Genomic DNA, 121896 nt, shown 5'->3' with positions numbered 1-121896 from the left:
TCCAGTACTCACATACTTATTCCTTATTGCCTCATTGTACATTGTTTAATATAAATTGTCCAGTTTAATGTTGAATCAAAATAGTGACAGAGGATAAACTCATTTTATTCCATATCTCAGGGGGAAAGCTTTTTTTTTTTTTTTTTTTTTTGAGACGTGGTCTTGCTCTGAAGCCCAGGCTGGAGTGCAGTGGCGCAATCTCGGCTCACTGCAACCTCCGCCTCCTGGGTTCAAGCGATTCTCCCGCCTCAGCCTCCTGAGTAGCTGGGACTACAGGCGCCCACTACCACACCTGGTATTTTTTTTTTTTTTTTTTTTTGAGACGGAGTCTTGCTCTGTCGCCCAGGCTGGAGCGGGATCTCGGCTCACCGCAAGCTCCGCCTCCCGGGTTCACGCCATTCTCCTGCCTCAGCCTCCCGAGCAGCTGGGACTACAGGCGCCTGCCACCGCGCCCGGCTAGTTTTTTGTATTTTTAGTAGAGACGGAGTTTCACCGTGTTAGCCAGGATGGTCTCGATCTGCTGACCTCATGATCCTCCTGCCTCGGCCTCCCAAAGTGCTGGGATTACAGGCGTGAGCCACCACGCCCGGCCAGTGGGAAAGCTTTAAATATTTGGCAATAAATATTTTGTTTGCTATGCTTTTTTATGGTAATCTTTTCTCAGATTAATTAAGGAAATACTCTTTCATCACTCCTTAAAAAGGTTTCTAAAAAAGTTTTTATTTATTTTGTTTCTATTGCTGCTGAACAAATTCATAGCAAAGATTTTTTTAAAAAATCCTGAATGGGTATAGCATTCTATCAAATGCTTATTCTCCATCAATTGTGACAACTGCATTTTTATCCTTTAATTTAAATGTTAAATCAACTTTATATTTTTGGAATAAACTCAGCATCATGTAACATTTACCCTTTTATAGATTGCTGGATTTGTCTTGCTAATATTTTATTTAGAATTTTTGTGTCTATGAGAGCAATTGACCTATAGGTTTCTTTCCTTTTAATGTTCTTTTCCAGGTTTTGGTATCAAGGTTATGCTGGCCTCTTAGTATGAATTGGGCAGTATTTTCTCTTTTTCTAATCCCTGGAAGATTTTGTGTAATATAAATATTATTTATTCTTTAAATGTTTGGGAATTTTTACTTTTTTTCTTTTAATTTTTCTTTCATGACACAGACTTCAGGGGGTCCTAAGAACATGTTCCCCTGGATTTTTTTTTTTTTTTTGAGATGGAGTTTCACTCTTTCGCCCAGGCTGGAGTGGAGTGGTGCAATCTCAGCTCATTGCAGCCTCCTCCTGCTGGGTTCAAGCGATTCTCCTACCTCAGCCTCCCGAGAAGCTGGGATTAAAGGCGCCCACCATCATGACAGGCTAATTTTTCTATTTTTAGTAGAGAAGGGGTTTTGCCACATTGGCCACTCTGATCTTGAACTCCTGACCTCAGGTGATCCACCCACCTTGGCCTCCCAAAGTGCTAGGATTACAGGTGTGAGCCACTGGGCCCAGCCCTCCCCTGGAAATTTTAGTGATAAACCTACCAGGACCTAGAGGTTTTTTGTAAGATTTTTTTTTTTTTTTTTTAGACAGATCTCACTCTGTTGTGCAGGCTGGAATGCAGTGGTGCAATCTTGGCTTACTGCAGCCTCTACCTTCTGGGCTCAGGTGGTCCTTCCACCTCAGCCTCCTAAGTAGCTGGGGCTCCAAGTGAACGCCACCATGCCTTGCTCATTTTTTGATTTTTTGTAGAGATGAGGTCTTACTGCATTGCCCAGCCTGGTCTCAAACTCCTGGGCTCAAGCAATCCTACTGCCTTGGCCTCCCAAAGTGCTGGGATTACAGGTGTGAACAACTTTGCCTGGCCTGTAAGGAACTTTTAGATAAAGGATTGAAATCTTTATTAGGTATAGGATTATTCAAATTATCAGTTTATTTGTCTGTTTTGGTAAGTTATGTTTTTCAAGAATTTTTAAATATTTTAATTAAATTCTAAACTTGACATAATGTTGATAGTGTTTTTATCTTTATAATCTTTGTAGCATCTTATGGCCATTGTGATTGATTGATTTATTTAACAGTGAAGAATTGTGATTTAATTTTGACTCAGGCTATACAGTAGTTTATTACTTAATTCTATGCAGTTGGGGATTTTATAGTTATCTTGGTGATTTACAGCTCAATTTCACAGTATTCATGAAGAGAACATAGTCTGTATTATTTCAATCCTTTGAAATTTTTGGAGACTTGCCACAACAGATAGATGTATGCTCTATTTTGATAAATATCCATAAAATCTTGAAAAGAACATATATTCTAACATATATTAGATGCAGTGTTCTATATATGTCAATTATGTCAAGTTTATTAATTGTGCTGTTCATATCTCTATATCCTTACCAATATTTTTGTCAGATTGTCCTATCAACCTATCGTTTTCCAAGGGAGAGGTGTTAAACTCCTCGACTATGATTGAAATTTTGTCTATTTCTCCTTTATGTCTGGTCGGGTTTTGCTTTATATGTGTTTGAGGTTATGTTATTAAATATATATGGTTTTATGATAACTATATCCTTCTGTTTCATTGGCCCCTTGATCATTATAAAATGTCCTTCTTTGTCTCTAGCATTGCTCTTCCCCTTTATGTCTACTATGATTGATATGAGCAAAGCTACACTAGCATTCTTTTGGTTAATGTATGCATTTTTTATATATATATATATATATATTTCATTCTTTTACTTTCAATCTTTTCCTTTATATTTTAGATGCAGTTTACAAAAGAAATGCAGGATACATGTTTAATCCTTTCCTTTTTCTTCTTTTGCTAGTTTTCAAGATATTAAATGCATTTCCTATTATCATCCACAGCTGACCATGGTAGCGAGCACCCCTTGACCCTGACCAACCCTAAATAGGGTTGAGCTGAGAACCAATAGGATATTGCAAAAATAACTACGTGTGCCTTCTGAGACTTCCAAGGTCATAAAATACATTGTTACTTTCTATGTGGGGAGGCAGTTGTCATGTCATGAGAAGACTCAGCCCTGTGGAGAAGAGCTGAGGCGTCCTGCTGACAGTCAGCACTGACACCAGCCATATGAGTAAGTTATCTTTTAAACATATCCTTCCTGTTTTCAACTGGCTGCAGCCCCAGTTGACAACTTAACTGCAACCCCATGAGACAGCCAAGGCACAATATCCTAACGATATGCTCCCAAATTTCTGATCCATAGAAAACTGTGTGAAATAGTAAACGTTTATTGGTTTTATTGTTTTTTTTCTTTTGAGATGGAGTCTCGCTCTGTTGCCCAGGCTGGAGTGCAGTGGCGCGATCTCAGCTCACTGCAACCTCTGCCTCCTGGGTTCAAGCGATTCTCCTGCCTCAGCCTCCTGAGTAGCTGGGACTACAGGCACCCAGCTAATTTTTGTATTTTTCGTAGAGACGGGGTTTCGCTATATTGGCTGGGCTGGTCTCAAACTCCTGAACTCAGGATGACCTGCCCTCCTCAGCCTCTCAAAGTGCTGGGATTACAGGCATAAGGCCAATGTTTTATTGTTTTTTAGAAGCTGCTAACTTCTAGGGCAATTTGTTACATGGTAATAAGTAACTAATACAGATTTTGGTACATGGATGTGAGATGCTGCCATAGTAAAAATCTAAAAAGTTGGAGTGACATTCATAGTGGGAGGAAGCTGCAAGAACTTTGAGGAAAGTGTCACTGAAAGCCTAAAATTTCTTGAGGAGACTGTTAGTTAAATTCTGATAGCCTTTGAGAAGGCTACAAGTGTGCACTTAAAGAAACATGAGGAAGGTGTTACTGAAAACTGGAGACCAGTTTAAAGCTCATAGGAATGTGCTTGCCTCTTTTAGTGAGTATTTTGGTGTTATCTACAGAAGCACTTCTGAGAATAATGTCTTTTTGATCAGAATCAGGCTGATGAATTTCAGAAACAGTCGGAGTTTACATACGTAGAGACATTAAATCTTGACAGAGATATGTAGCATTACTGGAAACATTGAATTGAACCAACAGACTTGTCTTCTTACTCTATTGTAAGATCGTAATAATTGGGAGAAATCAAAAGTATCTACAAATTTAGTTCAGGCAAATCCTGAACAAGAGGTTTTGGCAAAGAAGTCACCTCAAACTAAAAAGAAAAAGAAGTCTTTCAACTCCCAGAAGACAGAATAGAATAAAACAGTGTAATATCTCAGTGACATTTTAGAGAATGCATCTATTGAATTATTCCTAGATGCAAATAAATTGTCCACACCCAGAGTAGAACAAGTTGCACAAAGAAATAATTCAGAACTTGAGCTGACATAAGCTGTGGAAAATTCTTTTCTAGCACAAGATGTGCAAACTGTTACAGTGAAACAGAAATGTGGAAAATCACAGCCAAGCTGTGCTCTGAAAGAACACTCATGTCTAATATAGCCAGTGCACAAGATTATAGTAACCAAAACAACATGGTATAAAAATAGACACATAGATCAATGGAACAGAATAGGGAACCCAGTAATAAAGCCATATACTCATAGCCAACTGATTTTTGACAAAGTTGACAAAAACATACACTGAGAAAAGGACGCTCTTCAATAAATGGTACTAGGATTTTTTTTTTTTTTTTTAAGGACATAGTCTCACTCTATTGCCTAGGCTGCAACCTCTGTCTCCTGGGTTGAAGAGATTCTTGTGCCTCAGCCTCCCAGGTAGCTGGGATTACAAGTGTGTGCCACCACATCTGGCTAATTTTTGTATTTTTAGTAGAGATGGAGTTTCACCACATTGGCCAGGCTGGTCTACTCTCCTGAGTAGCTGGGATTATAGGTGCCTGCCACCACGCCCGGCCAATTTTTTGTATTTTTAATAGAAATGGGGTTTCACTATGTTGGCCAGACTGGTCTTGAACTCCTGACCTTGTGATCTGCCTGTCTCGGCCTCCCAAAGTGCTGGGATTACAGGTGTGAGCCACCGCGTGTGGCTAAGAACATTATATATATATATGTAGTGTACATACCATGGAAGACACACACATATATATACACATACACGCACCTACATAACATATATGTATCTGTTATAAATATATATATAGTGTGTATATATATACACACACATATATACATACATACACACACCATGGAGTATATACATATATATAAAACTTGTGTGTATGTGTGTGTATACATACATACCATAGAATACTAATCAGCCATAAAAAAGAATATAAGCATGTTTTTGCAGCAACATGAATAGAACTGGAGGCCATGATCTTAAGCGAAATAACTCACTACCAGAAAGTCAAATACTACATGTTCTCACTTATAAGTGGGAGCTAAGTAATGTGTACACATGGACATAGTGAAATAATAGACATTGAGGACCGGAAAGGTGGGGAGGGTACCAGAGAGTGAGGGATGAGGAATTACCTAATGGGTACAATGTACACTATTCAAGTGATGGCTACACCAAAAGCCCAGACATCACTGCTATATAATGTATCCATGTAACAATATTGCACTTGTACCCCTTAAACTATAAAAATAAACTGGAAAAACTAGAAAAACATGTATTCTTGTCACCTAGTGGTAAAAAGTTTAGCACCACTATAATCTGCAGTAAAATGGAAGGCAGAAAATGTACCTAGTGAAATGGGTGATCTAAGAAGGTTTTCAGGATGGATGTTAAAAGCATTTCCTGATTCTTCTGGCTTCTTAGAGTAAAATATGAGAGAAGAGAGATAAGCTATAGAAAAGACCTTATAGAAAACAGTCTTTTTTTAAAACAAAAAGGAGCAATAATTCATGGGTCAAAAAATGTCTAGCATCTACAGATGGCAAGTAAAGCTAACACTAACAAATGACAAGTGGGATTCCATCCAACAGCAGCAGAATACACGTTCTTCTCAACCACATATGGAACATTCTCTAGGATAGATCATATGTTACACCACAAAATGAGTTTTAACAGATTTATGAAGACTGAAATTATATCAAGTATCTTTTTTGACCATAATGATATGAAAGCGACAGTCAGCAGAGTAAACAGACAACCCACAGAGTGGGAGAAAATCTTCACAATCTATACATCTGACAAAGGACTAATATCCAGAGTCAACAAGGAGCTCAAATTAGCAAGAAAAAACAAACAATCCCATCAAAAAGTGGGCCAAGGACATGAATAGACAATTCGCATAAGAAGATATACAAATGGCCAACAAACCTATGAAAAAATGCTCAATATCACTAAGGATCAGGTAAACGCAAATCAAAACCCCAATGCGCTACCACCTTACTCCTGCAGTAATGGCCATAATTAAAAAATCAAAAAATAATAGATGTAGATGTGGATGCAGTGAAAAGGGAACACTTTTACACTGCTGGTAGGATTGTAAACTAGTACAACCACTGTGGAAAACAGTGTGGAGATTCCTTAAAGAACTAAAAGTAGAATTATCATTTGATCCAGCAATCTCACTTCTAGGTATCTACCCAGAGGAAAAGAAGTCATACAAAACAGATACTTGCACACACATATTTATAGCAGCACAATTCACAATCGCAAAAATAAGGAACCAGCCCAGATGCCCATCAATCAAAAAGTGGATAAAGAAATTGTGGTATATATATACATGATGGAATACTACTCAGCCATAAAAAGGAATAAATTAATGGCATTCAAAGCAATCCTGGACGGAACTGGAGACTATCATTCTAAGTAAAGTAACTTAGGGATGGAAAACCAAACATCATATGTTCTCACTCATAAGTGGGAGCTAAACTTCGAGGATGCAAAGGCATAAGAATGATACAATGGACTTTGGGGACTCGAGGGACAGGGTGGGAGGGGGGTGATGGATAAAAGACTACAAATAGAGTTCAGTGTATACTGCTCGGGTGATGGGTGCACCAAAATCTCACAAATCACCACTAAAGAACTTACTCATGTAACCAAATACCACCTGTTCCCCAAAAATCTATCGAAATAAATTTTTTTTTAAGAAAAGAAACTAGAAATCAATAACAAGGGATTTCAGAAAATTCACAACTACGTGGAAATTCAACAACATGCTCCTGAGCAACCAATGGGTCAAAGAAGAAATTAAAAGAGAAATTTAGAAATATCCTTCCTTTTTGAAATCCAGTCTCTGAAAATCTTGAAACAAATGAAAATGGACGCAAAACATACCAGCCCTTATAAGATGCAGCAAAAGCAACTCTAAGAGGGAAATTTATAGCAATAAATGCTTACATCAAAAAAGAAGAAAGATCCCAAATAAACAACCTAACATTGCACTTCAAGGAACTAGAAAAAGAAAAACAAATTAAGCCCAAATTTAGTAGAAGGAAGGAAAAAATAAAGATTAGAGCAAAATAAATGAAATAGAGACTAGAGAAACAATAAGAAATATCAACAATATTGAGTTGGTTTTTTTTTTTTGGCCAGGCAAGGTGGTTCACGCCTGTAATCCCAGCACCTTGGGAGGCTGAGGTGGGTGGACTGCTTGAGCTCAGGAGTTTGAGACAAGCCTGGGCAACACGGCGAAACCCCGTCTCTACAAAAGAATGCAAAAATTATCCAGGTGTGGTGGCATGTGCCTATGGTCCCAGCTACTCAAGAGGCTGAGGTAGGAGGATAGCTTGAACCCGGGAGGTGGAGGTTGTAGTGAGCTGAGATTGTGCCACTGCACTCCAGTCTGGGTGACACAGAGAGACCCTGTCTTAAAAAAAAAAAAAAGTTGATTTAAAAAAAAGTTATAATCAACAAACCTTTTTCAAGAACCTACAAGTGTGAACAACTAGAAGCAGAGAGTAGTGTGGTGGTTACCAGAACCTGTGAGGTAGAGGGACTGGGGAGATATTGGTCAAAGGACACAAAATTTTATCTGGATAGGAGGAAAAAATTCAAGACATCTATTGTATATCATGGTGACTATAGTTAATAACAATATATTGTATACTTGAATATTGTTAAGACAATAGATTTTAAGTATTCTAGCCACAAAAAATGATAAGTATATGAGGTAGTGAATATGTTAAATAGCTTGATTTAGCCATTCCACAATATATACATATATCAAAACATTATGTTGTACATCATAAATACATACACTTTTTAGTAGTCAATTTTTAAAAAACAGCAAGTAGGAAATATTAAATTTAGGGTACTTTTAGGAAAACTGTCTAAAGATGAAGCTGAGAGTGATGGTAAAATCTTTTAAGACACAAATTTATTTATGCTAAGTAAGAGATCTGAGAAATTAACTGCATAAAGATACCTGCATAAAGAAGATGCAGCAGTACTCTATCAATGTGGCAATTATTCTTGGCTTTCAAATCTTCACAAAGGTGTTCAGCTGCCTGTCATACATCTGACTGAAGTGAAAATTCCATTCCATCCTTAAGAAAGTTTTCTTTCATAGGGTTTGTTTTATCTCTGCCTAGTCATACCGGCTCTTTTAATAAAGCCTCAGAGTATTTCTGAATGTTTACTGTGAGGCAAGTTACATCTGAAATAAATGTTTCGTCATCCTAGAAGAAGCAGATTTCAGGTCTGCTTGGGGAAATTCGGCAAACATAATGGCATAGGAAAGCTGAACATGAAGGAACAGGAAAAGACGTGTCATTCAAATACTCGCCAAAACAGGCCGGGTGTGGTGGCACACATCTGTAATCCCAACACTTTGGGAGGCCATGGCAGGCGAATCACCTGAGGTCGGGAGTTCAAGACCAGCCTGGCCAACATGGCAAAACCCTGTCTCTACTAAAAATACAAAAATTAGTCAGGCGTGGTGCTACATGCCTGTAATTCCAACTATTCGGGATGCTGAGACAAGAGAATTGCGTGAACCCAGAAGGTGGAGGTTGCAGTGAGCTGAGATCGCGTCACTGCACTCCAGCCTGGAGACAGAGCAAGACTCCCTCTAAAAACAAAAAGAAACAAACAATAAAACCTAACCAAAATAAAGCTAGTGTAGCAATATTAACATAAGACAAAATATAACATCATGAAAATCATTACTGAGAAATCAGTAAGAGATAGACATCTGGCATGACAGCATGAGGCGCTCTGTTGACCTTGTTTTCATTGAAACTGATGAAAATTATTTAAATGGCCGGGCACAGTGGCTCACGCCTGTAATCCCAGCACTTTGGGAGGCTGTGGGCGGATTGCTTGAGGCCAGGAGTTCGAGACCAGCCTGGCTAACATGGTGAAACCCCATCTCTACTAAAAATACAAAAATTAGCAGGGCATGGTGGCACACACCTGTACTCCCAGCTACTCCAGAAGCTGAGGCAGGAGAATCGCTTGAACCTGGGAGGCAGAGGTTGCAGTGAGCAAAGATAGTGCCACTGCACTCCAGCCTGGGTGACAGAGTGAGACTTTGTCTCAAAAATAAAAAAAAGAAAATTATTAAAAACATACACACACACACACACACACACACACACACACACACAAATGAGCCATATGAAGCCTCTGGAAATGGTCCTAAGGGTAAGCAGGAAATGAACAAATATCTATTTGAGAAAATGTACACAAGTTTGGTAAGAAAGGCAAGAGTTTGTGGTATCTGAAACAAGACTGCTCTAGAGAGGAATATTTGATTCCAGAATACTGCAGCCAAGAACACATGCCTCTCTCTCCTCATTTCCAGCCAGTGCTGAACGCTGACTTCACACCAAAAATTAACTCAAAATAGACCAAAGACTTACATGTAAGAACAAAAAGTATAAAACTCTAGAAGAAAACATTTAGAAGGTAAATATTCATGACCTTGAATTTGGCAAATAATTCTCAGATATGACACCAAGAGCATAAGTAGCAAACGAAAATACAGGTAAATTGGACTTCATCAAAATGAAAACCTTTGTGCTTCAAAAGACACCATCAAGAAAGTGAAAGACAACTCATATAATGGGAGAAATATTTGTAAACCATCTATATCTGATGAGTGACTTGTATCTAGAATATATAAGAAACTCTTAAAAGTCAATAATAGAAAAACACATAACCCAGTTTTAAATGGGCAAAGGATCTGAATAGATATTCCTTCAAATAAGACACACAAATAGCAAACAAAACAAAACAAAACCACATGAAAAGATGCTTGACATCACTAGTCATTAGGAACAAGAGTGGGATACTGCTTCATAGCAACTAGGATGGCTAGAATAAGAGTCAGAAAAGAACAAGTGTTGGTGAGGATGTGGAGAAATTAGAACCCTCTTTTTTTTTTTTTTTTTTTTGAGACGGAGTCTCACTCTGTCTCCCAGGCTGGAGTGCAGTGGCACAATCTCAGCTCACTGCAAGCTCCGCCTCCCGGGTTCACGCTATTCTCCTGCCTCAGCCTCCCGAGCAGCTGGGACTACAGGCGCCCGCCACCATGCCCGGCTAATTTTTTGTATTTTTAGTAGAGATGGGGTTTCACCATGTTAGCCAGGATGGTCTTGATCTCCTGACCTCGTGATCCGCCCGCCTTGGCCTCCCAAAGTGCTGGGATTACAGGCGTGAGCCACCGTGCCCGGCCAGAAATTAGAGCCCTCTTACACTGGTAGTGGGAATGTAAAATTATGCAGCTGCTTTGAAAAACAGTCTGGCAGTATCTCAAATGATTAAACAGAGATAGGATATGACCCAGCAATTCTACTCCTAGGTATATACCCAAGAGAAATGAAAATGCGCACATGGACACTTGGGCATAAACGTTTATAGCTGCATTATTCATATTAGCTAAAAGGATAAAACATCCCAAAGGTCCATCTCCTGAAGAATGGATAAACAAGATATGGTATATCCATACAATGGAATACTATCTGGCCATAAAAAGAATGCAATACTAATCCATGCTACAACATGGATGAACCTTGAAAACGTTATGCAAAGTGAAAGAAACTGGCCACAAAAGACCACAAACTTTATGATTTCATTCAGATGAATGTCCAGAATAGGGAAATCTACAGAGACAGAAAGTTGATAAGTGTTTCTTTAAGACTGAGGTGGGAGTAGGGGCAGAGGGATAAGAAAGTGACAGCTAAAGGGTATGTGAGGCAAGTTACATCTGAAATAAATGTAATATCTCTTTCATGTGATAAAAACGTTCTAAAACTGGCTGTGGTGATGGTTGCACATATATGTAAATATACTTTAAAAACTGTTTCTTAAAAAATTTTTTCTTTCCATCCACGCTGAGTTAATCTAAAAACCATTGTTTTGTACATTTCAAGTGTGTGAATTGTATCATACATGAATTATACCTCAAAGCTGTTTTTACTTTTCTTAAAATTTTTATTTTAGGTTCAAGGATACATGTGCAGGTTTGTTATATTGGTAAACTCGTGTCTTGGGGGTTCTTTTGTACAGATTATTTAGTCACCCACGTACTGAGCCTAGTACCCAAGAGTTATTTTTTTCTGATCCTCTTCATATTCCCACCCTCCACCCTCAAGTAGGCCCCAGTGTCTGTTGTTCTTCTCTTTGTGTCCATGTGTTCTCATCATTTAGCTCCTACTTATAAGTGACAACATGTGGTATCTGGTTTTCTGTTCCTGTGTTAGTTTGCTTAGGATGATGGCCTCCAGCTCCATCTGTGTTCTAGCAAAGGATATCATCTCATTTTTTTAAATGGCTGCATAGTATTCCATGGTGTATATGTACCACATTTTTTGTATCCAGTCTACCATTGATGGCATTTAGGTTGATTCCATGTCTTTGCTATTGTGAACAGTGCTGCAATCAACATATGCATGCATGTGTCTTTATTGTAGAACGATTTATATTCTTTTGGGTATATACCCAGTAATGGGATTGCTGGGTCAAATGGTTGTCCTGTTTTTAGCTCTTTGAGGAATAGCCACACTGCTTTCCACAATGGTTGAACTAATTTACACACCCAACAACAGTGTATAACCATTCCCTTTTCTCCACAACCTTGAAAGCATCTGTTATTTTTTGACTTTTTAATAATAACCATTCTGACTGATGTAAGATGGTATCTCATTATGGTTTTGATCTGCATTTCTCTAATGATCAGTGATATTAAGCATTTTTTTATGTGCTTTTTGGCTACATGTCTTCTTTTGAAATATGTCTGTTCATGTCCTTTTCCCACTTTTTCATGGGGTTGTTTTTTTTTTTGTTGTAAATTTAAGATCTTTATAGATGCTGGATATTAGACTTTTGTCAGAGGCATAGTTTGCAAATATTTTCTCCAATTATGTAGGTTGTCTGTCTACTCTATTGATAGTGTCTTTTACTGTGCAGAAGCTTTTACCTTTTTGGGTTTTTGTTTGTTTTTTTGAGACGGAGTCACACTTTGTCACCCAGGCAAGAGTGCAGTGGCACAATCATGGCTCACTGCAACCTCCGCCTCCTGGGTTCAAGCGATTCTCCTGCCTCAGCCTCCCAAGTAGCTGGGACTACAGGCTCCTGCCACCATGCCCGGCTAATTTTTTTGTATTTTTAGTAGAGACGGGGTTTCACCATGTTGGCCAGGCTGGCCTCAAACTCCTGACCTCAGGTGATCCACCCACCTTGGCCTCCCAAAGTGCTGGGATTACAGGCATGAGCCACCACACCCGGCCTGCTGTTACCTTTAATTAGATCCTGTTTGTCAGTTTTTTCAATTTTTTTTTAAAGAGATAGGGTCTCGCTATGTTGGCCAGGTTGGTCTTGAACTCCTGGCCTCAAGTGATCCTCCTACCTCAGCCTCCCAAAGTGCTGGGACTACAAGCATGAGCCACCATGCCCAGCCTTTGTCAGTTTTTGCTGTGATTGCTATTGGTGTCTTTGTCATGAAATCTTTGCCCGTCCCTGTGTCCATAATAGTATTGCCTAGTTGTCTTCTAGTGTTTTTATAGTTTTGGGTTTTACATTTAAGTCTTTAATCCATCTTGAGTTAATTTTTGTATATGCTATAAGGAAGAGGTCCAGTTTCAGTCTTTAGCATATGACTAGTCAGTCAGTTATCCCAGCACCATTTATTAAATAGGGAATCCTTTCCCTATTGCTTGTTTTTGTCAGGTTTGTTGAAGATCAGATGGTTCTAGGTGTGTGGCCTTATTTCTGAGCTCTCTATTCTGTTCCATTGGTCTGTGTGTCTGTTTTTGTATCAGTACCATGCTGTTTTGGTTACCATAGCCCTGTAAGTATAGTTTGAAATTGGGGAACGTGATGCTTCCAGCTTTGTTTTTTTTTTTTTTTTTTTTTGGTTCATTTGTTTTGTTTTTTGCTTAGAACTGCCTTGGATACTTGGGCTCTTTTTTGGTTCCATATGAATTTTAAAATAATTTTTTCTTCTTCTGTGAAAAATGTCATTGTCAGTTTTATAGGAATAGCATTGAATCTATAAATTGCTTTGGGCAGTATGGCCATTTTAATGATATTGTTCTTCCTATACATGGGCATGGAATGTTTTTCCATTGTTTATGTCATCTCTGATTTCCTTGAACAGTGTTTTGTAATTGTCATTGTAGATATCTTTCACCTTCCTGGTTAGCTGTATTCCTAGGTATTTTATTCTTTTCGTGGTAATTGTGAATGGGATTACATTCCTGATTTGGCTCTTGGTTTTGCTGCTGTTGATGTATAGGAGTGCTAGTAATTTTTACACATTAAGCTTGCATCCTGAGACTTTGCTGAAGTTGTTTATCAGCTGAAGGAGCTTTTGGGCCAAGACTGAGGGGTTTTCTAGATATAGAATAATGTCATCTGCAAACAAAGGTACTTTGACTTCCTCCCTTCTTATTTGAATGCCCTTTATTTCTTTCTCTTATCTGATTGCTCTGGCCAGGACTTCCAATACTGTGTTGAATAGGAGTGGTGAGAGAGGGCATCCTTGTCTTGTGCTGGTTTCCAAGGAGATTGCTTCCTGCTTTTGCCCATTCAGCAAGATGCTGGCTGCGGGTTTGTCATATGTGGCTCTTGTTATTTTGAGTTACGTTCCTTCAATATTTAGTACATTGAGAGTTTTTAACATGAAGGGATGTTGAATTTTATCAAAAGCCTTTTCTGCATCTGTTGAGATAATCACGTGATTTTTGTCTTTAGTTCTGTTTATGTGATGAATCACGTTTATTCATTTATATCAATAAATGTGTATGTCAACCCGATCTTGCATCCCAGGGATAAAGCCTACTTCATTGTGCTGGATTATCTTTCTGGTGTGCTGCTGGATTCAATTTGCAAGTATTTTGTTGAGGATTTTGGCATCAATGTTCATCAAGGATATTGGCCTGAAGTTTTCTTTTATTGTTGTGTCTCAGGTTTTGGTATTGGGATGATGCTGGCCTTATAAAATGAGTTGGAGAGGAGTCTCTCCTCAATTTTTTGGGATAGTTTCAGTAGCGGTGATACTAGTTCTTCTTTGTATATCTAGTAGAATTTGGCTGTAAATGCATCTAATCCTGTGCTTTTTTGTTTGGTAGGCTATTTATTACTGACTCACTTTTGGAGATTGTTATTGGTTTGTTCAGGGAATCAGTTTCTTCCTGGCTCAGTCTTGCAGGGTATATGTATCCAGGAATTTATCCATGTCTTCTAGGTTTTCTAGTTTGTGTGCATAGAGGTGTTTACAGTAGTCTCTGATGGTTATTTGTATTTCTGTGGGATCAGTGATAGCATCTCTTGTTGTTTCTGATTTTGTTTATTTGGATCTTCTCTCCTTCTTCTTTATTAGTCTAGCTAGTGGTCTATCTATGTTATTATTTTTTTAAAAACCTAACTCTTGCGTTTATTGATCTTTTGAATGGGTTTTTTCATGTCTCAGTCTCCTCCAGTTCAGCTTTGATTTTGGTTATTTCTTGTCTTCTGCTAGCTTTGGGGTTGGTTTGCTCTCGCTTCTCCAGTTCTTTTTGTTGTAATGTTAGGTTGTTAATTTGAGATCTTTCTAACTTTTGCTTGGGGAGTTCAGTGCTATACATTTTCCTCTTATCACTGCCTTAGCTGTGTCCAAGAGATTCTGGTATGTTGTATCTTTGTTCTCATTAGTTTCAAATAACTTGATTTCTGCTGTGATTTTATTACTTACCCAAAAGCCATTGAGGACTTTTAATTTCATGTAATTGCATGGTTTTAGGTGATTTTTTAAAGTCTTGATTTCTATTTTTATTGCTCTGTGGTCTGAGAGTGTGTTTAGTATGATTTTGGTTCTTTTGCATTTGCTGAGAATTGTTTTATGTTCAATTGTGTGATCAATTTTAGAGTATGTGCCATGTGGTGATGAGAACAAGGTATATTCTGTTGTTTTTGGGTGGAGAGTTCTGTAGCTGTCAATGAGATCCATTTGGTCCAATGTTGTGTTCAGGTACTGAATATCTTTGTTAACTTTCTGCCTCAGAAATCAGTCTAATACAGTCAGTGGCATGTTGAAGTCTCCCACTATTATTGTGTGGGAGTCTAAGTCTCTTTGTAGGTCTCTAAGAACTTGCTTTATGAATCTGTGTGCTCCTGTGTTGGGTGGATATATATTTAGGATAGCTAGGTCTTCTTGTTGAATTGAACCCTTTATTGATTAATATGGTTTTGTTCTGTGTCCCCACCCAAATCTCATCTTGAATTGTAGTTCCCATAATCCCCACATTTCACGGGAGGAACCCGGTGGGAGGTAATGGAATCTTGGGGGTGGTTTCCCCCATGCTGTTCTCATGATAGTGAGTGAGTTCTCATTAGATCTGATGGTATTATAAGCGTCTGGCATTTCCCCTGCTGGGACTCATTCTCACCCCTGCCACTCTGTGAAGAGGTGCCTTCTGCCATGATTGTAAGTTTCCTGAGGCCTCCCCAGCAATGCAGAACTGTGAGTCAATTAAACCTCTTTTCTTTATAAATTACCCAGTCTCAGGTATTTCTTCATAGCAGCATGAGAATGGACTAATACACTGATGTAATGCCCTTCTTTATCTCTTTTTTGATACTTGTTGGTTTAAAGTCTGTTTTGTCTAAAATTAGGATTGCAACCCCTGCTTTTTTCTGATTTCCATTTGCTTGGTAGATTTTTCTTCATTCCTTTATTTTGAGCCTATGGGTGTCACTGTGTGTGAGATGGGTGTCTTGAAGATAGCCTACCATTGGGTCTTGCTTTTTTGTCCAGCTTGTCACTCTGCCTTTTAAAATGGGGCATTTAGCTCATTTACATTTACGGTTAGTATTGATACGTGTGGATTTGATCCTGTCATTGTGTTGTTAGCTGGTTATTATGTCAGCATGTTTGTGTGGTTGCTTTATAGTGTCACTGGTCTGTGTATGTAGGAGTGTTTTTGTATTGGCTGGTAGCGGTCTTTCCTTTTCATATTTAGCGCTCCTTTCAAGATCTCTTGTAAGGCAGGTCTGGTGGTAATAAACTCCCTTAGCATTTGCTTATCTGAAAAGGTTCTTATTTCTCCTTCACTGAGGAGGCTTAGTTTGACTGGATATGAAATTCTTGGTTTAAGATTTTTTTTTAAGGATATTGTATACAGATCCCCAATCTCTTCCGGCTTGTAGAGGTCTGCTGTTAGCCTGATGGGGTTCCCTTTGTAGACGACCTGTCCTTTCTTTCTAGCTGCCTTTAACATTCTTTCTTTCATTTGGATCTTAGAGAATCTGACAATTATGTGTCTTGGGGATAGTATTTTTGTGTAGAATCTTGCAAGGATTCTGTTTTTCCTGAATTTGACTGTTGGCCTCTCTAGCAAGGTTGGAAAAGTTTTCATGGACAATATCCTGAGATATGTTTTCCAAGTTGTTTGCTTTTTTCCTGCCCCTTTCAGGGGTGCCCGTGAGTCATCCATTTGGCCTGTTTGCATAATCCGATATTTCTTGGACGTTTTGTTCGTTCCTTTTCATTCTTTTTTCTTGATTTTTGTCTGACAGTCTTATTTCAGAAAGCCAGTCTTCAAGTTCTGAGATTCTTTCCTCAGCATGATCTGCTGTTAATACTTGTGATTGCATTGTGAAATTCTTTTAGTGTGTTTTTTAGCTCTATCAGATCAGTTAAGTTCTTTTTTATACTGGCTATTTTGTCTGTCAGCTCCCGTATTGTTTTATTGTGATTTTTAGTTTCCTTGGATTGGGTTTTGCTGTTCTCCTGAATCTTGATGATCTTCATTCCTGTCCACATTCTGAATTCTATTTCTTGTCATTTCAGTCAACTCAGCCTGGTTAAGAACCCTTGTTGGAGAACTAGTGCGATCATTTGGAGGACATAAGACACTCTGACCGTTCGAGTTGCCAGAGTTCTTGCATTGGTTATTTCTTATCTCTGCACGTGGGTATTCCTTTAACTGTGGTGTAGATTGAGTACAGAAAATTGACTTCTTTTCTGGGTATTTTCACAGGTCTGAGGCTTTGTGCAGGGTCATTATTTGTAGCTGACTTATCTTTGGTTTCACAGAGAGGTAGGTTAGTGAGGTACTTTTGGTGTCGAAGCTTTGGGGTGTGATCCAGTAGGTGGCACTTAGGCGTAGTGGTCAGTTGGTAGGCTCTTGCTCAGTCCTGTGGCTCCCCTATATTTCCTCACAGTTGCAGCCATGCTCCCTCTCAATGCTCTGAAAGTGTGCCCTCCTCTCCTACTTGAGTGCTGCCTGTAGACTGTGGCTTGACACTCCCAGGCTTCCCACTGCAGCTCTGGGGTGTTCTTAGCATTTATGTTTCCTCCCTAACTTGGAGGCATCAGAGGAATGAACTTTAGCAGTGGTTGTGGCTGAAAGTCTTTCACTTATCTCCTGGGGGCCCTACCCCAGAGAGATACAGGTCAGCAATCACTTAGTGCAATCAGCCCTGAATGGGGGCTGTGGGCCCAAGCTGAGGGCTCCCTGCTGGGTGATAAGTGTGTGGGGTAGGGGAAGGTGAGGGGTAGGTGGGACCCATGGGAGATGGACTGGCCTCCTCTCCTTGGGTAGACTGCTGCTTGTTGGAGGTGTGGATAAGGTACTTAGGGTCTTTGCTCCTTCATTAGTCTCAGGATAGCAAGGGCAGTTCCACTGCAGAGGCACTGGCAGAGGGGCTTTCATTTGCCTCTGAGGGCTTCACCTCTGAGGGATGTGGAGCCACTGTTACTGGGAGTGTTCAGCCAGTGGGATGGGGCAGCTGAACTGCTGGCATAAGCTTGGAGCTCTGCTTGGGAATCGGGGGTCAAGGGCTCGCTTGGAAGAGAGACTGGTCTCCTCTTCATATGGTTACTGTGGTGTGCTGTAAGCTCAGGTGTAGCCCTCAGGCTCTTTGTTTCTTCCCCAGACCAAAGGCAGCAGGGATAGAACTGCTGCTGTGGTCGTGGCAGAGGGGCTGTTGGATGCCTCTGGGGTTCTCTCCCCAGGGAAAACCCTAGGCCACTTCCAATGGGTATAATCAGCTGTGGGTGGGGCAACTGTTCTGCAGTCATGAGCTGGGGGCCCTGCCTAGTGAAGAATGGGGGCCAGGGGTTCCCAGGGAAGAGGGCTGGACTCCTCTCTGTATTGTGGCTGTGGCGTGCTGGAGGTGCCAGTGTAGTGACTAGGCCCTTTGTTCCTTCCCCAGCCCAAGGGCTGTTAGAGTTGTACCACTTCAACTGCAGTAGTGGAGGGGTTGTGGGTTGACTCTGGGATTTCCTCCTTGGAGAGATGCTGGGCTGCCTTTGTGATTGAAGTGGTCAGGCGGGAATAGGTTGGTTGTGCTGGAGTCCCAGGTTGGGTGGCCCTGCTCAGTGAGGAGAAGTGAGGACTGGGACCTGGGTGGAGAACAGCCCAGCCACTTTTCTGCAAGGTGGGTGCTCTGTGCTGGCGGTTTTGACCAGCCTCTGGTCCCCACAGACTCTCCCGGGCCTGGAGACAGTAAGGATAAAGGCTGCAAGAGAGCAAAGATAGCAACCCACCCTTCCCACTGGGAGCTCTGTCTCAGGGAGTTTCAGAGCTGCTACTGGCTTTATAGCCCCAGTGGGGGGTGGCTGGAAACCCAGGCCAGGAGGACCCACCCAGTAAGGAGTTATGGGATTGGGACCCACATAACAAATAGTCTAGCCACTTTTCTGTAGGGCTGCTATAATATGCTCGGGGTCCATTCCAGTCCCTAGTCACCTCATATTTTTTTTAGTATCTGAAGGTATTAACAGTGAAGGCTGCAAAACAACCAAGACGGTGGCCCACGCTTCCCTCTGGGAGCTCTGTCCCATGGAGGTTTGGAATTGCCGCCAGCTGGAAAACACCTGAGGGGGTGGATGTAGACCTCGGTCAGGAGGTTCAGCCAGTGAGGAGAAATGGGATCCAGGACCTGCATGAAAAAGCAGCCTGGCCATCTCTCCATAGAGTTGCTGTGCTGTGCCCGGGGACTGCTCCAACTTGACCTAATTGGCAGTTACAGATAGAACACGCCACTCAACAAAACAGAATATATATTCCTTTCAAGTGGACATAGAACATTCTCCAAGATAGGCCCTATTCTGGGCCTTAAAGTAAGTCTCAATAAGTTCAAAAGTATCAAGTTATACAAAATGTATTCTCTGACCATATGCTTTTAAATCAGAAATCAGTAACAGAAAGAAACCTAGAAAATTCTCAAATATTTGGGAACCACATAACATGCCTCTAACTTTACTATAATCTTGAAGGGCAGGAAGGTCCTCAGCTTTAATCTACAGCACAAATGTACATTGGGTAACTGGCATAGAAGAAAGAAAAACCTGGTTTTCCAGTGTCGAGGAAATACAGATAATCACGTAAGAGTTAAGTTTAGAGTGAAGGTGGAGTAGTGTTTTGGGGCGAATGAGCAGCATATTTGCAGGGATCTGTGTGGATCTAGTCCCCTCATTCCCTGTTTCCCAGCCACTTGTTTCCTCATGGGTAGACTCTCAGAGATGCTAGTAACTTTTCAAACACTTTAATGGGCCTTCATGGGGCTAATTAGTCACACTTCCTCACCTGCCTTTTAAACTTTAATCAGTGAACACATCCTCCTCCCCAGTGGTGAGCTGCTGGGCTGACAGGGGAAAAGATGGCTCTGGGGTGGCTCCTGCCAGCACAAGATCAGCTGTGAGGAGCTCACAGGGAGTGGGGCTGCCTCACACCTCTGACAACGTGAGAGGCTAAAGTCAGTGGCAGGCTCTGATCCCCAGACTCAGTCTATGAATACAATGAGTCTGGCTTTGTCTTTGCTGTGTTTCCATGGAAGACTTGTGTTCTGACCCCCACAGCAACAGCTCTGACATCAAGCCAGGCGCTTTGCTGGAATTACATGGTTTGCTGAAGGACATCTGAAGCAACTTTGAAGGAGGAAATGCTCTGGTGTTAGATTATCATCAGGTAGTAACCCAGATTTCCGGAAATTGTTAACCACAGATAGGTCTTCTGGAGGGAAGAGCATGTCCAGGATGACCATCCTACCCACAGGCTGATTTCCCAGGACATGGACAAGTCCAGCAAGCTAGGAAGAGATATGTATAAACATGTGGCTCAGGAAGATCTGCCTGCTCCTGCAAGTACCCCATGGTTTAGTGTTTCTCAGAGTGAGGTTCAGAGACCTCCTGTCTCAATCAGAATCACCAGACTTTGGGGCCAAGCTATAGACCTATTGGATCAAATTTTCTGTGGATTGGGACCTGGAATCTGCACATATAACAAGCTTCTCCTGTGAACCTTGGGCAAGGCAGCTTACTGTTTAAGAACCATTGTTTGGGATCACTGTTGCTCAAGGAATCTCACTGGCTGCTTTCCTTGGCTGCCTGCCCTTCATAGCCACATGTGCTCTCACTGTGCTATCCAAGGGATGGGGGCAATGAGTCGGGTATAAACAGAGCTTCTTTCCTACGCCTCCCTCATCCAGAGACCCCAGGCATTTGCTCTCACTCTTATGCACTCCACTCCATAATCCATTCCCATATGATTAGATCACCTTTAAGTTTTCCTCCTACATTTCATTCACAGGTACAAACTATAGCCAATAGAAATAGTGGTAATTACAGAATCCTTTGAACAACTGTCAGAGATGCCAATTTCTCCATAATCCTTTCCTTGAGTCATTCTATATTCTGAAGAATTTTGAATTTAGTGCAGATTAGAGAAGAGAGATGAAAGAGGAAAGGGGAGCAGAAGAGAGAGTGCGAGTTTAAAGTAAATGATAAATCTGGAGGCTCTGATCAGCTGTATTACCCACCACCCTACCCCATCCCATTCCATCACTCCACCCCAGTGTATGCTTCCTGCCTCATCCACACTGTCCTGAGCATTGCACATATTTCTATTTTTCTCTTCTTTTGTTCTTTTAATCAGAGGGATACTTACATATCTGTTACCTAAACTGAAACAGCCCACCAAGGAAAGAAGATGGGTAGCTGGGTCTCAAAATCCTGCTCCACTCTTAATGACCACTTTCTTAAAGTGCCTGCAAGTTATTTCCACTCTGGGAGTTTTACAGTCATTTATCTGAATTCCTCTAATTTGCCTTGAAGTCGAATTGGCCTTTGTCACCAATGGCGCCAAAGACATTTGCAACCCAAATCTAGGACTGCCCATGTTCTACAATAGTGGGATTTATTATAAAATGGCAGCTTTTAGATTAAGGATAGCTGAATGTTACATCTAAGTGACATGAAATAAGTCACAGAATTGCATTCCATGTGTTCTAGAAGCAGTTGCTAATGTTCTGTGTTCAAATTTGCATTTATATTTTGTGTCTCAATTTTATTAGGGCATATTACCTCTTTGGGCATTTCTAAAAGCTTTTTTCTTGTCACTAGTCACAGTATTCTATCAACACAAATGGCGCCTCATTCCCTGCCTGACAACTAAATTTAGTTATACATATGTCCAGAATCTTCTCCTGCCCAGGTAGTTTGATGATTCTGGAAATTATGTCATTGGAATTAGTCAATGTTTACTTGCTCAACCCAGCTCTTTCCTCTCCAAATTCTCCCAACACTTTTCACAGGTGTGTTATTTGCTTACTCTTCTCAGGGCTGGATAAGGCAGCTCACTTTTGCCCCTTTTTGTCCTACTCAGCCACATCTGTTGGCTTCAAAGTCTTTATAACTGAGAGTCTTCACCCAAAAGCACAGGGTGCTTAAATGGCTCAGCACCCAGAGGTAACTTGGGAAGACATGTGGTAGAGAAGCCAATGGGACAGAGGAGAGTGTGGTGTTTAGGTGATGCATTCAAGCTTTGTTCACTCTCTAAATAAAAAAGGCATTTTCACAAAGCCTCACTCACTTCGTTCCTTTCCTACTGGCTGTAACATCCCCTGAGTCCAGGGTGATTTTGTTCTCTGGAAATGATGGGCAGCTTTATGGATGATGAGGAGACTCTCCCGTTGGTGGAGGCTCCCACATGCAGTCTTACACTACCTCCGTCTCTCCACACTCTCAGCCCTTGTTACCTTAAGTATTCACATTATTGCCTGGGTAGTGCTGATTTCACAGGGCCAGTTTTATAGCTGGCCCATCAGCCCTCTACAGCCTCTCTGAAGGCCTGTTTAGTCACACTTGTGTAGCACGTGTGTCTCTGTCTGTACTGTTAGATGGTAGGTTGCTTGCTAAGCTTTGTTGTGGGTTCATCTCATTTATCATGTTTATTTAGGTTTTGGGTCTATCTTCTTAGTCAGAATGCTCATAGCTAACCTTCTTTGAACTTCCTCAACGTGCTGGAATTTGTTCAAATTCTCTGCATGAAATAACTCATTGAATTTTTATAATAATCTTTATAGACAGTTGCTATCATCCTTATTTCACAGATGGAAAAATGGAAACTCAGAAAGGTAAAGTAACATTCCCAAGATTACACAGCTAGTTAATGGCAAAGTCCTAACTTTGAACCTTAGCAGTCTGACACCACAGTACGTGTGGCTTAAACACAAAATATACTGTCTGTAGAATATAAGCTTCCCAAGGTCAGGCACTCTTGAATTCCTGATAGGGAGAACACAGAGCTAAGCATATGGAAAACTTCGAATATATACTTGGTGAGTGACTGTTTCATTACTTAGAATTTTTAAGATCCCCAAGACCAATCGTAGATATTTCCTTATATTTTCCATTGCTGCTTAAGTAATGCTTACCAACTAACCAACGAACCAAGGAGAGAAGATCCTCTCTATGACAGAGTTTCATCTACAAAGCCAAATGCCCTCAATAAGACTCATCTTCAGAAGGCTGTCCTTAGGCAGAATCAAACCCAGTCAGAGCCCCAGGTGTTCAACCTCATTTATGGTGGTGCCTTCTTTCTCCACTGCAGAGCACTGGAGAAGCATGAAAGGGGCAAACCTGAGCCAAGGGATGGAGTTTGAGCTCTTGGGCCTCACCACTGACCCCCAGCTCCAGAGGCTGCTCTTCGTGGTGTTCCTGGGCATGTACACCACCACTCTGCTGGGGAACCTGGTCATGTTCCTCCTGATCCATGTGAGTGCCACCCTGCACACACCCATGTACTCCCTCCTGAAGAGCCTCTCCTTCTTGGATTTCTGTTACTCCTCCACGGTTGTGCCCCAGACCCTGGTAAACTTCTTGGCCAAGAGGAAAGTGATCTCCTATTTTGGCTGCATGACTCAGATGTTCTTCTATGCGGGTTTTGCCACCAGTGAGTGCTATCTCATCGCTGCCATGGCCTATGACCGCTATGCCGCTATTTGTAACTCCCTGCTCTACCCAACCATCATGTCTCCTGAGGTCTGTGCCTTGCTGATTGTGGGCTCCTACAGTGCAGGATTCCTCATTTCTCTTATCCACACTAGCTGTATCTTTAGTCTGAAATTCTGCGGTGCTCGTGTCGTCACTCACTTCTTCTGTGATGGACCACCCGTCCTGTCCCTGTCTTGTGTAGACACTTCACTGTGTGAGATCCTGCTCTTCATTTTTGCTGGTTTCAACCTTTTGAGCTGCACCCTCACCATCTTGATCTCCTACTTCTTAATTCTCAACACCATCTTGAGAATGAGCTCGGCCCAGGGCAGGTTTAAGGCATTTTCCACCTGTGCATCCCACCTCACTGCCGTCTGCCTCTTCTTTGGCACAACACTTTTTATGTACCTGCGCCCCAGGTCCAGCTATTCCCTGACCCAGGACCGCACAGTTGCTGTGATCTACACAGTGGTGATTCCAATGCTGAACCCCCTCATCTACTCTTTGAGAAACAAGGACGTGAAGAAAGCTTTAATAAATGTTTGGGGTAGGAAAACAATGGAATGATTTCTCAGTGCATTACCGCATATCTTTAGAAAGTCAAGGGAACTTTATCTTAGGTGGTATCACCCAGAGCACATCCCCATGCCCGCCCCTGTGAATATTGGGCATGCCCTCTGGTCTGCAGGTGCTTCTGCATCCACCTGCCACAGAAGAAATGATGGTGTCCTAGAGACTAGGAAGCGAGAAGGGTGTGTCTGCTTGTTGCATACTTCAACCTGTTGGCAAGATTTAGTAATCCATGTTGAGATGCTTCATTCATTTTTCCCAGTTAGTGTATTTCCTTTCCTTTCCCTCCCTCCCCCCCACCTTCCTTCCTTCCTTCTTTCCTTCCTTCCTTCCTTCCTTGCTTCCTTCTTTCTTTCCTTCCTTCCTTCCTTCCTTTCTTCCATCTTTCCTTTCTCTCTCTCTCTCTCTCTCTCTCCCCCGAGGCTGGAGCACAGTGGCGTGAACATTGCTCAATGCAGCCTCAACCTCCTGGCCTCAAGCGATCCTCCTGCCTCAGCCTCCTGAGTAGCTGGACTACAGGTGCATGCCACCACACCTGACTAAATTCCTGATAGGGAGAACACAGAGCTAAGCAAATGGAAAACTATGAATATATATTTGGTGAGTGACTGTTTCATTACTTAGAATTTTTAATATCCCCAAGACCAAATTGTGGATATTGCTCTTATATTTTCCATTGCTCAAGTAATGCTTGTCAGCTAACCAACCAGCCAACCAAGGAGAGAAGACCCTCTCTATGACAGAGTTTCATCTACCGAGCCAAATGCCCTAAATAAGACTCATCTTCAGAAGGTTGTTTTTAATTTTTGTAGAGATGGGGTCCCCCTATGTTGCCCAGGCTGGTCTTGCACTCGTGAGCTCAAGTGATTCTCCCACCTTGGCCTCCCAAAACGCTGGGATTACAGGCATGATCCACCATGCTGACCTGTCATTCTTCTTCTTCTTCTTTTTTTTTTTTTTTTTTGAGACAGAGTTTTGCTCTTGTTGCCCAGGCTGGAGTGCAATGGTGTGATCTCGGCTCACCACAACCTCTGCCTCCCAGGTTCAAGTGATTCTCCTGCCTCAGCCTCCCGAGTAGCTGGGACTACAGGTATGCACCACCATGCCTGGCTAATTTTGTATTTTTAGTAGAGATGCGGTTTCTCCATGTTGGTCAGGCTGGTCTCGAACTCCTGACTTCAGGTGATCTGCCCTCTTTGGCCTCCCAAAATGCAGGGATTACAGGCATGAGCCATCACACCAGCTGTCTTCTTTTTAAATATAGGCATTTAAGACAAATTTTTTCAAATTCTATTTAGCCTGCATCCCATATGTTTTGAAGTATGGTGTTTTTAGTATTAAGTTCTGTGTATATTCTAATTTTTATTATCATTTATTCTTTAATCCATGAGTGGATTTTTAAAAATTTCCTAATATCTGGGGCATTTATGAAAAATCTACACCCAACATTATACTTACTAGTGAGATAATGCTTTCCCCTTAAGATTCGAAGCAAGGCAAGATGTCTGCTATTGCCATCTCTGTTTAACATTGTTCTGAAGATTGTAGCAAGTACATTAAAACAAACAAACAAAGCATCTAGATTGGAAAGGGAGAAGAAAAATTGTGTTTATTTGTAGATAACATGATCTTGAATGTAGAAAGTTCCAATAATCTGTTAAAAAACTCCACTGGAACTAATAACCAAGTTCAGTAAAATTACAGCATATAAAAATATATAAAAATTAATTATATTTTTATTGGCAAGAAACAATCCAAAAATGAAATTAAGAAAACAATTCTTTCACAAAAGTGTTGTGATTTCCATATACTGGAAATCAAAAAACATTACTGAGAAAAGTTAGAGAAGATCTAAATAAGTAGAGAGACCTTCAATATTCATGGATTGGAATAATCAATATCATTAACATGGCAATACTTCCCAAACTGTTCTATAGATTCAATATAATCCTTAGGAAAATATCAGAGGCTGTATCTTAAAAATTTGACTAGTTGGTCCTAAGATGTATATGCAAATACAAATAAACCAGAATACCTAAACAATTTTAAAAAGAAGGACAGGTTGGGCTTGGTGGCTCACGCTTGTAATCCCAGAACTTTGGGAGGCCAAGACAGGTGGATTGCTTGAGGCTAGGAACTCGAGACCAGCCTGGGCAAGATGGAAAAAACTCCATCTCTACTGAAAATACAAAAATTAGCTGGGTGGGGTGGTGCACACCTTTAATCCCAGCTACTCGAGAGGCTGAGGTGGGAGGATCACTTGAGCCTGGGAAGTCGAGGCCTCAGTGAGCCGTGATTGTGCCACTGGACTCCAGCCTGGACAACAGGGCAAGATCCTGTCTTAAAAATAAAAATTTAAAAAAGTTGACTAAGTTGGAAGAATACAGACCCAAATTTAAAACTTTCCATACTGCTATAATTATCAAAATAATGGGTGTAGTGGCGTAAGGATGAGTATTTAGGTTAATGGAACATAATTGAGAATCAAGAAATAATCCCTTGGATTATGCTCAATTGACTTATCTGAAAAAAAAATCTGACAAAAGTATAAAAGGCCTGTATATTTAAAACAACAAAATACTGTTTAAAGATATGGAACACCTAAATAAATGAAGATATATACCAAGTTTATTGGTTACAAAATTTAATATTGTTAAGATGTAAATACTCTGCAAATTGATCTTGAGATTCAATTCTATCCCAATCAAAATCCCACCAGCTTTTTATAGATACTGACAAATTGATTCTAAAACTCATATGGAAATGCAAAGACTTAGAATAACCAAAGCAACTTTGAAAAAGAACAAAGTTGAAAGTCTGACTACCTGATTTCAAGAATTATATGGCTACAGTAATCAAGACAGTGTGATTGCTGTAAAAATAGATCAATGGAACAGAATAGAGAGACCACAATTAGACCACAAACAAATATGTGGACAGCTGATTTTCAACAAAGGTACCAAGGCAATTTAATGGGGAAAGAATAGTCTTTTCAACAAATGGCATAGGAATATTTAGTTATCTATATGCATAAAAATCAACTTTTATTCATACGTCACACCAAATAAGAACAATTATGAATGGATCGTAGACCTGATCATAAGACCTAAAACTATAAAACTTCTGAAAGAAAACATAGGAGAAACCCTTTGTGACCTAGAGGTAGCCAAAGATTTCTGAGATATGACGCAAAAAGCATGATCTATAAAAGAACAAATTAATAAATTGAGCCTCATTCAAACTAAAATACATCAAAAGAGACTTACAGTAGTAAAAAGGCCAAGTGCAGTGGTGCGTGTTTATAGTCTTCACTATGAGAGGTTTAGGCAAGAGGATCACTTGGGCCCAGGATTTAGAGGAGGCTGCAGTGTGATAATCTCACCTGTGGATAGACACCGCGCTTCAGCCTGGGCAACATAAAGAGACCCCGTCTCTGAAAATATATATGTGCATGCACACACACACACACACACTAAAAAGACAAGCCACAGATTATAAGAAAATATTTTCAATTGTATATGTGATACAGCACTTGCATCCTGAATACATAGAAAACTCCCTAAGCTCTATAAAAACATCTCAGTAAGAAAAGAGGCAAAAGATTTGAACAGCCACTTCACCAAAGAAGATATACAGAAGGCAAAAAGCACATGAAAAGATGTTTAACATCATAAGCAGATGCAAATTAAAATGCAAGTTAAATTAAAATGCAATGAGACAACAAAACACCTAAAAAATGGGTAAAATGAACAAGATTGACGATAGCAAGTGTTGGTGAGGATGAGAAGCAACTGGAACTCTAATACACTGCTGGTGGGAACGTGAAATGGTAAAACCACGTTGGAAAATGTGGTGGAAAGTTTGGTGGTTTCACAAAATGTTCAATAGATACCTACCATATAAAACAACTATTCCATTCATTATATTCTACCAAGAGAAATAAAAGCATACGATATATATGCTTTATGATATGTGCTTTTGTTTCTCTTGGTGGAATATAATAAATGGAATAGTTGTATATGGTAAACTATACAAAAGACTTGTGTTCAAATGTTCTTAGTAGCTCTATTTGGAATACTCTAAAACTAGAAATAACCCAAATGTCCATTAACAGGTAAATGAGGGGAAAAACCCACGGTCCCTACAAGGAAATACTACTCAGCAGTAAAATGAATTAATTATTATTTACATGTTACAACACAAAAAAAATCTCAAAATATGCCAAATAAAAGAAAACAGACAAAATGTATATATTGTATATTTCCATCTGTATAAAATTCTAGAAGACCAACAGGTCAGGCGATGGTGATGGAACCTGAAGAGATATGAGGGGAAGAAGGGAAAATTACAAAGGGACACAAGAAAACTGTAGGAGATGACATATATGTTTATTATCGTGATAGTGGTGACGGTTTCATGGATATACATGTGTTAAAACTTAACCAAATTTTACACTATAAATATTTGTGTTTATTGTATGGCAATTGTACATCAATCTAGATGTCAAAATAGGGCCACAAACTCTTTTCTGTTGCTTTCAGTAAGAGATGGCTTTTAATTCTCTTTCCCCTGAGTCTGGGTTGGCCTTAGTGTCTGGTTTGACCATTAGAATGTAGCAGACATGAGGACTTCTGAGCTTAGGTCATAAGAGGCCTTGCACCTTTGGCACAGCTGTCTGGGAACACTCTCTGGGATCCCTGAGCTGCCACATAAGAAGTCTGGCTACCTTGAGGTTGTGATGCTAGAGAGGCCACGTGTAGACACTCCAGTTATTCTCCCAGCTGAGCCCAGCCTTCTCCATCAAAGTGCCAGATGTATGGGTGACCAGCTCACACCAGCCCAGGTGCCAGCTGAATACCACAGAGTAACCTTTGTTACTGTCATATGGAAAAAAATATCACCCCAATTGAGCCCTGTTTGAATTCCTAACTTCTGAAATTGTGAGATGTGTTACAATAAAATCCCTGTTGTTTAAAGTCATTGGAAAGTTTTGGAGCAGTTTATTACGCAGCAGTAGATAACAAAAAATGAATTAGTCACTTGGAAGTCGGGAGTGCTTTTGTAACAAAAATATGTGGCATTGATATTGGTATTGGGCAGTGGGCAGAAACTGGAAGGGCCATGAAGAGACTGATAGTGAAAGCTTGAAGGACAATAAGGAGAATGTTATTGGAGCTGGAGAAGATATGACACATTATGTGGTGATAAGAAGTTTTGTGAAACTGTTGATTTTGGTAACATTGAAAATAGAATGTACTTAATGTATCTAATGAACTGGTAGATCCAACAAAGGAGATTTTCAAGCAGAATGTTTAAGGTGCCAAATGGTTTATTTGGCTGCATATACTAAGAGATATGGCTACATTAGATTCACATTCGAGATATGGCTACACTAGAGATATGGCTAAAAAAAGATGAAATAAAAAAGAAACTGTTCAGTATTCAAAATTTAGAGGGAGTATAAAGTAGCCAGGGCTTGCTAGGATTAAAACTAAAACTGGGCCAGGTGTGAAGGCTCATGCCTATAATCTCAACACTTTGGGAGGCCGAGGTCGGAGGATTGCTTGAGGCCAGGATTTCAAGACCAGCCTGAGCAACATAGTGAGACCCCATTTCTACCAAAAATTTTTTTTAATTGAAAAAAATCCAAAAACTGTTTCTCTTTCCCATCTTATTCAGATGGCAAAATATTCTCAAACTAAAAACAAAAACAAGCAAAAATAACTTGAAGTCAAGACAATCTTAAGGGTGTAGCTGAGAGGCCCTTTATTAAGACTTTAATCAGTTCCTTACAGACTCTTTTAACTAGAAAAAAAAAAGACTTTAAAGAATCTTAAGGACACCTTGCAGCCTCCTGACCCACAGTCCAAACTAGGAATGGCCTGTCTAGAAGAGATTGGTGAGTATGGCTTTTGACTAATAGAATGAACCCAAACCAGATTCCTAGGAACCCCACAAAGTTTTTAGAAAGGATTATATTGGTGGGAGGGTGATCTCTTGGGCTAAAAAGGACAGAGTTCAAAATTAAGAGAGCCTTCAAGGCTGCCAGACTTTTATGGTCGGGAGGCAGTGTGATAAACCTGCAAAATGGGACATTTCTAGTGCAAAAGGTAGGTGACGCAGGGCTCTTCCATTAAAGTCTTTGATCAATTTTGAGTTGATTTTTTTATATGGTGTGAGATAAGGGAAAAACTTCATTCTTTTGCATGTGGCTATCCAGTTGTCCTGGTACAATTTGTAGAAAATAATATTTTCCACATTGAATGGTCTTGGCACCATTGTCAAAAATCAGTTGACCATAAATGTTTGGGTTTACTTTTGGATTCTCTATTCTATTCCATTGATCTATCTGTGTATCCTTACCCCAGAACCACACTGTCTTGATTCCTGTTGCTTTTAGTAAGTTTTGAAATCAGGAAATGTGAGTCCACCTACTTTGTCCTTCTTTTTCAAGATATTTTTGGCTATTCTAGCTTACTTGCAATTCCATGTGAATTTTTGAATCAGCTTGTCAATGTCTACGGTGAAGTCAACTGCTATTTTGAAATGGACTGTGTTGAATCTGTAGATCAATTTGGGGAATATTGCCATCTTAACAATATTAAGTCTTCCGATCCATGAACATGGATTTTTTTCTGTTTATTTAGATATTTAAGTTTTGTCAACAATGTTTTATAGTCTTTAAAGTTTTGCACTTCTTTTGTCAAATGTGTTACTATAGTTTTTGATGCATTATAATAAATAAAATTTTATTTTATTTTATTTTTGATACAATGTCTCACTCTGTCACCCAGGTTGGAGTGCATTGGTATAATCACAGCTCACTTCAGCTTTGACCTCTTGAGCTCAGGTGATCCTCCCTCCTCAGCCTCCCGAGTAGCTGGGATTAGTAGGCATGCACCACCATGCATGCCTTACTAATTTTTCGTATTTTTTTTTTTTTTTTTTTTTTTTAGAGACGGGGTTTCACCACGTTGCCCAGGCTGGTTCCAAAGTCCTGGACTCAAGTGATCTGCCCGTCTCCACCTCCCAAAGTGCTGGGACTACAGGCATGAATCATTGCACCTGGCCGAAATTTTCTTAGTTTCATTTCATATTGTTCATTGCAAGTCTATAAAAATTTGGCCTGATGCTATTTGCTACAAATTTGCTGAACTGATTTATTAGTTCCGATAGTTTTTTTACCGGATTCCGTTGGATTTTCCATGTGTAAGATTATGTAATCTGTATATAGACATAGTTTTGTGGGTATTTTTGCCTTTCCAGTCTGGATAACTGTTATTTCTTTTTCTCGCCTGATGATAGCCCTAATTAGAACCTCCAGTACAATGTTAAATGGAACTGGTGAGAGTGGACATTTTTGTCTTGTTCCTGATCTTAGGGGAAAAGTATCTGGCCATTCACCATTAAATATAATGTTAGCTGTGTGGTTTTATCAGGTTGAAGAAGTCACTGTGTAGTCATAGTTTATCGAATGTTTTAAAAATGTATTTTATTTTATTTTTAGAGACAGGGTCTCACTGTTGCCCAAGCTGGAGTTCAGTGGCATGATCATAGCTTACTGCAGCCTCAAACTCCTGGGCTCAAGCGATCCTCCTGCCTTAACCTCCTGAGTAGCTGTGTAGCTGTGACCACAGGCATGCACCACCATGCCTGGTTAATATTTTATTTTTTGCAGATATGGGGTCTCACTGTGTCATCCAGGCTGCAGATTTTTTTAACAAGCTTAATATATTTTTATTATTATTATTTTTTATTATACCACAAGTTCTGGGGTACATGTGCAGAACGTGCAGTTTTGTTACATAGGTTTACACATGCCATGGTGGTTTGCTGCACCCATCAATCCATCATCCACATTAGGTATTTCTCCTAGTGCTATCCCTCCCCTAGCCCCCGACCCACTGACAGGCCCTGGTGTGTGATGTTCCCCTCCTTGTGTCCATGTGTTATTGTTCAACTACCACTTATGAGTGAGAACATGTGGTGTTTGGTTTTCTGTTCCTGTGTCAGTTTGCTGAGAATGATGGTTTCCAGCTTCATCCATGTCCCTGCAAAGGACATGAACTCATTGGTTTTCAATATATTTGGCAATTTTCAAGATATTTGGCAATTTTCAGCCATTATTTCTTTAAAATTGTTTCTGCTCCTTTCTGAGTCTGCTCCTTTTTGTATTCCCGTTACACATATGTTGGTAAGCTTAACAACGATGTCCCACTTTTCCTTGAGGCTCTGCTTATTTTTCTCCATTCTTTTTTTCCCTCTATTCTTTGTTTTGCATAATCTCTACTAATCTAATTGTTTCTGCCAGTTCAATATACTGAACTCATACTTTCAGATATTAAAACACAATTGACGAGAAAGACCCAAATATTTAATAATTATTAGGCTGGGTGCAGTGGCTCATGCCTGTAATCCCACCACTTTGGGAGGCCGAGGTGTGGGGATCACTTGAAGCCGGGAGTTCGAGATCAGCCTGGCCAACATGGTGAAGCCTCATCTCTACTAAAATATACAAAAAATTATCTGGGCAAGCTGGTGCGCGCCCTTAGTCCCAGTTGCTTGGGAATGGTTCATGTCTACAATCCCAGCTCTTTGAGAAGCTGAAGCAGGAGGATCACTTGAGACCAGGAGTTTGAGACCAGAATGGGCAACATAGTGAGATTCCATCTCCACAAAAGTTAAAAAATTATCTGGGTGTGGTGGCACATGCTTGTAGTACTAGTTACTTGGGAGGCTGAATCAGGAGGATCCCTTGAGCCTAGCAGTTCAGGGATGCAGTGAACTACAATTATGCCCCTGAACTCCAGCCTGGATAGCAAAGTGACACCCTGTTTTTTAAAAAAATAAAGAAGAAAAAGAAAGAAAGAAAGGGAGGGAGGGAGGGAAAGAGAAAGAGAAACAAATAAAGGAAGGGAGAGAGAAAGAGAAAGAAGGAAACAAAGAAAGAACAAAAGAAGGAAAGAAAGAAAGAGAAAGAAAGAAAGAAAACATTGTCTAACTCATTCTATGAGGTCAGCATTATCCTGATACCAAAGCCAAACAAAGACACTACAAAGAAAACTACAGACCAATAACCTTTATGAACATTGATGCAAAAATCCTCAACCAAATACTAGCTAACTGAATTCAGCAGCATATTATTAGGATTATACAGCATGACCAGGAGGGATTTATTCCTGGAATGCAAGGATGGTTCACCATACAAAAACTGGTTAATGTAATGTACCATATTAACATAAGGAAGGAAAAAAACCATATGATCATTTCAGTTGATACAGAAAAAGCATTTGACAAAGGTGAACACCATTTCATGATAAAAACACTCAACAAACAAAAAATAGAAGTAGCCTACTTCAACATAATAAAATGTATATACAAAAACCCCACAGCAAACATCATATGTGATGGTGAAAGACTTTCAAAGATCAGAAACAGGGTAAGGCTGCCTCCTTTCACTGCTTCTGCTCGGTATAGTACTGGAAGTTCTAGACAAAGCAGTTAGGCAAGAAAAAAATAAAATGCATCTAAATTAGAAAGGAAGAAGTAAAATTACCTCTATTTGTAGATGATACAATCTGATTTGTAGAAAACCCTAAAGATTGCACACACGCACTCAGAAACTGTCAGAACTAAAAAGCAAAATCAGTTGAGTAGCCAAATACAAAGTCAATACACAAAAATTAACTGCATTTTTCTACACGAATGATGAACAATCTGAAAAGAAAATTATGAAAACAATTTCATTTACAATATCAGCAAAAAGCATAAAACACTTAAGAATTAACCAAGGAGGTGAAAGACAAACAAAACTACAAAACATTTCTGAAGGAAATTAAAGAAGACAGCAATAAATGAAAACATATCCCATGTTTATGAAGTGGAAGATTTAATAGTTTTAGATGTCAGTACTACACAACACAATCTATAGATTCAATGTGATCCCTATCAAACTCCCAATGATGTTTTTGTTGAAGTGAGAAAACCATTTTAAAGTTCATATGGAACCTCAAGAGAACCTAAATAGTCAAATGAATCTTGAAAAAAAAAAAAAAAGAACAATACTGGAGCACTCACACTTCCTGATTTCAACAGTACTGGAGCACTCACAATTTCTGATTTCTGATTTACTACAAAGCTACTTTTATCAATACAGTGTGGCATTGGCATAAAGACAGACATATAAACCAACAGTGTAGATTAGACAGCCCATAAATAAATCCTCACATATACGGTAAAATGATTTTTTTTTTTCGAGACAGAATCTCACTTTGTCACCCAGGCTGGAGTGCAGCTGCATGATCTCGGCTCACTGCAACTTCTGCCTCTCAGGCTTAAGCAATTCTTGTGCCTCAGCCTCCTGAGTAGCTGGGACTACAGGCGCCCATCACCATGCCAGACTAATTTTTGTATTTTTAGTAGAGACAGGGTTTCACCATGTTGACCAAGCTGGTTCTGAACTCCTGGCCTCAAGTAATCCACTGCCTCACCCTCCCAAAGTGCTGGGATTACAAGCATGAGCCACCACGCCCAGCCTGGTAAAATAATTTTTGCCTAGGGTACCAAGACTATTCAGTGAGGGAAAGGACAGTTTTTTTTTTTATTATTTAAATAGTGCTGAAGAAACTGTATATCCACAAAAGAATAAAGTTGGAGCCTTGCCTAATGCTATCAACAAAGACCTAAATGTAAAACCTAAAATTATGAAACTCTTAGAAGAAAATATAAAGAAAAATATAAAGAAAAATATTCACAACGTTGGATTTGGCAATTATTTCTTGCATATGACACCAAAGGCATAAGCAACAACAAAAACAAAAAATAGACAAACTGGTCTTTATGAAAATTACAAAATTTTGCCTTAAAAGATAATATCAACACAATAAAAGGCAACCCACAGGATGGGGGAAAAAAACAATTGCAAATCCTATATCTGATAAGGGCTTAGTATCCAGAATATATAGAGAACTTGTAGAGCTAAACAACAAAAACAACAACAACAAAACCCAAACATGGTGGGAATGTAAATTAGTAACCACTATGGAGAACAGCCTGGAGGTTTCTCAAAAAACTAAAAATAGTGCTACCATAGAATTCAGCAATACCACTGCTAGGTATATACCCAAAAGAAAGGAACTCAGTATATCAAAGAGATATCTGCACTCCCTTGTATGTTGCAGCACTGTTCACAATAGCTACTTATACACAATGGAGTACTATTCAGCTATAAAAAAGAAAGAGATTCAGTCATTTGCAACAACATGGATGGAACTGGAGGTCAGTATGTTAAGTGAAATAAGCCAGGCTCAGAAAGACAAACATCATATGTTCCCACTTATTTGTGGGAGCTAAAAAGCAAAACGATTGACCCATGGAGATAGAGAATAGAAGGATGGTTACTAGAGGTTGGGAAGGGTGGTAGTGGGTGGGGGAGGTGGGGATGGTTAATGAGCACAAAAAAATAGTTTTAATAAATAAATAAGGCCTAGCATTTGACAGCACAGCAGGATGACTGTAGTCAATAATAATTTAATTGTACATTTAAAAATAACTAAAAGAGTATTGTTTGAACATGAAGGATATTGGATTGGTTGTAACATAAAGGATAAAAGCTTCAGGGGATGGATACACACTTTTTCCATGATGTGATTGTTATGCATTGCATGCCTGTACCAAAATAGCTCATGTACCCCATAAATATATATACCTACTATGTACCCACAAAAATTAAAACAAAAAAATTATAAAAATAAAAAATCCCAAAACCTATTTTTAAATGGGCAAAAGGGCTGGGTGTGGTGGCAGACACCTGCAGTCTCAACACTTTGGGAGGCCGAGGCAGGAGGATCACTTGAGCTCAGGATTTTGCGACCAGCCAGGGTGACATAGTCAGACCTCATCTCTACTAAAAATAAAAATAAAAACTAGCCGGGCAAGGTTGTGCACACCTGTAATCTCAGCTACTCAGGAGACTGAGATGGCAGGACCCCTTGAGCTGGGAGGTCTAGGCTGCAGTGAGCTATGATCACATGACTGCACTCCAGCCTTGGTGACAGAGTGAGACCCTGTCCGCCCCCCACCCCCCCAAAAAAAGGCAAAAGATTTGAATATAAGCACATGAAAAGTTGTTCAACATCACTAATCATTAGGGAAATAAAAATCAAAACTACAATGAGATATCACCTCACATGCATTAGGATGACTACTATCAAGAAAACAAAATAAAAAGTGTTGGCAAGGATGTGGAGAGATCGAAACCCTTGTGCACTGTTAATGGGAATGCAACAGGTACAACTGCTATGGCAAACAATATGGCAGTTCCTCACAAAATTAAAAATGCCATTACCGGCCAGCTGCAGTGGTTCATGCCTATAATTTTAGCACTTTGGGGGACCAAGGCAGGAGGATCACTTGAGCCCAGCAGTTTGAGACCAGCCTGGGCAACATAGTGAGACCCTGTCTTTACAAAAAATAGGAAAAAAAATTATCTGGGCTTAGTGTCACATGCTTGTAATCCCAGCTGCTTGGAAGGCTGAGGTGAAAGGATCGCTTGATCCTGGGAGGTCAAGGCTGTAGTGAATTGTGATTGCGCCACTGCACTCCAGCCTTGGTGACAGAGCAAGACTCTCAAAAAAAGCAAAAACAATTACCATATAATCCATCAATTCCATTCCACTTCTGGATACATAGCCAAAAGAATTGAGAGCAGGCTTTGAAAGAGATGTTTATACACGCATGTTCATAGCAGCATTTTTTGTTTTGTTCTGTTTTGTTTTGAGACAGAGTTTCACTTTTGGTGCCCAGGTTAGAGTGCAGTGGCATGATCTCGGCTCACCGCAACCTCCGCCTCCCGGGTTCAAGAGATTCTTCTGCCTCAGCCTCCTGAGTAGCTGGGATTACAGGCATGCGCCACCAGGCCCAGCTAATTTTTTTTTGTATTTTTAGTAGAGACGGGGTTTCTCCATGTTAGTCAGGCTGGTCTTGAACTCCTGACCTCAGGTGATCCACCTGCCTCGGCCTCCCAAAGTGCTGGGATTACAGGCGTGAGCCACCACGCTCGGCCCATAGCAGCATTTTTTACAATAGCTAAAATGTGGAAGCCACCCGAGTGCCCAACAACATGGATGACCCTTGAGGACATTATGCCGAGTGAAATAAGCCAGTCACAAAAAAGACAACTGCTGTGTGATTCCAGAAAGCTATAGAGACACTCTAGGGGTGGAGGGAGGGGAGAATAGGCAGCTATTGTTTTACAAGATGAAAAGAGTTCTGGCGATGAGCAGTGGTGATGATTGTACAACATTATTTATGTATTTAATACCACTGAACTGTATGCTTAAAAATGGCTAAAATGGTGAATTTTATGTTTTTTTTTTCCACAATAAAAGTAAACCAAAAAAATAGCAAATTAAATACGGCAATACATAGAAAAGGATAATAAGTTATTATCAAGTGGAGTTCACTTCAGAAATGCATATTGGTTGGACATTTGAAAATCAGCAATGTAGTGGTGCGTGACTGTAGTCTCAACTATTTGGGAGATTGAAACAGGAGGACTGCTTGAGTCCAGGAGCCCAAGACCAGCCTGGGCAACATAGAGACTCCATCTCAAATTAAAAAAGAAAAAGAATAAGAAAATCAACGGTAGCAATCAGTTACATTAATAGTATATAAATAAATACATGAGCGTATCAATGGACTTAGGAAAGTGATAAAATTCAATATCCATTTATGATAATAAATTATTTGAAAGTTAAAATATGCGGTGGCTCATGCCTATAATCCCAGCACTTTGAGAGGCTGAGGCGGGTGGATCACGAGGTCAGGAGATCGAGACCATCCTGGCTAACACGGTGAAACCCTGTCTCTACTAAAAATACAAAAAAATTAGAAGGGCATGGTGGCGGGCGCCTGCAGTCCCAGCTACTCGGGAGGCTGAGGCAGGAGAATGGCGTGAACCTGGGAGGCGGAGTTTGCAGTGAGCCAAGATCGCGCCACTGCACTCCAGGCTGGGTGACAGAGCGAGACTCCATCTCAAAAAAAAAAAAAAAAAAAAAAAAGAAAGTTAAAGTAGAAGATAATCTAATAAAAAAAATGTATAAAAAACATATCTATAAAAATCATTGCAATAGACACTGGGACCTACTTGAGGGTAGAGGATGGGAGGAGGATGAGGATAGAAAAGCTACCTATTGGCTACTATGCTTACCACCTATATGACAAAATAATTTGTACACCAAAGCCTAGCAACGTGTAATTTACCCATGTAACAAACCTGCGCTTGTATCCCCTGAACCTCTAATAAAAGTTGGAAGGAATCATCACACACAATTATTAAATACTAAAACCTTTTCTTTTACGATCAGGAACAAGAGATGCATGCTATAATCACATTTATTTATTTATTTATTTTTTTTTTGTTTTTTTTTGAGGAGTCTCACTTTGTCACCCAGGCTGGAGTGCAGTGGTGCGATCTTGACTCACTGCAACCTCCGCCTCCCAGGTTCCAGCAATTTTCCTGCCTCAGCCTCTCGAGTAGCTGGGGTTACAGGCACGTGCCACCGTGCCCGGCTGATTTTTGTATTATTAGTAGAGATGGGTTTTCAACATGTTGGGCAGGCTGGTCTTGAACCCCTGACCTCAGGTGATCCACCCGCCTCAGCCTCCCAAAGTGCTGGGATTACAGGTGTGAGCCACTGCACTCGGCAATCCCTTTTATTTAATATTGCACTGGAAGTCCCAGCAAGGGCGGTAAGCAAGAAAAAGAAATTAAAGTCACAATGGTTAGAAAGAAATATAACTGTCAAAAGAACATATGGGATGGGGGGAGAGGCCTTGGAGTAGGGGCTGGCAGTGCTAGAGGACCCAGCAGCAGTGGCTGCAAGGCTGACAAGAAATGACTAGGGTTCCTATGGAGGCAAGGTAAAATTTTATAAGAATGCAATGGATAGAGAGGAGAAAACTTTTGATGGCTGTGAAGGTCCTGATGCCATATATAGACAATCTTCAGTTAACTATAGGGGTTCCAATAAACCCATTGTAAGCTAAAATATTATAAGTAAAAAATGCATTTAATACACCTAACCTACTGAACATCATAGCTTAGCCTAGGCTACCTTAAACACGCTAAAAACACACTAGCCCACAGTTGGGCAAAATAATCTAACACAAATTCTATTTTATAATAAAGTGTTGAATATCTCATATAATTTATTAAATACTGTACTGAAAGTGAAAAACGGAATGCTTGTATGGGTACTGAAAGTACGATTTCTACTGAATACATATCACTTTCACATCATTGTAAAGTCGAAAAATTGTAAGTTGGGCCGGGCGCTGTGGCTCACGCCTGTAATCCCAGCACTCTGGGAGGCCGAAGGGGGTGGATCACGAGGTCAGGAGATCGAGACCATCCTGGCTAACACCGTGAAACCCTGTCTCTACTAAAAATACAAAAAATTAACCAGGTGTGGTGGCGGGCACCTGTAGTCCCAGCTGCTCGGGAGGCTGAGGCCGGAGAATAGCGTGAACCTGGGAGGCGGAGCTTGCAGTGAGCTGAGATCGCGCCACTGCACTCCACCTTGGGCGACAGAGTGAGACTCCGTCTCAAAAAAAAAAAAAAAAAAAAACAGAATTGTAAGGTGAACCATCATAAGTTGGGGACCATCTGTATGTCAAATTGGTATCTTTTGATAGTGATGAATTTATTATAAAAGAGGACATGCACTAATATCAGGAACAATTAAAAGCAATGTTGAGAGGCTCAGCTTACTCTGCTGAGAACTAAACCAATGGGGTCAATTTTAGAGAGACTGCCTTCAAATGTGCTATCAAAAAAGCATATGTGTACTTTGTCTACAGGGTTTTCTACACTAACAGTTCCACTAAGATTTCTGAACTCCCAATTGCACCTGAAATCGCACTGGAACTGCTGATGGTTGTAAACTTTATTATTTTTTTTTTAATTTTTTTTTTTTTTTTGAGACGGAGTCTCGCTCTGTCGCCCAGGCTGGAGTGCAGTGACGCGATCTCGGCTCACTGCAATCTCCGCCTCCCGGGTTCACGCCATTCTCCTGCCTCAGCCTCCTGAGTAGCTGGGACTATAGGCTCCCACCACCACGCCCGGCTAATTTTGTATTTTTAGTAGAGACGGGGTTTCACCTTGTTAGCCAGGATGGTCTCGATCTCCTGACCTCGTGATCCGCCCGCCTCGGCCTCCCAAAGTGCTGGGATTACAGGGAGCTTTTATTTTTAATTGTGGTTTATCTTTATTATTAATTTTTAAAATTAAAATTAATCTGTTCTTAAAATTTTCTCTAAAGTTGATAACATTGACTTATAAGATAAAGCCTAAATTACTTAGGGCTGCCTTCTCACTTATCTCATCTCTTGGTACCTTTCTCAGAGTTTATGCTCCAGAAACACTGATCTATTTGTATTTCCCAAAACACACTGTATTTCCTCAAGCCTTTTTTCTTTGCATCATATTGTACTCTTTGCCTGTAACATTTTCCTTTGAAAATTTCTACACATTCTTCAAGTTTTCTGCTGAAACGCTACCTTCCTGTGAAGACATCCTTTTGCTAAGCATCCATACTCCTAATAACTTTGTGCATACTTCTATTAAAGGAATTATTTAAATTTCCAATAAGTATAAGATAATTCCTCTCCTTCTCCACTAGAGGGCAGAGACAGCTTTTTCCCACATTTTTATTTCTAGCGACATGAGTAACTAGCCAAGTTACTGTATTTGTTGAGTTAATTAAGATGACTCTTAATCCATGATGCATTCTAGATTCCTTCCCAGGGTTGTAATTATTGCACTGGTGGCAGTAAATCAGCTTTCTATAAGTTGTGCAATTTGGGGTTTAAAAATATCTCTAGGCCGACCCCTCCTTTCAGTAACAATGCATCCTCCAATAACTGCAGGAACTTGTGAAGAATCAGAACACACCTGCGACTGCTAAGGTGAACTCAGGTTGCTGGCTCCTTCTTCTGAAATCAGTCCTGCAGAAAATATAAAGTAAGAGGTAAGCACAGACTCCAGGAATTAACTATCATTACCACTATCTCTGTAAGAAACCCCAGGGAAAACTAGAGACTGTCTTGCATTGAAGTGTGTGAGAAGGAGTGGGAGAAGATGGGAGTGGGAAGAGCAGGGGAAGGTAGGGGAGACTGTGGTCTGGGCAGAGGGTAGCAGTGAGAGTGAAGAAAGGCTTCTTAAAATTCTGCTTCCCCCTTTCTGCAGGTTTGCTTTGGCACAGTTGTTGCCTTTGGCTTCACAGTAAAACTAGTGGCAACATCCTAGACCGCTGTGGATGGTATCTATGGAGGCTGTGTTAAGGAGCTCCAATATGTTGCTTCTAACAACTGCGTAATACTCAATTATTTTATCTGCTGCATCCTATATATACTTTACCAATGCTGTACACAGTTTGTCTCCAAATTCCTTGGCAGTATTCCTCCAAACTTTTTCTTTTCTGTTTTTTTTTTTTTGACAGGGTCTAGCCCTGTTGCCCAGGCTGTAGTGCAGTGGTACGATTATGACTCACCTGCAGCTTCACCCCCCTGGGCTCAGAAGATCCCCCACCTCAGCCTCCCAACTAGCTGGGACTACAGGCACACATCACCATGCCTAAGTTTTTAAAAATTTTTTGTAGAGATGGGGGTCTCACTATGTTGCTTAGGCTGGTCTTGAACTACTCCTAGACTCAAGTGATCCTCCTGCCTTGGCCTGCCTAAGTGTTGGTATTACAGGTGTGAGCCACCACACCCAGCCTTATTTCTTTTTCTGCTTAAATTAGCCAGTTAATGTCTGTTTTTTGTAACTATTAACCCTGACCTTTAGTGGAAACAAAACTGGAAGAAAGAAAAATATTAGGAGGTTATTAAAATAAACCAGACAAGACACGGTGATGATGTGGGCAAGAACATTCGAGGTATAAGAGTTGTTGGGCTAGGGATATATTTTGGACATAAAGAGGACAGGAAAGGGAGGAAAATAAAGTAACCAAGCATGAGTCCTAGGTTTTGGCCACAGCAACTGTAATGAATGGTGGTGTCATTTATTGAGATGGGAAATAATAAAGTAGAATTTTTATTTTTATTTTTTATATTTATTTATTTATTTATTTTAGGATGGGAATGTAAAGTTCTGTTTTGGAGGCGGGTGTGGTGGCTCATGCCTGTAATCCTAGCACTTTGGGAGGCCAAGGCGGGTGGATCACCTGAGGTCAGGAGCTCGAGACCAGCCTGGCCAACATGGTGAAACCCCATCTCCACTAAAAATACAAAAATTACCTGGGCATAGTGTTGGACGCCTGTAGTCCCAGCTACTCGGGAAGCTGAGGCCAGAGAATCGTTTGAACCTGGGAGGCAGAGGTTGCAGTGAGCTGAGATCACACCACTGCATTCCAGCTTGGGCGACAGAGTGAGACTCCGTCTCAAAAAAAAAAAAAAAGGTCTGTTTTGGTCATGCAGTGTTTCTGGAGACCCCTATAAGACACCCAAGTGGAGATGACATATGTGTCTGGGGTTCAGTACAGAAGTCTGGACCTGCAAACTTATAAAATCAGCAGCATAAGGGAGTGTTTAACATTATGGGCCTGGATGAGATCATTAGGGAAATAGTGTATGTAAAAAAGAGGACCAAGAAATGAAGCCAGAGGCAGTTGATATTTAAATTGGGAAGACAAGGAGGATCCAATGAAGAAGACTAAGAAGCAGCAGCCAATGAAGTGCGAAGAAACCAGAAGAATGTGGAGTCTCTGATAACAGACGAAAGCATTCTTTCAAAAAGTATGGTGAGGTCAAGTATATCACGTGTCACTGAGAGTTGTATCAGATGAGAACAGAAAATTTAATACGAAATATAGGGAAATGGAGGTAATTAATAAAAATATTTTTAGGACAGTGGTGTGGAAAAAAGCCAGGGATTTATTTCCTTTGTCACTCCCTGCCCCCAACTTTCTCCTTTTTCCTGCCTGGAACTAAGATAAAATGAAGACTGAAGTTAGAATTGCCATATTGGGTCATGAGGTGACCTTGAGGATGGAAGTTTTGCACTAAAGATGACACAGCAGGAAGACAGAAGGAGCCTGGGTCCCTAGTGACTATATGGAACTATAATATCTACTTCTGGACTTCTTTCATATAGAGGAAAACAAACCCTATCTTATATATGCTACTTTAATTTGGGTTTTCTGTTATATGTGACTAGACCTAATTCCCACTGACATAGAAGGAGAGCAAAGAAAAGAGGCAGTGTCATGATAGAAAAAAAAAGTTTTTTTTAAAATTGACAGATAACATTGTATATACACAACATGATTTAAAACCTATATATATATATAGTGGAATGGCTAAATCAAGCTAATTAAGATGGAATTCCTCACAGTTGTCATTTTGTGGTGAGAACACTTGAAATCAGCTCCCTTAGAATGTTTCAAGAATACAATGTATTGTTATTAACTATAGTCACCATGTTGTACAACGGATATCTTGAACTTATTCCTCCTATCTAACTGAAATTTTGTATCCTTTGACCAACATCTCCCCAACTCCCTCCCTACCACAACACTAGCCCTTGGTATCCCACATTCTACTTTCTACTTCTACGAGTTTAACGTTTTTAGATTCCACACATGAGTGAGATCATGTGGGATTTGTCTTTCTGTGCCTGGCTTATTTCACTTAACATCATATCCTCCAGCCTCATCCATGTTGTCTCAAATGACAGGATTTCGTTCTTTTTAATGGCTCAGTAGTATTCGATTGCATATATGTGCCACATTTCATTTATCCGTTAATCCATGGATAGCACTTGGTTTGCTTCCATGTGAGCGGTACTACTATGAACACAGGTGCACACAAATATCTCTTTGATACCCTGATTTCAATTCTTTTGGATTTATATCCAGAAGTGGAATTGTTGGATCATACAGTAATTATATTTTTATTTTTTTGAGGGACCTTGATATGGTTTGGGTCTGTGTCCCCACCTAAATCTCATATGGAATTGTAAACCCCAGTGTTGGAGGAGGGGCCTGGTGGGAAGTGATTGATCATGGGGGTGGATTTTCCCCTCGTAGTTCTTGTGATAGTTGGTGAGTTTTCACGAGATCTGGTTGTTTAAAAGTGTGTAGCACCTCCTCCTTCACTCTTCCTTCTTCTCCAGCTTACCTGCTTCCCTTTTGCCTTACACCATGATTGCAAGTTTCCTGAGGCCTCCCCAGCCATGCTTCCTGTACAGCCTGCAGAACTGTGAGTCAACTAAACCTGTTTTCTTTATAAATTACCCAGTCTCGGGTAGTTCTTTATAGCAGCGCGAGAAAGGACTAATACAGACCTCCATACTGTTCTCCATAATGGCTGTACTAATTTACATTTCTACCAACAGTGTGCAATGGTTCTCTTCTCTCCACATTCTCACCAACACTTATCTTTTGTCTTTTTGATAACAGCCACTTTAACAGTTGTGAGGTGATAGCTCTCTGTGGTTGTAATTTGCATTTCCCCACTGATTAATGATGTTGAGCATTTTTTCATATACATGTTGACCATTTGTATGTCTTCTTTTGAGAAATGTCTATTCAGGTCCTCTGCCTATATTTTTCCTGTTGCCCAGGCTGGAGTGCAACGGTGTAATCTCAGCTCACTGCAACTTCTGCCTCCTGGGTTCAAGCGATTCTCTTGCCTCAGCCTCCTGAGTAGCTGGGACCATGGGCGTGTGCCATCACACCTGGCTATTTTTTGCATTTTTAGTAGATACGGAGTTTCGTCGTGTTGGCCAGGCTGGTCTTGAACTCCTGACCTCAAGTGATCCACCCACCTCGGCCTCCCAAAGTGTTGGGATTACTGGCATGAGCCATTGCACCTGGCCCTATTTTCAAATTGGGTCATTTGTTTTCTTGCTATTGATTTGAGTTTCCTAAATATTTTAAATATTAATCCCTTATTAGATGCGTGATTTGCAAATACTTTCTCCCATTCTGTAGGTTGTCTCTTCACTCTGTTTACTGTTTTCTTTGCTATGCAGAAGCTTTTTAGTTTGATGTAATCCCGTTTATCTATTTTTGCTTTTGTTGCCCGTGCTTTTTGGATCGTATTAAAAAAATCATTGCCCAGAGCAATGTCATAGAGCTTTTCCTGTATGTTTTCTTCCAGTAGTTTCACAGTTTTAGGTCTTATGTTTAAGGTGGTTTTTTTTTTTTGACAGAGTCTCACTCTGTCACCCAGGCTGGAGTGCAGTGGCGCGATCTCGGCTCACTGCAAGCTCTGCCTGCTGGGTTCACACCATTCTCCTGCCTCAGCCTCCTGAGTAGCTGGGACTACAGGCGCCCGCCACCACGCCTGGCTAATTTTGTTTTTGTATTTTCAGTAGAGACAGGGTTTCACTGTGTTAGCCAGGATTGTCTCAATCTCCTGACCTTGTGATCCACCCGCCTCGGCCTTCCAAAGTGCTGGGATTACAGGCATAAGCCACCGCGCCCAGCCTAAGTCTTTATTTTGAGTTGATTTTTGTATATAGTGTGAGGTAAGGGTCTACTTTTATTCTTCTCCATGTGGACATCCAGTTATCCCACCACTGTTTATTGAAGAGAGTGTCCTCCTCCCATGTGTGTTCTTGACATCTTTTGTGAAAATCGGTTGGCTGTAAATATGTGGATTTATTTCTGGGCTGTCTATTCTATTCCATTGGTCAATATATCTGTTTTTATGTCAGTATCATGCTGTTTTGATTACTATAACTTTGTAGTATATTTTGAAGTCAGGCAGTGTGATGCCACCAGCTTTGTTCTTTTGGCTCAAGATTGCTTTGGCTATTAGGGGTTTTTTTGTGGCTCCCTATACATTTCAAGATTTTTTTTTTCTGTTTCTGTGAAGAATGTTGTTGGTATTTGGTAGAGATTTCATTGAGTCTGTAGCTCTCTTTGGGTAGTATGGACATTTTGACAATATTAATTCTTCTACTCCATGAACATGAATATCTTCCCATTTATTTGTCTTCTTCAATTTCTTTCTTTTCTTTTTCTTTCTTTCTTTCTTTCTTTCTTCTTTCTTTCTTTTTTCTTTTCTTTCTTTCTTTCTTCCCTTTCTCCCCTCCCCTCCCCTTCCCTTCCCTTCCCTTTCTTTCGAGATGGAGTTTCACTCTTGTTGCCCAGGCTGGAGTGCAATGGTGTGATCTCAGCTCACTGCAACCTCCGCCTTCTGGGTTCAAGTGGTTCTCCTGTCTCAGCCTCCCAAGAAGCTGGGATTACCATTCTTCTACTCTCTATCTCCATGTCCATGAGTTTGATTGTTTTAATTCTTAGCTTCCACAGATAAGTGAGAACCTTTACTGAGGATTTTTGCATCTATGTTTATCAGGAATATCAGCCTGTAGTTTTCTTTTTTTGTAATGTCCTTATCTGGCTTTGGTATCAGGGTAATGCTGGCCTCATAAAATGAGTTTGAAAGTATTCCTTCCTCTTCAATTTTTTTGAAAGAGTTTGAGAAAGATTCGTATTAGTTCTTTAAATTGTTGGTAGAATTCAGCAGTGAACCATCAGGTCCTGGGCTTTTCGATGGAATATTTATTATTATTATTATTAATATTCTTACTTGTTATTGGTCTCTTCACATTTTCTGTTTCTTCAAGCTTCAATCTTGGTAGATTATATGTGTCTATGAATTATCCATTTCTTCTAGGTTATCCAATTGGTTTACATATAATTGCTTATAATAGTCTCCTATGATCCTTTTTATTTCTACTGTATCAGTTGTAATATCTCCTTTTTCATTTCTGATTTTATTTATTTGAGACAGGGTCTCACTCCATCACCCTGGCTGGAGTGCAATGGTGTGATCATAGTTCACTGCAGCCTTGAACTCCTGGGCTCAAGGAATTCTCCTGCCTCAGCTTTCCAAGTAGCTGGGACTACAGGCACAAGCCACCACGCCCAGCTAAATTTTATTTATTTTCTGTAGAGACAGGGTCTTGCTTTGTTCCCCAGGCTGGTCTTGAACTCCTGGCCTCAAGTGATCCTCCCACCTCAGCTTCCCAAAGTGCTGGGATTACAGATGTGAACCACTGTGACAAGCCTGATTTTATTTATTTGAGTCTTCTCTTTTTTTCTTAATCTAGCTGAAGGTTTATTGATTTTGAAATATTTTTAAAAAACAAACTCTTCATTTTGCGATATGGTTTGGCTGTGTCCCCACCCAAATCTCATCTTGAATTCCTACATGTTGTAGGAGGGACCCGGTGGGAAGTAATTGAATCATGGGGGCAGGTCTTTCCTGTGCTGTTCTTGTAATAGTGAATAAGCCTCACAAGATCTGATGGCTCTATAAGGCAGAGTTTCCCTGCACAAGCTCTCTCTTTGCCTGCTGTCATCTATGTAAGACGTGACTTGCTCCTCCTTGCCTTCCACCATGATTGTGAGACTTCCCCAGCCATGTGGAACTGTAAGTCCATTAAACCTCTTTCTTTTGTAAATTGCCCATTTTTGGATATCTTATCAGCAGTGTGAAAATGGACTAATATGTTTTGTTAATATTTTTTGTTTGTATAGTCTCTATTTCATTTATTTCCACTCTTATTTTTATTATTTTCTTTCTTCTACTAAATTTGAGCTTAGTTGGTTCTTGTTCTTCTAGTCTCTTGAAATGCAATGAGATATTAGATTGTTTATTTGAGATCTTTCTACTTTTTAGGCATTTATTGCTATTGACCTCTGCTGCTCATCTTGTAAATTTTTGTTTTAGTTTTTTAGAGAGACAGGATCTCACTCTTTCACCTAGGATGGAGTCCAGTGGTGTGATCATAGCTCCAACTCCTGGGCTCAAGTTATCCTCCCGCCTCAGCCTCCTGTGTAGCCGAGACTACAGGTATGCACCACCACAAACAGCTAATGCATCTCATAAATTTTGATATGTTATGTTTCCATTTTCATTTGTCTCAAGATATTTTTAATCCACTCCGCCCCTGGCTTTTTAGAGATTGGGGTCTTGCTATGTTGCCCAAGCTGGTCTCAAACTCCTATGCTCAAGCAATCCTCCTGCCTTGGCTTTCCAAGGTGTTGGGATTACCAGTGTGAGCCACTGTGCCTGGCCTCTTAAATTCCCTTTTAATTTCCTCATTGACCCATTAGTTTTCTAGGAACATAATATTTAATTTCCATGTATTTGTGAATTTTCTGAAGTTTCTCTTGTTACTGATTTCTAGTTTTATACCATTGTAGGCAGAAAAGACACTTGAGATAATTTCAATCTTCATAAATTTGTTAAGACATAGTGTTTGTGGTTTAACATTTGATCTATCCTGAAGAATGTTCTATGTGCACTTGAGAAGAATGTGTATTCTGCTATTGTTGAATATATGTCAAATCTGTATATATCTGTTAAGTTTATTTGGTCCAGAGTGTAGTTTAAGTCCAATGTTTCCTTATTGATTTTCTGTCTGAATGATCTCTCCATTGCTTCAAGTGGGATATTGAAGTCTTCTATTACTATTGTATCATAGTCTATTTTTCCCTTCAGATCTATCCATATTTGCTTTATATATTTAGGAGCAGCAGTCCCAACCTTCTTGGCACCAGGGACTGATTTCGTGGAGGACAATTTTTCCATAGGTGGGGAGAAGGAGGACAGATGGTTTTGGGATAAAACTGTTCCATCTCAGATCATCATCAGGCATTAGACTCTCATAAGGAGTGCGCAACCTAGATGCCTCACGTGCACAGCTCACAATAGGGGTCGCACTCCTATGAGAACCTAATGCCACTGCTGATCTGACAGGAGGTGGAGCTCAGGCAGTAATGCTTGCTCACCTGCTGCTTATCTCCTGTTGTGTGGCCCGGTTCCTAACAGGCCACCGACTGGTACTTGTCTGTGGCCCAGGGGTTGAGGACCCCTGTTTAGGAGCTTTGATGTTGGGTGAATATACATTTACAATTGTTGTACCCTCTTACTGAATATTGAATTGACTTGTTTCATTACATAATGGCCTTCTTTGTCTCTTTTTATAGTTTTTTTTTTTTTTTTTAGATGGCGTTTCCCTCTTGCCACCCAGGCGGGAGTGCAGTGGCATGATCTCAGCTCACTGCACCCTCCACCTCCCGAGTTCAAGTGATTCTTATGCCTCAGCCTCCTGAGTAGCTGGGATTACAGGTGCCCATCATTATGCCCAGCTAATTTTTGTATTTTTAGTAGAGATGGGGTTTCACCATGTTGACCAGGCTGGTCTTGAACACCTGACCTCAAGTGATCCACCTGCCTCAGTCTCCCAAAATGCTGGTATTACAGGGGTTGCCACTGTGCCTGGACTTCTTTTTATAGTTTTGATTTAAAGTCTGTTTTATCTGATATAAGCACAGCTACTCCTGCTCTCTTTTGTTTCCACCTGCATAAAATGTCTTTTTCCATCCATTCACTTTCGGCTTGTATGTCTTCTTACAGGTGAAGTGAGTCTCTTGTAGGCAGCATATAATTGAGTCTTTTAAAAAAAAAAATCCATTCAGTCACTGTATGTCTTTTGATTGGATAATTTACTACATTTACATTCAGGGTAATAATTGATAGATTAGGACTTAACTGCCATTTTGCTAATTGTTTTCTGGTTGTTTGTAGATCGTTTGTTCCTTTCTTCCACTTTTGCTATTTTCCTTTGTGTTTAAGAGATTTCTGTAGTGGTATGTTTTGATTTTTTACTCTTTATTTTTTGTGTATCTACTATAGGTTTTTGCTTTGTGGTTACCATGAGGCTTATAAAAATATCTAATAGTTATAACAGGCTATTTTAAGCTGATAATAACTTAACTTTGATTACAAAAAAACTCTACACTGTTACTCCACTTTCTCATTTTGAATTTTTGATGACACAATTTACATCTTTCTTTCTTTTTTTTTTTGAGACGGAGTCTCGCTCTGTCACCCAGGCTGGAGTGCAGTGGAGCAATCTCCGCTCACTGCAAGCTCCACCTTCCAGGTTCACGCCATTCTCCTGCCTCAGCTTCCCAGGTAGCTGGAACCACAGGCGCCTGCCACCATGCCCGGCTAATTTTTTGTATTTTTAGTAGAGACGGGGTTTCACCATGTTAGCCAGGCTGGTCTCGATCTCCTGACCCCATGATCCACCCACCTCGGCCTCCCAAAGTGCTGGCATTACAGGCGTGAGCCACCATGCCTGGCCACAGTTTACATCTTTTTATATTGAATATCCCTTAATGAATTAATCAGCTATTATTGTTTTTAATAGTTTTGTCTTTTAGCCTTCATACTAAAGATATAAGTGACTTATATACCAAAATTACAGTATTAGAGTATTATAAATTTGACTCTGTACTTACTTTTATCAGTGAGTTTTATACTTTAATATGTTTTTGTATTAATTTGCATCCTTTTCTTTCAGCTTAAATAACTCTTTTTAGCATTTGTTGAAAGACACATCTGGTGGTGATGAAATCCTTCAGCTAAAACAACCTTTTTATAAAGATGGGAGATGCTATAACATATTTTTAGAATAATAGGAATAATCCTACAGAGGAAGAATTTGATGATGCAGAACAGAGAGGGTATAATCAGAGGAGCAAAATCTGTGAGTAAAGAAGAGAGATTGGAGTCTAGTATATAATTGGGGGGATTGGTCTTTGATAGTAGTGAGAAAAATTTATCTACTGTAATAGGTTAGTAGGTAGGCCGGCTACAGATCCAAGTAGTTTGATAGCTTTGGTAAGGGAAGATGAATCAGTTTTCAGTCGGATTCTTCTATTTTCCCAGTGAAATATAAAGTGACTTATAAAATTAATTATAGTCATTCCTAAAATGGAGATAATAGCGTTTGCTTCCAAGGGTTAATGTTCATGCATGTAGACCCCCTAAAATATGTAGGCCATGGCTAAATTTGCTGTACTGAAATCTTGACTAGGCCAAATAGCTCAGCAAGAAACAAAACTCAGAACTAGCCAAGTTATATAAGATGCTTCGTATGTGTTTCATAACTACGTTGTATTTCTATGGCACAGAAACAATATATGAACCTAGAAGGCAGGTGTTGTTAGTTGTAGTGACTAAGTCTGATAAACACTCTCTCCCAAGGTCCCCAAAAGAAGAAAGATCTGCTGTTCTCTTCCCTTATTAATGAAGTCACTGAACTTTAGGTGCCATTCCATGAGTAACATGGGAAAGTCTGGGAAGCTGTTCCTCTTTTTGCTCATTTTCAAAGTCCTCATTCTCTCACCCTCAAAGTCCTTGAACTTTGGCCAGCTCTTATAGCCTGTTCTAGCCTATGTGCTCACTTTAGAATTTGTGTTATCATTTGATTTGACACAGTTTGTTGGGGAAAATGAATGGTTAAAACAGTGCATTAAATCAGTTACATCTTTTGTGTAATAGGAAAAAGACAAACTTTTTTCCTACTATGCTCTCAACATAACACTTCTGGAACAAGATATGTGAGCTTCTCTCTCATACCAACCAATTCTTTGACATCAACTAGGTGTCTTACAATTTAATTCAGTCCTGACACTATCTACCTGGGGTTAGGGTCAGATCTCACAAATTAAGGGCTCAGTCCCACAGACTTCAGATGCCAGTGGCAAATCTGGATCTTTGGAATTTCTGACCAACTAGCTATAAATTGGAGGTTCCCTTGACCCCATCTCCGGTTTGATAATTTGTTAGAGCAGCTCCCAGAATCGGGGAAACACTTACTTAATGTTTACTGATTTATTGGCAAGAGTATTACAAAGTATACAGATGACCAGCCAGATGAAGAAGTACATAGGGCAAGGTATGGGGAAAGAGGCATGGAAGCTCCTGTCCCCTGGGGGCACCCCACCCTTCAGTGTTCAGCAACCGTGAAGCACTCCAAACACCGTTCTTTTGGGATTTTATGAAGGCTTTATTATATAGGCATGATTGATTCATTGGCCATTGGTGATCAACACAAACTTCAGCTCTTCTCTCCTTATGGTGGTGGCAGAAGAACTGGCTGAAAGTTCCAACCCTCTAATTACATGGTTGGTTCCCTGGCATCCAGCCCCTATCCTAAGGCTGTCCAGCCCCCAGCCACCAGTTATCTCCTTAGAACACAAAAGACACATCACTTTGGAGATTCTGAGGGTTTATTTCTTAAGTCACAGTATTCATCAATCCCTCTTGATTCTTGTTATAATTCCCTTATGCTTACAGGTCATATGGAAAAATGTCACTTCCAATGTGGGAATCCTTATGACAATGTCTTTGGGATGGCTCTCTAGTGGACTCAAAATTTGCAGTTGGTTGGGAGCCCACTGCCTCAGCTGAGTGACCATTCCTAATATTGGGTAGAAACCTGTCTTCAGGTTAGGTTCTACCTATTGGTAGCTATTCTGCTCTCTGGAGTCACATAGGTCTTTATATATGGTGATCATTTTCATTTCACCAGGTTTTCTCTTCAGGCTAAACAACCACTAGGACAATGTTTTTCAGTGTAGGTTCTTTTGCTTCAGGATCAACTAAAGATCTCAACATCTCTGGGATGGAGCTCCAGAATTTGCATTTCTAATTAACTTACCAAGTGATTCCTCTGCACTCTAATGTTTTAGGACCATTGCACTAAACTATATAAGTCTAGGGACCATACCACTCTTTCTCACCACTGTAATCCCCACACTTAGCACAGTGCCTAGAATGTAGTGCTTGATAGTTATATACTGACTGACTGACTGAATGAATGGATGAATTCTGGCAATTGGTATAGATTATCTCTTGAGAAACCATGTTGCCTTTACCTTAGGGCAATGGTTCTCAAACTTTTTGGTTTCAGGACCCCAAAGAGTTTACCATAGAAACTTCTAGAAAATACAAGACTATACAAGCACATTTTCTGTTAGCCATTAGAGTGTTGATGTTATCACATGTCTTGTAACCTCTGGAAAACTCCTCTGCATACTCAGAATGAAAGTAAAATATGCAAAACAAAACAAAACGAAACAAACAAAAAAATGTTGTATTAGGCAGGGCACCATGGCTCACACTTGTAATCCCAGCACTTTGGGAGACAGAGGCAGGCAGATCACTTGAGGCCAGCAGCTCAAGACCAACCTGGCCAACATGGCAAAATCTCATCTTTACCAAAAAAATACAAAAATTAGCTGGGTGTGGTGGTGCATGCCTGTAGTCCCAGCTGCTCAGGAGGCTGAGCCATGAGAATCGCTTGAATCCAGGAGGTGGAGATGGCACTGAGCCAAGATTGCACCACTGCACTCCAGCCTGAGCAACAGAGCGAGATTGTGTCAAAAAAAAAAAAAAAGAAAAGAAGAAAAAAAGAAAAAAAAATCTTGGCATTATTATGAAAATAGTTTTGACCTCCTAGACTTCTTGAAAGGACTATACTACACTTTGTGAACTACTGCCTGAGGGGATATTTTGGCTCCAGAGGCAGTATAAAATATAGTGGTTAAGAGCATGAATTCCAGAGTAAAGTCTCCTGGATACAAATTGGCTCTGTCGCTTACTAGTTATGTGACATTAGTAATCTGAGACATTACTCAGCCTTCCTGTGCTTCATTTTTCTTATGTGTAAAACAGAGACGATAACAGTGATTGCTTCTTAGGGGTACTGTGAGGACTAAATGAGTTAAAACACTAAAATGCTTAGGACACCACCAAATATATGTTAATACTAAGCATGACAAAGGTCTATGTAAATATTGTTATTAACAATATGAGTATCTTTATTATTATCATTATAGATACTACATGATTGTGCGTAACTATTATCACCCCAGGCCCCTTCCGAAGGCCTTTTCGTGAACACAAACCACACTTGCAGCCCATTAGTCCTGCAACCCAGTGGCCAGCCAGAATCAGAGGCCACAAATTTGGACAACAGTTCTCTTACTCCTTTTCTGAGTTATTTTTAAACTCCCTGGCTCTGTGTGTTGCAAAAGCAACTTTATTGCAAAAGCAACTTTTAGTCTGTATCTCCTAATATAATTTTCTGGTGTCCTCATTCTCTTCCATTTTTGAAAGATACTCCTCAGCTGGGCATGGTGGCTGATACCTGTAGAATCAGCTACTTGGGAGGCTTAAGTGGGAGGATCGAAGCAAGAGGAACTCTTGAGGCCAGGAGTTCAAGGCTGCAGTGAACTATGATTGTACCACTGGACTCCAGCCTGGGTGACAAAGGGTGACCCTGTCTTTAAAGCAAAAGGAACTTCTCTCTTACAATAATAACGTATTTGACTCTGCTAGACAACTACGCAAGAGGTTTTTTAAAAATTTCTTTCTTCCCCTGCCCTTTAAACCACCATGCCTGGCCTATTTTTATTTTTATTTAATTAACTAATTAATTTTTTGAGACGGAGTTTTGCTCTTATTGCCCAGGCTGGAGTGCAATGGCACACTCTCGGCTCACCGCAACCTCCACCTCCCAGGTTCAAGCAATTCTCCTGCTTCAGCCTCCTGAGTAGCTGGGATTACAGGCATGTGCCACCATGCCCGGCTAATTTTGTATTTTTAGTAGAGACGGGGTTTCTCCATGTTGGTCAGGCTGGTCTCGAACTCCCGACCTCAGGTGATCTGCCTGCCTCAGCCTCACAAAGTGCTAGGATTATAGCCGTGAGCCACCGTGCCCGGCCCTATTTTTATTTTTTAGAGGCAGAGTCTCACCATGTTGCCCAGGCTGGCCTCAAACTCCTGGGCTCAAGGGATCCTCTCTCCTCAGACTCCTGAGTAGCTGGGACTATATATGGATGACACCGCACCTGGTCAGCATTTGTTTTCTTTATTTTTTAGAGATGTTGGCAGGGGGAGGAGTTCTTACTATGTTGCCCAGGCTGGTCTTGAACTACTCGCCTCAAGGGATCCTCCTGCCTCAGCCTCCCAAGTAGCTGAGATTACAGGTGTGAGCCATATTCCCAGCTCAGATTTTTAAAAAATGTCTAAGCACATGTTTACTGGTCTCTCTGAACATCCTCCTCCTCACTCTTCCTCCTTCATTTTAATAGTTTCTAAATTGTTTGATGTTATTTATCTTTAAAACTCTTTCAATTTTCCCCCAACTAAAGGTTTCATTTAACCAGTAAGAAGAATTTTGGGGGATAGGCACCGTGGCTCAAGCCTATAATCCCAACACTTTGGGCAGAGAGAGATGGATCACTTGAGGTCAGGAGTTCAATACCAGCCTGGCCAACATGTTGAAAACCCGTCTCTACTAAAAATACAAAAATTAGCCAGGTGCAGTGGTGCACATCTGTAATCCCAGTTACTTGGGAGGCTGACGCAGGAGGTTTGCATGAACCTGGGAGGTGGAGGTTGCAGTGAGCCAAGACCATGCCATTGCACTCCAGCCTGGGTAACAGAGTGAGACTCTGTCTCAAAAAAAAAAGGAAAAAAAAAAGAGAATTTTTGACTCAATATATTGATAATATTGAGCTCAATATATGTAAGAGAATCTTTTTAAAAAATTTAAAACTCAGATTATGAAAGTAATATATGGCCGGGTGCAGTGGCTCATGCCTATAATCCCAGCACTTAGGGAGGCCAAGGTGGGTGGCTTGCTTGAGTCCAGGAGTTCGAGACCAGACTGAGCAACATGGTGAAATCCCGTCTCTACTAAAAATACAAAAAATTACTGGGCATGGTGGCTTGTGCATGTTGTCCCAGCTACCCAAGAGACTGAGGTGGGAGAATCACCTGAGCCCAGAGGTCAAGGCTGCAGTGAGCTGTGATTGCGCCACTGTACTCCAGAGCCTGGGTGACAGAGTGATCCCTTGTCACATACACACAAATAAAAGAAAATATAAAAATTAAAATGAAACAAAAAAAGAAAGTAACGTATATTCACTAGAGAAATTTTGAAAATATATTTTTTAAAAAGTAAATAAAATTCACTTATGATCACTCCATTGAAACATAACCACTAATAATATATTGGCATATATTCTTTCAGTAGTTTTTTTTCTATGCAATGTGTATTTTTGCAATAAAATTGAGATCACTCAAATATAGTGTTTTGGTTTAATAATATACAAATATATGTTGTCCACTTCCCCTGTTTCATTAGATATTATTCTACAGCATGTTTTAAAAGGACTCGAGTAATCTAGGATTGCTGTAGAAAAATTAGAACATTAGTCCTAAATGACCACCCATGGACAACTAGAGTAACTTGATATTTATCTTTCCACACCTTTTCTTTCTGCGCATATACTTCTAGAGAAACAAGACCAACTATTTCTGCTGTGGGTTTTTTGTTTTGTTTTGTTTTGTTTTTGTTTTGAGACAGGGTCTCACTCTATTGCCCAGACTGGAGTGCAGTGGCACAATCTCGGCTCACTCCAATCTCTGCCTCCCAGGTTCAAGCGAGTCTCCTGCCTTAGCCTCCCAAGTATCTGGGATTACAGGTGTGTGCCACCATGCCCGGCTAATTTTTGTATTTTGGGTAGAGACAGGGTTTCACCAGGTTGGCCAGGCTGGTCTCGAACTCCTGGCCTCAAGTGATCTGCCCACCTTGGCCTCCCAAAGCACTGGGATTGCAGGCGTGAGCCACCGTGCCTGGCCCTCTACTGTTTTGTAAGATGCTTTTTTTTTCCTATGATAAAATTCATATAATATAAAATTCACAATTTTATCATTTTAAAGTGCACTATTCAGTGTGGCATTTAGTACATTCACAGTGTTGTGCAACATCACCATTACCTACAGTAGTTCAATAAAATTTTCGTCATTTTAAAATTCCATAACCATTACAAGCATTCATTCCCCACTGTCTCCTTTCCCCAGCTCCTGCTAACCCTAATATGCTCTTCCATTTCCATGGATTTGTCTGTTTTGGATATTTCATATAAATGAAATCATACAATATGTGGCTTTTTGTGTCTGCTTTTTTCACTTAGCATAATATTATATAGGTTCATATATGCTGTAGCATGGTTAAATAATAAATATGTCATTTCATCATATGGATATATATCACATTTTGCTTATCCATTCATCAGTTGATGGATATTTGAGTCGTTTCCACTCTTTGCTATTGTGAATAATGCTGCTATGAACATTCATGTGCAATTGAGCACCCATCTGATATATATCCATGAATGGAATTGCTGGTCATATGGTAATTCTGTGCTTAACCTATTGAAGAACCACCAAACTATTTTCCACAGTGATTGCAGCATTCTACATTTCTACCAGCAATATATGAGGGTGCCGATTTCTCCACATCCTTGTCAACACTTGTTATTTTCCTTTTTTATTGAGATGGGATCTCTGTTGCCCAGGCTGGAGTGCAGTGGTGTGATCATGGTTCATTGCAGCCTTGACCTCCCAGGCTCAAGGGCTCCTCCAACCTCAGCCTCCTGAGTAGCTGGGACTACAGGCACATGCCACCACACCCAGCTAATTTTAAATACATTTTTATAGAGATGGGGGTCTCACCATGTTACCCAGGCTGGTTTTGAACTCCTAGGCTCAAGCAGTCCTCTCACCTTGGCCTCCCAAAGTGTTGGTATTAAATGCGTGAGCCACCATGCTGGACTATTTTCCATTTTTTAATAGCTCTTCTAGTGGGTATGAAGTGGTAAAGTGGTATCTCATTGTAGTTTTGAATTGCATTCCCCACTCAACATCATTATCATATCCTTGTTGGCAATTTGTATATCTTCTTTGGAGAAATGTCTATTCAAGTCATTTGCCAATTTAAAAATTGAATGCAGTATGCTTTTCACTTAAAAATATACTACAGGCTGGGTGTGGTGGCTCATGCCTGTAATTCCAGCACTTTGGGAGGCCAAGGCAGGTGGATCGCTTGAGGTCAGTAAGCCAGGATGGTGCCACTGCACTCCAGCCTGAGTGACAGAGTGAGACCCTTTCTCAAAAAAGCAAAACAAAACAAACAAACAAAAAGTCAGTTACTTTACTGTTGGATATCTAGACTGTTTGCCTTTTAAGCTTTTAAAATTAATCCTGTAATGTACATTTCAGTAAGTAACTCTTTGCACATGTCCAAGGTTATTCCTGGGAAAAGTTTTTTTTTTCTCCCAAGTTTCAGATATAATCAGTGTCATCCCCAACACATCAAAGTGATGTATATAGATTATTATAATGCAATATAATTTTGTCTTTATTGATAAATAAAATACAAATAAAATAAACAAACTATAAATATATTTTGTCTTTATTATTATAATAGTGGGACCCAGTTTCTTCCAGCGTTCTGACTTATGTCTTCTGTCTCAGCTAACATCTTGATTGAACAATGCCAGATGCTGGACATACAGCGCTGCTCCAGTACCTCTGGATTTCATAAATACAAAGGGGGATGAAGCTTGAATGCTTCTTGACCCCAACAAGGATCTGGTGGAACATGTCAGTGGTGGCAGCCTCCGGTCCTAAAGGAGGAAACAAACCTGCCTGTCAGGCCCTGGATTAAGTACTCCCTGCACTCTATTCCTGAGAAAAATTCTTAGAAGCAGAATGGCTGGGCCAAAGTAGGCAATTCTTAATTTGTAGATACAAGTCATTAAATTGCTTTCCATTAAAGTTATACCAATTTATAGTCCTACCAGAAATATAAGAAAGTGCCTATTTCCTTGCATAATCATCAACAATGGGTTTTATGCATTTGAAAATGTTAACTGATTGGCATAAAATGGCACCTTATTGATTGAATTCTTTTTCTTTTTATTTTTTTAGAGATGGAGTTTCACTCTATCCTCCAAGCCATGGAGTATAGTGGCAAGATCATGGCTCACTGCAGCTCAGGGACTCAGGGAATCCTCTGCCTCCTGAGTAGCTGGGACTACAGATGTGCGCCACTATCTCATCTAATTTTTTATCTGTAGAGATGGGGTCTCACTGTGTTGCCTAGGTTGGTCTAGAACTCCTGGCCTCGAGCAGTGCTCCCACCTTGGCCTCCCAAATTGCTGGGATTATAGGCATGACTCTCCTTGCCGGCCTATTTTTATTTTTTAGAGACAGAGTCTCACCATGTTGCCCAGGCTGGCCTCAAACTCCTGGGCTCAAGCCATTCTCCCTCCTCAGAATCCTGAGTAGCTGGGACTATATGTGCATGACACCTGCACCTGGTCAGCATCTTTTTGCTTTAAATTGCTTTAAATTGCATTTATTTAACGACTATGAGTACAAATAATCCTTCATAGATTTATTGGCTATTTAAATTTCTTTCTTTTTGGTAAATTGGCTATTTTGTCTTTATCAATGTTTTATTCTTTTCAATATTAATACTAACAATCTTTTAGCAATATGTTATTCTCTGTCATCCCTCCTTCCTCAACTTGTCATTTGAACTTTACCATTATTGTGATTTCTTTTTTTTTTTTGCATAAAAAGTTTAAAATTTTTGCTGGGTGTGGTGGCTCCCACCTGTAATACCAGCACTTTGGGAGGCCGAGGATCACCTGAGGTCAGGAGTTTGAGGCCAGCCTGGCCAACATGGTGAAACCCTATCTCTACTAAAAATACAAAAATTAGCCAATTGTGGTGGCATGCACCCATAATCCCAGCTACTCGGCAGGCTGAGGCAAGAGAATTGCTTGAACCTGGGAGGCAGAGGTCGCAGTGAGCTGAGATCATGCCACTGCACTCCAGCCTGGGCGACAGGAAAATAAATGTTTTGTTAAGCATAGACTGTGTATAGAGTGCTAAGGGAGCACTGAAGACCATAATCATGACGGTAGCCGCAGAGGCCAAGGGAAGCTTCCCAAAGCGGGTGAGTACTGAGAGGGAGTCCTGAAGGACAGGTGTGGGGCTAGGACTGGATAGAACAGCCTAAATAAGGCATGGAAGTAAGAAATAGATATGCTAAAGTAACAATTTTTGACTCAGTTATTTTGACATCATATGACTTTGACTTCCCGCTAGTGGTTTTGTTTGTGGCAGGCCAGGTCTCACTAATGCAGGCCTCCATCACAACTGTTTCACTACTGACTGATTGGTTTAGTTAAATATTATGAACTAAAAAAAGCCAGTGCCCTTATACAAAGGCTGGAATGTAACAAAAGCCCATCAAGAGTTTTGCCTAGGCCTTTCCTGGGCCTTAAAGCATGACAAAATAATGAAGGAATTCTTAACAGGACCCATTTAGGATTAAAAAAGTTTCACTGGGGGTCTGAAGAAACTCCCCAGGCCTCTACAAACAAGTTTTTTGGAGGTCTGAAAGAACTCCCCAAGCCTCCGTGATTTAGCAGGAGACAAGACAAGGGTAATCACCGCAAGACCTTGGCCCATTTAGATTAAGTAATCTAATTTACTGAGGCTTCAGAGGAAAGTCTTCAGGACTCAGACTTTAGTTATAGATTAAAAGAAGTAAATCACTTATGTCTTTAGACAAATGCACACTTACACATAGACATATAGCTTAGAAGATATAGAAGCTCTGGAAAACTCTATAATTTTGAGTTGGTCTGGCAATAATTTCCAGGCCTTCTCCCTGTAACTGGTTACAGAAATAAAACTCTCTTCCACTGGCTGGGCAGGGTGGCTCACGCCTGTAATCCCAGCACTTTGGGAGGCCTAAGTGGGTGGATCACCTGAGGTCAGGAGTTCAAGACCAGCCTGGCCAACATGGTGAAACGCTGTCTCTATTAAAAATACAAAAAAAAATTGGCTGGGTGTGGTGGTGGGCGCCTGTAATCCTAGCTACTCGGGAGGCTGAGGCAGGAGAATTGCTTGAACCTGGGAGGCGGAGGTTGCAGTGACCCAAGATCATGCCGGTGCACTCCAGCCTGGGTGACAGACTGAGACTCTGTCTCAAAAAACAAACAAACAAACAAACAAACAACTCTCTTCCTCCTCAGTTTGTCTGCATCTCATTATTAGGCCCGGAGAAATAGCAGCCCGACCCTCAGTTTGGTCCGGGAACAGTTTTTTTATTGACATCTCACTAATGTGTGCAACAAACAGCCCTGACCCTCACCCAGCCCATCACTGAGTCAGTGCTATCATCATCATCATCCTTGGGATAATCAAAAAAATCAAAAAGAACAAAAAAAAAAAAAAAAAAAGGAGGGAGAGGGAGAGAATGAAGTGCAAGGATGAGATGGAGGAGTCTGTCATACATATTAATTAATAATTTAGTGCTTGCTTCAGTAGCACATATACTAAGATTGAAACAATACAGAGAAGATTAGCAGGGCCTGTGAGCAAGGATGACATGCAAATTCTTGAAGCATTTCATATTTTGTGCAGTACCAGAGATCATTTCACTAATTGCTGAGTAGCACTAAGGAAACAGTGTGAGTCAAAGCAAAATGGGTGGAACCCAATATTGAATTGTGATTTTCCCTACACAAGAAAAAAAATGAGGCGGTGTTCACTGGTTGTGGCCTGAAGGAGTCCTACATCTGCAGTCAAAGCTGGAGATGCATCCCCTCACCTCAGGCTGTGACAAATACTCAAGCCATGTCCCAAGACCTGCAGTGGCCTCCAAGGCCCAATTCATGTTCAAAGAGCAAATAAGACAAAGACTCAAGAAACATCTGTTAAGAAGAAAAACATTTTTTGATACAAACAGGAAAATCAGATAGTGTCCAGGCTTTTTGCATCTCAGAATGATAAGGACCTGGGCTGCAATCTGTAAGTTGGCTACCATAGCTATGTAACCTCAATAGAGGCCAGAGAGTGGTGACATTTGAGGACCAGTTCCAAGAACAGACAAATATTTTGAAACTTAAGTGAGAAATGGCTGGTAAAGAAAATGTCAACAGACTCATGAGAAGCAAAAATAATACAATGGTGGTAAAAATTGTATTCCTTTAAAACCTTCTAATGAACTGACCAATTCAACTATAGTAATTGTCATACATAAATTTGAGGATAATAATCAAACTCTGAAGTTGTTACCAACTGAAGACGACCCCCAATGTCAACATATGACATTAATGTAAGACATTTCACCTTAACAATAATAGTAAACAGAAACAAATGATTGCAGAAAAACAAAAGCAAGAGGCTGACACGCCCAAGAAGTCTGTGATAGAATCTTATTGAGGCCAAATTGTTTAGTCTAAGTTTCATTCATTTAGAAAACCTCTACAAGTCAAAGATGAGAGTTCTGCAGCAACAAAGAAATTTTCAATTACTATTCCTAAAGCCACAGAGCCTCAGCTTATAAACACCAGCAGCGCAACAGTGAAAAGTAATAGAGTCTCAAATATAACTGCTACTGTTACCACACAATGGGTGAGTTGGTCGCTTGGCCAGTGACAGTCCAATGACCACAACCAAGGAAAATTTAACAAGGGGATTTCATTACTTGCAACAAGTAAGGAGAACACTGGGGATAATTCCCAAAGCAGTTCCTCTCGGAACAAAGCTAAAAACAGGGCTTGTATTGGACTGCTTAGCTGAGTCATCACATGTAGAGGTGGAGTAAAGTCATCAATCATGCTTCTTCATATATCACATGTATAGAAAGTGGCAAAAAAAAAACTCCTCCTTGGGTGGGACTTTTTGTATGGTAATGTGGGGAGTTTGCCAAATTCATCTCCAATTCAGAGGGCATCTCTGGATCGAATGGGTTTTGTTTTGCTTCTTCCTGGAACTTTTTGAAACAACAAAAACTCAAGGTGCAACAGTGTGTACTTGTTCACAGTGTGTGCAAGGACCCTGGGTTACACTAAATGTAACTTGGGGTACACCAAATGTAGTGCTAAGTTTGTGTGATCTCTTATTAGAAGTCATCCAATAATACCCAGGACACTGTGAAAGAAGGCATTGGTAGAATCTCAGCCTTGTTTACAATCAGGAAAAGGTCTCATAGAAAAGAATTATTACAATCAAAAACAGTTTTATCTAGGGTCAAAACCAGTTCCTCTCAGGACATAGAAAAGAGATAAGGCACAATCAAGAAGCATGGCATCTGATCTATTGGACAAGTGGTTGCCAAAATAAAGAAAGTTTTAAAAAGGAAAAAAGAAAAAGGAGCATAGCATGTGAAATCGTAGCCAGGCCTGCTTCATCTTATTGTTTTAAAAAATTATTTTTTAAGCCAGGCACGGTGGCTCACACCTATAATCCAAGCACTTTGGGAGGCCGAGGTGGGCGGATCATCTGAGGTCAGGAGTTCGGGACCAGCTTGGCCAACATGACGAAACCCCGTCTCTACTAAAAATACAAAAATTAGCTGGACATGGTGTCAGAAGCCTGAAATCCCAGCTACTTGGGAAGCTGAGGCAGGAGAATTGCTTGAACCTGGGAGGCGGAAGTTGCAGTGAGCTGAGATTGCGCCATTGCACTCCAGACTGGGCAACAAGAGTGAAACTCCATCTCAAAAAAAAAAAGAAAAAAAAACAACAACTATTTTTTTACAGACAGGGTCTCATTATGTTGGCAAGGCTGGTCTTGAACTCCTGTCTCAAGGGATCCTCCTACCTAAGCCTCTCAAAGTCCTGGGATTACAGGTGTGAGCCACAGCTCCCACTTGTGCTTCATCTTCTAATGCCAAACTGATAGAAAAATCAAAACCTATTGACCAGTGAAGACATACTATAGCAAAACCAACTGCTGAAGGTAGATCAACTCAATCCAAAGAAAACTCAGAAGAGAGAAAAGCTCATCTTAATGAGTGGAAAACTGGCAAAGAAAGAGTGCTGAAAAGGCCTCCTAACTGAATAGTTACCTAGTATGAACCTTAAGAACAAAACGAAAAACCAGTTGGGTCCTTTTGGACTACCATGGTAGAAGATGAACAAAAATTATTTACTGAAAAGGTAAGCAACACATTTTCTGAATGCCTAAACCTAATTAATGAAGGATGCCTAGAAGAAGAAATACTGGTCACACTGAACAATCTGATTAAAAATATTCCAGATGCCAAAAATCTTGTAAAATATTGAATATGTCTTGCACATACTGAACCAACCCCAAGTCCTATTGAAAGTATTCTCACAATCTATGAGAAGGCCATTCTGGCAGGGGCTCAACCTATTGAAGAAATGCGACACACAATTGTAGATATTCTACCAATGAAGAGTTAAGAAAATGTCAATTTTGGAGAAAATATTGAGGAGGCTTGTGTAACCAAAGAACAAGTCCAGGAAGTCAACACTGAAGATACAACTGTTAATCTAGAGTCAGGAAAACCAGAAATGGGGAATAGACATCATATTTTTTTGTACGCTTCCACAGGCACTGAAGAGAACCGACATCATGGAAATGTGCTATTTCAAGATTCTGAAAAATAGCAAGACGACAAAACAAAAGATCCAACCAATGATGTTAAAATCCCCAATACAGAAACTAGGGCAAGTTGCTTAATTAAATATAATGTATTTACTATGCCATACTTGCAAAGTGTAAAAAAGAAGGTGCAATTTGATTAAACAAATTATACATTTAAAGAGCTTAAGTTTTAAATACCAGTGAGATGTTTTCAATGTCAGCATAAAACTTTAAACCTGCCTGGTATGTTAAAAGACCATTATCCTTGCATGTCTTCATTGGAAGAGGTAACAGAGTTGGGAAGCGATACTGATCCCTTTGTATGCTGTCCTAATGCAGCACTATGCTGAATGTACTCTGAGGCTGAAATAACAGATGAAATAGAAAGCTCTGGTAAGGAAAAAAAAATATCAATGCTACCTCCCTCAAACTGCTATCACCAAATCATGAAGTGCAAGAGAGGGCACATGGGAGATGACGCCGAAGAGTAGGCAGGAGCCAAATCACAGAGGTCCATGCACCATTTTAAAATGCTTCGACTTAAGCTTGTGGGCAATGGGCAGGACCGAAAAGCTTTTAAGCAGAGAAGCAACATGATTTAACTGCCAAGGAGATAGGAGGAAATACTCAAACCTGTCTCTCTGAGCTGGGGGTTGGGTTGGATTTTATAAGCATAGGGTAATGAGGTGTGATCTGATTGCATTTTGCAATGACATGATGCCAGGAGGCATGATATGACTGGATCTTGCCATGGGGTGATGCCAGAGCTCATCTGATTGGATTCGAGATCCTGCTATGCGGTGTCTGCTTCTCAATTCAGTCCTCCCCACCCTTCTTGGTCTGAGTACTCAGGTTTCCCCTGTGGTAGAACATGTGTTCATCTGGGCATGCTCAGGTTACATGACTTTCAACCTGGGGTCCATGGCAACAGAGAAATAACTTACAACTTTGCTACATAAAAGTTGAACCAGATTGGCCTGATGTGGTTACAATAATACAACACAGAAAATTCAGAAAAATGGGGTAGGGGGCAAAAGCTAGGGCAGGAATTCAGATTTTGGATGTGCTGTTTGGTTATGGTAGATCTTCGTAGGTCTTTTTAAATACAAAGATCTTGAGAAATTAGACATTAAGTTATTAAAACCTTTCTTATCATATCCTTCTAAGGCATTGTTTTTCAAAGAAAGAAGTAATTTTGCTTCCCAGGAGACATCTGGCAACGTGTAGAGATATTTTTGGTTGTCACAACTGGAGGGAGGGGTGCTACCGACATCAAGTAGGTAGGGCCCAAGGTTGCTGCTCAGCATACTACAATGCACCAGTCTTCTATAAAAAAGAATTACCTGGCCCAAATATCAAAAGTGCCAAGATGGATACATTCAGTTCTAGGGACTAGAGGAATACCAGCATCTTATTTTACAATTTTGTCCAGTGCCAGACACTGGAGAGTATGGATGGGTCAGTTAAAAAACATCACCACCACTGAAAAGCCAATGTAATCTGAGTGTTGGCAGAGAAATTAAAAGTTATCTAATTCAACCACTCAGCTGATATCTGAATATTTGCTTCAATAACCTGTCACTGCATGAGAAAGTTTATTGCACAAAACAGCTCTAACATATCCACAGGCTGAGAGCCCAACTTGAAAGCATTTCATCTTTTGAAAGGTGTTCAGTTTATATTTTTCAGTCTAAAATTGGCCTCTCTATAACAAGTAACCACTGGACCCAGTTTCACTTCTTAGTTACGCAAAGAACAATTTCTTTTCATCATAATTATCTTTGAGGCTTGTAAAAGCATAAATTCTCTTTCTCCTGTGCTATGACTTTAGCTTTACATAAAGAATAAGAGTGGGCCGGGCGCGGTGGTTCATGCCTCTAATTCCAGCACTTTGGGAGGCTTGGTTGGGTGGATTGCTTGAGCTCAGGAGTTGGAGATCAGCCTGGGCAACATGGTGAAACCTCTTATCTACAAAAAATACAAAAATCAGCCAGATGTAGTGGCATACATCTGTAGTCCCAGCTACCTGGGAGGCTGAAGTGGGAAGATGGCTTGAGCCCAGGATGCGGAGGTAGTGAGCCAAGGTCACGTTACTGCACTCCAGCCTGGGGCAACAGAGCCAGACCCTGTCTCCAAAAAAAAAAGGAATAAGAGCGAGCACATAGCATTTTCTTTATATATAAAGAGAGCATATAACGAGGCAAAGCAAATAAAATTATATTTTAGTAGTTTGGACTTGGGTAAAAACAAGAAAACTTTATAATGGCAAGGGAAAACTGTCAAGAATCAACAAAGAAAATTCATTAACTCTGGACAGAAATTAGGAAAAGCTTCTGATAAGAAAAATAAACCAAAGATTCAGATGCTAAGTGGAACCAAGAAAAATAGGCAACACAAAATATAAATGAAATAAGTCAGAAAAAAGAAAAACAGGTAAGGAAAAACATAAAAGAAACAGAAGATGATAGTAAATGGCATCTGAATTTTAAGGAGAAGCCAGCCTAGTAGCAGTTTACCTGTAAGTATGGCTGTCTCTGGCCTGAGGCCCTAGGAAATTATATGAGCAGGCCTTTCCTTCTGAATTATTATAATGGGGACATCAGGTTAAAGCAAACACCAAAAGCAGTCTTCTTCTTCTTCCACCTCCTCCTCCTTTCCTTTCTCCTTCCCCTCCTCCTCTTCCTCCTCCTTTTTTTTTGAGAAGGCTGGGAATAGGGGTTATGGGAGCCGGGTGGAGTCAGGAGAGGGGGCTAACAACTAGGGGAAAGTTGTATGAATTTGTTAGCAATGGGAAGATTTTAACTATATAGGTATATATAGTTGTATATATACATATGTGTGTATGTGTGTATATACACATACATGTTTCACAATGAAAAAAAATAGCAACTAAAAACATTTTCCTGCCTTCCCTCCTGTGCTCACTGCTTAGTCACCAGCAGCAGCAGCCCAGGTCAGGGCAGTCTCTCACATTCCCAGTTCCCTGGAGATGGACCCCTGATCACTGTAGTACATAGATCCTGTCATATTTATAGGAAACACAGTGACTCAGCGACAACACCACTGCCACTGTCCCGCCAGTCCATTAATCAAATGTCAAATTTGAGGCAGCACTGGCTGGGCCCGCCAGGATGAAGGGTGTGGACGCAGAGCAACACACCCTTCTGTTTTCTTGTCTAGACCCATTTTGTGTGGGCCTAGAATCCAGAAACCTGATGGGAGACTCTTCATTTCTTACTGAAATTAAGAGCATCCCAGTCCCAGGTGGCAAGGGGCAAGAGACTGCATTCTTCAGGCCAAGCAGGCGCGGTCAGCTTCAATTACCCCTGGGTAGTTGGGTTCACTGAATTTGGTGGCTCCTGGCCAGGACTGCATAACAGACACAGAGGCCCGAGGGTTTGCAGAAGACCAGGAGGGGCCCTCCACCTCCTGCCTCATTATGAGGCCCAGGTTTCCAGCCAGGCCGAGTGTGCTGCTGCCCTCAGGGGCCCATTGCAGAGGAGGAACCTGGGGAGCGCCCCACACCATGGAGAGGAGAGTCTTTCTCCAACTAAGCCACTGCCAAACGCCATTACCTTAGGAAAGGCACTTTGTGAGACCTCAACCTGGGCAGCCAAGAGGCCACGAGATGGCAGCAGAGGACACAGCCCTGGACACGAAACCTGAGCCATCTTGCCAAAAGGCAGATTCAGAAACGGAAAAGAGTTCATTTGTGAAATACTGTCAGTTGTCTATAATCACGTATTAAAAGCCAGAATAAACGACAGAATTTCAAAGAAATGAGGGTAAAATGTATTCACATGGAGAATTTCCCTACCACCAGTGTGCCACAGCTGCATATGAAGCCACATATCATGAACTGGATTTCTTTAATGTTTAAAAGAATAGATAGGGGTCACGGCCTTTAAAAACTGACGTCAGCAGAAACCTTGTCAGTTTCTTCTTTCAGTGAAGTTCCCATTCAAGTAAAATGAGTGACCTCCACAGAGGCTGCCAAACTGATGAAGAAAGAGGCAGATACAGTGGTTTCTGGGAATCACTGCAGCAAAGCAGAACGCTGTCATGGAGCAGCCCGGGACTGTGGCAATAGGCAGTGTGGAGGGGGAATAATGAGGAACACAGGACAAGTCTCAAATAGTCTTTGCTTGCAGCTGGCAGAGGATAATGCACAGGAAAGCGGCATTAGTAGCACTGGAACTAAATCCCAAATCTGACTTCTCATCTACTGCGCCTTCCATTGTTACATATTCCCACCTCCCCCACTCCTCAGTTGTGACTAACAAATATGTCTCCAGACCTTGCAAAATATCCTCTGGGGAACAAAATGACCTTTCTCTGAGAACCAATGCCCTCGAGGGATATGATGAAAAAGGTTTTATCAGAAAGGTTTTAAGAATTTAATATTTAATCTAAGACTCTTGGACTTTGCAAGGTCTACATGAACTGTAACATATATCCAAAACCTGAATTCCTACTATGTTTATCTAATGCAGACTGATGATTGAAGAACTATAGCTGAACTGGCTCTTGAGTTTTAAAAAATTATCATTTAAACTACTTCTTGCCTCTACAGGCAATTTATTTTCAACCTCTGAAGTGGTTTATAGTTTTAAAGTACTTTTCCTTGTGTGATTTTATTTTAGCCTTGATACTCCAGTAAGGCAGACAGAATAAATATTATTACCATAACCTCCAAGTGCACAAAATGTAGTTCAGACAGGTTTGACTTGCCCAAGCAACAGAATTAGAATCTAGGTTTCCTGAGTCCCAGTCCTATTATTTTTTTGAGGAAAAATTTCTAGTAAGAACTTAGGGGTTCATGAAACCAAACCAAAGAAGTAGGTATGGGCATAACTGCTGGAACAGATAAATTTCAACTGCTAAGCTGTTCAAAAATCACCCCAAATTATTAATTCCATTTCTTTTTTTCTTTTTGAGACAGAGTCTCGCTTTGTCTCCCACGCTGGAGTGCAGTGGTGTGATCTTGGCTCACTGCAACCTCTGCCTCCTGGGTTCAAGCAATTCTCCTGCCTCAAACTCCCGAGTAGCTGGAATTACGGGCACCCACCACCATGCCGGCCTAATTTTTGTATTTTTAATAGAGATGGCCACCATGTTGGTCAAGCTGGTCTCGAACTCCTGACCTCAGGTGATCCACCCTTCTTGGTCTCCCAAAGTGCTGGGATTACAGGCCTGAGCCACCGAGCCCAGCCAACTGTGTTTCTTTTAATGAGGTATTTCTGCTTCCCCTCTCCTTGGAGGCATTGCCCTTCTGGCCTTAAGTTGGGTGTGCCTATATGACTTGCTTTGGCCATTGAATGGGTGGAAGTGACATGAATGTATCACTTCAGGGCAGCATTTAAGAGTCCATGAACAATTCTTCATGCTTACTTCACATTCTGAGGCGGGGGGCGGGGCAGGTAACCTTAACATTCATAGGGACAGGGTAGCATCTCAAAATGGTGGCGCTCCATCAGCTTGGGAGGAAACATTTGCAATGAACAGAACCCCTTGCCAGCCTACTTTGGACACGTAGTATGAGAAATAAACCTTTGTGGTTTTAAGCCACTGTGGTTTTGGCATTTACCGCAGCAGAGCCTAGCCTAATCTGACTGATAGAGGTTAATTTCCATGGTCATCAAGCTTCTCTGGAACTAGAATGCAATATCTAATGTGATTACCTCACTAAAACCTGGAAAACAGAACAAATTGTTAATTTTCTTCCCTCAGCTTCCTCATCTACCACCACCTTCTGACTTTCAAGAAAATTATTCTTTTCACGGCCCTGCACACATGAGCTCTCCATTATTCTGGCAGTTAGACTGGGGAAGAGGAAGAAATGCAGAAGGCCTAGATCTTTTCTCCATTCCAGAGCCTGATCCCAGAACTGTCTCCACCCACCAGTACTCACACTTAACCTTGTCATAGGAAGATTACCACTCTTCCAAGGTGTCACAAACAGAAAAGCGCTGCAGCGGGCGCCACTGCAATGTCAAGGCAAGGCAGCCAGGCTGCGCTGTATCCTCACTGGTGCCTGGCCCTGGCCAGGCCGGGAGAAGCAGCATTCTCTAGGGAAAGAAGTCTTCTCAAGTGGGAACAAAAATGAGTGTGAGGCGAACAGCCATCCCGGGCACTATGTGAATTTGGGGTGAGTTCTCTTGGTACTCCAGCTGTGGTCAATTTCTAGTTTCTAGCGGCCAGCAAGCTGCCCAGCTGCTGCTGCTATTGGGACTCCCAGTTCTCCCGGGCTTTTCCCAAGCCCAAGCGAGCCTGTCATCTTTGCACACTTGCAAAGGTCGTAAACGGTGGGGGTGAACGCAGCCAGAACTTCAGCAACCCGACCGCAGCCGAGATCAAAGGTCGGCGGGTCAGCCCAGAGGCCGAGCCTGCGCAGTCCCGCTCCCGCGTTGGAGATAAAGGGTGGCGGCAGCGCGGGCTCGTTACACCGGAGTGCTCGCAAGAGGCGGGAAAGCGTTAGGGAGAGACGCGGGTCGCAGCGTCCCTCCCTCTGCCTGCCCTATCTACCCGCCTGCCCAGCAAGCCTGTCCATCTTCAGCGCCCAGGCCCTGGGGGTGGGGGGGGGGACGAGAAAGGCCCCGCGCTTCTGACTCATCATCTCCAACCCCTTTCTCGCGCGCGCTCCAAGTCTCAGAATTTCGGACCTGGGCCCTCCTGCGAGGGGGTGCGGCGACAGCATCTGGGAAGCCCCAGCTCTAGCGAAGCGTCAGCTCCGAGCCCTCGCCAGTCTATGAAGCTGCCAGCGCAGGGCTGGGAACCCAGATCCAACTTTCTATTGCAGTGGCTGGGGGAGCGGCACGCCAGTGCAGGACCGCCCGCCCGGCTCCTCCCCGAACGCGGGGCCAGTGGTTGCGTCCGAGAACGCGCTAGGCTAGGCCCCGACTTCCTCGCCTCGCGTCACTCAGCACATCCAACAGCGCCCCTACCGCGGAGAGAAGGCTCTTTATTTCCTAGCCGGTCACGGGCTAGTGGGGCATCTTGGGACTTGTAGTCTCCGCTACAGCAGAAAGGAGACGGATCGAAAGGGGAACTGGGGCGCTCCTGAATTGGATTCAGGGAGTTGGCGTGTGCAGGGTCCGGGATTTGGAGTGGATGGGATTATGAAAGGTGGACAGAAAAGAAAAGTGCGATGAGGCAGATGTGAAGCTGTATGGGGAGGTGACAGGAAGAGAGGATATGGATGGAAGGGAGAAAGCAGCTTTTCAGGGTGGTGAGGTGAGGATATATTCTCGTCCAGGTGTATCTTCTCCTAACAGGGAAGGAAAGAAAAAAGGGCCTGCTCTGAGTGAAAACTGAAGGCACTCCCGGACTTCCTATTGGACTCGAAGGATCCCAGCAAGCTTCTGAGTTTGGTGGGGTGGGATGCAGGAATGTCTGGAGAGCATTCTCTCAGGGTGGAAGGAGAGCAGCACGTGTCTGTTCCCGCTGTCTCGCCCTCTCATTTGCTCCTGTGCTGGCCACCGTGGGACCATTCTCCAAACCAGGAACCTCTTCCAACTCAGAGAAGCCCTGAAAACCAGAGACAGGTGTGAGCAAATTGCAGCGGTGAGAAAGGAGAAACCCCAGACAGAAACAACTGCTTCCTCCTGCCCAATTTTTTATCCTGTTTCCCATAGTCCTGCCAATATTTAGGCAGCTTCCTAATGCTTTCCCACTCTTTTAACCTCAATCATTTGGATTCCCAATTCCCTCTTACCCACCATTAGGGGAGAAATGTTCAAAGCCAGAGAAAGCCAATCAGTTTCATTCTAGGACCTCTTCTTTTCTCTCCTGCCCCATTGTTTTCCCTTAAGTGCCATTGACCAGGATAGCCAGTGGAAAAATTAGTTGGCAGCTAGCTATTTGTGCTTTCTTCCCTGCCGCCATACCTCCTGCAGCTCTTGATAGTGCAGACTCTGGCTCCTGCAGCATCCTGGTTTCCTCTGGCTCAGCAAGAATAGGGCGTGCACTGAGACCAGCACTCCCCCTAGGGTGAAGGCCTCAGCACTGAGTTCCAGCACCAGCAAGCCAGCATGCTGCAGGTAGACAGGGCTGAGAATGCAGGGACCCCGCACCTGTTTGCCCCTGCCCTTTTCCCTTGCCACCTCCTCTTGCCTCCTTATCCTCCCACCTTCTCCTTCATTCACCAGTACCTGGGAGGAGGCAGTTGGGGCAGGCCCCAAGGCTGTCTTCATCACCTCGACCACCACCACGATGAAACCCAAGATCAAGTTGAAGGTGTTGAATATCATCATGGCCCGCACCTGCCAATGAGCCAGCTCAGCCCTGCCCAGCCTAGGGGAGTCATTCCAACCTCAATCCCCACTTGCAGCCTTGCTGAAGACAAAACTCAGCTTCTGCTTCTCAGCCTCCAAACAAGGCCATAAGCACTCTAACTTTTTTGCTTTCCTCCTCAGTCATTGAGGCCAGTCAGTGGTGACAGCTGAGAGAATGAGTCAACACTTAGCCACTTACTTCCTAGGCTGAGGGTTGTAGGTGTCTGTTTTAGGGAGTGGGAGAACAGTGCTGCATTCTCTTCCCTCTCACCTTCCAGAGGCGGGGTGCTCTGCGAAGCTCCAGAGTGACAGTCCCAGTGAGGAGACCCTGCATGGTGAGAAGGGCAAGTGTTGAGCTCTGGTCCCATTAGGAAGGGGCCCTGGGACCTTCCACCCTCCCTTGTGGTGGGTCTTACTGAGGCTCCAGGCCCAAGAGGCAGCGCTGTGGCCATGTGACAATCAGAGTTCAGGCAGGCGACTGAGACAGCAAGGGGCACCACAACCACTGCCAGCCATAGCTGGCTCACCTGGGGGTAAGGGCAGGGTAATTGGGGAGGAACTGTCAGGGATTCCCTCCCTTCTCATAACTCCTACCTCTTTAGAGATCACGAATGGGATTGAATGCAGGGTGGAGGAAAGCAGTCAACCCAGAGCAAGGAAGTGATCATTAAAAATTAAGTATCATTTAATTTTTTCTGCCTCATATTGTAGTTTAGTTACTTACCTGTATGTTTTCCCCCACAAGATGGAAGCTACTTGGGAGATTAAGGGTCTTGCCTTGTTTATTTCTATGTTTTCCTCTACCCTCCTCCCATTCAGAACCTAGCCCAGTTTCTGGCACATGGTAGGTGCTCACTTAACATGGATGGATGGATGGATGGAATTGAATTGGGTAGAAGTGGACATGCTGAGACCTGGGATGGGGTAGCCTGGCCTCACCGCTAGCACCAAGAGGTGCCCACTCTGCCTGTGCCTCGCCCAGTGTTGTAGCTTTTCCAGACGAAGGCTGTGTCTCTCCTGCTCTTGCTCACCAGCTCTATCTTCCATGGCTCCTTTGCCCACAAGAATTAGGTGCTTCCTAGGCTGGGAAAAATGCGTTATAGGTTCTGTCTATTAGGAGACAGGATGTGCAACAACATATCTTTCAGCTACACCTCTGCCCACTCCCAATATCCAGGGATTTGAGGTCCAGGTCCTCACACCTACCTAGTCTGAAGCAGCTACTCCAAAGGGATGGGACCCAGCTGGGTCCTAGGTCTCCTAAGGGGCTTGATAGCTCAGAGCAGACGACAAACTTGTCCTGGCAGAGAAAGGCTGTCAGGGATGGGGTGTGGTGGGGCAAAGGTTTCTATGAAGGCCTAAGGATCTAGGGAGTGGCCCTGGGTAGATACCGGCCTCAGTTCACTCCAAAGATGTCTAACCCTACCTCACTCTGTTCCCATTTCTCATTACTCCCATTTCTGCCCATCCTGGGTTCCTTTTCTGGTTTCACTTACCTCATCCCCATGGACACGATCACTCTGGACCTCAATTCCCCCTCATTTCCATATGATCTTACTCCTTTCTTTGGCTTCCTCCTCAAATTATTTGTCCTTCCCTAGAGATCCTACTTTCTGTCTAGATTGGTCCCCTGTCATTACTACTTGCAGCTTTGCCCCCAGACCAAGTAAGGTTGAATTCCAGTGGCTTTCTTGCCTCTCACTTTCTGGACAGTCTCCCTTCCCTTCTTTCTTGAAGGTTTTACTCTGAATTGAACACTGACTCAATGGATGGGGGGGGCCTGTTTATGGTGGGGATTGTTTTTGATTCAATGATAACCTGCAACTGGATATATATATATCATACATCATGGTCCTCAAATAGTGAGTCTTGGGAAGAATGCTATTGCAACAATTAATATTTTTGAGAGAGAAGGTGCCTCATGGCCAGACAGACCTGGGCTGGAATCTTAGCTCTGCTGCTTCTCCATCTGTGTGATCTTGGATACATTATTATTATTATTATTATTATTAGATTATTGAGACAGGGGCTCACTGTCACCTAGGCTGGAGTGCAGTGGCATGATCATGGCTCACTGTAGCCTACACCTTCTGGGCTCAAATAATCATCCTGCCTCAGCCTCCCAAGTAGCTGGGATCACAGGCACATGCCACCATGCCTGGCTAATTTTTAAATTTTTTGTAGAGACAGGGTCGTCTCACAATGTTGCCTAACCTGGTCTCAAACTCCTGGGCTCAAGGCATCCCCCCTCCTTGGCCTCCCAAACTGCTGGGATTACAGGTGTGGGCCACTGTGTGTGTCCTGATAGATATGTTTTTCTACCTATTCGCACCTCAGTTTGTTCACTGATAAAAGGGGGCTAACAATATGACTGTGAAGAGTTGTTGATTCAGGGTGGGTGTTTAATAACTATTAGTGGTGCTGATGAGGTCACACTGATAAGTCTGATGCCCATACACTAAAAGTGTTATTCAGAAGGAAGCTGGGGACACATTTCTACAGTCAGAGGCACAACCAGCTGGGCCCAAATATACTCTATAGATCAAAACAAATCCGAGATCTACCTAGGTGCCCTTGGCAAGTTGCTTAATCTCGCTGTTCCCTTATCTATAAAAGGAAGCTAATAATACCAGTCTCAAGGGGTTGCTTTCAGCATGGAAGAGAACTTAGCCCAGTACCTGGCACACAAGTGCTCAATGTTAGTGGCTATGATCATCATCACTATTATTATTTCTTATTGTTGACGATAAGAGGAGACTGCGCCAGAAGACTCTAGAAGTTAGTACGAGGAGGGAGGCAGGGTCCTGGGAGGCAAGTGATCTTTTGTAAGCCACTCCTGCCCCATCAGTGCTGTGCCAACATCGGCAGGTCATTGTATCTACTCTTTTCTTTCCCGGGGAGTGGGAGTCATGTTTTAAAGAGATCCAGAAAACTGTTGTGTGTCTACTCCTCCTCAATTCCCACGTGCATTGATTTTATTTGGTGGCGATGTGAAATGTTGGGCTTGCACTGAGGATCCCCGAGCCTGCAGGCCACTGGGGAAACAGACTTCCTGAAGCCTCATTTTTCTTACTTGTAAATGGGGGCTAATTTAATTATAGAGGGTTATTGGAAAGATTATACACTATTAGATAGGTGAACAGGCATTCAGTAAATATTGACTAAATCTGAGTATACTACTTAGCAGTTTGTAGTCTAGACTACAATCGCCTGGAAGGAAGGTACCACTTCTTTCTCATCCCTCACAGCGCTGAGCCCAGTGCCTGGCACTTAGTAAGCACTCAGTAAATATTTGTTGTATTGAAGAGCCATTAAAGTGACTTGAGGAATGGAAAATAGAATTCGAGAGGAAGGAGCAGGAATTGTTTATCAAGAACGGAAAGGACCGAAGAGTAACTTTAATAATGTTTCTTATACGGCCGACATTAACTATCTCTATAATCGCCCCTCCTCCTCCCCCAAAAGAGAGACAGAAATTGTAAGGGAGAGGCTTTGAGATAAAACCCCAGGAAGAACTTCCCGAGTCTGTGCATGTTGGGGCAGAAAGAGCGGCAGAGCCAACTCCTTCCCTGGTATGTCCGGGTTTAGGGAGGGAGGGGCAGTGCTGCTTGGAGGCTGGGGGAAGGACGAGATGACCTTTCAAAATCTCTTCCAGTCTCCTGTTGGAATCCTCTGTGCGCCCCACCCCCGCTCCCTCCCTTCCTCCCTCCCTCCGACAGCGCCCCCCGTCTCCAAACCGCCCGCACCCCGCCCCTGGCGGCCGCCTCTCGCGGCTCCCGGGGTCCCCAGCTCCCTGTCCCCGGAGCCAGAGCCCGGCTCCCGCGCGGCTCCCAGCCCCGCCGCGCCGCCCCCCGCATGCTAATGGCCGGGCCGCCTCCCGCCGCACACAATGCGGGCCAGGGCCGGGGGCGGGGGACCGGGGAGGGGGCGGGGGCCGGGCCGGGGGCGGGGGGGCCGGGGCCCGGCGCATCTCCCCCGGCCCCACGTAACGCTGACGCCCGCGCCGCCGGCCCGCCGCCCGCCGCCGCCGCCGCCCGCTCCGCCGCCGCCCGCCCGGGGCTCGTGAGTAGCCGCTCCCCCCACTCCCGGGCCCCCCCGTCCGCCACCCGGCCCCCGCCCCCGGCCCCCTCCCCCCTCCCGGAGGGGGGGCCCGCTCAGCGCGCCCGGCTCGGAGCAGGTGCAGGGGGCGGGGGCGGGGGAGGGGCACCGGCTCGGCCCCAAGCAAACTTCGCCCAGAGCTCCTGGGGGGGCGGGGTGGGGGTGGTGGCCTCGGAAGCCTGGAGAGCTGGGGGGCCCCAAGGGAGGGGGGGGGCCAGGTGGAAGAGCTGGGGGAGCAGACACCAAAGGGAAGGGCCAACGGGGGGGATGTGGCGGGGGAGGTGGCGGGTGTCTTTGTAGGGGCCCGAAGGCAGGGCGCGAGGGACCTGGGGGTGAGGGGCGGCAGAGCCGCGAGCCTGAGTGGATGCGCACCCCCCAACCCCCGGCCCAGGTAGGGCTGGTGGGAGGGGGAAGGAGCCCAAACTCTCTGGGAGCACGGGGTGGCGGGGGAGGGGAGAGGATGGGGGGTGCTTCCCTCTTTGCGTCCCAAACAAAGTGTCACAAAGAGCTCGGCCCGCGGCAGCAGCGGAGGCGGCTGTAACTCAGCTTTTGTTCTCCTGGCCGGGGGTAGCTGAGCCTTGGTCTCCCTATCTCCCAACCCTGCCCCCTATCATCCTTCTGGCTTATCTTCCTGGGGAGGGGTCTGGGGTGCTGCTGGAAAAACCTCTCGGGCAGGATTGCAGGTCCTACCCTACTTAGCAATCTATTTCTGGGAGGGGGATTTTCCCAGAGGCTCCCTAGATTGCCCCTACCTCCCAGTCTGAGGACTGAGGCTCACGTGGGTGCTAAGACTGACTTTTCTAGGGTCAGCTCCACTTAAAGGGACTTAGGGCTGGCTAAGAGGGGCTATGCCCCTCTTTCCCAAACCCAGGTCCTCCAGAACTTTCAAAATCAAAATCGGGGTTGCGTTAGGACATGCCTCTGGGATAAGATTCCCCATGGTGGGATGGCAGCAGGTGAGCAGGTGTGCCTTCCTCTTGCCTCCTGCTGTACCTTTGAAGTCCATGGCTGAGGTTCCATGTCCCCAACTCAGGAGAGTGAGGACAGAGGGAAGGAGGCTTCACCAAGATCTCAGTCTAAAAAGGCTGGTGAGCTGCAGAGTGGAGTGGGTTAGGAGGAGCTATCTGAGCAGTGAGGTTCAGAGGGCCATGGAGAGGAGACCATAAAAGTGAACTACTGGTGTGTCTGTGTGATCAAGGTAGTCTTCAACTAGTCTTCACTGTAGACCGCCCTAGAAGCTCCCTTTCCTTTTAACCCCATCTAGTGCAGGGGTAATCAAATTGTTAGCAGATTTGGGAGGTGTAGGATTCTCAAGAGGGAAAACTGTCATGTTAGAGGTGACCAGAGGCAGTTACAACTGGGCCCCAGAAGTCCTGAACCCTTGCTCCTTACACTTTGACCCTAAAAACTTTTGAATCACAAGACTTGAGGGACAGTCTTTGTGGTCCATTTAGCAAATACTTCTATGTAACTGTCCTTGTCGTTTCTAAGTCTTTTCACCAACCATTCTATTCTTCTCTACTGAGTAAGGTTTAGTGGTCCACACCCACTTCCCTACCAGCTGCCCCAGCATATAAGGATAATTGGCCTATTGCTTTTAAAAGGTTTCTGATACCTATCCCTGGCCCCGCATCCTTATAGAATCCAAATAAGGGCAAGATAACCCCTGATTCCCAGTGGGGGTGGAAAGTAGGTCAGTGCTGCTGTCTGGCCAAGTCTCGAGGATGGTGTTTAAGGCCTGACTATAGAAAACTCTGTGATTATTGTCCAGGGGCAATATATGCATGACCTCGGTTCCAAGGCAGTTCATAGTACCCCAGTCCCTGTCAGTTCTTTCCCCTACTGAGAAAAAATCATGGGATCAGGTGTCTGGAATCTGGTTTGATATGGAGATGATTCAGGAGATCTTGATTGGGCCTAAGAAGGCATCTCAGTGAGTTTTGTTGATTTTAGGCCACCTTCTGGGGAAACTTTCCCTGCTGGGGAATTCAGCTTCAGTTTGGGCCTTCTTGTATATCACTCTATTTCTGTTCTGGAAACTGCTATGTGCAAAGTGGTTTATTGTTGTTTTGTTTTGGGATGGGAAGCTTTGCCCTATTCTGACTCTTCTTGCCTCAGATATGAGGCCAGCTTCCTAAGAGATTTTGCTTGCTATCCTACAGACAGTTTTAGGGGCCCTAGAATCTTCTCAGAATGAGAGTATGTGCCCATAGGTTAGTCAGCTATGACCATGCAGTATTCCCAGCCCCCCCCCCCCCCACGCCTCCACCATCTGCTTCCTCTGAATATACCAGATTGGCTGTACACCAGGATGTTCCGGGAATCCCCAGGAGAGCAACAGAATGTGATGGACCCAAATATGATGCCTCAGTAACTCATTCCAGGATGTACAAACTGTAACTGTCAGGATGCTCCTTATAGCTAATTAAAATTCTTCTAGTTACATCTATTTTCTATTAGCTCTTTCTATTTTCAGTGACATCTAAAAGGCCAAAATAATCCCTCTGGTACCACTGGATTTTTTTCTATGGTTTTCAGATAGGAACGAAAAAAAAAATGCTCTAGCTTTTCTGTGTTGTATCTGTGATGCTAAAATGGCAAACAGCCCCTCTAGCACCTCATAGCTCTATTTATGGTACTGAGGTGGCCCAAGTGGCTTCTGTGGTAGCCCACTGCACTCTCCATGGTACTGAAGGGATGACCATTTGTTTTAACATCTCTCTGGGGCCCAAAAGAGTCCTGTGACTTAGAATCACAAACTTTTTTCAAGCAGGAAGGGACTAACAATATAAATTAGTCCAATTCCCTTATTTTACTGATGAGTAAACTGGGAGGTTCAGTGATTTAGTAAAGGTTATAGGGTTATCAATGTTCAGACTAGGCCTACAATAGCCTTGTACCCTTCAGTCCTATTCTAATTCACCTTTTGTGACACTATTCAGTAAGCCTGGCTAGGCTCTTAGTCCCACGAAAGGATCCAGAGGATGAGAGTGGGTGCCCTAATTTGAAGCTACAGAAATACACATATTAAGTGGTAGTGGAGGTCGTCTAGTGACCCTTGGACAAGGACACTTTGTTAATTAATCACCTGCTAATAATAATCCTGTAGCCCAGATTCCACATGTAACAGGTACCTGCCCCTTCATGGAGTTTTACCACATCCACTAAATGTCAAAAATTAAAGAAGCCTTGGACCTCCAGAGCCTTTTCTCTCTGCTAACAGGCAGGTTGACTCCTGGCCCAGTTTTTTTTCTATTAAAGATCCTTAGGCAAAGTAATGCTTGCATCTTTGCATCTTTTTCTTTCTCAGTAACCCATTTCAGTTTTGTGATGCCTATTGTAAGGAAGTTCTTTATATCTCAAATATCCTTTCTTAGACAAAAAAAAAAAAAAAAAAAAAAAAAAGGTTAGACCCACATTCATTTAGCCTTGACCAGATACTATTCTATATGAGGCAGAAAGGTAGACTAGATGACTTCTGGTCATCCTCCCAGGTCTGTTTCCATGAATCTTGATTCTGGGGTTTCTTCTAAGTCCTCATGCTAAACTCCTCTGCAGCTTAGGATCAGCACCACACCCCCCCCAACCCCTATCCTCTTCCTCTCAATGATCTTCTCCTTCCCCAGCACTGGAGCTCTGCAAGTCCCAGGCCTAGGGAATTTTAGCCTGGAGAATTTTAACCCTTTCTTGCTCAGAGCATGTGCTGAGTCCCTATCTGTGCAGATGGCCCAGCCCCGCCCCCCGTCCCTCACTCCAGCCTCTTGAGCTCAGAGCCAGTGTAATCCTCCTCTTGTGTGAGGGAGCCTCTCCCCTGCAGAGAGGAGGAAAGCCTGCCTCGGAACAGCCCTGGACAAAGGGGCTCAGATGCCCCATCATACTGCAGGCTCCAAGGTTTGAAACAAGGGGATGAATCCTATACGGTATTTGCAGTTTTTAGCCCCTTCCCCAGGCTAGCTGTGCCCCTTAACTTCCACTCCTCCCCCAACTCTCTCTTCATTCCCTCTTCCTCTGGCTCCCTCCCCCTTCATGCCCCTCCCCCTCTGTCTGTCTTCAGACTCTGCTGCTGGGAGGTGTTTCTCTCCCATGCATGAATGAGTCTCTGTAATGAATGGAAATGAATGGATCAGGAATCCAGGCGGAGGGAGGGAGAATGAGGGGGGAAAGACAGAAAGACAGGGTAAGGGCAGAAGGAAGCACTGTGGAACCTGGAAGGATGTTTGGCTGGCTGCTCAGTTAGGGATCTCAGAGCAACTGGTCCCACTTGGATAACTGGGGAGCCTGGCAAGCCCACCTCATTTGCTCACCACACTGCATAGCCCAACCTACATGGGAGAGGGGCATATTGTGATGGTCTTCCCCACCGCCAGGGGGTGGGGTGGTAGCTGTGGTTGTTCTGGACCATGCATTTAAAATATAGAATTTGGGGAAGAAATCTGGATTATCTGGGAGGCTTGTAGGCTTGGCAAATCAAGAGGTACAGTTTTTGAGTATAGCAGCCCCTTCGTGCCTCAAGAAGCAAGTAGGGAGAATGGATTGGTTTTGGGAATGCAGAATGCTGAGAGTCTGGGGGTAGGGAGTGACTTTACTGCTGAAAACTAGGGCTCATTTTTTCCTCCAAATCTGTCTCTTGCTTTAGCTCCACAGCACCTGTTGCCTTCATTAGCAGCTTTTCCTCCTCTTCCCTGCACTTCCCAGAACCAAAGAATGTGAAGGGGGTCCATGGAGGTGAGTGAAGCTCTGGCTTCAACCTACAAGTACCTACAACTGTATACTCCCTCTCCTGCCTACCTCTCTCTTTGACCTCCCATTATTAGAAGTTAACTCCTTGGCCCTGACATCTCGATTCCCATACACCTCCCTCCACCCCATCTTCCCGAGGTGAGTAGCACCCCGTGTTCCTAGTTCAGGCCCCAGCCCACCTTCCCTCGTGTTGTCCTTCTGGCCCTCGAGGCGACGCCCTTGCTTCCTTTACAGCTCTACCTTCACCCTTTGCTCTACGCAGATCTTTCTCCACAGGGCTCACGTCCCCGCGCCCCGAGCGGCCACTTAGCGCCGTCGCCGCCGGCTTTCGACGGCGAGCTGGATCTGCAGCGATTCTCCAACGGGCCAGCCGTGAGCGCAGCGTCGCTCGGGATGGGAGCGGTGAGCTGGTCTGAGAGTCGTGCAGGCGAACGGCGCTTCCCCTGCCCTGTATGCGGGAAGCGCTTCCGCTTCAACTCCATCCTTGCTTTGCACCTGCGGGCGCACCCAGGCGCCCAGGCCTTCCAGTGCCCTCACTGCGGCCACCGCGCGGCGCAGCGGGCTCTGCTGCGCTCGCACCTGCGCACACACCAGCCCGAGCGCCCACGTAGTCCTGCTGCACGCCTGTTGCTGGAGTTGGAAGAGCGCGCGCTACTACGCGAGGCCCGACTGGGGAGAGCCCGAAGCTCAGGGGGCATGCAGGCCACCCCTGCCACTGAGGGCTTGGCGCGGCCCCAGGCTCCTTCATCGTCCGCCTTCCGTTGCCCCTACTGCAAAGGCAAGTTTCGCACCTCGGCGGAGCGCGAACGCCACCTGCACATCCTGCATAGGCCCTGGAAGTGCGGCCTGTGCAGTTTCGGCTCCAGCCAGGAGGAGGAGCTGCTGCACCACAGCCTGACGGCCCACGGGGCTCCCGAGCGTCCCCTGGCGGCCACCTCCGCTGCGCCTCAGCCTCAGCCTCAGCCTCCACCCCAGCCCGAACCCAGATCAGTCCCCCAGCCGGAGCCGGAGCCGGAGCCCGAACGTGAGGCAACCCCGACCCCAGCTCCTGCCGCTCCCGAGGAGCCCCCAGCGCCTCCGGAGTTCCGCTGCCAAGTGTGCGGCCAGAGCTTTACACAGTCTTGGTTTCTCAAGGGCCACATGCGTAAGCACAAGGCCTCCTTCGATCATGCGTGTCCGGTGTGCGGCCGCTGCTTCAAGGAGCCCTGGTTCCTTAAGAACCACATGAAGGTGCACGCCAGCAAGCTGGGCCCACTGCGTGCCCCGGGGCCTGGCCCCGGGCCTGTCCGGGCCCCCCAGCCTCCTGACCTCGGCCTGCTGGCCTATGAGCCGTTGGGCCCAGCGCTCCTCTTGGCCCCGGCGCCCACCCCGGCCGAGCGCCGTGAGCCCCCGAGCCTCTTGGGCTACCTGAGCCTGCGAGCTGGCGAGGGCCGGCCCAACGGCGAGGGTGCTGAGCCCGGGCCCGGCCGCAGCTTCGGAGGCTTCCGCCCGCTGTCCTCTGCTCTCCCGGCCCGGGCTCGCCGGCACCGTGCGGAGGAGCCTGAGGAAGAAGAGGAGGTGGTGGAGGCCGAGGAGGAAACCTGGGCCCGGGGCAGGTCGCTGGGCCCTCTGGCTTCCCTGCACCCGCGCCCGGGTGAGGGACCGGGGCACTCTGCCTCTGCTGCTGGGGCCCAGGCAAGATCGACCGCCACGCAGGGTATGTAGGTACCCTCCGCTCTCCGGGTACGCCGCGTCCTCCTCTGACTCTTACGCCGCCACTCCCTCGTAGCTTCCTTGTTAAAAGAACTTACCTTTTATTTCTCCTGAGTTTTTTGTTTTGTTTTGTTTTGTTTTCCTGGAGGCTTTGCCATCATTTGAGAACACCTAACTCTTTAGTCACAACAAATCTAACCCCTCAGACTTTCTGTTTCCTCCTGGACCCCGAGGGGAAGCAGCCCTATGGGGTGGGTGTGGGGTGGGTGCGCGGCACCTGGACAGGGTGTAGGCCCCCCTGACTTCCTCTTAATGTATGTGTTGCAGAAGAGAATGGGCTGTTGGTTGGAGGGACCCGGCCTGAAGTGGGCCGGGGCGCCACCGGCAAGGATTGTCCCTTCTGCGGAAAATCTTTCCGCTCAGCACATCACCTCAAAGTGCATCTGCGAGTGCACACAGGTGAGGGAGGCAGCCTCCGGCGTGGAGAGGGGACTGGGGGCGGGCAGAAAGGTGAGGGCTACCGAAACACTAGGAGGTGAAGTTTGTTCCGAAGCCTTCAGTTTGGCTGGATGAGATCACTTGGGAAACGCTCCTTTATTAAATCAAAGTGGGTGGGAGACGCAGTGCCCTTTCTTGGTTCTGAGAATGAGGTCTGTAAATTGGGCGAAATTCGGGTGGTTGCGTGCAAGTGATCGTGACCCCGTGACCCTATCGCACCCACTCTCCCCAGGCGAGCGGCCCTACAAGTGTCCGCACTGCGACTACGCGGGCACCCAGTCCGGCTCGCTCAAGTATCACCTACAGCGCCACCACCGGGAGCAGAGGAGCGGGGCCGGCCCCGGGCCACCCCCGGAGCCACCGCCTCCTTCCCAGCGGGGTTCGGCCCCGCAATCTGGAGCCAAGCCGCCTCCGCAGCCTGCGACGTGGGTGGAGGGCGCCTCAAGTCCCCGGCCTCCTTCTAGCGGTGCTGGGCCGGGGTCCCGTCGGAAGCCCGCCAGCCCTGGGAGGACCCTGCGCAACGGGCGAGGCGGTGAGGCCGAACCCCTGGACCTGTCCTTGCGGGCAGGGCCGGGAGGCGAGGCCGGGCCTGGGGGTGCCCTCCACCGCTGCCTCTTCTGCCCTTTCGCCACTGGAGCCCCAGAGCTCATGGCCTTGCACCTTCAAGTGCACCACAGCCGCCGGGCTAGGGGCCGCCGGCCACCTCAGGCTGACGCGTCCCCGCCCTATGCCCGAGTACCATCAGGAGAGACCCCTCCCAGTCCTTCGCAGGAAGGGGAGGAGGGCTCCGGGCTGTCCAGACCCGGAGAGGCAGGGCTGGGGGGGCAAGAACGGTAGTGAGCCCTCAGGGGCGATTAGCTTAGTGAGCTTACCCCGCCGGAGCGGGGGAGCGCTAGAGGTAGTTGGGTAGAGAAGCCAGCAGGGGGCAGCGTGGGACCCCTATCCCAGCCCCAGGCGGACCAGAGGTGGAAGGGGCGGCGGGCGTAGGAGGGTGGGCTGGCGGTACCCACCCAGCCCAAGGGAGTCACAGTGCCTTAGAAGTGGCAGAGGTGAGGGTCAAAGAACGGGGTCCCTGGGCTGGCAGAGAGGGTTTGTGTCCCTGTTGAGGAGCCACTCTGCCGGTCTTTGCTGGTCCATAGGCGTGAGAGTTTATTTTTGTATAAGGGGTGAGGGTGGGGGGCACTGTACCCTTCTAGCCCCATCAGGGGCCCTGTAGACGTCGCTATTTTTGGTACGATTCCTGTCATCCCTATTGCAGAGTCGTGTCCCCAATAAACAGGTGTCTTGAGGCACAGGGCCCTGTGTCTGTCTGCCTACCTATGTCCTGCTTCCCTCTTTGGGTCCTTCTGTCAGGAAAGTCACCTCTTCAGACACTTAGTTATCACCCAAAGAGTTTGATAAGAAATGCAGAATATTGGGTTTTACCCTCAGGTTTCTATGCAGCAGCTCTGATGGGGCCCAAGAATTAGCATTTAACAAATAGCCAAGCAAGTTCTCACGCACTGTGGCCAGAGGACCTCATTTTGAGAACTGCTGGACTGTGCTGGATCCCAGTTTGTCTGTGACCAGTTCAGCCTCAAGGAGTAGGTGCAGTGTGGGAGAAGGAGCTTCAGAGAGTGTGTGGAACCTCTGGGAGCCACTGTGGAGGAGACACATTCTCCCAGGCTCATACACAGTCAGCTAGCTCTGGGCCTGGGAGGGGTAGAGGGGACTTTCCAGTCTTGGTTTTATTTTCTGTGTTCTAGTTGAGGGCTGGTTGAGGGAAAGTGCTCAAGTTATTTATCACCTTAATCCAGAGGACTACTCTAGCTCCTTGGAGGCAAAGTGTGAGTAAATACGTTTAATATAACAATAGTATTATAATAACAGTAATTACATATATAAAGTCTACAGTTCCCCTGTTGCACCCTCCTATTATTGTTTGCATAGCTTCATTTCTTGTGATACCTCAGAATGGAGTCACCAGGAACTCCAGTTGACCTGGCAGAGATGATTCTTCTCAGGGAAAGTCAGGGGGTGAGAAAAGAGGAGAACATGGGCTGCCAGGGAGGGCTGGCATGGGAGTGATGTCCTGGATACAGTGGCCCAGGATGGGAAAGCACCGGAAGAGGGATAACGTCCCCACCTCCAGGGTATGAAGGCAAGCAGTGTAGCTGTTCTGGCTCCTGAAGGAGAAGGCACCAAGCTAGGGAGACTAGAGATAGTGGTGGCAGGGCAATACTCTGGTCGTTAGACCTCCTCTGTGTCCAGGAAGCAGAGGGAAGAAATTCAGTGATCGCCCAGTGCTCCATTATGCCCCACTGCCATCCCAGCCCAAAGTGTGCTGAGAGGAGAAGCTGCACGCAAGTTCTGGGTCTTCTCTAGAAGCCAGGAGAGAAGAGGGAGATGAGTTGGGAGAGGGAAGAAGCTGACTCCCAGGAAGCCGGGGACAGGAAGGAAGGTACATGCAAGATGGAAGGAGTGTTGGATGTGGTAGAAATTGGGGATGCTGACTCACCCCGGTCACAGAGGCGTGGTGGGGTCACTCAGGGCTCGAGCATGACTCTGGGGGGAGAGAAACTACAGTGAATTTAGGGACATATTTCTTGTCCTTCTCTCTCTTTCTTTTCCTCCATTCCTTCCCACAAGCCTGTCAATTCACCTCTCTTTCCTACCCGAAGTCCTTGAATTTTGCTATTTACTTTTATTTTTTTAGAGACAGGTGCTCACTGTCGCCCAGGTTGGAGTGCAGTGGCACAAACATGGCTCACTGAAGTCTTAACCTCCTGGGCTCAAGAGATCCTCCTGCTTCAGCCTCTCGAGTAGCTGGGACTATAGGTGTGCACCCCTCAAAAGTCCAGCTAATTAAAAAAATTTTTTTTTGTAGAGATGGGGTCTCACTATGTTGCCCAGGCTGGTCTTGAACTCCTGGGCTCAAGTGATCCTCCCACCTCGGCCTCTGAAAGTCTGGGATTACAGGTATGAGCCACCTTACCTGGCCTGAGTTTTGCCATTTTAACCCAAGTCCAAGCCAGGCCATTGGCATTCTCCCCTTTCCATCCACCCCAGCACTATACTCCTTATTTAAGATTCCTTTTAACCTATGACCTTGATGCCTCTTAGCAAGGTCCCGGGGAGAGGAGAAAGGTAGACAAGATAATAAATCCAGTCTGTAACCTCAGCTGGGAGCACAAGTTCACAGTTTTCCCCCAAACCCCCTGGGGTTGAATGATCAGAAAAGCCCATCCAGAAAGCAGCCAAAGAGATCACCTTGTTCCCAGCCTCATTGTAGGAACTTACCTGTCGGGATAGCCCTAAGATCCCTCGACTGGCCAGGGTGGGAGTGCTGCTCCCAGGGTGGGGGGTTTGCAGGCTGGGGCTGTTTCTTGGTCCTGGGGACACATCTCCAGAAGAGTCAAGTGTTTCTGGGGCTGAAGGGGAAGCTAGGGTGAGAGCAGAGTACAGAATCCCTCCAGATTACCTTAAGCAACCAAGCTGCTCCATCAGGGAAGAAAAAGCTCCATAGCAACAGGAAGCTGTGAGTCACCATAGCGATCCAGTTGCAAGGGAACCCCCTACCAAGAGGCAGGAAATTGTCAGCAGCATCATTAGAGCAACCAGGGAAGAAGCGACAGGAAACTATAAGGATTGCCGTGGTGAACCAGGAGGGTACAACAGGAAGCTGAGGCAGTTTCCATAGAAACCCAAGAAGAGCTAGAGAGAGAGGTACAGAGGAAGTGCTTCTTAGCAACAGGCTGTTGTAAGCATCACCGTAGCAACCAGATGGAAGGCTCTTTTAGCGGTGGGGAAGCTGTACATAGTTGTCATGGCAACTGGGCTTCTTGGCTAGAAAAAGGAATTGCTCAGCAGCAAGCAGCCTGAACATCACCACCATGACCGAGCTGTTGGGAGCCACCCCTTGAGAGGTGCCTCACCCAGGGAAATTTGCTTGACGTCCAGATCCCAGGCCTCCTCCTCGACGCGGGCAGGCAGGGAGCAGGCTCCCGGCGAAAGGCCGGGAAGGGAGGGGCCGGCATGCTCAAAGGATGACACGGCCACGGAGGCCCGGGTGCGGGCGGCTGCAGAGAGTGGGGAGTGGGGGGTGGGGTGCTGGTGTGGGAAAGCCCTCTTGGCTCCTTGGAATGACCCTCAGTCTCACAGAGGGCCTCCCAGCCAGTCCCACTGATTTGGGGACGAGATGCTTTTCCTGACTTTCCACCACACCTCCCCTTTGTATCCTCATTGTCAAGGTCTTCACTCCTGGGGGCCACCCCCCAGCACCCTGGCCCTCACCTCTTCCAGTGAGCAGGGCACTCAGCGTCCGCTCCCCAAGGGCTTTGATGTCCAGGAAGGGTTTATTCCCAATGCCCATGGACACCATCTGCTGCACTCGGAGCTCTGGAGAATAGGGACACTTGTTACCAACTTCTTCCTGCCCTTCTCTCTAGCCCTAGCATGTCATGGTTGACTTTTTTTTTTTTTTTTTTTCCTTCCCAATCCTCATTCCTCCCTTTCATTCCTCTGGTGTCTCTTTTTACTCCTCCTGTTGACTATCACAACATGGATGGCAATGATGGTGTGACTTCCTCCTCAGATATCTGGCTCTTCTCTCCAATATGTTGCATCCTGCCCATTCGGCATCCCAGCTGCCTAATTTCTACTCTGCATCTTGGGCATTAAGAGAAAAAAAAAAAAAAAAAAAAAAAAACCTCACATTTTTACATACCTTTACAGTTTACAAGGTGCTTCCATATATTTGACCTTACCTAATCATCCCTATTACACTAAGATGAAGACATTACTATTTCATTTTTCAGACGAGCAGAATGAAGTTCAGAAAATTAAAACCAAGGTAAAGCCCAGCAAAAAAACAAAAATAAAAATAAAACTAACAAACAAAAAACTAGTCCAGGTCACACAGCAAGTAGCAGCAGTTCTTAAATCCAAGTGAGCAGTTTCTCACCTTTTTTCCCAGCCATTTGCTTTATTAAAAAAATTTTTTAAAAAATCCTTTAAAGACAGAGTCTTGCTCTGTCACTCAGGCTCAAGTGCAGTGGCACCATCATAGCTCACTGTAACCTTGAACATTTGGGCTCAAGGGATCCTCCTACCTCACCCCTCAAATAGCTAGGACTATAGGTGTGCACTACCCTGCCCAGTTAATTTTAAAATTTTTTGTAGAAACAGGGTCTCACTATGTGCCCAGGCTGGTCTTGAACACCTGACCTCAAACAATCCTCCTACTTTGGCCTCCCAAAATGCGCTGGGATTACAGGCGTGAGCCACTGCACCTGGCCCCTACTTGCTCTTGCTTCCCTGAAATTTCCCAGCTTTCTCTTTCTTTTTGGTATATCTTAGGCTCATTTCTACCTCAGTAATCTCTCAAGCCAAATCTTGAATCTTATTATAAGCCATTCTTTCTTCATCCTATAAACTGTTTTCCCAAGCAGTTCACACACTCTCCAGAAAACTTCCTGCTATAACCCTGACTCCAAGCACCCCCTTCCTCAGCTCTGCCCAGTACCCTTGTTGTGGGCTGCCTGTCTCCACAGCAGCTGGGCAATAGAACTTGTCCACTTGAGTTTGATCTCTGGTGAGGTTGCCTGCAGAGTGTATGCCTCTCGTGCACGCCGCCGCCTAAACCACAACTCAAAGCAGAGTCCGCTGTCCCCAATGTTTTCTGTCAGCCCCATGTCAGCAGTCTGAGGAAGAGCAGAGGGCAGCGGGTGAAGACAGAGTAAGTCCTGGCTGGGTGGCGCCACATGGCAAGCACTGGGCTTCGCCTGGCATTTGATAGATGTTCAGTAAACGTTTGCTCAACACCTATCATGTGCCAAATGCTCTACATTTAGTCTTCATAACAACCATAATTTACAGAAGAGGAAATGAGGCCAGAAACATAAGCAACTTGCACAAAGGCTTCTCACAGCTTATTAGAGCCGGAATTGGACCCAGGCCTTTTCCTCTATGCTATACTCTTGCAGGGGGTACAAAGTCTAGAAACCCTTAGAATCCATTCCACACTGCCTGATCCAGGACCATAGGTTGCTATAAATGCTTATCTGGATATCAAGGCTGTTTCCCTAAAGCAAAGCCTCCCTCTTCTTGGATTCTTTAGTCAAAGTATAGTGTGCTTTCTCCTCATGCCCTAGGAACGACCCCTAATTCCAAAGGCATGTGTGTCCTTAGTGGGAAAGTCCCTCTTCTAGTCTGGTTTGGAATGCTTCCTAAGTGTTCTGCATGAATGATAAGGAAAACCTCCTGAGGTAGACCAATGACAGGACTTCTAACATCCCCTGACACCCTAACTCGATAGTCGATTACAAGCCAAAGCCTATTCTAGATGATGCAGATTCTGAACCTGTGTTGGGGTTGAATTTCCAGAACATCCTGAGCTCTCAAGAAGAGAATGACTTCCTGTCACCTCCACCACTCACTCCAGGAATTGTACCTTAAAGGCCTGCTTGTAAACAAACATCTCTGACCCCCCTTCAGGGCCCTTGAGCTTGCTGAACAGGAGGAGATGCTCAAAGAGAAAGACATGGCGAAGGCACTTCTTTCGGCCACAGATGACAGTGAAGGGGTCTCGATGCAAGAGCTGTCCCTGCTCCTTCAGATCTATCTGGAGAAAGGAAAAGGAAAAGTGGTTGGCCCAGAGGCCCTTTGTTTGTATTTTACAGGGAGCAAAAATAGATTTATAGGGCAAGGGGCCTAATGCACTGGTTCTTAGGTAGAGTCAGGAAGTCAGGGAAGCCCTCAGCCTAGGGTCCATCCATTGGTCACCATGCACAGCACACCCAGCTGAGCAGCACAGCCCTGCCTCTGAAGATGGCAAGGTGTACTGCATAGTAGGGTTTATAGCCGCCTGTGGGGAAGCCTTTGCATGCTGGGGATCCAGGAAGAGAATCAGCAAAGAACTGAAAGGGAAATAGGTCTATTCCAGAGGAGGATACAGGATTCCAACATGTTCTGGAACCTCAGGGCTGGAAAAAGACTAGGTAGACAAGACAAGGTATGTGTTGGGTGTTGAGGTGCAGGAGGAAGTATGGGGTAGATGGGGAAAGATAACAGTTAGGAAAGGAACAGGAGTGTACAAGGCAGATGTAGGAGCATGGGATGTTGGGAGGACATAACTTCTTTATTTACAAATGAGGAAAGTGAAGTCCAGTGAAGTTCAGTGACTCAATCAAGGCCACCCAGCTGGTTAGAACTTAGAGCCTGGAGCCCTCTGACCTGGAGCCTGGGCTGGGCAGTTTGAGCAGCAGTGACTGGAGCTAGGGCCTCACCTCACAGCCACGCACCGCCTCCACGGCCAGCAGGTCTCTGCCACGGGCCTCTTGTTCCTGGAGCAGCTGTACAGCAGCCCCAAGGGCCTGGCGCTCAGAACTGAGCTCAGGCCCAGCTTCCCTCAGGAGCTCCTCCAGGAGCCGCCCATACCGAGCCAGCTGTTCCAGAGGCTGCTGCAGGGCTCGGGGCAGGTAAGGGCCAGCCTCCGTGGAGCCCTAGGTTGAGGAGGACACAGACAGGGATGAGGGGAGGGCTGGAGCCTCTGGGGGCCAAGCTCAGGGGTTGGGGGGTAGGTGGGTGATACCCTAGGCTTTTGGGTATAGATGAAGCCCAGATACTCCCTAAAGTAAGGCAAAACCATTCTCCCTGGAAAGAAAGCAGGTGGGGGCCTGCAGGCCAGCAATCATTGTCTATATCTTGAAGGGAAATGGAAGAAGAATCAAAATAGTAATCCCCTGTACTCTCTGGCTTTGAACTTTTCTTTTCTTTTCTTTTTTTTTTTCCCTGAGATGGAGTCTTGCTCTGTCGCCCAGGCTGGAGTGCAGTGGCACAATCTCGGCTCACTGCAAGCTCTGCCTCCCAGGTTCACGCCATTCTTCTGCCTCAGCCTCCCGAGTAGCTGAGACTACAGGTGCCCGCCACCACGCCTGGCTAATTTTTTTTTTTGTATTTCTAGTAGAGATGGGGTTTCACTATATCGGCCAGATAGTCTTGATCTCCTGACCTCGTGATCCACCCGCCTTGGCCTCCCGAAGTGCTGGGATTACACGTGTGAGCCACCACACCCGGCCATTGGCTTTGAACTTTTAGTCACTTGTACGTCTTTTGATGTGAGCTCTTCTGATGCTCAGATCCTCCCTGTGAGCTGGCTATAGTGACTGTTGCCCCCATTTACCAGATGTGGAAGTAGAGGCCCAAAGGAATCAGGAGTCCTGCCCAGTCCCTCAGGTGGACTGGATAAGAACCTGGCCTCACCAGTCCGGTGCTTGTCCCACCCTCGGCAATTCTAGGAGATGATTGGTAGGTGATGTTCCTGGGCACATCCAGGAAAGCTTTTTTTCCCTGAGGGATTTGTTGGGTGGGTTTTTAGGTCTTCCTGGCCCCTCTACTTTTCTTCTGAAGGTTGGAGAAAAAGTTACCTTGCTTGAGGGACTGAGCGCAGCCAGACCATTCTCCAGTTTGTGTCGGTGCTTCACATACTGTGCATAAAGGCTGAACTGGTCCCCCTGTGCCAGTAAAGAACAGATAAGGTGTCCCCGGTGAGGCCCCTGCAGACAAGCCTCTCTCTTCCCCCTCTCTATCCTCTCTGTAGCCCAAATGAGGGATGGGTCACCAGGGAGCACTCAGCCTACCAGGGAGGGAAGGGCTCCCTGTGGAGAGAGCATAGTCCAGGCAGCTGTTGAGAGCAGGGCGCAGAGGCTGAGTAGAGGCAGAAGTGCCCACAGAACAGGGCTGGGCCCCAAGGTCATGGACCACACATAGGAGGAGAGGGCCGTGGGTACAGAGAAAGAGGGACAGATGGATGAGGCTGGAACAGAGGAGGGAGAGCACTTGGAAGAAGTTGAGGGGATCACTCACGTGGCGAAGGAAGCAGGCCCCAATGCGTAGGGGGTGGGTGGCGCAGCCCTGAAGCTCCCGCAGAAAGTGTGTCCGGTGGAAGCTGCGAAGCCTTTCTCGGGCACTCAGGGCAGCAGCCCAGGTGCCCCGAAGTTCAGGAGTCAGCTCAGGCCCAGGGGGTGGCACTGGCTCACTCAAGGTGGCCACATAATCTTGTTCACAGGCAATCAGCTCAGACACCAGACGCTGCTGGGCACTGCAGGCACAATAGGAGTGGCAGAGGAGGTGTGGGAGGGAGCCAGTACCCCCAACAATGTCATCGTCTTTTCCTACTGGGCAGTTGGCTCCGCCTCTTAGCCAGTTGGGCTGGGATCTCACCTGATGCTTCGCTTGCGCTCCATCCGGGGGGTGCCTACTCCCCAGGGTCCATCTGGCCCCCCAGCCCGGCCCAGCAGCACGTGTTCCCGTGGTGAGCACGTCCTGTCCACCACCTCAGTGCTGGTAACCTCCAGGCCTCGGATCAGCACAGCTCTGGGGGGCCTGCCCTCTGCTTCTGCAGCCAGCTCAGGGCCCTCTTCCTCACAGTCCTCTCCACATGGGGCCAGGGAGCAATGGGATGGGGCTGGCCGTGGCCCAGGGCTGCTGGGGAGCAGCAAGGAGCTGAGGCTGGGCGAGGGGCTGTGGGGCCCCCACTGGGCCCCTCCACTACTGGCACTGTCTGCCCGCCGTCGTCGGTAGCCCCGTGGGCTCGCCTCCTCTCCCAGGTGTTGCTGAATCCTCCTCTCCAGTTCTTGGCAGCGGGCCCGGCAGCGGCCCCATTCTCGCAGGGCTGCTGGGCTGCCCAGGTCCAGGGCCAGGGCCCGCATCTCCTGGAAGGTGCCGGCACTGGGCTCTGGGGCCCGCCGCAGGGCCAGTGCAGCCAGCACAGCCTCCCGACCCGGCCCAGCTCCTGCCAGCCGAGCAAAGCCCTCATCCACCCATTCATGTGCCTACAAAGTCAAAGGGGTTGGGGATGGGAGAGAAAGGGTAAGGGCCTGTGTTGCTCACGAAGGATGCCCAACGACAGCCCTTGTCCTCTTGCCTGTGGCCTCCCAATACCCATCACTCTCCCATTTTCCCACTGTTCCAGCATCACTGCCTAACCATGTCACTCGGAGTTGGTATGGAGATGGAAGAGCCTATGTAAAAGAATAACCAGTACTCATACGACGTTTATGAGTGGCAGGCTCTGTGCTAAGGGCTTTTATGTATTGCCTCGTGTAATCCCCACAGCAGCCCTGTGAGGTAGATCTATGGAGGCACAGTCAGGTTTAGTATCTTGTCCCAGGTCATTCAGCAAGGAGGTGGCAGAGCTAAGAGCAAAAACCTAGGAGATGGGCTCCTCGGCCTCCACTTTTAACAACTTGATTAGCCTCTCCAGGCAGAAAGGAAGTGAATAAATGGAAACGGGGGCACAGAAGGAAAAGGCTCTGCGTGCACCTGCTGGAAGAAGCGCTGTAGCCGCAGGGCCCGATGGAGGCCACTTTCAACCTGCTCCAGCCGCTGTTCAAAGATATCCAGCACCTTCTGGGAGGTGGCATTCTCCTCCAGAGCCAGGGCCTCCCGTGCCTGGGCCAGGCGCTCCTGGAGAAGGGAGGCTGCGCTCAGACCTGGTCCTCACTCCTAGGTAGTCTCCCCCTGCCTCCTCTCACCTGCCCTCCAGCCCCTTCTCACCTGGACCTCAGCGCTGAAAGCCCGGAATCGCAGCTCTGTCTCCTGCAGGGCAGACAAGGTGTCCCCAGGCATAGCAAAGCTTGCCAGCTGCTCCTCCCCTGGGCCTGAGAGCCACTGCAACACCTGAGGCAGATGGGGTGGGAGGGCAGGGGGTCATGGAGTGGAAAGGCAAGGAAGGGCTGAGATCCAGCATCAGCCCCACCACCCCAATCTGTAGAACTTTGAGTGAACCATTGCATCTCATCTGCAATGTGGGAATGACAACAGTGAATGGTAATAGTTTCCACAAGGGTCAAATGAGAAACCGAGTAAGAAATCTTTGGTAAGGCAGATGAGAGGGAAGCTGGGCTGATGGGAAGCACTGAGGGAGGTGGGTCAAAGTTCCAGGGCTATGCCCGAGGGTGAAGTACATCAAACTGGGGTGAACCAAAGGCAGGATGAGGGTCATAGGGATGACTGAGGGCCTTCACCAAGCCTTGGCAACTGGTGGGAAAGGGTCCCAGGGACCAAGCCTGGAGAAACAGCACAGAAGGGGTATGTGTGTGTGTGTGTTTGTGTGTGTGTGTCCGGCTTTAATTTCCTAATATGGGGCTATATGAACTCTCATGCTGGTTCTGAGATGTTTGACCAAAAAGGGATGATAATATTTTCTTCTGAAGAAAGGCTGGAAGCTGGGGGTGGGACAGCCTGAGGATGAGAAGTCTGAGACTGTTCCTAATAGCCAGTGCCAACAATAACCACTTTTATAGTCCTTTGCTGAATTCATTTGATCTTTCTAACCACGTTGTGAGTTAATTGTTACCATCCGCATTCTACAGATGAGGACTTGGGAACTCAGAGAAGCTTCATGACTTGTCCAACATCTTACACATGGCAGAACTAGAACTCAAGCTGAGCACATTAGACTCCAAATCTTGTTTTTAAACAGTTGGGGAAACAGCTAACAAGCAGGTAAGCAAACAGGAGGAGATGCAACCTATCTCTAGGATATTGGCTTAGAGGAAGCCAATATGAAGAAATCCTAGGAAACAGAAAGTCTTGGCCCCCGCTTTAGCACCAGCCCTGAGGTGACCTTTCCCCTGATGTCCACATGCAGGTCCATGAAGTGTCCATTCACCATGCTCGGGGCTAAGGAGGAACAATCAGATTTCAAAGCCCCCTGTACCCCACATGATAGGGTGGAGAGCAAATCCCTATGGGGCTTTTAACCCCAGGAGGGAAGAATCAAGGTTCAGAGAAGCCAGCCTTATTCCTGAATCTTCCCCACAAAGAAGCCTGTAGTTCCTCTTAGGTGCTTTCAATGCTCTCCCCTTCCAAGGTGGAGGGAGGTGGGACCTTTCTGGCCTCAGGTCTGGGGGATGACATCGCATAAGGAGTTAAGGGTGTGTGTGTGGCAGTGTAACTAATGAGCTGGTATCAATAGACTTTTATTATTTTTCAGCTAAGGTGGTAGGCACTCCAGAGTTGATCAGCTCTTCAGAATCCCCTAGGGCAGCTGAGCATCTCTCACAATCTCTCAGCATTTTCGATCAAGTTTAAACAGTGGGGAGGGGGAGATCTGGCTTTTCTTTACTGGTGCTATGATGCTCCCACCCTCTTGTTGAATCTCATACTGACCAACAAATGTGAGGAGGAGGGAGGGACGTTCAACCAAGCCAGGCTAGAAGAACACCATCAACTATAAGTACCAACGGGAAAGTTGCTGGAGGCCACACTCCCAGGCTGAGTAAGAGGGACAAGGGGATCCTGGCTCACCTGCTGGAGTCGCCGCAGGCAGTGCCGCTGCTCTTGCTGCTGCACGTGCAGGTTGGAGAGGCGCACAAGCTGGTGAATGGCCTCGTCCACTTCCTGATACAGTGTAGCTGGGCCTTGGCCCTCCAGCCTGGGGAAGGAACACAGAAGAATGAATCATTTCCCTTGTAGAGCCCCTCAATTCTGTCCTTCCGTGCCTCTGAGGGATGCAAACATGAGAGGTTGCATAGCAGCATGGATCAAAAGCATGGGCTGAACCCTGACTGCTTTGGTTTGAATCCTGACTCTTTACTGACCGATGTTGGCCAAGACATTTCTGATCCTCCAAATCCTCATTTGTAATAGTAAATGGCACACAAGGATGTTGTGAGGGTTATGAGATAGTAAGTGTAAAAGCATATTATCTTGCCCAGATACATGCACAGTAAGAATGGTCTGGCAGCTAAGGTTTGTTGGCAGCCTTCGGCTGTGTCTCCACCTCCCACTTCCACCTGCCTCCGCACACCCATCCCTCGTACTTGCTGCTGTGAGTGGAGCGCAGCCTCATCAGGATGGCCCCCCCATCCCTCTGCAGTGCCGTCAGCCGGGGATCTGCCAGCACCTTCTGCAGTGGCCTGGGCATTCCCACTGCCTCCTGGGGACAGGGAGGAGTTGCCAGTTGGGGTTCCACCAGAGAGTCTCCACCCCAGCCCCATCCGAATCCCATCCCCCCACTGTCCCATCTCATTTCATACCTCTTCCTCTGGCTCTGCTGCTCCCTCCAGCTCCTCAATGGCTTGCCTTACCGAGCCCAGCACACCTTGGCACAGGCGACATAGCCTTACCACTTCCTGGAACCCACACACAGGGATGGAGTTGAGGATCAGAGTTTAAGAAGGAACTTAAGCCCTAGGGTTGGGGCGAGGTAGCCCCAGAGACTTTTATGGAGGCAATGCTGAATTCAGTTCCTGACTCTGTTGCTAACGAATTGTATGATGTTGGGTAGGTTCAGAAACCTTCCTGAACTTCAGTTCCTCAACGGTAAAGTCAGGAGAAGAAAGGCTTCTGTGATTTTGAAGGAGATGATGCCAGTTTAGCAACTAACGTGGGCCTGGCACATTGTACAGCTTGGTAACTGTGACCTTCCTTTCTCTCTGTCTTCAGTGGGGCTTCACCCTGTCACACCCCCTCTCTCTGCCTATTCATGTCAATTTCCCCTTTGACACTAAAGGCGAAGCTTAGAGACCATCTACAGACCCCTCTTTCATACTCAGCTCAGATCATGTTTATTTCTCTCTTCTTGAATACTCACAACACTTATATTCACAGAATTACATGAGATAAGTGCTGGAAGGACCTTTAGCAATTATGTTGTGATTTTTACACTTCGCGGATGAGGATCCTGAGGCCTGGATGTTGGTGCAAGGAGTGGATACAGAAAGGGCACTATTTCTGCAAGTGAGGTGGTAAAGTAATTTGGAACAAGAACCAGCCTTCTGACTCTCAGTGCTTTCCAGAAACCCAATGACACTATCTTGCACTCTTCTCTACTTGTTTCATGATTTATCTCCCACCAAAAATCATATACTACTTAATGTCATATTAAGAATTTATTTGGCTGGGCATAGTAGCTCATGCCTGTAATCTTAGCACTTCGGGAGGCTGAGACGGGCGGATCACTGGAGTCCAGGAGTTTGAGACCAGCCTGGGCAACATGGCAAAACCCCGTCTCTAAAAAAAAAAAAAAAATGCAAAAATTAGCTGGGTGTGGTAGCACATGCCTGTAGCCACAGCTACTCAAGAGGTTGACGTGGGAGGATTGCTTGAGTCCAGAGGGTCGAGGCTGCAGTAAGCTGTGATCGAAGCATTGCACTCCAGCCTGGGTGACAGAGTGAGACTGTCTAAAAATAATAATTATAATAATTTAACATACTCCTCTTATCTCCCCAGTAGACCACGGCGCAGTGCACATGTTTTCCTCATGATTTGGGAGCCATAAATACTTGTTGAATTGAATGGAATGGAAACCACTTTTTTGCAACCCTATGGTATGTCCTGGACCTGGCCTCTCTCCTAGAATGTCTTCAGCTGGGTTATTCCTGGCTGCCAGCATGCTAGGTGGTAGAGGGGACGCTTACCTGGTGTATCTCTACCCAGTGACTGGGAGAGGGGTCCCTGTGACCTCCTAACTCCCACTGCAGCTCCTCTGGCTTGGCCACTCTTTTCAGATCATTCTGTGACAGCACCTCAGCACCCTGTAGAGGGTAAGGCAGGGGGTTTCTTCCTGGGCACCTAAGGACTCAGAAACCAGCCTGGGGCTCCAGCCAGCCTCTTCTCCTCTCTCCACTACTGATGGGAAACCAGGTGGGAATGAAGGGCTCAAACCTGAAATCCGCAGAGTTCAGTTGGAAGGTCATCATGAACCAGAATCAGCAGCCGCTGCACAAGGGGAGGATCTCCTGAGTCCTAAGGACAGAGAAGAATAACCCTAAACTGGGCAACTGGGTGTCCTGGACTGGCCACTAGTGAAGAGTGAGGATCCAGGGGAACTGCCTGTTCAAGGGGTGGTTACCTGAAGTTGGCTCAAGACAGGAATGAGTGCCAGAGGCAGTGGAGGTGCCTGGCGAAGGTCCAGCAGGACGGACAGCCCTAGTATCTGTAGATCAGGCCTGTGGGAGCAGGAAGAGCCAAGGAGGCTGCTGTGTGTGTGTTTTGGGGGATAGCAGATAAGGCAAGGCAGACATACAGGGTCTGTTTTTAGTTAATAGTCCTCAGGAGAAATTAGTTGCCGGTACATTTGGGAAGAAATGGGCAAAGGGCCAAATTCTGGGATGTGTGTATAAGAGGAAGTGACCTAGCAGTCAGGAGTCTATATTCATATGGCTACTAGGTCAAGGGATTAATGTCTGGAAAGTTAAGAATTCTGTTCTGGAATGGCATGCATTCAATGTCAGCCTGTAGTATGGTGCCTAATAGGTACTCGGTGCTCAATAAATGTTTGTTGAATAAGTGAACCAATGTCCTGATGATCTTGGTAGGGTTGGAAGAGAGTGAAAGTCAACAGTGTTGCTTTTGAGGATCAGTGAAGATGTGAAGCTGGAGGTCAGGGTCAGTAAGGCCAAAGGTCAATGACTTGAAATCTGAAGGTTGAAGAAGTAGGTGTCCTTAGAGGTCAGAAGGTCAGTGTCCTGAGAAGAAGTAGGTGAGGGTCCTCATGAATCAGGAGGTTAGTGTCCAGGGTGCCAGGACTGGGCCTCAGTTACCTGAGCAGTGAGTGGAGGTAATGAAGAGTTGTGTTCAGCGTGTCTTGGGAGGGTGGGGGCTCCTCAGGAGAGCACGGTGGGGTAATGGTCAGCAGAGCTCGCCCACTCTGGTCCACCCCTCCTGAAGACACAAAATGGCCAGGCTGTCCTGGCTGGGAGCAGTCCATGCCTACCTCCTTTCCACCCTGCCTCCCCCAGTCCCCAAGCCCACCCAATTGCTTCTCTTTCCCAGTCCTTTTTCCCTTCACCCACTGATGCCCACTGACCCGTCAGGATGAGGAATCCAGATGCCATCAAGTCCCAAGCTACATCAGGGTGATCAGAGACGGAGACTGGAAGGGCCTCTTCTGGAATGTTGTCCCCTTTTCCTTCCTGCACAGTCTCCAGTGGAGGTGTTGGAGTGTCAGACAGGAGGCCTTCTGGGCCTGTGTGTCCTGCACAGACACAGACAGAAAAATGGGACTGAAGTTAAGACGGTTCTGGTTGTTCTGCTCCCAGCCTAACCCTGCTCCTCCTCCTGCCCCCTCCCATAGGCCCGACCTGCTTTGGCCCTTGCCCCATGAGCCTCACTCAGTGTCATCTCACCTGCCATACACACCAGGCCTGGCCCCTCCAGCTCTCTCTCTCTGGCCCCCTCTTCTGTAGGCCCACAGGCTTCAGAGGGCTGAGGCTCTTTTTCGCCTGCTGTTTTGAGCTCTTTTGGCTCAGATTCTGGCTTCCCTGAGCCTTCATATTCCTCCTTAACCAGGCTGCATTCTGGAAGCTTGTGCTCACTTGGTGAGGGCAGATTGCCAAGGGCTTCTTGGTGGCTGGCATCTTCCTTGTCCCCAGGGCTCAGTGGGGCACTGTCCCCTCCTCGGCTAAGAGCCCCTCGACCTGCAGCTCGCTTCTTTCTTCTGTTTCCTTTGCCTGTTCTCCGAGGGGTACCAGGTGGTCCTTCAGCCCCCTGGCCTCCTCCTCCTCCTCTAAGCTCCCCTGGCCTCAGGGGGCAAGATTCGGAGGCTTCTCCCACAGCCTCTGCTGGGGGCTCAGACACCTCCAAGACTGCTGCCTCTGGGACAGCCTCAGCTCCTGGGGGAGACTCAGGGGAGGCTCCGGTGCTGCTCCCCTCACCGGGGGGGCGTGCTCCATCCTGGTCCCGAGGCCCCAGGCCCTTCTGGTGCATCCACGCCCGGTGTCTCCGGTGACGGCCCTTCCCTCCAGCGCCCTTGCGGGTGGGTACCGTCCGGACTCTGGAGAGGCCCGGGGAGCCTTCAGCATCTGTTGGGCTCCCCCTCACGGGCAGTGTCACCTCCAACAGCTCCACATACTCGCCCTCAGGTCCTTCCACAGGGGCATTGTGCCCATCCCCAGGACTCCGGGTACCCAGCGCCTCCTCAGGAAGTGGAGGGCTGGGAAGCCCTGGAGGTCCAGAGGGCAGTTCTGGGGGCAGCGTACTTGGCTGATGTCCAACCATGAGGCCCTCTTTATGCACAAATCGTGGACAGATGAGCTCAGCCCAGGGCAGCCGCTGAATCCCAGAGGGCGCAGACAGTAGGCAGGTACTGAGGCGACCTGTTGGCCGGTCCTTATTGATGCCTTGTAGCCACTCAGGTGTGAATAGGTAGGCACAAGCCTCATTGGGCACAGGAATCTCCTGCACCCGCCCACCCCCAGGGGCCAGACACTTGAGTGCTAGTCGTGGTGCTTGGGCAGCTGAGGGCACCACCTGCAGATAGAAGTCTCCTGGGCGCAGCAGTTGCCAGGGTAGGGCTGCTAGCTGCACCACCACCTGTTCATGCAGGCAGAGCGGCCACCCCTCATGGAAGAAGAGGAATCCACTGTATTGGGCCTGGGGAGAGAGGTGGGAGGCTGCACTCAGGCCTCTGCTGAAGAAACCAGCAGAAGAGGGCAGTTAGAATGGGCCCACCCTAGGCAGGACCAGTCTTATGCCTGGAAGGTTATACTCTCAGGAGAGCAGGAGGGGAGATTTGGGGTATTCAGGTGGCAGAGAGGAAGGGACTGGGACTGATCGGTCTCCCAGTAGTAGGAAGCTTCTTTAGGAAGCTAGTTCCATGTGTAGGAGGGTAAGAACTGAATCGTTACCAAGACATGGTCAGCAGATGCCATTGTCTTGGAGAAGTTAAAGACTCTTAGGAGTCTTTATATCTGTAGAAATGAAGGATCTCTGTTGACTAATGTACGGGGGAGTTAGTATCTTGAGAAATTCATATGAGGGGGAGAAGATGTCTGGAATTGGGTCTGGAGAGTTAGGGTCTTTGGGGGTCAGTGTTTCTTAGGGGTCAAGATGAATTTGGGGAAGATGAATGTGTGTGTGTGTGTGTGTTAGCATCTGAATGGTCAGTGCCTGTGAAGGTCAAAGTTTGTGGGAGGTCAGAGAATGAAGCTTAAGTGATTCTGGAGAGATCAGTATGAGGGGAGGCTGTATCTCTAGGTTAGTGGGGGCATTAGTCAGCCTGGCTAGTCTGTAGAGTGTGGCAGTGGATCTTGGGGAAGGCAGAAGAGTGATGCATGGCCACTCACACAGGCTTCCTGCTGGACCTTGGCAAGCAGGTGCTTGGCTGGTACCAGGAAGTCCAGCGTGTACCTCAGTGCGTCCTCCCGATAAGTCCTCTCCACCACCTGGAACACCTGGCCCAACAGGGTGGGGGCTGTTGCCTCAAAGGGTGGATACAGGGCGGCGAGAGTGCTCTGCACACAGTCCTCCACTGGCTCAGGCTCCTGTAGAGATAGGACCAGGCTACAGATCCCTAGAGATCATGCAATCATGGCTCCCTGGGAGCTGCACTAGTCTGGGGGTGGCTGTGTTCTCCAAAGCCCACATTGTACAATGTGGGCAAAAAGTGAGCACTCAGGAAATGCTGGCTGATGAGCCCAGAATGGGAGTGGGGCTGGGCCAGAGTGCACAAACCTGGCAGGGCACTCAACAGTCAAGCTCTGAGACCTTGGCTTTGGAGATCCAGGGAGAATTTGTTGTGAATGCTCCTGATCAGGGCTGTTCCGGGTGCTCGTGAGTTGGAGTGATTGCATAGATCTTTCCCAGGAGAGAAAAGACAGGCTTCTGGGCTATCAGGGGACTGAGCTTATGGCTGAGAACTCAAGGGGATGAGGGAGATTTCCACACAGCCATCCTGCAAATCCCTTCTCATAAGACCCACCACCCAGAGTTCCCCATCTTAAGTGGAGGTGCCATCACCCACAATTCTGTCCCAGAGATGATCATTTGGTGAAAGAGAGATGGTCATTTGTATGCTAGAGATGGTCATTTGGTGGAAATAGGAGGATGGAAAGACTGTCTGTGACTGTCTTGGGTCTTTCTAGCATCCCTCTTCCCTCTCCCACAGCGGCTCTGAAGCAATCACCCAATCTTAGAGCATGTGGGATTGGATTACAAAGAACCGGGTGGGGGCAGTTGAAAGAGAAAAAAAGTCACAAGAGGAACTTGTGGGAAGGGAGGAGGAGGCCTTGATGGTGCGCATTCGAGCTGGTCTTTTCTGATTCCAGTGGGACCTCTCTCTGCCAACCTCCACTAGGAGTCTCAAAAAGACTCAGCCCTGCTTCATCCAGACTCCCCTCCCTAAGTGAGTCAATGAGACATCTTTCTCCAACTCGTAACCTAAACAACCACCCCTTGGGCTATTCCTTTGCAAACTTCTTTTTCAAGACAGTCTTTGAAGTTCCTTTTACTGGAATTTTTTTTTTCTTTTTTGCTGTAAATGGGGAAGGGGATACTCAATGCAGCCTTTACCTTAGTCTCTACCTGCCCTACCCCCATGTCTTGCCTTTGCCACAAAACAAAATAGCTTATTTTTCTCTGAGCTCGTCCATCCAGAGTTGCCCATTTGTCTCGACCGTCTGGGAAGTTAGGGCAACCACTCCAGAGACGGGACATTCAGTGCGTCAGCGCGCAGACCCGGCCCCAAGGTGTGTGGGCGAGCAGACAGACCACCAGTGTTCCTGGGACCAGGCGGACGCAGTGCGCGTGGGTGGGGGGAAGGTGGAGATGGGCGGGGGTGAGGCAGAGTGGGGCCGTCTGCTCCAAGGCAGGGAGTGCGGAGCTAGGGCTTGAGCAGCGAGGCAGCTGCAACCCATTAGGGGCGGTGAGCTCATGGCTGAGCGAGAGTCTCAGCCACAGGAAACGGCCGCGGCAGGAGGGGAGGAGGGGTCTGGGGAGGGAGGCGGCGGGCGGGAGCACTAAGACCCAGCCTCCTGCCGGCGGGGACCAGAGAGGAGACCAGAGAGACTGAGTCAGCTCTCCCTGGCCCAGTTCCTCTTTCTTCTTCCTCCAGCCTCCCTGCCAGAGGGTGCCCTTCCCTCCGTAGAGGGGCGGCCCCAGTAGTGCCCCTGCCCCTCCTCCACTCCCTGCGGGGAGCTCCCCCTGGCAAGGCCTCTCCCCCTCCTCCACTCTGCAGAGAGCGCCCCCTTGGCCATGCCCCCGCCCTTTTTGCAGTGGGCGCTCTCTCTGGCAGTGCCCACTCTCGCAGCGGTGCTTCAGAGTACTCTGCAGTGAAAGTTCCCAGGGCAGTGTTCACTCCTGTTGGTGTGGGCTTCTCCTTAGCATACCCTCTAGCTTCCAGCGCCCCAAGTTGCTGCTGCCAGGGTCCCCTAGTCCCTGCAGGGAGCTCCGGCTCGTGTTCCCTTCCCTCTGTAGCAGGAGTGCCCTGAGGCAGCCCTTCAGTTCCCTGCAGCAAGAGCTCTGGGGCACTTCCCTCCTCCGCAAACTCCGGCCGGCTCTGGCTGTGTCACGCCCCCTGGTATTGTGAGCTCCCCCCAAGCACCCCCAACTATCCTGAGGCAGCTCTTTTTCTCTGCGGGAATTTCCCTCTTTGGCCATGCCCCTGGACCCGGCCCAGCCACAGCTGTGGCCAGTCCCCTAGGGCCGGATGGGTGGGCCTGCCTCACCGGGTTGGGGACAGGGATGGAAAATGGTGGTTCCATGCAGATCAGTTCTCATGACCCGAGGGGCCGGGCCTCTTCCAGGGTCGCTGCAGGACCAACCCGCAGGGGTCTCCCGCGGGTAAGGAGCTCGGACCAGGAGGGGGAGGGAAGCTCCAGGAAAGGAAGGCACAGGTCAGGACAGAGGAGGGCGGGGAGCGGGGAGGTGTGTGGATTAGGGGAGAGACCCAAGGGAGGATGGGGGAGGAGGCGGAGGAGAGGAGGAAGAAAGGGTGAGGGCAATACCCGGTGGGGACAGAGCTAAACAGTCGGGCAGACAGACAGACAAATCGAAGAAGGGGGGATGGGAGGGAGGAGAGTCCCAGGAGCGCCGAACAGTCCGAGGCAGGCTCGGGAGGCACCAGGCTGGGGACTTGGGGGCCCGGAGCGGGCTGCGCGAAGGTCGAGGGGACCCAGGGGGCTGCGACGCTGGACTCACCATGGCTCGGCGCCGGGCCGCGTCCGACGCTTGGTCGGGCGGGCGGGGCCGGGCGCGCCACCGCCTCCCTCCCGCCGCTCGTGTCTCGCCGGGTCTGGCTAAGGGACAGCTCCGGCCGCGGTGGCGGCTCGGCCCGCTCCGGCTTCCAGGCCGCGGGGCCCCGCCAGGGAGGGCCGAGACGGCCGCCCCTCCCCGCCCCGCCCTTCAGCGCCCGCCCCCGCCTCCGCGCGGGACCCCTTGCCGGGACTCTGTCTCCCGCGCCGAGACTCTCTGCCGCTCCCCGGGCGTCCCCAGCCTATCCGTCCCGTTCGCCGGCAACCTTCTTTCTTCTCCGCCCCGCCCTCCAGCGGGTAACCTCGACCCTGACCCTCGGAGGCCCGCCCAGCCGAGGATGCCCCTCTTTTCCCGCCACGGCCTCGCTCCCCGCGGGATCAGTTTAGCCTCGGCAAGGGATGCTGCAAAGGCTGGGGCGTGCGTGAATTCCCTGGGGCCGCCCCTTCCCAGAACTGGGGTCTTCCTGCGGCTGGAAAGCCTCTCCGCTCTAACTCGCCCGGGACCCTCTTCTCCCATCGGTTTCTAGACTTTGGCAGGACCCAGGGCTCAAATGAGACCTTCAGGCCCCTGCCTGCCTAGCAGAGAGCGGAGGGCCGGGAAATCAGGGGATTCCCCAACCCCCCGGGGGCTTGCCCGCCCTCCTTTCCCTCCATCTCCTCGGGCCTGGAATCTCTGGGCTGACAATGGGCTCCTCTGTGTTGCCTGGGGAAGGCGGGAGTGTGCGGGAGTTAGGGAGCAGCGAAGGCTTAGGATGGGGGCGGACATCCTGGCCGAGGGGGCAGGGTTCCCGGATCGGGATGCTTATGTAGGGGCGTGCATTTCGCCGGACATTTTCTGAGTTCTCTCCTCCGTGGCCCTTCCCTTCCGCATCCCTATCTCTCTATTCGGCTAGAAGAGGGAAGGCACCAGGCCTCCAGTTCGAGGATTCGGTACTGGATGCCAGCCCCTTCCTTCTGTTGGGATGGCTATAGCGTCCCGCAGGGCCGCTAGGGCTCGTGGCCATGGGAATGGGTATCTGGCGCAGGAGACAAAGCAGGGTGGGCTAGTTACGAAAGGTCTAGCCTCACTCCCTCATCAAACCCCGAGCGTCCCCCGACCGTGTCTGAATGGGAAAGGAAGGCCGGATGGGGGGTGTCCCAGGAGCCCGGGGGGAGGCACGGGCACGGCGGGGAGATGCCCTGCCTGGCCTCTGAGCAGACACCGGGAAGCCCCGCAGCTCCGTGAGCTCTTCTAAAGGGTGGACGGAAAGGAGAGGAGAGGAGATCGGAAAGCCGAATAGTCCCCGGAGGGGCGTGAACGCGTGTGCCCCTGCAGCTGGAGGGCGATGAGGAGAAAACGTCCGGCCTCGCCTGCAGTTCCTCGGAGGCCGGAGCCTCCGGGCAGTTGTTGGAACAGCTGGAGGGGAGGAGAGGGCGCCGCCAAGGTGACTTGCTCTTCTCTCACCTCCTCTGGACGCTAACCTCCACCTTTTTCTCCGCTCCGCTGAGCCTGGAAAAGGACAGAGCAAGTGTTCATCCTTCTTAGAGGCAAGAAGAGGCCTCTGCTCCATGCGTCAAAAAAGAACCTATGGCAACAAGCCCCAGTAACCATCTTCCCCACACAGTTAGAGCCGTGGAGTTGGAGCTCTTTCTAACACCAGGCTATGGGACCCTCGAGTCACCGACACTCTCCAGATTCCCTATTACGAGGGCCCGCGAGCTAGGAGAGTGAGATTTTGCTACCCCCTGGTGTCCATTTCGTAAATACTGCCCAGTGGCGGGTTACAGGGGCCAGTGTTTAAAAAACCTTATTCACCTGTCTCAAACCCAGCTCATCTATTCTCGGTGTTGAGAGTGTCTGAACATTTCCTCATCAGGCCTTCCATTCCTTATACTGCAGCTAATTGTTTAGGGAACACTTGGTAGGGTCCAAGGTTGTCCATTGGACTCCAAGGCTCACTACTCTTAGGTAGTGGAATATAAATTAATCTGGCTGTGGGGGTCCACAAACTCCTGGAAAAAGGGAGTGGATCATTTTCTTTCATGGAGAAAAAGGGGAGCCACTGAAAGTTTTTGAGCTGGTGGGGTAAGGGAGTTTGGATAGAGAATCAGGGATGCAGTTACCCCTTCTTTCCAGGAGTTTTAAAATCTGTGCTAAATTACAATGGTTTATTTTAAGTAAGTAAGTGACATGTGGTTGCAGCAGTTAAATACCACTTTCTCCAAAGAATGCAGGCTCTTACCTAAAAGTGTGTGTGTGTGTGTACGTGTGTACACAACAGAGTATGTGTTGATACGTGTGTTTTTAGTGGGGGAATATGAAAGGGTAAAGTTATAAGGGAGAAATTAGAGGCTGGAAATAGACCAGACATAGAAGCCTTCTCATTCACAAACAGTTCTTTCCATATTTCACCCATTTAAGACTCTTTGGGGCTTCTCGAACTCCTGTTTTACAGATGAAATTGCAGCTTATTGAAGTTAATAAACTCTCTCTAAGCTACACAGTAAATGAGACACCAGGATGTGAACCCAGACTGTCTGATGCCAGGGGCTTCAGTCTCAACCAGTAAGTTATAGGGTCTCATCTAAGCTGTCAAAGTTCATAAAAGAAGAGTTTTAAACACCACATCACCATTTCTGCCACCAAACCATCATGCTAAAAAAGTTAAATTTGTTTTTGTAGAAGCCAGCACTGAGGTTCTAAAAGTGATAGACATGTCCCTGTGGGTCAGAGAAAAAAAAACACTACCTTTTTCTAGACTTGTTATAGAGTAATAGTTAAAATAATTCCGAAGACATTTCCAGTATGGTTGTTATGGAAAACTAGTGCTATCCTAATACAGGGAAAGGTGGAAGAAACACCTGTGTCTATACTGCTTATTGCCTGGTTTATGTGCACCAAGAGCTATGACTGCCATCTTATGGAGGGTTGGGGTTTTAGGCTGCTCACTATTTCTCCCTTGGAGAGTAGCAGTGACTAGGGCTGTGTCTCAGCCCCATGCCTCAGGTTAGGGGGAATTAATGAAGGACCACAAAGGGAATTTTAGGGACGGACTTGAGAGTACATGTTCTTGTTAGCTCTGCCTTCCAAGGAATCTGGGGATCAATATCCTAGTTATTTTAGGGTAAAAAATCTGTGTGATACGTAAATATATATCAGTTCTATTTATGGTTTAATTTTGCATTGGTTTTGGTTTTATTTGATTGGTAATATTTTTTCAAAAATTAACAACTTGTCTTCTCTGAACTAAGTGTCATCAAGGTCCATATCACCAGCATCTTGCCTGTGCTAGCACATTAGTTTCCCCACTTGTCTGCCTGTTCCACTCTTACCTTCTGATAAGCCATTCTCTGCACCACAGCCAGAGTAATCTTAAAAATCCAAATAAATGAGGCTGGGCGCGGTGGCTCATGCCTGTAATCCCAGGACTTTGGGAGGCCGAGGCAGGTGGATCATGAGGTCAAGAGATCAACACCATCCTGGCCAACATGGGGAAACCCCAACATGGTGAAACCCTGTCTCTACTAAAAATACAAAAATTAGCTGGGAGTGGTGGCACATGCCTGTAATCCCAGCTACTTGGGAGGCTGATGCAGGAGAATCGCTTGAACCTGGGAGGCGGAGGTTGCAGTGAGCCGAGATTGTACCACTGCACTCCAGCCTGGCGACAAAGTGAGACTCTGTCTCCAAAAAAAAAACAAAAAAAACCCAAAAAAACAAACAAAAAAAATCCAAATAAATCTCATCAGCCCCGTCTAATGGCTTTCCATTTGCATCATGATTCCTTTTCTGCCTATCTGTCCTTTTCTTTTCTGCCTCATCTTTGACCATAGCCCTGTGGTGACATTATGCCAAGCCACTAGTGACCCTGCAGCCACAGTGGACTTCTTTCAGCTTTTCAGGGTTTTTTTTTGTTGTTGCTGTTGTTGTTGTTATTGTTGAAACAAAGTCTTGCTCTGTCGCCCAGGCTGGAGTGCAGTGTTGCAATCTGGACTCACTGCAACCTGTACCTCCCAGGTGTAAGTGATTCTGGTGCCTCAGCCTCCCAAGTAGTTGGGTTTACAGGCTTGCGCCACCACACCCAGCTAATTTTTGTATTTTTAGTAGAGACAGGGTTTCACCATGTTGGCCAAGCTGGTCTCAAACTCCTGACCTCAGGTGATCTGCCCGCCTTGGCCTCCCTAAGTGTTGGAATTACAGGCATGAGCCACTGCATTCGGCCCCTTCTTTCAGTTCTTTAAACGTGCCTTACTTATTCCTAAAGATGCTTAATTTGGCACCTTTTTGCTCTTCTTTCCTTCTGTCTGGAGCTTTCTTTTCATTCACGATTCTAGTGGCTGGCTGTCATCCTTCAGGTCTTAACTAAAGTGTTACAGTCTCAAAGGTCTTTTTCCCTGGCCACCTGGTCTAAAGTGGTCTCTCACCCATTGTCTTTCTGAATAATGTTATTCTGCTGTATTTTCTTCATAGTATTTTTCTCTATTGATTATGTATTTATTTTCTGTCTATCATAATAGACTCACCTTTCTACTACATATAATTTAAAAATAAACTTTATGAAATGAGGGACCTTGTCTATTTTGTCACTGCTTTTTCAGCTAGTGTCTGACCAGTTCCCAAAAGATATCATAAATCCAAGTGAAGACTGAAAGGAGGGCAGAAAGCTCCAGCGAACAGGAATGGTTTTGGGAACAAGTGAAAGGTGGGAATGGCGAGGCAGAGGCTTGGGGTCAGCTGCTTTCCTGTCTTCCTGGAATCAGTCCTCATGAGGTTTTGTTTGTTTGTTTGTCTGTTGGAGCATATTTGCAAGTGGAAGGCATGTAGGACAGAATTTTGTTGTTGTTTTTTGTTTTATTTTTTTTGAGACAGAGTTTTGCTCGTCGCCCAGGCTGGAGTGCAGTGGTGCAATCTCGACTCACTGCAACCTCCGCCTCCTGGGTTCAAGCAATTCTCCTGCCTCAGCCTCCCAAGTAGCTGGGATTACAGGCACCCGCCACCAGGCCTGGCTAATTTTTGTATTTTTAGTAGAAATGGGGTTTCAGCATGTTGCTCAGGCTGGTCTCGAACTCCTGATCTCAGGTGATCTGCCTGCCTCTGCCTCCCAAAGTGCTGGGATTACAGGTGTGAGCCACCGCGCCCGGCTACGGGACAGAATTTAAGACAGATGTGGACCATCATCTGGCTCAGATGTAGGCTTATTGTAGTAGAAGAGTCTGGAGGAAGCATGGTTTGGAGGGAGACTTCTAGAAAGGTTCCAAAGTCGCTTATGGACTTTGTTGATGTACAAACCCAGAAATTCTTTCATGTAGTTGTAACCCATTTGAAAATAACAGTTTTGTGTTCTGCTTTCTTCATGTAGCGTTGTCCATATATATTTCCATGCATCAGTATAATTTTTGCCTACATTGTCTTTAGTTAAAGCATCAAGTAGGCTGGGTGTGGTGGCTCACGCCTGTAATCCCGGGACTTTGGGAGGCTGAGGTGGGCAGATCACCTGAGGTCAGGAGTTCAAGACCAGCCTGGCCAACATGGCGAAACCCAGTCTCTACTAAAAATACAAAAATTAGCCGGGTGTGGCAGTGTGCACCTGTAATCCCAGCTACTCGGGAGGCTGAGACAGGAGAATGGCTTGAACCCAGGGGGCAGATGTTGCAGTGAGCCAAGATCACACCACTACACTGCAGCCTGTGTGACAGAGAGAGACTCTGTCTCAAAAAAAAAAAAAAAAAAAAAAAGAAAAAAAGCATCAAGTGGTTGTTCACTATTCATTTAGTCACTCTCAATTTTAGGGAATTTATATTATGTTTAACTTTTCTCCATTGTACAAAGAAAAGATATAAAAAGATTTGCAGAAATGTACTCCTCCCCACTTTGAATTATTCCCATTTGACATATTTTACAAAATGGAATTATTGGGTCAAATGGTAGGAGCCATTTTATAACTTTTGTTATTGCCAGATGTGGCAATATGTGGAGGGCAGGGGTCATGAAACACTCTTAAAATATTTAAAAGGTTGATTGTGAAGAGGAATTGGGCTTATTCTGAATGGCTCAAAGTGGTAGGGCATCAGTGAATTGTTGCAGTTATAAATAAGCAGATTAGGTTCTATGTAAGGGAGTTTTAAATACTTAGAGTTGCCTGAAAATGGGACAAGCTGTCTCCATAGGTAAATTCCCTCTCACTGAAAAATTTTAAGCACAATGAGAGAGCTTTTAAAGAGACTGTTTATAAGCTTTCCAGATTTGTGATCTGTACATTTTCCTACCCCCAGCCCTTTGCTCCAAAACCACATTTTGTTAAATGAACATTTATTAAGGCATAACCTGTGCCTGTTATAGCTAGCAGCGGCCCCAGCTCTCATTGGCAGACCCCTAGCAGAGTCAGTCTCCTGGAGCAGGCAATCTGGGAATTCCAACAGCATGAAGTCATTCCCATCCTCCAGACTTCAGAACTGCCAAGCAGCGGGTAAAACTTTGTCTCTAGTTCGTTGACATTTCCTTTTTTTGTACTTAGTGTCTACCTCCACGTCTCTGCCCATATTGAACATACTCATAAGACCCGCCAATTACAAAACCTATATCCTTGCCTTGCCTCCAAATAACCCCAAGCCAAATCCAACACCTAAGTGATTGATTCCAAGTAATTGTTACATTATCTTGTTTTATTTGTGCCAATAGATATTTGCACTTCAGATGAGGAGTTTGGAATCCCAAAAGATCTGTAATTGGTGGAATATAGCATCCTAATTCCGTTAACAGAACTTTACTTCCTCATCCTCAACACGTGTGTGTTGGTATACACACACATACACATATACACACACACGTACACACCACTTTTAGGCAGGCACTCTAATTTACTGAAGAAGCTGGTTGCTTAAAATGCGTTTTTTGTTTTTGTTTTTGTTTCCTTTTTGAGACAGGGTCTCGCTCCGTTACCCAGCCTGGAGTACAGTGATGCAATCTCAGCTGACTGCAACCGCCACCTCCTGGGCTCAAGCAATCCTCCCACTTCAGCATCCCCAGTAGCTGGAACTACAGGCAGGTGTGCACCACTACACCCGGCTAATTAAAACACTTTTTTTTTTTTTTTTTTTTTTTTAGAGACAAGGTCTCACTATACTGCCCAGGCTGGTCTTGAACACCTGGGCTCTATTGATCCTCCTGCCTCAGCCTCCCAAAGTGTTGGAATTATAGGCATGAGCCACTGTGCCCAGCCTGTTTTGTTTACATTTTAAAAGCTACTTTACTTAGTAAAAGTAGTCTCAAACTCTAAGTTTGGCCAAGGAGGAAAAGTCCCTATAAAGGGTGGAGACCTGACCACAGCCTTTGAGTTTTACTTTTTCTGGGAGTATATTTTGCTGAAATCCTCTGCCACCCTTACACTGGCCTCAGGGAAACCCTGCTCACCTTTCTCAGTTTTTCTAGGATATAATACTCCCATTCCCAAGTCAGAAAAATAACTCAACTGAAGGCAGCACAGTGCAGAGGGAGGAGAATGCTGAGGAGAGACAGACGTCCAGGTTCCACTCTGAAGGCTCCACTGCCAGTCGCATGCCCTTGAGCCTGAGCCTTGAGCTTCCCTCCCTGCTAAACGCCCCAGCAAAATCAACAGACATATTAACGCCGGAAAATAGAATCACCAAAGCCCACTGTGCAGTATAGATGAAAATATCATAGAAAATGAATGGGTCTTGTAGTGTCAATGTGAGTTTTAGAAATGTTTCTTTTGTGTCCAACAAAGAGTATTTAGAGGCCATTTGGCTTTTTAACATTTATGTTTCCTATGTTAAAGTTATAAATCAGCTTCCTTAAGCTTTTATGTTTAACTTACATAGAAATAAATTCTAATAATCACTTTAAAGAATTGTATTCACCGACTATTTGATCTTATTTGTAAGTAGTTAATGAAACTCTTTAAATATTAAAAGAGATATTTTATAAATTCAATATATATTCCATATCCTTATAAAGTAATTTGGCCATTTGAGCTAACCAGCAAAACATTCCTGAATACCTAAAAACCTTTATAAATCTAACAATTTATAAATAGGATGATTCAATTTCTATGTTTTCTTAAATTATCCAAAACTAATTTTAAAGGAAAGTCTCATTTCAAATCATGTGCATTTTAAATTAGAATGACAAGCCTAATACAAATTCCTTAATACAAACATGTTAATGCTATGTGTTGATTCTTTTAAACATTTCTATACTTAATTCTAAATTTTCTGGATATTAGAACATACTTACCCACTTGAAAATACTTATGTCCTCCCAAATGGCTGAGGAGCCCCTTCTCAAGTGATTTTTGGGAAACACGTTCTCAGGGGCCCAGAGAACATATCCAGTAGAGATTCTGTCCCAAGGCTATTGGGCAGCTCTTCTGTGGCCCCAGCTGCCCCACCGAGCCCTGTTTTATGGGCGCTGTGTCATTACCTTCAGAGTGGGCCAGTTTTACAGCCCATGACCCCTAGATTCAAGTTACACTCCATCTAATTCTTCAGCCTACACAAGGAAGTCAGAAACTCCTACCCAGGTTGCTACCCCCACTTGTTTGGATATAATTAGTCTACTTAACAATTCATTCTATTCTGAATTCTTTTCACACTCTTCCCAGCTTCTGGGGCTACAACTCTTACAGATGTTGAATGGTTGAACTTCTCCTGGTGTTGCCTAACCCTGGCTACAGACCTAACGTTATGCCAGAAATATGCAATGGGAAAATTAACATTCAACGGAGAATGAAATTTAGGTTAGGATAAGTGAACTTTAGGATGAATGAAACCCTAGGGGAGATGGGAGAAAAATGTTACAGAATCCATTTGGTTTCTTCTTCTTTTCTATCTTATTACTTGATAGTTTCATACGTACTATTTAATCTTGCTCTCTAAACAAGATAGTGAATCTGCGGTTGTACCAACCTACGTATATTTGCCTAGCTCCAAATCACGGCCCCCTCCAAGGCCATAATGTGTATTGAGCACAGGTTAGGAATCCAGTGCTATTTGGATGAAAGAAAATAAAACTCAATAACTTTTATGCCCTCTTGAGGTAGTTCCTGGGATAAGGTGGGCAATTACTGGAGAAACAGACAAACAAGCACACGGAGTTGACACAGATGTGTCTTAGATTAGGACTTTGAATGATTGAGTATGATGTTTCCACTAACGAACACTGAGAGACTGCAGAAGTAGAGAGGGGCAGGTTTGGAAGCCAGGCAGATTATGAACTTAGTTCTGAGTGTTTTGGGTTGAGATGCCTGTGGGACACTGACTAGGCTAGTAACAGTATGAAGATGGACATGTATGTCTGGACTTTGGGAGTTCTGGGCTGGAGATATACCTGTCTTTGGGAGTAGGTTAATGGTGGTTGGAGCCATGGAAATAAATCAAGTCACTCAAGTAGAGTACAGTGTGGGAAGCAAACAGAGCTCAGAATAGGACCCTGGGAAACACCGTCATTTAAGGTGCAGCCACAGGAAGTGGAGCCTGCCCGCAACACTGGGAAGAAGCCAGGGGATGAGAGAATGCTGTTTCTCTCACTTCCAGATGTCTTCCAAGATTATAAGCACAAGGGTGGGTAACACAGTGGTAGTGATGGGTAGAGCAGTGTGGAGGGGGCTGGAGGCTGTGGGGGAAACTACGCTTGGGGTGAGATGGTGTTAGTGTGAGAGGCTACATTGAGTTCTAGTTCCAGAAAGCACAGAAGGGGGCTGGGATTTTGAATTTCTGGATTCTATGCTTTCTCTGCCACTTCACGTTTCACCAAACATCCTTTCCTTACTCTGAATCATAGCCTGTGTAGGAAACTCTCTTTCTAAATATGGGAAGGGAGGTGTAATAAGGAAGCAGAGACAGCATGGGGAAGAAGAGGGGGTGTCTTGTTGAGTGTGAGTATATGAGTAGGTGTGGCTGTTGTGCACACAGGCGCACATTGTGACTATGTGTTCCTCTGTATGTATATGCATATGGGGGTGTGTATGTGTGTGCCTTATCTTGGTATGTAGGTATGTATGTGTGTATATGTGTATAATATGTGTGTTTTTCTCTCTGTGAATATCTATTAATACAAGTACAGAAATTGAGAGGAAACATTAAGAAACTCTTATGGGCTGAGCGCCATGGCTGACGCCTATAATCCCAGCACTTTGGGAGGTCCAGGTGGGTGGATCACTTGAGCCCAGGAGTTGAGGGGTCGCTTGAGCCCAGGAGTTTGAGACCAGCCTGGGTAACATGGTGAAACCCTGTCTCTACAAAAAAATGCAAAAATTAGCCAGGTGCGGTGCCATGCTTGCACGTGTAGTCCCAGATACTCAGGAGGCTGAGATGGGAGGATCACGTGAGCCCAGGATGTCGAGGCTGCAATGAGCAGAGATTGGGCCACTGCACTGCAGCATGGGCGACAGAGTGAGACCCTGTCTCAAAAAAAAAAAAAAAAACAGACAAAAAAACCCCCCAAAAAACCCAGTAACTTTTATGGCAATTTGACAGAGTATTTTGTATAAATTGAATCTAGTAATAAAACAATTGGGCTTGTATTTTCTATAGTTATATGTTCTATTTCATTTTCTAGTAATTCATTGTATTGTATTTTACAAAAGTATTGGTCTATGGCCGATTGCATATAAAACTGCTCCTTTACCACAGTTAGTCTTCAGCAATGATTAAGACCAGATCAGGATTCTTAGTAGGTCCTGATTCTGAAATTCCCCAAGGAGGGAAGTTCACTCCAGAATGCTGAGGGTCCTGCTCTGGGTCACGTTGATGAAGCATGAACTCTGGTCTTGTGCACACACAAGGGGGTCAGGCCTCAGACCTGACTGGCATCCCAGGGCTCAGCCTGTCCTTCCTGTCACTCTACCCCTTCACATGAGAGGGGGCCACCAGAGAGCCCTCAAGGGGCTGGAGGACAGAATCAAGCCAGCTTCCCAGACTGTGCCTGCTCAGGGTGCTGCTCTCCCTCCGGCCTGCAAGGCAGGTGGAGCTGATGCCTCACAGAGGTAAGTGTTTCAGGGCCTTTTCAGGGCCTCGGAATTGGAGCTCCAAACCTCTCCACTTACCCCAAGACAGTAACACAAACTCCATCAGCAACAGCAGAGTCTTTATTATAGCGAGATCATATGCATTTCTTTGCCCAACACAGGGAACACAGCAGAGATTCCCCTTCCTTCCTTCCTTAGACAATTACCCCTGTCTGGGATCTCCCTGAACTGTCCAGCCACAGCCCTTCCAAGAATCTGACTTATTTACATTTGTAATTTTATATTCTTTTTCTTTAAGAGGGTCTTCAAAATTAGATAAGCCACAGGCCTCACCAAACCCAGATCCATCCCTGTGGGAATCCTGAGTGCTTGACTCTGGAAGGGCTGCAAAGTAAGCTACAATGAAAGGCTCAAGAGAATCTGCCCTCTTCCCTCATCATTTGGAGCATCTGTAAAACTCCCTAAGAAACCAAGAGTATGTGAGGTTGGGTGTGTGGGAGGGAAATGGCATTTGCAATGGGGAGCAAGGATTAATAACGAACTGGAGGGAGGAAAAGCAGCAGCATACAGTCTGCAGAGTGTGAGGTGGAACATGGGCAACGGGCGTTAGACAACTTTATCCAAGTGCACAGGAACAAGTGGGTACCCTGGGTCACCCTGTTGTGGAGGGTCACAGGCCGCTATGTAAGGTGCGTTCAGGTGCTTCTCTTTGTACCTGAAGTTTGGGTACTTCCCTGAGGTGAGCTCACACATGGTCAGGGACATGGGCCCGTGGCTCTGGTGGCAGTTTTTACGGCTATTCTTGCAGGCTATGTTGGGGGTCTGGCAGGTGGTGGCCACACTGGAGAAGAGCTCATGCAGGAAGGTGTTGAGGTCTTTGCACTGTTCTGTGTACTTATTGATGTTGTTCATGGCTGAGTTGCATGCTTGAGGGCTGGGCTGCATATGCTGAGTTTTAAACCACTGAGATGATGTCATGTCCTTGGGCTTGGCACTGACTGGGATCTCTGCCACCCACAGCCCCAGAAGCAGCAGCAGCAGGGCGCAGCATCCTGCTCTGGCTGGTGCCATCTCTCTTAAGGGAGACAGTGGAACAGAGTGGGGAGGTAGGTGGATGAATAGGTCATCATGGGGGAGCCTTGCTAGTCCTTCTAAGAATTTCATACCCTAAGCCAGTTATTGCGGGGCAACGTGCAGCCTAAGATATTGAACATCCCTGGCATTCTATTGTTTAGTACCAGCAGATAATGTGCCTTTTTGTGCCTCTAATAAACACTTACCTTCTTTACCTCTCACAACAGTTTTATGGGGTATGATTACCCTTCTCATATATATATATATATAATATATATACAAAATGAGGCTCAGAAATATATATATATATATTTATATATATATAAAATGAGGCTCAGAAAAGTTAAGAAAATTCCTATTATCCCACAGCTAGAGCATATCAAATACAAGATTTTAACCAGGACCTCTCAGGTTCCCTAACTCCTATTCTTCCCACACTCCCAGGTATCTTTCCTGAGACTGTGAGAAATCACAAAGAGAAACTAAATCTTTTTTTTTTTCTTTGAGATGGAGTTTGGCTCTTGTCGCCCAGGCTGGAGTGCAATGGCGCGATCTCGGCTCACCGCAACCTCTGCCTCCCAGGTTCAAGCAATTCTCCTGCCTCAGCCTCCCAAGTAGCTGGGATTACAGGCATGCACCACCATGCCCAGCTAATTTTTTCTATTTTTAGTAGAGACTGGGTTTCTCCATGTTGGTCAGGCTGGTTTCGAACTCCTGACCTCAGGTGCTCCACCCGCCTCAGCCTCCCAAAGTGCTGGGATCACAGGCGTAAGCCACTGCGCCCGGTTAAGAGAAGCTAAATCTTGAAGAAAAACCTGTGAAAGGTCAACACCCTACTCTGCTGGGCTAGCTTAGGTGTCCCTGAAAGAGTTGTTATTAAGGTCGTGGAGTCAAATGCATTGCTCCCCATCCCATAGTCCAGTTTCTCACTGAAGTTAGAAAAAATGGTCACTCCTAGTGAAGGGATCGCAGCTCCAGCTGGCAAAGCAGCACGGCAAGTTGGGTTCTTTCCGCGCCTGACATTTTGCCCTGCTGGAGAACGTCTTGGAAGGATAGAGGATCAGGGCTGGAAGGGACCTTAGAGATCATCTCAGTTGACTCCCTTATTTTAAAGATGAGGGCGCTTGAGTTCCTGAAAGGGCAAGTACCCTTTCCAAGGCCGCTGAGTGAGTGGCAGAGCTGGGGCTAAGAGCTTCCTGATGTTCAACCCATCCCTTTGGGCTGGCGCCAAGCTAAAAGGGAAAGAGGAAAGAGTTTCCCATAGGAACAGAGCATAGTGAGTGCGTCTCTGTTTGTGGTTTTAGGTGGTGTGTGCTCATTGCCTTAATTTCTTCAGACCCTTGTAAAAACATTTAAGAGAAAGTCTCCTCTTAGAGCAGAGGTGAGTTCTTTTACACTTTCCCGTGTTTGTTTCTCCTCCTTTTCAATAACGACAAGAGGCCTCAGGCTGAGTTTTCAGCTGAAAACAATATCTGGATAGAATTTTTAAAAGATAGATGATATTCATTATATTATTTTTACTTCTGTTTACAAAGTAACACTAGTATTCTTTGAAAGATGGCATTACTCAGTTTCATTTTAAAAGAATGATTTAAAATAAATGAGTAAATGTATATTTAGCGTATTATTAATATAATAGAGGTGGTAAGCAGATATTGTGAAAATTGTCAAGGGTTAAAGCAAATGACTGCAGTTGGGGAACTGGCTCTGCACTGCAGTTTCTCAGGTCGGTGACAGTGTGTTGGACTCCACTCAGTCTCTCAACCTCTGGGATTTGTGTACCTTCTCTGCCTTTGGGATAAAGTGCTCTCCAAAGTGGCAAAATTCACCGAGGCTCCTAGTATCTGCATTTCTGAATGTAAAAATTCTGAGATGTTTGTCATCTCAGGCAAACATGGTGGAGGAGCCTTGTTTGCCAGTAGAACTCACCTTTTCCACAGCAGGGATCCCTTCGTGCACTCCTCCCCACAAAGCAAACAAAACATTGATTTTTGAACCCAGGAAAACATTACCCAGAAAGCAGTTGACTTGGGTACCCTCCCTCCCTCTGCACTACTCCCTGCCACCACCCTGGCCCGGGAAGTCATTTCTCTCTTGCAGGCCCTCAGCTGAGCCTCTCCCATTGGGATGGAAGGGCTACCAAGTGATTATTCATTAACGGTTATAGACCCAAGCTGCCAAGCTTTGAAGTGAGAGGGTGGGGACGGTAGCAGGAGCCCAGGGCTGGCCTAAATGTTTACTGCCAACCAAGATGACTGACCAGAGACTTTGCAAGCTCTGATTCCAATTAAGTTGCAAACATGCTTTCCCTGAAGTAGGTGCTGGCCCATGCAGCTGGCCAGCCTCACTCAGGGAGGCCTGGGGATGGGGTTCCTTTGATTGTGTATTTTGATCCTAGTCATTCTTCATGAGTTTTCCCCACTGCCACAGCCTCAGGGCTGTTTTATCCATTAAGCACTAGAGGCTCAGTGCTTAGAATCTGGGAGGTTTCCAAGGGCCTACAACATTTGAGACTGGGAAAAATATATTGGCTCCAATACAGGAAAAGTCAAATATAGAATCAAATAAAAAAATATTTACTTACCTGCTACTAAAGTAACATGAAGTTGATTTCAGTTATTTTGAAATTTGGGACACAAAAAGCTCACTACATTGGAAAACAATCTTTGGTTAGTTTTCTCATTTTGTAGGAATTCCCAAGTACCTGGAAACCTTGAATGCAGAAGGAACAGTGCCAATCACAACTTACTTGCCGTCAAATAATTTCAAAAGTAAAACTTTAAAAGTCTTTTCAGATACATTTCTGCAGAAACAATATTGAATGAGGAATATATATCTTACATATTCAATGTAGTGTGGCGAGTGGTAAAATGCTTAGGAGTATGGTAGGATAGAGTATACTATTTACTACCTACTAAAGGCAGCCAGGATAACATACACCACGTTACTTATGGTTCAGGTCAGCACAGGGCTGTACAGCAGCAGCAGGAGGAAAGAGATGCTACCAATCATCATTTAATGAACATCTAAAATGTGCTCGGTACAGTTCTAGGGTCCTGGTGGAAAGTAAGGAACCTCATTTTAAAAGGTGCTTCATGAGCCAAGGCATTGTGCTTTGTGTACAACTTTTTATACAAACTGTATTGTGTGTTCCACAATATTATCCCAATTTTACAGAAAAGGAAACTAAGGTTCTGGCAGGTTAAGATCCACAGATTTAGTAAGTGGCAGGGCCAGGATTTGAAATTCGGTCTGTTTGGCTCCAAAGTTCATGTTATCTTTCCTTGCCACACTGCTTTCCTGTTTATTGATAATTCATTAACAGTTACAGACCCAAGCTGCCAGCCTTTGAAGTGACAGAGTGGGGATGGCAGCAGGAGCCCAGGGCTGGCCTAAACATTTCCTCCTCTTGTGGGCTAAGAGTCACCTTGTGTGCACTGGTATGGAGATGAGCCAGTCTTGGCTCTGATTGGTCAATGCCTGTTCCCACCAGATCACAAGCTAAGAAGACTGAATGTCATCTCTAACGTCTACTATGTTCTTGACACTGAACTCAGCAGTGTGTGTGTGTGTGTATTATCTCTTTTGTGATCAATCTATCTAAAAACATCTCCTTACTTATCTTGCAGCATCCCCATGAGATAGAAATATTTATGCTTATTTTATAGATAAGGAAACAGTGTCTATGTGTGTGGAACTTGAGTAACTTGCCCACAGACATACAGGAGTGAGTGACAGAGCCACTTCGATCTGATCCTCAAATTTACAGTCTGTACACTGTGTCAGGCCGTGCTGCAGCTTTGTTTCATTTCAGAGCCAATTTTTACTGATCTTGTTTTTATATGGGGTTTCTGGTCACCCCTGAGAGTACAACTCAGAGTACAATCAAAGTTAAAATAGTTTAGTGGTAAGAATACTGAACCAGACACGAATAGCCCTAAATTTTGGTCCCACCTCTTTCACTAATTAGCTGCATGACCTTGGGCAAGGCACTTCACTAGCTTACATGGACTCAGTTTCATAGAATATCAAAGCAGGAAGACACTTCTGAGTTTATTGAACCTTAGCTCTTGCTCTGATCAGAAGCATATTTTTTTATTTTTTATTTTTTAAGGCAGGGTCTTGCTCTGTCACCCAGGCTGGAGTGCAGTGGCACGATCATGGCTCCCTGTAGTTTCTACATCCTGGGATCAGGTGATCCTCCTACGTCAGCCTCCTGAGTAGCTGGGACTACAGGCCTGCACCACCACGTGTGGCTAACTTTTCTTTTTCTTTTCTTTTTTTTTTTCTGAGACGGAGTCTTGCTCTGTCGCCCAGGCTAGAGTGCAGTGGCGCGATCTCGGCTCACTGCAAAACTCCGCCTCCTGGGTTCAAGCGATTCTCCTGCCTCAGCCTCCTGAGTAGCTGGGATTACAGACGCCCGCCGCCGCACCCGGCTAATTTTTGTATTTTTTAGGACAGCTGGGGTTTCACCATCTTGGACAGGCTGGTCTCGAACTCCTGACCTCATGATCCACCTGCCTCGGCCTCCCCAAGTGCTGGGATGACAGGTGTGAGCCACCGCGCCTGGCCAAAGTGAGGCTAATTTTTCTATTTTTTGTAGAGCTGGGTTTTGCCACGTTGCCAGCGCTGGTCTCAAACTCCTGGACTCAAGTGATCCACTCGCCTCAGCCTCCCAAAGTGCTGATATTACAGGTGTGAGCCAATGCACCTGGCAACAACGTTACCAACAGATGGTTTTTGGGCTTGAATACCTTCAGGGACATGAATCTTCACTACCTACCAGTTATATCAGGCACCCAGTTCTGTTGTCTGAGAATTCAACTTTTCTCAAAACCTGATTATCCCCTTGTAAGGCCCCATTTCTGTTTTTGGCACTTCCAGTTGAAAATATTGGTCTCCTTTGACTTTTTCTAGTCTTTCATCCCCATATCGATTAGTAGGCTAACAGACTGAAAACTTAGCATGGTCAAAGCATGGGGGCACTTGAGTCACTTAGTCTTATTGGTTCTCTTGTATATATTTCTCTCCCTTTCCACTGCCTGTCTGGATGACTGTCACGACCTTCTAAATGCCTCCTTGCCTACCCTTTCTCCTGAGTTTAATTGAGCATGTATAATAACGTTGGATGGATCTTGTTAAAATATTCCTTCTCCTGCATCATTTCTCTAAAGAACATCTGTTTATCTCCAGCGGTTCTCTTGCTTGCCAGGTAACATCCAGCCTTCCCAGCCTGGAATCAAAGCCTTCTCCTACTCACCTTGTGTCCAGTCTACCCATTCCGTATGAGTGACCCCCCTATCTTCCCTCCGAACACAAGCTATT

The 121896-nt window shown here is 45.1% G+C and overlaps 6 protein-coding genes, 1 long non-coding RNA gene, 1 other non-coding gene and 2 pseudogenes across 23 annotated transcripts; 7 read left to right on the top strand and 3 right to left on the bottom strand.

The window, feature by feature from the left end:
• The first annotated feature begins 3019 nt into the window (after positions 1-3019).
• LOC129013291 (olfactory receptor 5AU1) lies at positions 3020-44326 on the top strand. 2 transcript variants are annotated; one of them, XR_010123673.1, is made up of 3 exons: positions 3035-3098; positions 41056-41156; positions 44303-44326. XR_010123673.1 is itself a non-coding variant. In XM_054449773.2 (2 exons), exons 1-2 carry the CDS (start codon positions 3095-3097, stop codon positions 24121-24123), a joined length of 954 nt encoding a protein of 317 aa, XP_054305748.2. In that variant the 5' UTR covers positions 3020-3094. The 2 variants fall into 2 exon arrangements, 1 of the variants encoding a protein (XP_054305748.2); XM_054449773.2 differs by lacking the exons at positions 41056-41156; positions 44303-44326 and adding an exon at positions 23174-24123 and having other exon boundaries at positions 3020-3098.
• On the top strand, positions 3801-4436 carry LOC134738179 (myoneurin-like; annotated as a pseudogene).
• Positions 44327-44330: 4 nt separating the features above from the next.
• Positions 44331-49515, top strand: LOC134738128 (uncharacterized). Its single transcript, XR_010123674.1, has 3 exons — positions 44331-44388; positions 47875-47997; positions 49156-49515. It is a non-coding gene; the product is annotated as an uncharacterized LOC134738128 (long non-coding RNA).
• Positions 49516-59782: 10267 nt separating this feature from the next.
• LOC129013217 (cytoskeleton-associated protein 2-like) lies at positions 59783-70753 on the top strand (annotated as a pseudogene).
• On the top strand, positions 61191-61297 carry LOC129013503 (U6 spliceosomal RNA). Its single transcript, XR_008493963.1, has one exon. It is a non-coding gene; the product is annotated as a U6 spliceosomal RNA (small nuclear RNA).
• A 463-nt stretch (positions 70754-71216) lies between the features above and the next one.
• On the bottom strand, positions 71217-73595 carry TMEM253 (transmembrane protein 253). 2 transcript variants are annotated; one of them, XM_054449774.1, is made up of 6 exons: positions 73488-73595; positions 72965-73075; positions 72820-72876; positions 72426-72536; positions 72162-72308; positions 71217-71802 (listed from the first exon to the last, which is right to left on the bottom strand). In XM_054449774.1, exons 1-6 carry the CDS (start codon positions 73593-73595, stop codon positions 71683-71685), a joined length of 654 nt encoding a protein of 217 aa, XP_054305749.1. In that variant the 3' UTR covers positions 71217-71682. The 2 variants fall into 2 exon arrangements, 1 of the variants encoding a protein (XP_054305749.1); XR_008493819.1 differs by lacking the exons at positions 72162-72308; positions 72820-72876; positions 72965-73075; positions 73488-73595 and having other exon boundaries at positions 72426-72636.
• A 2469-nt stretch (positions 73596-76064) lies between these two features.
• ZNF219 (zinc finger protein 219) lies at positions 76065-84896 on the top strand. Of its 7 annotated transcripts, none has more exons than XM_054449770.2 (5): positions 76065-76120; positions 81283-81371; positions 81649-83082; positions 83406-83537; positions 83809-84896. In XM_054449770.2, the coding sequence occupies exons 1-5, from the start codon at positions 76080-76082 to the stop codon at positions 84411-84413; spliced, it is 2301 nt and encodes a 766-aa protein (XP_054305745.2). In that variant the 5' UTR covers positions 76065-76079; the 3' UTR covers positions 84414-84896. The 7 variants fall into 7 exon arrangements, with proteins under 7 accessions (XP_054305745.2, XP_063507452.1, XP_054305742.2 ...); XM_063651382.1 differs by having other exon boundaries at positions 76102-76120; positions 81663-83082; XM_054449767.2 differs by lacking the exon at positions 76065-76120 and adding an exon at positions 76223-76610.
• Positions 84897-85401: 505 nt separating this feature from the next.
• Positions 85402-104610, bottom strand: ARHGEF40 (Rho guanine nucleotide exchange factor 40). Of its 8 annotated transcripts, none has more exons than XM_054449762.2 (24): positions 104481-104610; positions 101630-101827; positions 99692-100937; positions 99373-99540; positions 99107-99227; positions 98416-98512; positions 98229-98309; positions 97982-98098; positions 96599-96694; positions 96383-96498; positions 95868-95994; positions 94113-94235; positions 93879-94022; positions 92778-93388; positions 92421-92655; positions 91982-92068; positions 90842-91057; positions 90007-90177; positions 89080-89257; positions 87849-87953; positions 87491-87634; positions 86856-86998; positions 86074-86120; positions 85402-85936 (listed from the first exon to the last, which is right to left on the bottom strand). In XM_054449762.2, the coding sequence occupies exons 1-23, from the start codon at positions 104481-104483 to the stop codon at positions 86079-86081; spliced, it is 4569 nt and encodes a 1522-aa protein (XP_054305737.2). In that variant the 5' UTR covers positions 104484-104610; the 3' UTR covers positions 85402-85936; positions 86074-86078. The 8 variants fall into 8 exon arrangements, 7 of the variants coding, with proteins under 7 accessions (XP_054305737.2, XP_054305738.2, XP_063507446.1 ...); XM_054449763.2 differs by having other exon boundaries at positions 86856-86986; XM_063651376.1 differs by lacking the exon at positions 87491-87634.
• Positions 101693-105060, top strand: LOC134738127 (actin nucleation-promoting factor WASL-like). Its single transcript, XM_063651384.1, has 2 exons — positions 101693-101827; positions 104481-105060. The coding sequence occupies exon 2, from the start codon at positions 104482-104484 to the stop codon at positions 105058-105060; it is 579 nt and encodes a 192-aa protein (XP_063507454.1). The 5' UTR covers positions 101693-101827; position 104481.
• Positions 105061-116005: 10945 nt separating this feature from the next.
• On the bottom strand, positions 116006-116661 carry RNASE8 (ribonuclease A family member 8). The gene has a single exon (XM_054449761.1). The coding sequence runs from the start codon at positions 116659-116661 to the stop codon at positions 116104-116106; it is 558 nt and encodes a 185-aa protein (XP_054305736.1). The 3' UTR covers positions 116006-116103.
• Between the last annotated feature and the right edge of the window lie 5235 nt (positions 116662-121896).

This window comes from Pongo pygmaeus, chromosome 15, assembly GCF_028885625.2.
Source record: "Pongo pygmaeus isolate AG05252 chromosome 15, NHGRI_mPonPyg2-v2.0_pri, whole genome shotgun sequence".
Classification (NCBI taxonomy): Eukaryota; Metazoa; Chordata; class Mammalia; order Primates; family Hominidae; genus Pongo; species Pongo pygmaeus.
This window is presented reverse-complemented; position numbering and strand designations above follow the sequence as displayed.

Bases quoted from the DNA above. Each gene is read 5' to 3' on its own strand.
- TMEM253 (XM_054449774.1), bottom strand. From the start codon at position 73,595: ATGGAAGATAGAGCTGGTGAGCAAGAGCAGGAGAGACACAGCCTTCGT. The intron at 72,877-72,964 runs GTAAGACCCACC...CTCACCATGCAG, and splicing joins CTCTTGGGCCTGGAGCCTCA to GGTCTCCTCACTGGGACTGT. The intron at 72,309-72,425 runs GTACTGGTGAAT...GTCTACCTGCAG, and splicing joins CCCCAACTGCCTCCTCCCAG to CATGCTGGCTTGCTGGTGCT.
- ZNF219 (XM_054449767.2), top strand. From the start codon at position 76,438: ATGCGGGCCAGGGCCGGGGGCGGGGGACCGGGGAGGGGGCGGGGGCCG. The intron at 83,083-83,405 runs GTATGTAGGTAC...TATGTGTTGCAG, and splicing joins AAGATCGACCGCCACGCAGG to AAGAGAATGGGCTGTTGGTT. The intron at 83,538-83,808 runs GTGAGGGAGGCA...CACTCTCCCCAG, and splicing joins GCATCTGCGAGTGCACACAG to GCGAGCGGCCCTACAAGTGT.
- LOC134738127 (XM_063651384.1), top strand. From the start codon at position 104,482: ATGGCTCGGCGCCGGGCCGCGTCCGACGCTTGGTCGGGCGGGCGGGGC.
- ARHGEF40 (XM_054449762.2), bottom strand. The intron at 94,023-94,112 runs GTGAGAAGGGGC...TCCCTTCTCCAG, and splicing joins CTTTCAGCGCTGAGGTCCAG to GAGCGCCTGGCCCAGGCACG. The intron at 86,999-87,490 runs GTGAGGCACCTC...CTCTCACCCTAG, and splicing joins CGTCAAGCAAATTTCCCTGG to CTTCCCCTTCAGCCCCAGAA.
- RNASE8 (XM_054449761.1), bottom strand. From the start codon at position 116,661: ATGAAATTCTTAGAAGGACTAGCAAGGCTCCCCCATGATGACCTATTC.